At 42.2% G+C, this 144,179-nt stretch overlaps 2 protein-coding genes across 2 annotated transcripts; one reads left to right on the forward strand and one right to left on the reverse strand.

The window, feature by feature from the left end:
* The first annotated feature begins 5,526 nt into the window (after positions 1-5,526).
* LOC137656745 (uncharacterized) lies at positions 5,527-90,533 on the forward strand. The gene is made up of 13 exons (XM_068390995.1): positions 5,527-5,593; positions 17,840-17,921; positions 22,855-22,922; positions 23,543-23,611; positions 49,793-49,907; positions 51,928-52,067; positions 56,730-56,844; positions 57,704-57,788; positions 71,770-72,008; positions 74,600-74,686; positions 79,247-79,371; positions 80,846-80,908; positions 88,144-90,533. The coding sequence occupies exons 1-13, from the start codon at positions 5,561-5,563 to the stop codon at positions 88,144-88,146; spliced, it is 1,224 nt and encodes a 407-aa protein (XP_068247096.1). The 5' UTR covers positions 5,527-5,560; the 3' UTR covers positions 88,147-90,533.
* An 8,150-nt stretch (positions 90,534-98,683) lies between these two features.
* Positions 98,684-101,400, reverse strand: LOC137656746 (gastrula zinc finger protein XlCGF57.1-like). Its single transcript, XM_068390996.1, has one exon. It carries the CDS (start codon positions 100,768-100,770, stop codon positions 99,466-99,468), a length of 1,305 nt encoding a protein of 434 aa, XP_068247097.1. The 5' UTR covers positions 100,771-101,400; the 3' UTR covers positions 98,684-99,465.
* Between the last annotated feature and the right edge of the window lie 42,779 nt (positions 101,401-144,179).

Below are 144,179 nucleotides of genomic sequence, written 5' to 3' on the forward strand. Positions count from 1 at the left end.
GAACAGCTTTCTTCTCAAGGAAGTCTACATTTGGCTGTTCAGAAACCCGACCGCCGTCTCTTCTCGGACGCATCAGACACGGGCTGGGGTGCGACTTTGGACGGACAGGAATGCTCGGGAACATGGAATCAGGAGCAAAGGACACTTCACATCAATTGCAAGGAGTTGTTGGCGGTTCTTCTGGCCTTGATAAACTTCAAGTCCCTCCAGCTTAACAAGGTGGTGGAGGTGGACTCTGACAACACCACAGCCCTGGCTTACATCTTCAAGCAGGGAGGGACTCTTTCGTGGAAGTTGTTCTAGATCGCAAGGGACCTCCTCATCTGGTCAAAAGATCGAAAGCTCACGCTGGTAACGAGGTTCATTCAGGGCGGTATGAATGTCATGGCAGATCGCCTCAGCCGGAAGGGTCAGGTCATCCCCACAGAGTGGACCCTTCACAAGAGTGTTTGCAGCAGACTTTGGGCCCTGTGGGGTCAGCCAACCATAGATCTGTTCGCTACCTCGATAACCTAGAGACTCCTGTTGTATTGTTCTCCGATTCCAGACCCAGCAGCAGTTCACGTGGATGCTTTTCTGCTGGATTGGTCCCATCTCGACCTGTATGCATTCCCGCCGTTCAAGATTGTCAACAGGGTACTTCAGAAATTCTCCTCTCGCAAAGGGACACGGCTGACGTGGATTGGCTCCGCTCTGGCCCGCGAGAGAATGGTTCATAGAGGTACTGCAATGGCTGGTCGACATTCCCAGGACTCTTCCTCTAGGAGTGAACCTTCTACGTCAACCTCACGTAAAGAAGGTACACCCAAACCTCCACGCTCTTCGTCTGACTGCCTTCAGACTTTCGAAAGACTCTCAAGAGCTAGGGGCTTTTCGAAGGAGGCAGCCAGAGCGTTTGCCAGAGCAAGGAGAACATCCACTCTCAGAATCTATCAGTCTCAAGGGGAAGTCTTCCGTAGCTGGTACAAGACCAATGCAGTTTCCTCAACCAGTACCACTGTAACCCAGATTGCTGACTTCCTGTTACATCTAAGGAAAGTAAGATCCCTTTCAGCTCCTACGATCAAGGGTTACAGAAGTATGTTGGCAGCGGTTTTCCGCCACAGAGGCTTGGATCTTTCCTCCAACAAAGATCTACAGGACCTCCCTAGGTCTTTTGAGACCTCAAAGGAACGTCGGTTGTCCACTCCAGGCTGGAATCTGGACGTGGTCCTAAGGTTCCTTATGTCATCAAGATTTGAACCTCTCCAATCAGCCTCTTTTTAGGACTTCACATTAAAAACTCTTTTCCTCGTGTGCTTGACAACAGCTAAAAGAGTAAGTGAGATCCACGCCTTCAGCAGGATCATGGTTTTCACATCTGAAACGGCTACATGTTCCTTGCAGCTCGGTTTTTGCTAAACGAGCTTCCTTCACGTCCTTGGCCTAAGTCGTTCGAGATCCCAAGCCTGTCCAACTTGGTGGGGAATGAACTGGAGAGAGTACTTTGCCCAGTTAGAGCTCTTAGGTACTATCTAAAAAGGTCTTAACCTTTACGAGGACAATCAGAAGCCTTATGGTGTGCTATCAAGAAACCTTCTTTCCCAAGTTCTAAGAACTCAGTTTCTTACTATTCAGGCTTCTGATTAGGGAAGCACATTCTCATCTGAAGGAAGAAGACCTTGCTTTGCTGAAGGTAAGGACACATGAAGTGGGAGCTCTGGCTACTTCAGTGGCCTTCAAACAGAACCATTCTCTGCAGAGTGTTATGGATGCAACCTATTGGAGAAGCAAGTCAGTGTTCGCATCATTCTATCTCAAAGATGTCCAGTCTCTTTACGAGTACTGCTACACCCTGGGACCATTCGTAGCAACGAATGCAGTAGTAGGCGAGGGCTCAGCCACTACATTCCCATAATCCCATAACCTTTTAACCTTTCTCTTGAATACTTTTTATGGGTTGTACGGTCGGCTAAGAAGCCTTCCACATCCTTGTTGATTTGGCGGGTGGTCAATTCTTTCTTGAGAAGCGCCGAGGTTAAAGGTTGTGATGAGGTCCTTTAGTATGGGTTGCAGCCCTTGATACTTCAGCACCTTAGAGTTGTTCAGCCTCCTAAGAGGAACGCTGCGCTCAGTAAGGAAGACGAACTTATTTAAGGCAGAGTAATGGCTCAAGTCGACTTCCTTACCAGGTACTTGTAATTTCATTGTTATTTTGAATAACTGATAATATGAAATACGGGATACTTAGCTTCTTGATATACATGTACACTGGTTTTCACCCACCTCCCTGGGTGTGAATCAGCTACATGATTATCGGGTAAGTTTAATATTGAAAAATGTTATTTTCATTAGTAAAATAAATTTTTGAATATACTTACCCGATAATCATGATTTAATTGACCCACCCTTCCTCCCCATAGAACCAGTGGACCGAGGAAAAATTGAGGTGGTGTCAACAAGAAGTACTGCAGTACCTGGCCACAGGTGGCGCTTGTGAGTACACCCCCCTCTTGTATAGCGATCGCTGGCGTATCCCTTCCGTAGAATTCTGTCGGGCAACGGAGTTGACAGCTACATGATTATCGGGTAAGTATATTCAAAAATTTATTTTACTAATGAAAATAACATTTTTCGAGCAGTTAGCAGGCAATAGACCAGCCACTCCTCTCACACAATCACTAGTGGTATGTTGTCAATTTTAACTCTTAATTAGGAAAATACAAAGAGGCCACTTGTTGAGATACTACCGCTAGAGAGTTATGGGGTCCTTTGACTGGCCAGACAGTACAGTACTACATTGGATCCTTCTTTCTGGTTACGGTTAATTTTCCCTTTGCCTACACATACACCAAATAGTCTGGCCTATTATTTACAGATTCTCCTCTATCCTCATACACCTGACAACACTGTGATTATCAAACAATCCTTCTTCACCCAAGGGGTTAACTACTGCGCTGTAATTGTTCATTGGCTACTTTCTTCTTGGTAAGGGTAGAAAAGACTCTTTAGCTATGGTAAGCAGCTCTTTATTATTATTATTATTATTATTACTATCCAAGCTACAACCCTAATTGGAAAAGCAAGACGCTATAAGCCCAGGGGCTCCAATAGGGAAAAATAGCCCAGTGAGGAAAGGAAATAAGGAAATAAATAACTGAAGAGAACAAATTAACAATAAATCATTCTAAAAAAAGTAATGTCAAAAGAGATATATCATATATAAACTATTAACGTCAACAACAAAAATGTCATATATAAACTATAAAAAGACTCATGTCCGTCTGGTCAACAAAAAAGCATTTGCTCCAACTTTGAACTTTTGAAGTTCTACTGATTCAACAACCCGATTAGGAAGATCATTCCACAACTTGGTAACAGCTGGAATAAAACTTCTAGAGTACTGCGTAGTATTGAGTCTTATGATGGAGAAGGCCTGGCTATTAGAATTAACTGCCTGCCTAGTATTACGAACAGGATAGAATTGTCCAGGGAGATCTGAATGTAAAGGATGGTCAGAGTTATGAAAAATCTTATGCAACATGCATAATGAACTAATTGATCGACGGTGCCAGAGATTAATATCTAGATCAGGAATAAGAAATTTAATAGGAATAAGAAATCAAACCATTTTTCTCTAGTCTTGGGTAGTGCCATAACCTCCGTACCATGGTCTTCCACTGTCTTGGGTTAGAGTTCTCTTGCCCGAGGGTACACTCGGGCACAATATTGTATCCTATTTCTCTTCCTCTTGTTTTGTTAAAGTTTTTAGTTTATATAGGAGATATTTTAATAGTGTTACTGTAATTAAGATATTTTATTTTTCTTGTTTCCTTTCCTCTGTAGGCAATTTCCTTGTTGGAGCCCCTGAGCTAATAGCATCCTGCTTTTCAAACTAGGGTTGTATCTTAGCAAATGATAATGATAATAATAATAACAATAATAATAAAACTTTGATTTCTTCTTCTTTTGAGGAGTGTGATGATACCGGTTTGTCCCAGTGTGGAAGGTCTAGCGTGCAGAGGTCAATCTTGCTTGCTGGAGTCTCCTTGTATTGTTTGTTATGAGTGGCCATCCTCCCTGTGGGTTAGATTCGGTAGGCATCGGAAGAAAAAGTCTTAAGGGGACTCTTCTCTATTTGTGTCTTCCCTGAAGGCAAAAGATTCCCGATGTCTTCCACGCACTCTTCGTTGACTTTGCTCAATCGGTCTCCTCTGGAGAACGGTCGAGGAAGAATGATGGCTGTTTGACCCTCTGACAACCCTTAGGTTCTGAGGAGCTGGTCTGCCCTCAGTCGTAGGGAAGTCTCTCTTTCTGCCTTTGGCCTTCCTTGGAGATCCCTAAGGAATGGCTTTTGGAGGTTCTACAGTTAGGGGCATAGCAGGAGAGCACATTTGCCTCCCCAGGGGTTAACTACGGTCTTCTCCCTTGAGATTATAGAGGTAATACACCGAAAGAGCTTTTTGTGCCCCTATCCTAGTTTTAGCAACCTCCGATTCTGCTCACCCTTCGTTTGCCCTGCTTCGGCAGATAAACGAGAGTAGTTGCAGACTAATACCCCTCGGGTACGTTCTTTCAGCGTCGCCAAAAGTAATATCCATATAAATAGTTAATGGTTTGTATCGTTAGGAAAGATACAAATTATTTCCAAATTTGTAATTTTCTTTCACTTTCACCCTGTCATATGCCACTTCCACCCTTTCTTGATAATCACTTTTTACCTCTGGATTTTTCAACTCTTCAACCTTCACTACCTCTCTTTTACATCCCCCCACTCTATTCTCCCACTCTTTTTCTACAACTAATTTTCCTTCCACCAAAAAATGATCAGACATACCGTTAGCCATACCTCAAAACAAGTGCACATCTTTCAATCTTGCTAACATCCTTCTTGTTATCAACACATAATCCATTAATGCCCTTTCTACCACTCTTCCATTTGCCACTCTTATCCTTATATACTTATTGATATCTTTCTTTTTGAAATAAACTACAATTTATCACCAGCTCTTGTACAACACACATATCTACCAGTCTTTCACCACTTATTTTCACCTGGTACGCCATTTTTTTCCCACTGAAACCTTCTACCCCTCCAGCACCCAGTCCTTCTACACACCTAGTTAATTCATTCCACTCTTCACTTTACTCACAACCTGGCCCATATGAACTAACAAAAGCCCAACATTCTCTACTCAACCTAACCCTTACCCATATTAACCTAGATGATACCTCCTTCCATTCCACTACTTTATCTGTCATCCATTCCTTCAGCAATAAAGCCACACTCTCTTTTGCTTTCCCCTTTCAATCCCAGACACTCTACCAGTCACTTCACCAAACATCACTTCACCGTTCCCTTTTTATCTTTGTCACACACAAGGCCAATATATCCATCCTTATATTCCTAAACATACAGTATCAGTCACTTTTATGGCTGGTTTCTAGCTATGCTGGAACAGTGCATCCATAGTGAAGAGCTAAGGCTTGTATAGTTAGGAAAAGTACAATTCCCAATTTATCATATTTGTTTTTTTACAATTTTTCCAGGTAATTCTTGCAGACAACTTTGGCCGTTACAATGTCTGAGTACCTGAGAAAGCCATGGGATGAGGTATGTACACTGCTTTTTTAAGATAATTAATGTCATTAATGTCAATTTGAAGTTACAGTATATTTGTTCATACAGAAATGCTAAAAATTTTATGTAATTTATATTTGTTCCAACACGGAGTACTTACCTCGAACTACTTTCTTAGGAGTATCTGGGATCTCCTCCCATCCGACCAGAATTTTGTGTAGTTTACCCTACTCCCGTTTTCTATGCAGGGTAATCTCTGGCGGAGTGATACGCGCCCAGAGACAACCCGGGGTCAGAGAGCATGCTTGCTCAGGTCTCGATCTCCAGTAAGTTTTTGGTCGCGTCGGCGTTAACACCCCCACGCTCTCTCTTAACCCAGTGCGTCCCTTTGTATTCCCGACCCCTTTGTGTCTCATGCGGTCCCCACGTGGTCCCTTTGTGTGCTTCCCTATCCTTTCCCTCTGCCCTGTGTCCCGCAGTGTATTACTAGTGCGTTATGGAGCATCCGACGCACTATGCTAGTTCAAAGCGCTTAGTCACAACAATCGTCTGGTAAAAGATTTGTGGGACTGTTGAAGCAGAACCTTGGGTAAATGACTTAGGTTTGTAAAGCAGGGAAAAATACAAATCATGTAATTTTAAACATAAAACTTACCCGCTGGTTATACAAGAATGGCTAAAATCCCTTGGACGCTCGCCATTCTTATATAACCAGCGGGTAAGTATGTTCAAAAATTTATTTTATTATGAAAATATCATATTTTTTAGTTTATGCTTACGCAGATACAAACTTCTGAGTCAATCATATGAGAGTCTTCCTTAGGTGAGAGGAAGTCTCAGTGAAGGAAAGCGGTCAGCCCTTCTCTCGCAAGATACAATTAGAGATCAAAGGGAATTATTTGTGAACAGTACAGGTGGCTTGTAAAGAAGCAGGGCCTTACATTCAGTTCTAGAGACACTTTATCAGGGTGAAGTGATATGAACATCATGTTGCATATTATCAAAATTTACAATATACAGTATCATTCAATATATAATATCAACCAGTACTCAACTTAGAGGCATTCTTACTTGCTTTAGGGTAAATTTCAAATCTCCAAGCCCAATCAAGATCACCATCCGTCTTAGTGCTCATTACATACCATTATCTGAGATAAGAGCAGTTATGTGTCCTATAAGAGCTTATAGTTAGACTATTTGCTGTGCAACAACAATAGGGCCTAAAGGAAAGGTTTCTAAAGACCTAAAGTATATTTGCAATCTCTAAGGTGATGGTTCCTAAATGGGGTTTGTCTCTTCCAAACTCCAGCTTTTAGAACTGCTACAGAGTGATTCTTGCAGAATGCTAAGGTTGTGGCAAGCCCACGTATATCATGTGCTCGAGGCTCTCATGATAGTTTCTCTCAACCAGAAAGAAATAGCATTTCTGGAAACTTTCTTTTTGAGTGGCCAGTGCTCACAAATAAATTGGAGATTTTAGGCCCAAGATATTGCGCTCTCTTCAAATATTTACACACTGCTCTTACAGGACATAGTAACATGTCATGTGAGTTATCGGTTATCGCTTTTAAAGACAAGTTTGTTAGAGTCAAATCTGAGATCATTATCATCTGAATTTTTCGTTTTGGCCACAAATTCACGAACAAAGGACAAAGATAGTTCGTTAAACCCTCTGGAATGTGACATAAGATGAGATAGACCGTCCAATTTGCTCACTCCCTTGACTAAAGCTGAGGTAAGGAGGAAGACAGTCTTTAAGGTAAGGTCTCTGTCTAAGGCTTTATGCATGTGTTCGTACGGGGCTTCCTTCAAGGTCCGTAAGACCTTAGTCACATCCCAAGAAAGGGTTAGTTATCGAGGCAGGCAAGATTGCTCAAAATGCTTAATCAGAGCTGAGAGTTCCCAAGAGTCAGAGAGATCCAGTCCTTTCAGTTTGAATACTTGGCTCAAGGCTGAGTGGTAGCTCTTTACCGCAGTTACTGAAAGGGCCTTCTTGTTCCTCAAGAACAGTAGAAAATTTGCAATCAAGGGAATAGTGGCTTGAGTGGAGCAATATTTCCCCTATGACACCAATCACAGAAGATTTTCCACTTTGCCTGGTAAACTCCTGCGTAAAAATGTCGGACATATCCGGAAAGCTGCTTCGTAGTTGGTCTTGAAAATCCTTCTTTCGAACCCAATGCTGGATAGTCTCGTCGTGAAGAGGGACAGGCAGTGCATTGCGTCATGAAGAGGGACAGACTGTGAACTGCGTCGTGTAATTTTTACATGTGAGGGTGGCGTAGCAGGTTTGGCCATCCTGGAAGTTCTTTTGGTGCTTCTGTGAAAAATTCCAGCAGGTCTGAATACCACTCTACTGCTGGCCGCTTTGGAGCCACTAGCGTTACGCTGACTCCCCTAGATGTTCTGACTCTATTTAATGACTGACGAATCAGACAAAACGGTGGGAAGTTATAAAAGTCTAGCCTGTCTTGTTGAAATGTGTCTTTCATCATCGCAGCTTGGTCGAGGACTGGGGAGTAATACACCTGAAGGTTGTGACTAAGTTGGATGGTGAACATGTCCTGTGACGGGGAACCCCATGAAGTCACAAGTGTCTCACTAGAGGAAGGGAAGACCAATCTGAAACAACTGTCGTCCCTTGAGTGCTCATATGTTATGCAAGGACATTCCTCTTTCCGGGGATAAACCTCGCCAAGAGAGAGATCGCCTGGGACTGTATCCACTTAATTACAATATCTCTACTACTAGATTACATAGCAGGAGAGAGCTTGCGCCTCCTTGATTGGAGATGTAGGTCATCACCGTGTATTATTGCTCATCAACACCACTGAGTAACTCGTCAGAGTCTTTTGAGTAGTGAATTAATGGTAATTGTGCTGCTTTCAATTCCAGGAAGTTTATGTGAAAGATCTTGTCTTTTCTGGGCTCGAACCTGTGCCGCCCAGTGAATAAGCTCCATTTAGCACTTATTCTTAGGTAATTTACTGCTAAATATACCAGAGAAGGAGTGCTAGGTTAACTAGCTCGCTCACCTATTGGTGTCGGTATAAAATTGGGCGTATAATCCAGAGGTCCCGCACTATTTAGATTCATCCACGACAAAGACCCCAATAGAGGAGAGCCGTTCAACCTCACTCGGCACCACCAACTCTGCATCCGCTCAGAACCCAACTCCTTTTAGCACGCCTTTATGGTAACCCGATTTTTGTTTGTGCTCTCGTGTTTTTGCGATTTTCCTTTGGATTATGGCTTCTTCATCGGTTTCCCAGGAAACACCGTCTAAGTCAAGTACCAAGCTATGTTTTGCTGTGTTTTGAGCAATCTAGATCGTTTAATATTTAAATTATAGGAGTTTATTCTCTTCGTTCATATCGATCTTGCTTGATTCCACTTACAGTTGGTACTCCTGTTTTGAGAGCTTTTAGTTTCACTCGCGGTGTTACTATGTGTATTATTTTTATTATTAATTAAATTTTATTTGTTATTGTGGATATTCATTATTTAGCGTTTAGAACCCTCGTGGTTCATTTTTAGGGCCGATATCAGTTACGTATCGTTATGGCTTGCCGACCTTCGTTACTAGGCGGCAATGTTATTTTATAAGCCATCAGGTGTGTCCTTTGTGATTTATTTATTATGTTGCATGCCTTGCCCTAAATTTTTTATGTGTATATTTATATAATTTTTCAACGCTATCACTATTATAATGAATATTTGTGCTATTACTCCGTTTGATCTGTCTGGTTGGGGATCGTCAGTTGGTAGCCCTGCTGCTCCGTATCACGTGATCCTCCCCCAAGCTCCCCCTCTCGCTAGGTGGGCGGCTAGGCTTCTCTCCCCCCCTCCCCTAGGGGACCGTTGCCTTCCCTCCTTTTAGAGGGGGTAGTTCAGTGTTTTTGGACTTTGTCCTCCGGGTGTCCCGGCGGGTTCGTCTCTGTCTAGACTGGTTGGCCACCGGTCAACAGAGTTGGATCCCGGTGCACCCTATTTTATATTCACTTATCACACTTTTTTATGTTATACGAAACCCTCCGGGTTCGGTTGGCGGTTCTTATCTACAGTTCCGCCCCCTTATTAATTTATAACAGTTCCTATGATTATATGTGATTATATATGACAGATCACTATCCCGGAGTTCCTATATGAATTGGTTTATGGATATACTTTTATTTCCCGGCCCGGGGCTTAACCTCGCTCCGGGAAATCAGACACCATGTGTCTTAATTCTTTGTTGCATCCTTTTTATGCTCCCGGCTCGACCGGAATGGATAGCTATACTTTAGTCTTAAGTTAGACTTATGTTTAGGCCCGGGTCCTCCGGACCCGCCCCTACTTAAGAATATTACAGTTAAGCTCTAATCTTATGTTAGACTTATGTTAGGCCCGGGTCCTCCGGACCCGCCCCTACTTAAGAGAATTACAGTTTCTCATATACTATTCTTGTTATAGATGGTGCATTGTCAGACGACGGCCTGTGCGGCTGTTCTTCATCAGCCTTGTGGCCATACCGTATGTCGGTCTCACGCCCTCTGCGGAGTTCAGCTGGAGGACATCGTGGTATGGCACCCTGATAACTGTATGGTCTGTTTTGACCTCATCACCACCCTTGGATCTGACTCGGTGAGTCCCGTTGGCTATGTTGCCTTCTTATTTATTTTACCTTTTTTGGTTTACAAACACTATTTAGTAAGATCTCTATGGTCTTGAAGGACCACTGGGAGTCTTCCCTTTTATAATTCCCACTATTATTTCAGGCATCCCCGGAGCAAAAGTCTGCGGCTCGGGCCACACTGAAAGTGTGGGTTGGTGGTTTTGCCCGAAACGTGAAATCCAAGCAGCCTTACGTCCTATCCGAAGACTATTGTGCCATGATCTATCCTAACGCCAAGTCTTCAGCCACTGTGGCTAGGCATGTTGCAGCTCCCATCATTGCCCACATTGATGCCACCATAGCGGGGTTCATTGATCAAGAACAAGATCCGTCGGATGCCCCCGGAGATCTGGAAGACAATGTTGCTTCCATGAACCTGGATGTTGAACCCATGTTATTGGATGATCCGGATGCAGGTAGGGTGGTAAGTGAGGCAGATGTTACCGGCGCTGAGATTCCTATCCTCAGCCCCGCTCTTTCTTCTTCATCTGATCGCTCTTCCTTTCATGGTTTTTCTGGGGACCGTGATTCGTCTCAACGATCACACCCGGTTCCCCCCAAGGATAAGTCTACATCTAGAACCTTACCTAAAGCTCGTAAGCCTCACAAGGCTTCCCATAGTTCTAAGCTGAATACAAACCCGTCATCTAAGGCTTCCGGCTCCTCCTCTAAGTCTCACGACCCGGGAGTACATTCCGCCACTCCTGCTGCTAGCCCGGGCCTTTCCGAATCAGCCATGCTTCGCATTGTGTCGGAGATGCAAGCTAAGTTGGTGTCGGAAATGCAGGCCAAGATGGACACGATGTTCTCTAACATCGGTCAGAGACTTGGGGCATTAGAGCAAGGTGCTCCGGAGCGAGTCCAAAGCTCTCTCATCCCGGATGCCTCTAAGCTCCCGCCGTTTACCAAGAACAATCCTTGGCGTATGGCTCTTCATTCCCCGTTCTCAGACGGAATGTTAACTTTGAAGGGTCTTGGCACTCGTCCTCTAGAGGACTTTGAATTCTTTCCTCCTGGTCTGGCATTTCCGTTTCATGGTTATGCCAGGCTTACCGAGGAAGCTCTGGTTCGGTTAGATAAGGTCCCCAAACAGACGGTCATCTTCCCAAAAGAACAAGCCCAATCTGTTTGGGCTAGGTTCCTGAATGATATTGGTTGCACCAACACCATGTTGACGCCTTATAAGAGCTCCTTCACAATGTTCTTAATGGACAAAAACACCGTGACTTCATGCGTCAATAAGGTAGCAGAGCTTGCTTTCCAATATGCTCTGGAGGAGAAGCCCTTGCCTCCCATCCGAGAGGTGGATCCGATCTCCCTCCTTCTTCCTTCTTGCATTGAGTGTTGGGACAATGTCCATACCACTTTTACCTCTGGCAAGCTATCAGCGGACTGTGCTTCAGTTATGTTTAGTGAGCGGCTTCCCCGTCTCCCGGAATCCCTCATTAAACAGGAGTATGATTCCCGCCTACGTGTTGGCCGTACTCTGAACTTGGCCACGTCCACGGAGTCGATAGCCTTGACTTATGATACTGAGAGTATCTTTAAGTCTCTCAATAAGGCTACGTTGCAGTCATTATACTACGACCTTTATGACTTCGCTATTGCTAAACGTAGGTGTCGCAAACACGTCCTGGCTGAGGCGACTATTAGGCACGAGCCTAATAAGCTTATCCGGTCCTCCTGCTGGGGTTCAAATCTCTTCCCTGAGGATCTTGTAGAGGAAGTCTTGGCAGAGGCCACGAGAGTCAATCAGAGCCTTAAAGCCCGTTGGGGTTTGACTCCTAAACGGAAATATGACCCCGCAAATTACCAAGCCCGGGGTAGGAAGAAGCTCCGCCCGTATACCTCCACCCAGTTCAGGCAACAGCAGAGTAGTTCGTCCAATTTCCGACTGCCTCTTCCTCCATCTCCCGTTGCTCCTGCACAGCCTTCCACCTCTCAGGCTCCTTCGGACGACTATGTCACCGTTCTGCTCCCTAAGAGCCAGCTTTCCGGTGCCTCCACCACTTCTCCTGCCTTTAACCAGTCTTATGAGGCTCATAGCTCTTCCCAGAGTTATAACAGAGGTAGAGGCTACCACCGTGGTTCTAACCAGAACAGAGGTAGGGGAAGATTCTTTCGCAAGGGAAAGAACTTCCGAGGCGGACGTGGAGGCAACTCCTCAAGCCAATACTGAGGTGCAGCAGGTAGGGGGGAGGCTTTATGCCTTCTGCAACAAATGGAGGTTCAGTCCCTGGGCTTTCAGTATCATCTCCAAGGGACTGGGGTGGAGTTGGATTCAAGGGCCTCCTCCTCCGAACAAATTTCATCAACATTCCACTCCGGACCTAGTCGAATTTGTCCAGGATCTGTTACAAAAGAACGCCATACAAGAAACGAAACACCTGAAGTTTCAGGGTCGGCTGTTCAGTGTCCCGAAGAAGGATTCAGACAAGAGAAGAGTGATTCTAGACCTATCCCTTCTCAACTTGTCCATTCAATGCGACAAGTTTCGAATGCTTACCGTCTCGCAGGTGCGGACCTTACTTCCCCGTGGGGCCGTCACCACCTCTATCGATCTTACAGACGCCTATTATCACGTCCCGATAGCGAGACACTTCCGTCCGTATCTAGGCTTCCGCCTAGGGGACAAAAATTACTCCTTCAAGGTGATGCCTTTCGGGCTCAACATCGCCCCAAGGATCTTCACAAAGTTAGCAGAAGTCGCTGTTCAGGAACTCAGAAATCAAGGGATTCAAGTAGTAGCCTATCTGGACGACTGGCTCATTTGGTCAGACACCTCCCAAAATTGCCTAAAAGCCACTCACAGAGTCATCCAATATCTTCAATCTCTAGGCTTCCAGATCAACTTCAAGAAGTCCCGTCTTCTTCCGAAATCAAAGTTCCAATGGCTCGGCCTGCAATGGGATCTTATATCTCATACTCTGTGTCTTCCCAAACCCAAGAGGTTAGAGATTGCAAGGAACACCAAACGCTTTCTCAAAGACAAAGTAAGTTCCAGACGACTCCAAGAGAGGATTCTGGGGTCCCTTCAATTTGCCTCAGTGACGGATCTACTTCTGAAGGCAAAATTGAAAGATATCAATCGTGTCTGGCGTTCGAGGGCGAACCGGAAGCTCCGGGACAGGAAAGTCCGCCTTCCTCCCATTCTACGGGAAAGACTTCTTCCTTGGACAAGAGCCAACAATCTGTCAAAGTCAGTTCCCCTTCGATTTCCGCCTCCGAAGTTAATCATTCACACGGACGCATCCCTATCAGGTTGGGGCGGCTATTCTCAGCTCAGGAAAGTTCAAGGTCTTTGGTCTCCCTTATTCTGCCAATTTCACATCAATGTGCTGGAGGCCATGGCAGTTCTTCTAACCCTGAAACGTCTCGCTCTACCCAAGAGACAACACCTTCGTCTGGTCCTCGACAGCAAAGTGGTGGTCCGCTGCCTCAACAGAGGCGGGTCAAAATCAGGGCCTCTGAACCATGTTCTAGTAGCCATATTCTCCCTAGCAGCCTCGAACCGTTGGCATCTTTCAGCTGTCCACCTGGCGGGAGTCCGGAACGTAGTGGCAGACGCCTTGTCCCGGACCTCCCCTCTAGAATCGGAATGGTCACTCGATCTAAAGTCATTCCGGTGGATTCTCTCTCTGGTTCCCGGTCTCCAAGTGGACCTCTTCGCCACGGAGTCCAACCACAAATTGAGAGTATATGTGGCTCCCAATCTAGACCCTCAGGCTTACGCCACAGACGCCATGTCACAGAATTGGGACATCTGGGAAAGGATTTATCTCTTTCCCCCGGTGAATCTTTTACTGAAAGTCCTAGACAAACTGAGATCCTTCAAGGGACAAGTAGCCTTGGTCGCACCCAACTGGCCCAAGAGCAACTGGTATCCTCTCCTGCGAGAGTTGAGACTATATCCTCACCCGATACCCAATCCGGTTCTGTCTCAGATAGTACAAACACGCGTTGTGTACGCTTTCTCAAACATTCAGAGCGCCCTAACTTTATGGACTTCATGAAGTTTGCGCCATGCATGGTGCCAATATCGATCCTCAAAACACCCTGTTCCTAGAATCTGATAAACGGGATTCCACCATCCGCCAGTATGACTCTGCAGTTAAAAAGTTGGCAAAATTTTTGATAGACTCAGACGTGCACTGTATGAACTTGAACCTTACAGTCACTTTCTTTAGAACTTTATTAGAATCAGGTCTGGCAGCCAATACTATCACCACTATTAAATCTGCTTTGAAAAAGATCTTCCTAGTGGGTTTTAACATAGACTTAACCGACTCTTTGTTAGCTTCAATTCCGAAAGCCTGTGCCAGACTGAAACCGGTTACTCGTCCTACCCCGTGACCTGGTTCCTTAATGATGTACTCAAATTGGCTTCTGATACCATTAACAGTTCGTGTGATTACATTCCCCTTCTCAGGAAAACACTTTTCCTGGTGAGCTTGGCTTCCGGGGCAAGAATTTCTGAACTGGCAGCCTTGTCGAGAGACCCGGGTCATATTGAGTTCCTTCCTTCGGGAGAGGTCCTTCTTTCACCTAACAAATTCTTTTTGGCTAAGAACGAAGACCCTCAGAACAGATGGTCCTCCTGGAAAATTGTTCCCCTCACGCAAGATCCGTCTCTGTGCCCTGTTACTACTCTTAGGTCTTATTTATCCCGGACCTCCTCTAACTCCTCGGGGCCTCTATTCATTAGAGAACAGGGTGGTACCATTACCATTAAAGGGATCAGGCAACAAATTTTGTATTTTATTAAACAAGCTAGCCCTGACTCTTTTCCTCTTGCACATGATATCAGAGCGGTTGCTACTTCGGTGAACTTTTTTCACCACATGAATTTTACGGACCTTTCCAGGTATACAGGGTGGAAATCACCGTCAGTGTTCAAGAAACACTACCTTAAACATTTGGAAGCCCTAAAATTTTCTACAGTAGCTGCAGGGAGCGTAGTTACTCCCAGGTAACTCACAGGTTAATTCCTTGTCATTTTATCTCTCCCCCTTACCTGCCTCATTTATACCCTATTTGTATTCGTTGGTTTCGCACCTGAATACTGTTATTATATTTGTAAATTTTTAACTCCTGAGTATCTGTATATATTATCACTCACGGCATTATTATACCTTACCTTATTTGTCAGTTGTTCTACCAAGTGGATTTATGTTCCTTTTAAGATACCCTTATAATTGTTTTTGGCACTCATCTCTGATTAAAGCAACTTGTATTTCCCTTACGCTTATGTTTTTTCCTTTATTTTGCAAGTTTGGTGACATTTCTCTTGTATATATTCACTGGGCGGCACAGGTTCGAGCCCAGAAAAGGGATTTTGACGTAGGAAAAATCTATTTCTGGGCGAGGGACCTGTGCCGCCCAGTGAACCCTTCCAGCTCCTCTCCCTTGGAGTCCCCAAACTTTGGGTGCTAAGGAGTTGGGTTCTGAGCGGATGCAGAGTTGGTGGTGCCGAGTGAGGTTGAACGGCTCTCCTCTATTGGGGTCTTTGTCATGGATGAATCTAAATAGTGCGGGACCTCTGGATTATACGCCCAATTTTATACCGACACCAATAGGTGAGCGAGCTAGTTAACCTAGCACTCCTTTACATTTTTTCTCTGGTATATTTAGCAGTAAATTACCTAAGAATAAGTGCTAAATGGAGCTTATTCACTGGGCGGCACAGGTCCCTCGCCCAGAAATAGATTTTTCCTACGTCAAAATCCTTTTTCGGACCATAGGCCTGAGATTTGCTCTTTACCTAGGTGAGAGCCCCGCCCCTGGCGAGATGCGTCTGTGAACAGTAGGAACTGTGGTGGAGGAGCCTGAAGGGCGGTTCCCACTAACAAGTTCTCCTTGTTCTGCCACCAAAGGAGGTCTTTTACCATTTCCTTAGGTACTTGTAGCAGGGCTGCAGGGTGATCTGAAGCTTGTGACCACCTAGTCTTCAGATCTCACTGCACCGATAGCAGATGCAACCTCCCCAATGGCACAAGTTTCTCTAACGAGGAGAGTTGGCCTAGTAACTTCTGCCAAGTGAGGGCAGGAAGGAGGTTTCCTTTCAGAAAGGTTGTTGCCAATATGCTGAACCTTGAGATTCTGTTAGCTGAAGGAAAGGCTTTGTCTTGAACTGAGTCTTATGTCCATGGCTAGATACCTGATGGACTGCTTTGGGATGAGACTAGACTTCTGCAGGTTCAGTTGGATCTCTAATGCTTTGCACAGGTCCAGAAGTAAGTCTCTGTGTTTCAGTAGGAGAGCTCAGGATTCTGCCCTTGTAATGAGAAAATGCCTTGACGAGATCATGTGGTTTCTTCATATTGTTGAAGAATTGTGATGGGCAAGAGGGCTCTCGAACTTTGAGAAATTGCTCCCCAAGTTCGAATCTAAATTTCTCTTCCTTTCATCTATTTCTTCTGCTCAATATTACTTCAACCTTCTCCTAATTTTATTAACTTTCTCTTGTCTTGCTTTCCCAACTCTATGAGTATTATTTCTCTTCAAGTTTATATGTATATGTATGCATATATGTATAATATTTATTTTATTTGTTGATTGTGATTGTGCTAGTATTACACAATCACATAGATTACTCTGTCCTCTAACCGTGCTTTGCACGGAAGTTAGCGATGTGTCAGGGTTTCTCCCTGTTATGTGCGGAGCACGTATGGGAAAACCTTTTGTCAGATACCAGCCAGTTGGTTCGGACTTCTACCCTCTTAATGGGTAAGTCATCCCTAATAAATAGCGAAAGGGTTTTTATATAGTGTCGGAGCAATTGACAAAGTTGAAAGTAATTTGTATTTTTCCTAACGATACTAACCTTGTGATATTTATATAAATTGGTCTGCCATCTTCTGTCCCCGGATAAGTCCTGCCTGTGAGACAACACAGGTGTGCGTGTGTCAGTCAGTGGGCTACCCGCCCCCCCTAACCCCCAGCTAACTAGCAGTGGGGTAGTTACCTCGCTAAAAGTCTTATGGCTAGTCTTCCAGCTTCGCCAAAAATATGATCCTTAATGAATAACAACAGGTTTGTATTGTTAGGAAGAATACAAATTTGCCTTTTTTATTTTTCTCAACAATTTCCAGATAATTCAATTTAAGCCTCTATAAGCAATGCGTTGACTAATTACAGTTCTGTATGTGTATTGTTTTTATTTTCTTTAGCATCAATAGTCTCTTAGTTTGCTTATGTGCATTATGTTTAACCCTTTTACCCCCAGGCTATTTGGAAATTTCCAACCCTTAACCCCCAGGGGGTTATTTTTTTCCCAGCACATTTTGCAGTATATTTTTTTTAAATTGCTCTAACAGCCTTAATTTTTGTCATAGAGAGGTCAGGTTGGTCTCATTCTCTTGGAAAATGCCTGAATTCTTTCAAAAATTTTTCAAAAATATGAAAAAAAAAATTCTTATAGCATTTTTTTTGCAAGGACGTACCGGTACGTTCATGGGGGTAAAGGGATGGCTTTTGTGAAACGTACCAGTACGTCCTTTGGGGGTAAAAGGGTTAATAACAAGCTGGAGATCTGTCATACTACACAGTACAATTTACCATGCAGTGTTTAATAATCTTTTAGCCATTGCAATGAAGGCCTTAACTTTTTCTCTTTTTATTCCCAGCAATCGGCCAGAGAAATAATGCTGAAGTTCTCTGATATGGCATATGCTCTGAACAATAACTATGTATTCCAGGAAGCTGTTAGTAAGTAATATTTTTTTTATAATTTTATTTTTATAATTTTAATTGAGTGTTCCATTTAAAATTCATTCTCTCTCTCTCTCTCTCTCTCTCTCTCTCTCTCTCTCTCTCTCTCTCTCTCTCTCTCTCTCTCTCTCTCTCTCTCTCTCTCTCTCTCTCTCAGATTTAGATTTTTACGCAGTCTGTGGTTGAAGGTAATGTCTGCAACCAGTTATAATTGAAAAGTAATATGTTAAAAAATCTCATAGAAAATTGTTGATTATTTCCATGGCCTATACATGGAATTCTTTGTGTTATTATCCTTAAAACAATAGCTTCTCTACCTTAAAAAAAAACTACTATGCCCAATGGCTACAAAAGCAGATGGCCCAGCAATAACCAATGTCAGAGATGCTGCACAACTCAGGTTGCACTCGTTCGTGAATGTAATGAACTTGGAAGGCTACCATGGCTCCTGTCACAGTGGGATCTACAGTAATTGATCGGTGTTTTAGGGGTTGTTGTGGCCTGATTGGTAACGTCTCTGTCTGGCGTTTACCTGACGGGGGTTCGAGTCCCACTCAGACTCATTAGTGCCTTTAAAGTCTGCAACCCCATCATCCTTGTGAGCTAAGGTTTGGGGGGTTTGGGGGAGCCTATAGGTCTATCTGCTGAGTCATCAGCAGCCATTGCCTGGCCCTCCCTGGTCCTAGCTAGGATGGAGAGGGGGCTTGGGCACTGACCATATAATATATAGAGTCAGTCTCTAGGGCATTGTCCTGCTTGCTAGGGCAATATCACTGTCCCTTACCTCTGCCATTCATGAGCGACCTTTAAACCATTGTCCCTCAAGGATGAAGGACTTTACTGGAGTTTCCATGGTCAGAGCTTCCTCGTGGGGCCATGATGAGCGTGAAAATTCAATGCTGTCTATCCGGTTGAGTAAGATCCTGCCTCCCACACACTCAACAAAGGAGATTCTACGTTATCTGAAGGGTGTAAGCCTGTCTTCTCTTCCTGCTAACCCTGCAGTGTCTACTTTAATGGCAGGATTCCATGGGCAGCCTCCTAATGGCTTTCTGGATCAACCAATGGTCCACTGCTGTCACCTACTTTGCTGCTACTTAGGATTTGTCAAATCCTAAAATGACAAAGTATGGCAAGTTGGTTCTGTTTGGTGGTGAGGCAGTGATCTTCATGGCACATCAGTCAGCTAACAAATGGGCCCTGAAGAAGAGGGATGGCTTTTTTTACTGATTCTTTGGGCAAATTGAAGGTGATGGTTAGTATGCGACTGGAGCAACTGAGGTTAGCAATGCCTTGGCCAATCATTTCTCCAGTGTATCATGCAAGTGTGAAGCAGCTCCGGGTTACCTTTATAGAAGCATTGGTGAATGGAAAGTGCTAAATTTTGCAACAGAAAATGAGGAATCTTTCAATGTTCTTTTACTTAAAGGGAATTTGAATCCGCACTTGCTACTTGCAATGATACAGCCCCTGGACCCGATGGAATTCTATATGCAATGATTAAACATGTACATGTAAATATTGGGTACTTTATTTTAAGCATTATTAACAGAATAAGGAATGAACATAGTTATCTAAGTGTTTGGGAACTAGCCATTATTTTAGCTCTTTTAAAACCCAGTTAGGATAAGATTTTTAGCAGGAAGTTATCGACCAATTGCATTGATATATTTTTTTTATGTAGATCATGGAGAAGATGGTCCAAGAAAGACTGATGTAGTACTTGGAGAAGTTTGGTATTTTATCGCCTATGCATTGTGGATTTAAGAAAATGCACTCAATATCTGATTTGTTGGTATGACTTAGTCCTCTATTTGTGAAGCCTTTGCTTCCAAACAGTACCATGTAAGTTTTTTTTTTTTTTTTTTTTTTTCTTTTAAATTGCATATGATTCTGCTTGGAGATATGGTATACTTAAAACCATTCATAATTTGGGATTGAGAGGAGAGCTACCATTGTTCATTCAAGGATTTTTTTCATATGGATTTTTTTCAGGTTAGAGTAGGTGAATCTCTGTCAGAGAGGAAATGTCAGAAAGAAGGAGTTCCCCAGGGTAGTGTGCTAAATGTAACTTTATTTGCAATTGAAATTAATAGGATATCCTCTGTCTTTCCCCAAGATGTTCTTTGTAGATGATCTCTCCATATCATTTGCTGGAGATAGAATGGCAATGGTTGAGGGAAAACTATAACTCTCAATTGACAAAATAATTCAGTGAGATGATATGAATGGATTTAAGTTTGCGAAAAGCAAAACTGTCGTTGTCCATTTCTGTCGTATTCGGGGAGTGCATCCAGACATGGATATATACCTCAAAGGTCAACAGATCCCATGTGTAAGTGAAGCTAGATTTTTAGGATTGATAAATAACAGCAGGCTGACACAGATTCCTCAATTGAAAGCCTTAAAAGTGAAATGTCTTGAGCGTCTGAAAAAAAATATTTTTTTAAAGTTTTGTCCCATATATCTTAGGGGAGATCAAGAGGTAGACCACGTAAACGCTGGAGGGATGGAATTAAAGAGATTTTGACAAAGAACAGCATGCCAACAATTGAACAGCTGAGAAGAGAGGGAATTTTTGACAACAGAATTGAGTGGAGAAGACAACTGATTCCACTGACAGGCTGAAAGCCTACCTGGGAGTGGAAGTGAAGTGAAGTGATCTTAGGGGGCAGACTGCAAAACTCGTTTAAAGTTATAAAAGGCTTTAATTTTTTCAGAAATTAGTTATGGGTGTGAAATATACTCCTCAGCCACCCCAAGTCAACTAACGATTTTAGATTCTATACACCATACTGGTATTAGATTGTCCACAGGAGCCCTTAGAACTTTGCCTATCCCAAGCCTTGTTGTTGACGCTTGAGAATTACCTTAAGAAATTTACCAAAATTCTTCTATTGTTCAGTATTGGTTTAGGTTACAAAGACTTCATAATTCTTTAGCCTATCAGACTGCAAACCTTGTAAGGCCTTGTAGATATTCTGAGTTGCACCCAAAATCTCAACCTTATAGTTTTCCGGTAAAAACATTGGTAAACAGTATTCATAAAACAAACATGACTAACTTAGAAGCCAGGTATCTTTTCATGGAACATGTTGAAGAACACAGGGAAGTGACTTTTATATACAGTATACTGATGGCTCAAGATCTGATGCATTTAATTGTAGAGGTGCACTTCTTATAGTATCTTCTATATTTACTGCCGAACTATATGGTATACTAACCGCTATTGAAAAAATAGCATTAAGAGATGAGGGTCATTTTACCATCTTTAGTGATGATGCAAGAATTATCCTACAAACTTTAGAAGTTTTTAATGCCAGTAACCCTTTAGTTTGAAAAATTTTAGAATGGCTTTTTATTATTGGGGTGAGAGGTATAACAGTTCAATTTTACTGGGTTCTGACAATCGGAAGTGTGTCTGAAAATCAGGAGGCAGATTAACCCTTTTACCCCCAAAGGACGTACTGGTACGTTTCACAAAACTTGTCCCTTTACCCCCATGGACGTACCGGTAGGTCCTTGCATAAAAATGCTATAAAAATTTTTTTTTTCATATTTTTGATAATTTTTTGAGAAAATTCAGGCATTTTCCAAGAGAATGAGACCAACCTGACCTCTCTATGAAAAAAATTAAGGCTATTACTGTAGAGCAATTTAAAAAAATATACTGCAAAATGTGCTGGGGGAAAAAATAACCCCTTGGGGGTTAAGGGGTGGAAATTTCCAAAGAGCCTGGGGGTAAAAGGGTTAACTGGCAAAGAGTGTTGCAGAGGAGTTGCTACCAAGAAGGTATCCCATCCTCTGTAATGATTTGTTTACCCAGCATCAAGAATTTTATTTATAATAATTGGCAATAGCATTGGGATGGCTTAGTTGCTAATAATATGAGAGAGATAACAAATGTTACATCTCCTTGGAGGTGTAACATAATGACCTGAAAATGGTAGACCACTCTTCGTGGTCTCCGCATTGGTCACACCCGGTTGACACAAGTTTCTGCTAACTGACCAACACCAGCCATATTGCGACGACTGTTTGATACTCTTGACAGTAAGGCATTTGTTGACCGGATGCCCCACTTATAGCACCAAAAGAAATACAGTAGATATCTGTTTAAGGCTCGAGGTGAGGAGGGCATGTTCATCCTTGCCAAGATCCTTGGACAGGATGTGTTGTACTATGCCAGCGGTATTTTTAGATTTATTTCCGAGCAAGTCTTCTGAAAGCTATTAAAATTCTCTAAGGACACCCTCACTTTCATGGTTTTAAATTGAATATTTTTTAATCTCTATTTATAACAAATGATGTCAGGATGCGAAAGAATTTCAAATCAATCAATTATGGTTAGTTTTCCGGCAAGTCGGGAAATATATCGATGGTAAAGAGCTCAAGATTTGTATCCATCCATATACCAAGGCACTTCCCCCAATTTTGGGGGGTAGCCGAAACCAACAATGAAACAAAACAAAAGGGGGACCTCTACTCTCTACGTTCCTTCAGCCTAACCAGGGACTCAACCGAGTTCAGCTGGTACTGCTAGGGTGCCACAGCCCAACCTCCCACATTATCCACCACAGATGAAGCTTCATAATGCTGAATCCCCTACTGCTGCTACCTCTTTGTATAATTAGGAAAATTACAGATTACTTACAAATTTTTCATATTTCAGTATCATTTTTTTTTTCTGGTTTGATACTGTACCTTTATTATATAATCTTATATATTTAGTCGATGTCTCACAGGATGTAGATACAGGAGAGGAGGTTCCTAGCCCCCTCGTCCCGTCCCTTTTAGAGAGTAGAGGTCCCCTTTTTGTTTTTGTTTCTTTGTTGATGTCGGCTACCCCCCAAAATTGGGGGAAGTGCCTTGGTATATGTATGTATGTATATATTTAGTTCATAAAATTTTTTGTTTCTTTTCATTCAAGATATTTTGTATGGCCGAGAGTTTGTCATCAAGGTCAATAGCAACAGGAGGATGGCGTTCTTTTGCCAGGTATGTATCATTTGTTCCGTAATACTTTCAGTAAGCTTTTCCGTTAGGTGTTCGGTTAAGGTAGGTGGGAACGCAAGGGAGGCTGGAAAGCGATGTGGTAATTGGGGAGAGTGTCACGGAAGTAAAGGCATGCGATTGGATAGAGAGAGAGAGAGAGAGAGAGAGAGAGAGAGAGAGAGAGAGAGAGAGAGAGAGAGAGAGAGAGAGAGAGAGAGAGAGAGAGAGTGTCTGTGTGTGTTATAAGGAGTTACAAGAATTTTGGATGTCACAAAGACACTCTCTCTCTCTCTCTCTCTCTCTCTCTCTCTCTCTCTCTCTATATATATATATATATATATATGTTTTATTAAAAGGGTGGGGGGAAATTTCACACCCAATTACTTGACACCCTGTTTGGTAAACAGTTATTGTATTTTAAAATGTATTGAGTTGAAACTAAGACTTGATAAAATAGAATTAGGAAGGCTTAAAGATGAAAGGGTTTGAAAATCACTTTAAATGGTTTTATATTTTGACTCGGGTAGCTATATTAATGGCCTTTATTCCAGAAGATTTTTAAAACCGACACTAGCCCTATTAATTTATAAAAATTCACATAGGATTCTATCTTTGTTTTACAGGCGTGTCAGAAGGATATGACGAGTGAGAAGGCAGTATCTGATCATTGTTATTCAGGAGCTCACCTAAAGGTAGTATGGAAGAACGCTTTTGGAATCTATCAAACCATTTTTATAGCTATTTCCACGTGGATGCAAACCTTCCGTTCATTAATATAGGGAATGTTTATGAATAGTACTTACCTGGAAGTTATATATATATAGCTGAGTCTCCGACTTCGGCAGAGATAACCTGAAGCTATATATATATAACTGCCAGGTAAGTATTCATAAAACTTTGTTTTAAATATTTAACTTAGCCGGTGAATATATAGCTGCAACTCTGTTGCTCGACAGACAAACTCTACGGAAAAACTCGCCAGCGATCGCTACACAGGTTGCGGGTGTGCCCAACAGCGCCATCTGTCGACCAGATACCCAGCTCTTATGTAAACAAAGACTCAATTTTCTCTCTGTCGACGTGTCGACAAGACGTACTTTACTCGCTGTTGAAACCTGGAGTTTTTCCCATCATCTTTGGTGAAGTACTATATTCTGGTTTGAGCTTTCGCAGTGCAGGTGTTTTATCTTCATCTTAAATCTTGAACTCGTTTTGGATAGATTTAATTTTGGTGACAAAGAGAGTATGGACTTTCTTTCACTTTTAAATGGCCGACCCTTCCCTTAGACGGAAGTGTGTTTAGGCTTTTAGTAATTATCTTATCACGTTATAAATTAATTATAGATTTTCCTCTTCGATTAACTTTCCATTTATAATAAACATAAAAAATAAATTTTAATGTTTTGTTTATATGCGACCTTTCCTGAGAGTAGGCGGTCCTAACTTGGAAACCGAAGTTAATCAACGTTGAGCCCTTTATATCGTAAATAGCTTTTAAAGAGCTAAGGATTTAAAACTTTTTAAATGAAATATTTTATGAAAGAATTTCTTTGAATAGTCTTCGTACCTTTTTCAAAGATGAACTAACGTTTAGTTTATTTATGCTACGCAGTTGTTGACGTTCAGGACGTTCAACATGCGCTCTATCGTTACGATAGAGAGAGAGTGTATCACGGTTTCACTTTGCAGAAAGAGTAAATCGATTCTGACGTTTTGTTCATTCTTTCTAAGCTTAAATGTTTTAAATTCTATTTTAAAGGAACTTTTTAATTGAAAAACCTTTCAGTTTTTTCCTTTGGTCAAATAACATGTTTTTTTTTGACGAAATGTAATTGGGCTCTTCTCTTAGGTGCGAAATCAAGAAAGAAAGAGAGAGAGAGATAGAGACGGAGGGAGAGAGAGGAGAGAAAACGTTCCGTTCAAGCGGGTAACGTTGTTCTCGAGTTGCTCTCGTCCCTAGTCTCGGTACGGGGAGAAAGGATAAAACATTTTTAGTTTTTTATTCTCGTCCCCAGGCTATGTGCAGTTAGAGATTGAAAACGTAGTTTTGAAGGAACTAGTGTTCAGTCTCTTCCCCAGCCACTGAAAATTTTATCTTAAAATATGTTTTCTGTTTTTTGCTGGTATTAATGAGCTTGCATTATACGACTTATTTAGCAATTACTACCTTTTAATGAAGGGTAGAATTGCGTGTTTCAGGTAGAAATCAGTAAAAGTTTCGATTTCAGTGAAATAAGTGCAAAACAGAAAATCGAAGTGATAAAGTGATATTGCGCAAAGTGTTACAGTGTTGCGTCCGAGGGTTCGTCTGTTCGTGCCTGTCGTTCACCTAGTCCGGGACCTCTTGCAAGCTCCCAAACAGGGGAGAAGTAATGTCGAACAACTTATGGGTTCGAGAGGCCTTGATCAACGAACAGACGTTTCCCTCTATGGTATCGGGTGTATCTTACCAAGATCTCCCCTACCATAAGACGAGAGAGACGTTTTTTCTCCTCGTCATCCAAAGGCTTTTCGCATAAGAAACCTGTCACAAGGTTTCGAAGCCCTTAAGCGAAAGTCAGTCCTTTCAGGACAGGTCCAGCGTCCTGGTTACAGTTATTAGGACAGCTCTGACCCTATGCAGTCATCGGATAACTGCTCGCCGCCTAACAAAAGCGTAACACAGACTCCGAGTCTTTTTTGTTGGCAAAGTGTTGCGGTCACAGACGTTACCCTCGTCTCTTACCACAACCATTTCCGTTGATCCTTAATGGGTTGTATGGCAAGACATGCAGAATATGCTTGCCTCCCTTATGGAAGACTATTCTGCCGATTAGTCCGTTGAGTCTAGCCGTTTATCTCATCGAGATCCTGGCTTTCAGCCAACCTAACGTTCCTTTGTGCTTCCTGTTGACGTTGGCGTAGCTAAGTCACGTCAGTCAGGTTGTTTAGAACCACACTCGATGCGGTCTCGTGTGGATTTTCAGCCGCATTTGGACGTTAGGCCACTTGCTGATGCTCCTGTTGACGTTCAAGACGTTCGCTAACAATCAGAGTTGACTTGTTTTGACGCTGTGCGTCAACCTCCGCATTCTAGAGTTGTTTTGACTGCTCAGTCTAGGCAGTCAAAGCAGTCTCGAGTGGACGCTGTGCGTCCTCACGCACCTGTTGTGGTTGACAGTTCAGTTGTTGACAGTTCACAGACTGTCAAGCAGTTACATGACGTTGCGTCCTGGTCCGCTACTAATGCACCAGTGAGTGTGGACTCTGCTTGTAAAGCATTGCCACCACGGTAGGTCTCTCCCTTGCTTGAGACTCAGCTTTTATCGGACAAGGTTCCTGTAGATGAGGAAGTTGCTGTTCCCCCTCCTACTGATATTCCCTTGAGGACTCTGTCAGATGGAGAGGAGCCTAAAGCTGCTTAGCCCTCTATGGACTTTAATTAAATCAGGATGATTTTTTTTAAGGATCTTTGTCCGGATCTTTTTGTAACTGCTGCTCCTCGTTCGCCTAAACGTCAGAGCTTACATTAGGCCTAGCTACTTCGAAGCCGTTGTTTTTAAGCTAGTGCTCTCTCGCTCTCCTAGAGAGCTTTACGTTGGCTAGGCGACTGGTTTATCACCAGGAGGAGTTTGGGGGATACAGCCTTTGCTTTCCCTTCTTTTAAACTGGCTTATAGAGCGAGAGTCTGATATGACACGAGAGAAGTTCTCGACTTGGGAGTTCATGCCTCTGCCCAGATAGACTTCTCAAATCTCGTAGACTCTCCCTGGCGCCTGGCCAGGAGACGCTCCAATTTTTTACAGGTCAACTTCACAGCTGTTTTCGAGCCTTTGAAGTTTTGCTGTACAATTATGTCATGCATAAACAAGGCTTTCAGGGATGGAAAGCGGTACCGCCTCAGTCGCTAACCCCGTCTGTTGCCGCACCTGCTCCCGTAGACCCTAAATGGGCTTTGCTGCAAGACATGCAGTCCAAGCTTGCGTCCTTGATACAGGACTTTAATGCGGAGAAGGTTGCTGCCGAACCTTCTGGCCAACAACCCTCCAACCGGTCGGTTGTGCGTCCTGTTGACGCTGAGGTAACCTTCTCGCGTCTGCCAGTTGAGGTGGTTCCTCCACCGATGCGACCCAGTGTGGGTTGCCAGCCGCACGTTGACGTTAAGCGACGCTCGGAGGTGGTTGTTGACGTTCAGGACGTTCAACAACCAGCAGAGGTGACTTGTTTTGACGCAGTGCGTCAACCTCAGCAACCCGGTATGGTGTTGACTGCACAACCCAGACGGTCTAGACAGTCTCGGGTGGACGCTGTGCTTCCTCGCGCACCCATGGTTGTTGACAGTTCACAGACTGTGCAGCAGTTCCATGATGTTGCGTCCGGCTCCGTCACGCATGCACCAGTGCTACCGGTCTCAGCGAGCCAGACGTTGCCCACTCCGTTGCCGTTTCCTCATCAGTTTTCGGATGAGGAACCCTCTGATGAGGACGTTGCTGAACAACAAGACGATCAGCCCCCAGAATAGATCAAGCCCTGCTATCCATCCAGAAGATGCTGAAGAAGGAACGCTGCTCAGTCAGGCTGTGGATGAGTCTGGTAGGGACGCTGTCATCCGTGGAACAATTTGTGTCACTAGGAAGACTACACCTCCGTCCTCTTCAATACCATCTAGCTTTTCACTGGAAAAAGGACAAGACGCTAGAAGCGGTCTCGATCCCGATTTCCGAAAAGATAAAGTCTTGTCTGACTTGGTGGAAGGACAATATCAACCTAAGAGAGGGTCTTCCCCTGGCTGTTCAGACTCCCAACCACGTTCTCTTCTCGGACGCATCGGACGTGGGCTGGGGCGCGACACTAGACGGTCGGGAATGCTCAGGACTGTGGAACTCGAGTCAGAGGAGCTTGCATATCAACTGCAAGGAGCTGTTGGCAGTACATCTGCCCTTGAAAAGCTTCAAGTCTCTCCTTCGAGGCAAAGTGGTGGAAGTAAACTCGGACAACACCACGGCCTTGGCGTACATCTCCAAACAAGGAGGTACCCACTCACTGACGTTGTACGAGATCGCAAGGGACCTGCTCATCTGGTCAAAAGGTCAAGACATCTCCCTAGTAACGAGGTTCATCCAAGGCGACTTGAACGTCATAGCAGATTGTCTCAGTCGGAAAGGGCAAGTAATTCCAACCGAATGGACCCTCCACAAGGATGTGTGCAAGAGACTTTGGGCCACTTGGGGTAAACCATCCATAGATCTCTTTGCAACCTCGCTGACCAAGAGGCTTCCAATCTATTGCTCTCCAGTCCCGGACCCAGCAGCAATACATATAGATGCTTTCCTCCTAGATTGGTCACATCTGGATCTCTACGCATTCCCACCGTTCAAGATTGTCAACAAGGTACTGCAGAAGTTCGCCTCTCACGAAGGGACAAGGTTGACGTTAGTTGCTTCCCTCTGGCCCGCGAGAGAATGGTTCACCGAGATACTTCGATGGTTAGTAGACGTTCCCAGAAGTCTTCCTCTAAGGGTAGACCTTCTACGTCAGCCACACGTAAAGAAGGTACTCCAAAGCCTCCACGCTCTTCGTCTGACTGCCTTCAGACTATCGAAAGACTCTCGAGAGCTAGAGGCTTTTCGAAGGAGGCAGCCAGTGCGATTGCTAGAGCAAGGAGAGCGTCTTCCATTAGAGTCTACCAATTGAAGTGGGAAGTCTTCCGAGACTGGTGCAAGTCAGTTTCTGTATCCTCGACCAGTACCTCTGTAGCTCAAATAGCTGATTTTCTCTTATACCTGAGAAAAGGACGATCCCTTTCAGCTCCCACTATCAAGGGCTACAGAAGTATGTTGGCATCGGTCTTCCGGCATAGAGGCTTAGATCTTTCTAAACATAAAGATCTGCAAGACCTCCTTAAGTCTTTTGAGACCACCAAGGAGCGTCGTTTGGCTACCCCTGGATGGAATTTAGACGTGGTACTAAGATTCCTCATGTCAGACAGGTTGGAGCCGTTACAATCAGCCTCCCTGAAAGATCTCACTCTTAAGACTCTTTTCCTGGTATGCTTAGCCTCGGCTAAAAGAGTCAGTGAGATTCATGCCTTCAGCAAGAACATCGGATTTTCGTCGGAAAAAGCCACTTGTTCGCTGCAACTTGGTTTTCTAGCCAAAAATGAGCTGCCTTCTCGGCCTTGGCCTAAATCTTTCGATATTCCCAGCTTATCGGAGATCGTAGGCAATGAACTAGAAAGAGTCTTATGCCCTGTTAGAGCTCTTAAGTTCTATTTAAAGCGTACTAAACCTTTACGAGACCAATCTGAAGCTTTATGGTGTTCAGTTAAGAAACCATCCTTGCCTATGTCAAAGAATGCTTGGTCAGACTTTATCAGATTGTTAATACGAGAAGCTCATTCACATCTGAGTGAGGAAGACCGAACTTTGCCTAAGGTGAAGACGCACGAAGTTAGAGCTGTAACAACTTCCGTGGCCTTTAAGCAAAATATATCTCTGCAAAGTATAATGGACGCAACCTATTGGAGAAGCAAGTCAGTGTTCGCGCCATTTTACTTGAAAGATGTCCAGTCTCTTTACGAGAACTGCTACACACTGGGACCATTCGTAGCAGCGAGTGCAGTAGTGGGTGAGGGCTCAACCACTACAATTCCCTAATTCCATATCCTTTTAATCTGTCTCTTGAAATGTTGTTTTTTATGGGTTGTCCGGAAGGCTAAGAAGCCTTTCGCATCCTGGTTGATTTGGCGGGTGGTCAAAGTCATTTCTTGAGAGCGCCTAGATTAGGGGTTTGATGAGGTCCTGTTGTATGGGTTGCAACCCTTGATACTTCAGCTCCTAGGGGTCGATCAGCATCCTAAGAGGATCGCGAGGCTCCGTAAGGAAGACGTACTTAAAAGGCAGAGTAATTGTTCAAGTCGACTTCCTTACCAGGTACCTATTTATTTTGTTTTTGTTATTTTGATAACTTCTAAAATGAAATAAAAAACTCTTAGCTCATAAAATGTAAACATATATTACTGGTCTCTACCCACCATCCTGGGTGTGAATCAGCTATATATTCACCGGCTAAGTTAAATATTTAAAAATGATATTTTAATTATAAAATAAATTTTTGAATATACTTACCCGGTGAATATATAAATTAAACGACCCTCCCTTCCTCCCCAATAGAGACGCAGTGGGACGAGGAGAAAATTGAGTCTTTGTTTACATAAGAGCTGGGTATCTGGTCGACAGATGGCGCTGTTGGGCACACCCGCAACCTGTGTAGCGATCGCTGGCGAGTTTTTCCGTAGAGTTTGTCTGTCGAGCAACAGAGTTGCAGCTATATATTCACTGGGTAAGTATATTCAAAAATTTATTTTATAATCAAAATATCATTTTTATTATAAAAAACTCCATTTTTATGAATAGTACTTACCTGGCAGTTATATATATATAGCTTCAGATTATCTCTGCCGAAGTCGGAGACTCAGCAATATATATATAACTGCCCGGTAAGTATTCATAAAACTTTGTTTTATCATAAAAATTCATGTTTACAGCTTACCTTGCACGCCTGTTAAATCATTTGAGGCAGTTTACGACAGGTGGTAAGTGAGGTCGAGTAGTCTGCCCACTCTTTAAAGACTTTTCACTTTTGTCTCTGGCCACAACAATTACATAAACACTGTTGTGTCCTGCTTAACCCTTTTACCCCCAAAGGACGTACTGGTACGTTTCACAAAACCCATCCCTTTACCCCCATGGACGTACCGGTATGTCCTTGCAAAAAAATGCTATTTAAGATTTTTTTTTCTATATTTTTGATAATTTTTTGAGAAAATTCAGGCATTTTCCAAGAGAATGAGACCAATCTGACCTCTCTATGACAAAAATTAAGGCTGTTAGAGCAATTTAAAAAAAATATACTGCAAAATGTGCTTGAAAAAAAAATAACCCTTGGGGGTTAAGGGTTGGAAATTTCCAAATACCCGGGGGGTAAAAGGGTTAATCATTTGAGGCAGTTTACGACAGGTGGTAAGTGAGGCCGAGTAGTCTGCTCACTCTTTAAAGACTTTTCACTTTTGTCTCTGGCCACAACAATTACATAAACACTGTTGTGTCCTGTTTAAGGCTGTTTCATCATTTTCTTAGATTGAAATGTTGATTTTGGCTTCCTTTTAACCCTTTTACCCCCAGGCTTTTTGGAAATTTCCAACCCTTAACCCCCAGGGGGTTATTTTTTTTCCCCTCACATTTTGCAGTATATTATTTTTAAATTGCTCTAACAGCCTTAATTTTTGTCATAGAGAGGTTAGGTTGGTCTCATTCTCTTGGAAAATGCCTGAATTTTCTCAAAAAATTATCAAAAATATGAAAAAAAAAATTTTTATAGCATTTATTTGCAAGGACGTAGCGGTACGTCCATGGGGGTAAAGGGATGGCTTTTGTGAAACGTACCAGTACGTCCTTTGGGGGTAAAAGGGTTAATGATAAAGCAAAGTAGGAATGTGGATGTTAGTTTTTGGTAATTTAGTAATTTAGTATCCTTCCAAGGGACCTCATTGCACACCTTTGTGCAGATGGTGACCACGGATTGATAGCCGATTTGACAAGCCTCTGGAATCAAGGGACAGGGCTCTAGTTTAATGTTCACCATGATCGGCAGTGAGATGAGTTCTTGGTACTCCTGTATGTAATTTGGTTGGTGCCAGATATCTTTCTCTCCCTAAGGACCTGATGACAAGCAGCGGGGTTCTTCATTGACCCCTGATTATATTGCTGGTTTTGTCCTTGGTCATCCTCCATTGTCCCTGATTATATTGCTGGTTTTGTCCTTGGTCATCCTCCATTGTCCCTTATATTACTGGTTTTGTCCTTGGTCATCCTCCATTGTCCCTGATTATATGGCTGGTTTTGTCCTTGGTCATCCTCCATTGTCCCTTATATTACTGGTTTTGTCCTTGGTCATCCTCCATTGTCCCTGATTATACTGTATTGCTGGTTTTGTCCTGGGTCATCCTCCATTGTCCCTGATTATATTACTGGTTTTGTCCTTGGTCATCCTCCATTGTCCCTGATTATATTGCTGGTTTTGTCCTTGGTCATCCTCCATTGTCCCTGATTATATTACTGGTTTTGTCCTTGGTCATCCTCCATTGTCCCTGATTATATTACTGGTTTTGTCCTTGGTCATCCTCCATTGTCCCTGATTATATTGCTGGTTTGTCCTTGGTTATCCTCCATTGTCCCTGATTATATTACTGGTTTTGTCCTTGGTCATCCTCCATTGTCCCTGATTATATTACTGGTTTTGTCCTTGGTCATCCTCCATTGTCCCTGATTATATTGCTGGTTTTGTCCCTGGTCATCCTCCATTGTCCCTGATTATATTACTGGTTTTGTCCTTGGTCATCCTCCATTGTCCCTGATTATATTGCTGGTTTTGTCCCTGGCCGTCCTCCATTGTCCCCGATTATATTACTGGTTTTGTCCTTGGTCATCCTCCATTGTCCCTGATTATATTGCTGGTTTTGTCCCTGGCCGTCCTCCATTGTCCCTGATTATATTGCTGGTTTTGTCCTTGATGAAAGATCTATTTAACATTGCTACTGTTCATAAAATATTTTAATTTGATTGTTCACTGTATACATGGGTAAGAGTGGTAGAAAAGGTATTAATGGATTATGTGTTGATAACTAAAAGAATGTTTGGAAGATTGAAAGACATGCACATGTTTAGGGGTGTGGCTAACGATATGTCGGATCATTTTTTGGTGGAAGGAAAATTAGTTGTAGCAAAAGAGTGGGGGAATAGAGTAGGTGGTTGTAAAAGGGAGCTAGTGAGGGTTGAAGAGCTAATAAAACCGGGGGTAAAAAGTTAATATCAAGAAAGGTTGAAAATGGCATATGACGAAGTGAAAGTAAGAGAAACGGGAAGTTTAGAGGAGGAGTAGAAGTTCATAAAAGAAAATTTTTTGGGATTGCAAGTGATGTATGTGGCAAAGTGTGTTGGAGGCAGCATGAGGAAGGGCAGTGAAAGGTGGAACGAAGGAGTGAAGGTAAAAGTGGAAGAGAAAAAGAGAGCTTTTGAAGAATGGCTGCAGATTAATAGTGTAGAGAAGTATGAAAGATAGAGAGAAAAATGGGGAAGTAAAGTGCAAGGTAAGTGAGGTAAAGAGGGCAGCTGACCTGAGGTTGGGTCAGGGATTGGGTCATTCATATGAAGAGAATAAGAAGTAGTTTTGGAAAGAAGTGAAGAGAGTAAGGAAGGCTGGTTCAAGAATTGAAGAGACAGTGAAAGATGGAAATGGAAGGTTGTTAAAAGGAGAGGAGGCAAGGAAAAGGTGGGCGGAATATTTTGAAAGTTTACTGAATGTTGAGGATAATAGGGAGGCAGATATAATTGCTGTTGCAGGTGTTGAGGTGCCGGTGAAGGAAGATGAGAATGAGAGAGAGATTACAAGAGAGGAAGTGAGGAGAGCACTAGATGAAACAAGAGTAGGAAAAGCATCTGGTATGGATGGTGTGAGACCCGAGATGTTGAAGGAAGGGTGTGTGACTGTACTTGAATGGTTGGTGAGATTGTTTGATATGTGTTTTGTGTTGTCAATGATACCAGTAGATTGGGTTTGTGCGTGTATTGTACCACTATACAAGGGTAAGGGAGATGTGCATGAGTGTTGTAATTCAAGGGGTATTAGTTTGTTGAGTGTAGTTTAAAAAGTGTATGGTAGAGTACTGATTAATAGGATTAAGGATAAAACAGAGAATGGAATCTTAGAAGTATAGGGTGGTTTTAGAAGAGGTGGGGATTGTATGAATCAGAATTTTACAGTTAGGCAGATATGCGAGAAATTTTTCAATATTAAACTTACCCGATAATCATGTAGCTGTCAACTCCGTTGCCCGACAGAATTCTACGGGAGGGATACGCCAGCTATCACTATACTAGAAGGGGGTGTACTCACCAGCGCCACCTGTGGCCAGGTACTGCAGTACTTCTTGTTGACACCACCTCACTTTTTCCTCTGTCGTGCTTCCGGCAAGACGTTCTGGGATATGCTTATGATTTTGGAGTATTGTTCACGGTTTTTGGTGAAGTTTTTCTCTAAGATTTCAGCTGTCGCTATACTGGAAACTTTTCTAATTAGCTTAGATAGCTTTTATTTGGTTTTGATTAATGGTTAACGATTTTTTTGCTTGATTTGGAATCCCCCTTGACTAACTCTTTGATTCAAGATGTCTGACCTTTCACAAGCCCCACCCCATAGACGATGTAGGTCTTGTAATAGGCGTGTTCCGAAGGCCTCGGTTGATCCTCACACCGCTTGTTCTGACTGTAGGGAAAGACCCTGTCAGTTGGAAGATCGATGTGAGGAATGCGCCGGACTTTCGGAACTTGAATTTGTTCGATTCCTGAAATATTCAACCAAGTTAGAGAGAGAGAGAGTTAGGAGGAGTTCTTCTCGCTCTTCACTTTTTTCCTCACCTCATGATCCTCAACCTTTTCTTCCCCCTGTAGTGGCTACCCCCGAACCTTCTATTTGTGCTCAACCTGATATGTCCGATGTTTTGCGTGCCATTCAGGCTTTAGGTGACAAAGTGGAATCGGTGGTTAGTGACCATAAGTCTCTTATGGCAGAAGTCAAAGAACTTAAGGTCAAAAGTGCAGTGGGAGGTGATAGTGCCAGTGCTGTGCCAAGTGCTAGTGTCAGTGCGGTGCCAAGTGCTAGTGTCAGTGTCAGTGTGGTGCGTGAGGGTACTTCTGTGCGTGCCAGTCGTCCTCCCAGTCCGGGACCTCTTGCAAGCTCCCAAGCCCAGGGGAGAAGCAATGTCGAAGGGCAAAAGGGTTCGGCAGGCCTTGATCGGCGCACAGAAGTATCCTCGGTGGTTGCGGGCGTGTCTTACAGAGACCGTCACTCCCACCCGCAGACGATTGAGCCCGTCTTTTACTCGTCTGCAGAAGAAATGTCAGGGAGAAAACGCTGGACTCAGGTCTCAAGACCTCTCAAACGCAAAGTCCAGACCTCAAGAGTTCTTCAACCTGGTTGCAGTCATTGGATTAGCTCTGACTCTCCGCAGTCATCAGGTGACTGCACACCTCCTAAGAGAGGTAAGGTGATGCCGCAACAGACCTCATCTTCTGTTAAGGCTTTGCCTCAGCAGACCTTAGCGTCTGTCGACCCCAAGATGACTTTGCTGCAGTCCATGCAGTCACAGCTTGCGGTCTTAATGCGTGAGTGTCAGGCTGAGAAGGTTACACCTCCTCCTGCGATCGCTCCGCCTCACCGCAGTCCAGTCTGCCAGGCGTACGATGTTGAGGTTCCTCAGGGTACCTTACCGCGTACTGAGTTGCCAGTTACCAGCGGTGTGCAGCAACCTCCGCCTTCCTTAAGGCAACCTCAGCAATGGGAGCAGGAGTCTTATGCCTTACTTCCTCCGCTTCCGCTTGCGGTTCCACCAGCGAGGCAACAATCTCTTGAGGTACGACAACCTCTTCCATCCATGAGGCAGCCACCTCAGCACTCGCTGCAGCGACCTCAACCCTCCTCAAGGCGAGAGCCTCAACTCCTTAGGCTAGCACCTCAGGAACCTCAACTCGCGAGACAAGAACTGCGTTCTGCGCAGCCGCTACCTCAACTCTCGCAGCTCACACCTCAGGAACCTCAACTCGTTCCTCAGGAACCTGCTACTGCGCATCCGCAACCCTTACAGCAAGCGCAACTCTTGAGGCAAGAAACTCAGGCTAGGAGTCAGCCACCTCAACCCATGCGCCTACCTTCCTCTTCTCTTCTTGACCAGTCTTTGCAGCCTGAACCTCAGGTTTTAACTCAGCAACAGAGACTTGAGGATGAAACCACAAGCGTTTATGCACCCGCTTGTTCAGATTCTGCTGTTCAGCATACCACTGTTACATTACCTCTCACTTCGCTACACTCTGGTGATGAGGTTTCTGAGGAGGAAGCTGCGCACCTGGATCCCTCATCAGACGTGGAAGAACCCAAGTCTTCTCCTCTACCCATTGACTTTCGTAAGGTCCTGGCTCTTTTCAGAGAGGTATACCCGGACCATTTTGTTTCTGCTACCCCCCGCTCTCCTCCATCTGAGTTTTCGCTGGGCATGCAACCTGTTAAGTCAACTTATACTAAGCTCGTCTTTGCTAGGTCATCTAAGAGAGCTTTAAGAATATTAGGGGAGTGGTTGCAGTCTAAACAGCAACTAGGGAAGACTTCCTTTATGTTCCCACCTACTAAGCTCACTTCTAAGGCGGGCGTATGGTATGCCACAGGAGAGGAACCAGGCTTGGGAGTCCCTGCCTCTGCCCAGGCTGACTTCTCAAGTTTGGTCGACTCTCCTCGTAGATCAGCAATGAGGCGCTCTAAGGTTTGCTGGACCTTCTCCGATTTAGACCACTTCCTAAAGGGTGTATTTCGTGCCTTTGAGATGTTCAATTTTCTAGACTGGTGCCTGGGGGCCCTGAGCAAGAAGACCTCCCCTGCGGACAAGGACTCGGCCATGCTTTTAATGTCCTGCATGGATAAAGCAATTCGGGATGGGTCTGGCGAGCTTGCTTCAATGTTTGTGTCAGGAGTTCTTAAGAAAAGGGAGCAAATTTGCACTTTTCTTTCTTCCAGCATCACACCTTGTCAAAGGTCTCAACTCCTTTTTGCTCCGCTTTCTAAGTTCTTGTTTCCCGAAGAGCTTATCAAGGATTTGTCTGCGGCCCTGATTCAGAAGGACACTCATGATCTTGTGGCCTCTTCAGCTCGTAAGACTAAGGTTGCTCCCTCAGTTCCCAGGACTTACCGCACCCCAGTGGCTGATACTCCTGCTACAAGGTTTATTCCGCCCTTTCGTGGCAGAGCCCCCAGCCGAGGAAGCTCCCGTCCAGACTCTTCCAGGAGCAGGTCTAGGAAAGGTCCCAAGACTACAAAAGGCAAACACTGACTCTCCTCCTCTCCAGACAGCAGTAGGAGCCAGACTCAAGACCTTCTGGCAAGCTTGGGAAAGGAGAGGTGCAGACGCCCAGTCTGTCAGGTGGCTAAGGGAGGGTTACAGGATACCATTCTGCCGCAAACCCCCTCTGACCACTTCTCCCATCAACCTCTCTCCCAACTACAAGGAAAAGGACAAGAGGCTAGCGTTGCACCAGGAGGTGTCGCTCCTGTTACAGAAGAAGGCAGTGGTTATAGTCCGGGACCATCAATCCCCGGGCTTCTACAACCGTCTCTTTCTGGTGGCCAAGAAGACAGGAGGTTGGAGACCGGTGCTGGACGTCAGCGCGCTCAATGCTTATGTCACCAAGCAGACGTTCACTATGGAGACGACGAAGTCGGTCCTAGCAGCGGTCAGGCAGGAGGACTGGATGGTCTCGTTGGATCTGAAAGACGCTTACTTTCACGTTCCTATTCATCCAGACTCCCAACCTTTCCTGAGATTCGTTTTTGGAAAGGTTGTGTACCAATTCCAAGCCCTGTGTTTTGGCCTAAGCACAGCTCCTATGGTGTTTACGCATCTGATGAGGAATATTGCAAAATTCCTCCACTTATCGGACATCAGAGCCTCCCTTTATTTAGACGACTGGCTGTTGAGAGCCTCCACGAGTCGTCGCTGTCTGGAGAGTCTCAACTGGACTTTAGACTTGATCAAGGAACTGGGTCTGTTAGTCAACTTGGAAAAGTCCCAGCTCATTCCCTCCCAATCCATAGTTTACCTGGGAATGGAGATTCGGAGTCAGGATTTTCGGGCTTTTCCATCGGCCCCAAGGATAAGCCAAGCCCTAGATTGCATCCTGAGCATGCTGAAGAGGAACAGTTGCTCGGTGAGACAGTGGATGAGTCTCACAGGGACCCTGTCATCATTAGCCCTGTTCGTCGAGTTAGGGAGACTCCACCTCCGCCCTCTCCAATTCCATCTAGCAGCTCATTGGGACAAGGATTTAACGCTCGAAGCAGTCTCTATCCCTGTCACCAAAGAGATGAAGACCACTCTCTTGTGGTGGAAGACCAACCTCCTTCTCAAGGAGGGCCTATCGTTAGCGATTCAGACCCCCAATCTTCATCTCTTCTCGGATGCATCAGACTCGGGCTGGGGCGCGACCTTGAACGGACAGGAATGCTCGGGAACGTGGAACAGGGAACAGGAATCGCTCCACATCAACTGCAAGGAGCTACTGGCAGTTCATATGGCCCTAATGAACTTCAAGTCCCTCCTGCTAGGCAAGGTGGTGGAGGTGAACTCCGACAACACCACAGCCTTGGCTTACATCTCCAAGCAGGGAGGGACCCATTCGAGGAACCTGTACGAGATAGCAAGGGACCTCCTCATTTGGTCAAGAAGTCTAAACTTCACTCTAGTAACGAGGTTCATTCAGGGCAACATGAACGTCTCAGCAGATCGCCTAAGCAGAAAAGATCAAGTCATCCCCACGGAATGGACCCTTCACAAGAGCGTGTGCAACAGACTTTGGACCTTGTGGGGTCAGCCTACGATAGATCTGTTTGCCACCTCCATGACCAAGAGGCTTCCGTTGTACTGTTCCCCAGTTCCAGACCCAGCAGCAGTTCATGTGGATGCTTTTCTGCTGAATTGGTCCCATCTCGACCTTTACGCATTCCCACCGTTCAAGATCATCAACAGAGTCATTCAGAAGTTCGTCTCGCACGAAGGGACACGGCTGACGCTGGTTGCTCCCCTTTGGCCTGCAAGAGAATGGTTCACAGAGGTACTACAATGGCTGGTCGACGTCCCCAGGACTCTCCCTCTAAGAGTGGACCTTCTACGTCAACCTCACGTAGACAAGGTGCACCCAAACCTCCACGCTCTTCGTCTGACTGCCTTCAGACTGTCGAAAGATTCGCTAGAGCTAGAGGCTTTTCGAAGGAGGCAGCCAGTGCGATTGCCAGAGCAAGGAGGGTATCCACTCATAGAGTCTACCAATCCAAGTGGGAAGTCTTCCGAAGCTGGTGTAGAGCCAATGCAGTTTCCTCTACCAATACCTCTGTAACCCAAATAGCTGACTTCGTATTACATCTAAGGAATGAGAGATCCCTTTCGGCTCCTACGATTAAAGGGTACAGAAGTATGTTGGCTTCAGTTCTCCGCCACAGAGGTTTGGACCTTTCTTCCAACAAGGACCTTCAAGACATCCTTAAGTCTTTTGAGACTTCTAAAGAACGTCGTTTACCCACTCCAGGCTGGAATCTAGACGTAGTCTTAAGGTTCCTTATGTCTCCTAGGTTCGAACCTCTCCAGTCAGCTTCCTTCAAGGACCTTACCCTCAAGACTCTTTTCCTCGTCTGCCTTGCAACAGCTAAAAGAGTCAGTGAGGTTCATGCCTTCAGCAAGAACATTGGGTTCACATCCGAATCTGCAACATGTTCTTTACAGCTCGGATTTTTAGCTAAGAATGAACTTCCTTCACGTCCTTGGCCTAGATCGTTTGAAATTCCTAGCCTTTCCAACATGGTAGGTAACGAGCTAGAAAGAGTTCTTTGCCCTGTCAGAGCTCTGAAATATTATCTTAATAGGTCAAAATCTATACGAGGACAGTCAGAAGCCTTATGGTGTGCAATCAAGAAACCTTCGATGCCCATGTCCAAAAACGGAGTTTCGTATTATATAAGGCTTCTGATTAGAGAAGCCCATTCTCACATGAAGGATGAAGACCTTGCTTTGCTGAAGGTAAGGACCCACGAAGTGAGAGCCGTAGCCACTTCGATGGCCTTTAATAAGAACCATTCTCTGCAGAGCATTATGGATGCAACTTATTGGAGGAGCAAGTCAGTGTTTGCATCATTTTATCTTAAAGATGTCCAGTCTCTTTACGAGAACTGCTACACCCTGGGACCATTCGTAGCAGCGAGTGCAGTAGTAGGTGAGGGCTCAGCCACTACATTCCCTTAATCCCATAACCTTTTTTTAACCTTTCTCTTGAATGCTTTTATTGTGTTTTTTGGGTTGTTACGGTAGGCTAAGAAGCCTTCCGCATCCTTTTTGATTTGGCGGGTGGTCAATTCATTCTTGAGAAGCGCCTGGGTTAGAGGTTGTGTAGAGGTCCTTTAGTATGGGTTGCAGCCCTGTATACTTTAGCACCTTAGAGTTGATTCAGCCTCCTAAGAGGAACGCTGCGCACAGTAAGGAAGACGAACTTAATAAAGGCAGAGTAACGGTTCAAGTCGACTTCCTTACCAGGTACTTATTATTTCATTGTTATTCTGAAATAACTGATTATATGAAATACGGGATACTTAGCTATCCTTTAGTCATGTACACTGGTTTTCACCCACCCCCCTGGGTGTGAATCAGCTACATGATTATCGGGTAAGTTTAATATTGAAAAATGTTATTTTCATTAGTAAAATAAATTTTTGAATATACTTACCCGATAATCATGATTTAATTGACCCACCCTTCCTCCCCATAGAGAACCAGTGGACCGAGGAAAAAGTGAGGTGGTGTCAACAAGAAGTACTGCAGTACCTGGCCACAGGTGGCGCTGGTGAGTACACCCCCTTCTAGTATAGTGATAGCTGGCGTATCCCTCCCGTAGAATTCTGTCGGGCAACGGAGTTGACAGCTACATGATTATCGGGTAAGTATATTCAAAAATTTATTTTACTAATGAAAATAACATATTTAGCAAAAGGTAAGGAGGTGTATGTTGCGTTTATGGATCTGGAGAAAGCGTATGATAGAGTTGATAGGGAAGCAATGTGGAATGTGATGAGGTTATATGGAGTTGGTGGAAGGTTGTTGCAAGCAGTGAAAAGTTTCTACAAAGGTAGTAAAGCATGTGTTAGGATAGGAAATGAAGTGAGCGATTGGTTTCCAGTGAGAGTGGGACTGAGACAGGGATGTGTGATGTCGCCGTGGTTGTTTAACTTGTATGTTGATGGAGTGGTGAAAGAGGTGAATGGTCGAGTGCTTGGACGAGGATTGAAACTGGTAGACGAGAATGACCATGAATGGGAGGTAAATCAGTTGTTGTTTGCAGATGATACTGTACAGGTTGCAGACGCGGAAGAGAAGCTTGGCCGATTAGTGGCAGAATTTTGAAGGGTGTGTGAGAGAAGGAAGTTGAGAGTTAATGTGGGTAAGAGTAAGGGTATGAGATGTACGAGAAGGGAAGGTGGTGCGAGGTTGAATGTCATGTTGAATGGAGAGTTACTTGAGGAGGTGGATCAGTTTAACTACTTGGGGTCTGTTGTTGCAGCAAATGGTGGAGTGGAAGCAGATGTACGTCAGAGAGTGAAGGAAGGGTGCAAACTGTTGGGGGCAGTTAAGGAAGTAGTAAAAAATAGAGGGTTGAGCATGAATGTAAAGAGAGTTCTGTATGAGAAAGTGATTGTACCAACTGTGATGTATGGATCAGAGTTGTGGGGAATTAAAGTGACGGAGAGACAGAAATTGAATGTGTTTGAGATGAAGTGTCTAAGGAGTATGGCTGGTGTATCTCGAGTAGATAGGGTTAGGAACGAAGTAGTGAGGGTGAGAACGGGTGTAAGAAATGAGTTAGCAGCTAGAGTGGATATGAATGTGTTGAGGTGGTTTGGCCATGTTGAGAGAATGGAAAATGGCTGTCTGCTAAAGAATGTGATTAATGCAAGAGTTGATGGGAGAAGTACAAGAGGAAGGCCAAGGTTTGGGTGGATGGATGGTGTGAAGGAAGCTCTGGGTGATAGGAGGATAGGTGTGAGAGAGGCAAGAGAGGGTGCTAGAAATAGGAATGAATGGCAAGCGATTGTGACGCAGTTCCGGTAGGCCCTGCTGCTTCCTCCGGTGCCTTAGATGACCGCGGAGGTATCATCAGTAGGGGATTCAGCATTATGAAGCTTCATCTGTGGTGGATAATGTGGGAGGGTTGGCTGTGCCACCCTATCAGTACCAGCCGAATTCGGTTGAGTCCCTTGTCAGGCTGGAAGGAACATAGAGAGGAGACGTCCCCTTTTTTGGTTTCATTTGTTTGATGTCGGCTACCCCCCAAATTTGGGGGAAGTGCCTTGGTATATTTATGTACGTACTACTTCTCTTGTAGTTTATTTTCTTGTTTTCTTTCCTCAATGGGCTATTTTACTCTGTTGGAGCCCTAGGGCTTGTAGCATCCTGCTTTTCCAACTAGGGTTGTAGCCTAGCTTGTAATATTGATGATAATAGTTTTGAAATAAGGAGCTTCTACATCCCTATGATCATCTGTTAGGAGTTCTTTCCCGCTCCTGTATGGGCACAAGGAAGATGACACTTCATGGAAAGAAAAAAAAAGAGCCTTCCAGTTTAGTTGTAGGGGACTGCTTGTGAGTCTGCTAAAAGGTTTATTTTCAATATTAAACTTACCCGATAATCATGTAGCTGTCAACTCCGTTGCCCGACAGAATTCTATGGAGGGATACGCCAGCTATCACAATACTAGAAGGGGGTGTATTTACCAGCGCCACCTGTGGCCAGGTACTCAAGTACTTCTTGTTGACACCTCCTCAATTATTCCTCTGTCGTGCTTCCGGCAAGACGTTCTGGGATACGCTTATGTTCTTGGAGTATTTTCACGACTTTGGTGAAGTATTTCTCTTTGATTTCGGCTGTCGCTTTACTGGAAACTTCTATATTAGCTTAGTTAGCTTTTGGAATTAATTTGATTAATGATGGTGACGTAGAGAGTATGAACTCTCGTTCACCTTTCAATGGCCGACCCTTCCCTTAGACGGAAGTGTTGGTGTCTAAGAGAGTATAGACTCTCTTTCTTAATTTTGCTTAACAAAAGTTATAGATTTATTTTATATCTCTCCGCCTCTTATAGGCCTCTTCGATTAACTTCCTTTTATTATAAACTTATTAAAATTAATTTTTATATTTGTTTATATTCGACCTTCCTAATAGTAGGCGGTCTTTTCTTGGTACCGAAGTTAATTAACATTGAGCCCGTCATTTCGGTTTTACCTGTTAACATATTATGCTATTTCCGCCACAGAGTTTGAAAGAATTTCTTTGATAGTCTCGTACTGTTTTCAAAGTTGAACTAACGTTTTGTTTTGTCTCTGCAGTTGTTGACGTTCAGAACGTTCAACTTGCACTCTATCGTTACGATAGAGAAAGAATGTTCACGGTTTCACGTTGCAGTAAGAGTAACCGTGTCTAGCGTTTTGTTCATTCTTTCTTTACTTAATGGTTTTGATCCTAATAAAGGAACTTTTCAGTTTTTCCTTTAACAATAATATGTTTTAACGATATATATGATTGGGCTCTTCTCTCAGGTTCTAAGTCTAGAGAGAGAGAGAGAGAGAGAGAGATAGAGACGGAGGGAGAAAGAGGATAAACGTTTCATTCAAGCCTGCCAGGCGTACGAGTAACGTCGTTATCGTTTTTGCTCTTCTCCCTAGTCTCTTTAGGGGAAGAAACTAAACGTTTCTAGAGTGATCTAGTGTTTAGTCTCTTTCCAGCCACTGAATTATCTTTCATTAGATTTTTCTGTTACTTTGTAATTCTGTTTTCGCAATTACTAACTTTTGAGAAAGGATAGAATTGCGTGTTTCAGGTACAAACCACTTAAAGTTTCGAGTTCAGTGAAATAAGTGCAAACAGAAATCAAAGTGATAAGTGATTAGCGCTAAGTATGTCAGTGTTGTGCGTGAGGGTACTTTTGTGCGCGCCAGTCGTCCTCCCAGTCCGGGACCTCTTGCAAGCTCCCAAGCCCAGGGGAGAAGCAATGTCGAAGGGCAGAAGGGTTCAGCAGGCCTTGATCGGCGCACAGAAGTATCCTCGGTGGTTGTGGGCGTGTCTTACCGAGACCGTCACTCCCACCCGCAGACGATTGAGCCCTTATTTTGCTCGTCTGCAGAAGAAATTTAGGGGAGAAAACGCTGGTCTCAGGTCTCAAGACCTTTTAAACGTTAAGTCCAGACCTATGCCAGACGTACGAAGTTAGAGTTCACAGTCATTGGGTTAGCTCTGACTCTCCTCAGTCATTGAATGCACTCCGCCTAAGAGGAGTAAGGTTCTGCCACAACAGAGCTCGACTGTTAAGGCTTTACCTCAGCCTACTGTAGTTTCTGCCGACCCCAAGTGGACTCTACTACAGTCCATGCAAGCACTGCTTTCGGACTTGATGCGTGAGTGTCGGGCTGAGAGTGTTGCGCCTCCGCCTCCGCCTACACTCCCTCCGCCTATGCTCGCTCCGCCTGATCGCAGTACCACCTGCCAGGCGTACGATGTTGTGGACTCTACTACAGTCCATGCAAGCACAGCTTTCGGACTTGATGCGTGAGTGTCGGGCTGAGAGTGTTGCTCCTCCGCCTCCGCCTACACTCCCTCCGCCTACACTCGCTCCGCCTGATCGCAGTACCACCTGCCAGGCGTACGATGTTGTGGACTCTACTACAGTCCATGCAAGCACAGCTTTCGGACTTGATGCGTGAGTGTCGGGCTGAGAGTGTTGCTCCTCCGCCTCCGCCTACACTCCCTCCGCCTACGCTCGCTCCGCCTGATCGCAGTACCACCTGCCAGGCGTACGATGTTGAGCCACGTGCTGAGTTTGCTGTTCCCAGTGGTGTTCAGCCTCCGCCTTCCTTAAGGCAACCTTTACAATGGGATCAGGAGGATTATACCTCTCTTCCTCCGCCTCCACTTGCTGTTCCACCAGTGATGCAACACTCGGTTGAGGTACAACAACCTCTCCCGTCCATGAGTCAGTCTCCTCAGCTCTCGCTGCAGCGAGCTCAACTCTCCACAAGGCAAGCACCACAACACCTTAGCCTTGCGCCTCAGGAGCCTCAGCTTGCGAGACATTTACCTTGTTCTGCGCAGCCTCTTCCTCATCGCGCTCCGCTCACACCACAGGAACTGGAACTTGCTACTCCGCTTCCGCCAACCGCTCAGCAAGCGCAACCCTTGGGTTCAACCACTCATGCTAGGAGTCAGCCTCCTCCACCCATGCGCCTTCCTTCTGCTTGTCTTTTATTCAGCCTTTGCAGACTGAGCCTCAGGTGTTCCCTCAACAGAGTCTTGAAGAGGAAACCACAACTATTGTTGTTCCAGCTCGTTCTGTCTCTGCTGTTCAGCATACCTTACCTCCATTTTCAAACCATGGCAAAAATATGAATCATGAGTTATGAATGTAAGGTAAACATTATGTTGATTTTTAAACCCCATGCAAGCATGCATAAAGCACTCTAGCACTGGTCATGGAATTTCTGAGAAATGTTAAACGCCATGCACACGCTCTGCTTTCCTTTCAACAGGCTCTGCTTACAGCAGGCTCTGCTTACTACATGCTCAGCATACAGCATTCTCTGCATTCAGCATGCTCTGCATACAACATGCTCTGCATACAGCATGCTCTGCATTCAGCATGCTCTGCATACAACATGCTCTACTTACAGCATGCTCTGCATACAGCATACTCTGCATACATCATGCTCTGCTTACCTTACCGCATGCTTCTCAGTCACACATCTTGGGTTGTTGCCAACTCACTAGACTGTCAAGCAGTTTCATAACGTTGCCTTCTAGTCTGCTGCTTTTGCACTAGTGAACCCTCACTCAGAGAACTTAGCTTTTCTAGGATAAGGTCCCTGTAGATGAGAAAGTTCTTTTCTCCCTCCTTCTGATATTCCCTTGAGGACTCTGTCATTTGGAGGGAGCCTTTAGCTGCATAACCTCCTATGGACTTTTATTTAAGCATAACATGCTTACAGGGAAGGTTATGGTTCCACTTCAGTCGCTAATCCCGTCTGTTACCACACCTGCTCCCTTAGACCTTGAGCTGTGTTGCATGACATGCAGTCCAAGCTTAGTCCTTGTTAGAGGAGTTTTTGTTTACGGAGTCAATGTGTCACGGGGAAGACGTTCAACAACCAACAGAAGTGACTTGTTGTGACGCAGTGCGGCAACCTCAGCAACCCGTTAAGGAGTTGTCTGTACGACCCAGACAGTCTAGACAGATTCGGGTTGTCACTGTACTTCCTCGCTTGCCCATGATTGACAGTTCACAGACTGTGCAGCAGTATCATGATCTTGTGTCCGGCTCCGTCAGACGACTGGCTTTTAAGAGCTCCCACAAGTCGTCGCTGTCTGGAGATTTTCATATGGACTATGGATCTGACCAAGGAACTGGGCCTCCTGGTCAATTTTGAGGAGTCTCAACTCGTTCCATCCCAGACCATTGTCTCCTTGGGTATGGATCTTCAGAGTCGAGCTTTTCGGACTTTTCCGTCGGCCCCAAGGATCTTCCAAGCCCTAGAATGCATCCAGAGCATGCTGAGAAGGAACCGATGCTCAGTCAGGTAGTGGATGAGTCTAACAGGGACACTTTCATCGCTGGCCCTGTTCATCGTGTTAGGGAGACTCCACCTCCCCTCCCTTCAGTATCATCTAGCTGCTCACTGGATAAAGGACATGACGCTAGAGACGGTCTCAGTTCCTGTTTCCGAAGAGAGGAGGTCTTCTCTCGCGTGGTGTAAGAACAGCTTTCTTCTCAAGGAAGGCTACCTTTGGCTGTTCAGAAACACGACCGCCGTCTCCTCTCGGACGCATCAGACACGGGCTGGGGTGCGACTTTGGACGGACAAGAATGCTCGGGAACATGGAATCAGGAGCAAAGGACACTTCACATCATTTGCAAGAAGTTGTTGGCGGTTATTCTGGCCTTGATAAACTTCAAGTCCCTCCAGCTTAACAAAGTGGTGGAGGTGGACTCTGACAACACCACAGCCCTGGCTTACATCTTCAAGCAGGGAGGGACTCTTTCGTGGAAGTTGTTCTAGATCGCAAGGGACCTACTCATCTGGTCTTTAGATCGAAAGCTAACTGGTAACGAGGTTCATTCAGGGCGGTATGAATGTCATGGCAGATCACCTCAGACGGAAGGGTCAGGTCATCCCCACAGAGTGGACCCTTCTCAAGAATGTTTGCAACAGACTTTGGGCCCTGTGGGGTCAGCCAACCATAGATCTGTTCACTACCTCGATAACCTAGAGACTCCTGTTGTATTGTTCTCCGATTCCAGACCCAGCAGCAGTTCACGTGGATGCTTTTCTGCTGGATTGTTTCCATCTCGACCTGTATGCATTCCCGCCGTTCAAGATTGTCAACAGAGGACTTCAGAAGTTCTCCTCTCACTAAGGGACACGGCTGACGTTGGTTGGCTCCGCTCTGGTCCGCGAGAGAATGGTTCTTAGAGGTACTGCAATGGCTGGTCGACATTCCCAGGACTCTTCCTCTAGGAGTGAACCTTCTAAGTCTACCTCACGTAAAGAAGGTACACCCAATCCTCCACGCTCTTCGTCTGACTGCCTTCAGACTTTCGAAAGACTCTCAAGAGCTAGGGGCTTTTCGAAGGAGGCAGCCAGAGCGATTGCCAAAGCAAGGAGAACATCCACTCTCAGAATCTATCAGTCTCAAGGGGAAGTCTTCCGTAGCTGGTACAAGACCAATGCAGTTTCCTCAACCAGTACCACTGTAACCCAGATTGCTGACTTCCTGTTATATCTAAAGAAAGTAAGATCCCTTTCAGCTCCTACGATCAAGGGTTACAGAAGTATGTTGGCAGCGGTTTTCCGCCACAGAGGCTTGGATCTTTCCACCAACAAAGATCTACAGGACCTCCCTAGGTCTTTTGAGACCTCAAAGGAACGTCGGTTGTCCACTCCAGGCTGGAATCTAGACGTGGTCCTAAGGTTCCTTATGTCATCAAGATTTGAACCTCTCCAATCAGCCTCTTTTTAGGACCTCACATTAAAAACTCTTTTCCTCGTGTGCTTGACAACAGCTAAAAGAGTAAGTGAGATCCACGCCTTCAGCAGGATCATTGTTTTCACATCTGAAACGGCTACATGTTCCTTGCAGCTCGGTTTTTGCTAAACGAGCTTCCTTCACGTCCTTGGCCTAAGTCGTTCGAGATCCCAAGCCTGTCCAACTTGGTGGGGAATGATCTGAAAAGAGTACTTTGCCCAGTTAGAGCTCTTAGGTACTATCTAAAAAAGTCTTAACCTTTACAAGGACAATCAGAAGCCTTATAGTGTGCTATCAAGAAACCTTCTTTTCCAAGTTCTAAGAACTCAGTTTCTTACTATTCAGGCTTCTGATTAGAGAAACACATTCTCGTCTGAAGGAAGAAGACCTTGCTTTGCTGAAGGTAAGGACACATGAAGTGGGAGCTGTGGCTACTTCAGTGGCCTTCAAACAGAACCATTCTCTGCAGAGTGTTATGGATGCAACCTATTGGAGAAGCAAGTCAGTGTTCGCATCATTCTATCTCAAAGATGTCCAGTCTCTTTACGAGTACTGCTACACCCTGGGACCATTCGTAGCAACGAATGCAGTAGTAGGCGAGGGCTCAGCCACTACATTCCCATAATCCCATAACCTTTTAACCTTTCTCTTGAATACTTTTTATGGGTTGTACGGTCGGCTAAGAAGCCTTCCACATCCTTGTTGATTTGGCGGGTGGTCAATTCTTTCTTGAGAAGTGCCGAGGTTAAAGGTTGTGATGAGGTCCTTTAGTATGGGTTGCAGCCCTGTATACTTTAGCACCTTTGAGTTGATTCAGCCTCCCAAGAGGAACGCTGCGCTCAGTAAGGAAGACGATCTTATTAAAGGCAGAGTAACGGTTCAAGTTGACTTCCTTACCAGGTACTTATTATTTCATTGTTATTGTGGATAACTGATTATATGAAATACGGGATACTTAGCTATCCTTTAGTCTTGTACACTGGTTTTTCACCCACCCCCCTGGGTGTGAATCAGCTACATGATTATCGGGTAAGTTTAATATTGAAAAATGTTATTTTTATTAGTAAAATAAATTTTTGAATATACTTACCCGATAATCATGATTTAATCGACCCTCCCTTCCTCCCCATAGAGAACCAGTGGACCGAGGAATAATTGAGGAGGTGTCAACAAGAAGTACTTGAGTACCTGGCCACAGGTGGCGCTGGTAAATACACCCCCTTCTAGTATTGTGATAGCTGGCGTATCCCTCCATAGAATTCTGTCGGGCAACGGAGTTGACAGCTACATGATTATCGGGTAAGTATATTCAAAAATTTATTTTACTAATAAAAATAACATTTTTCAAACCTGAGTCCTTCGAGGTAAACTCCCCACTTAACCACCCCACTCAATCATGAGCAGGAGACCAAAAGTGGCTTGCTTCTGACCGGCAGGTGGGCAAGATCCTCTACTTTGTTAAATTTTGACGACCAGTCTAGCTTGTTTGGAGTATCTCCTATTTAAAAGACTATTTAATGGTTTATATAGCTATGAAAAAATACAAATTACTTTTAGAAATAGACATAGTGGGTCAATTAGATAATATTGTAACAGTATAAGCTTTCCATAGGATAAGGTTTTTACTACATTTTATTAGCTGTCTGTTCAGATAAGCTCTTCCAATTGAGACGTAGTATTTTGTTTTAACAAAGAAATTGTATAAAGTAGTGACTGTTCAGATAAGCTCCTCCAAATGAGACATACTATTGTGTTTTAGCAAAGAAACTTGTGTCTTTTCAGATAAGCTCTTCCCAATGAGACATACTATTGTGTTTTAGCAAAGAAACTATCGTGTCTTTTCAAATAAGCTCTTCCCAATGAGACATACTATTGTGTTTTAGCAAAGAAACTATCGTGTCTTTTCAGATAAGCTCTTCCCAATGAGACATAATAGTGTGTTTTAGCAAAGAAACTATAGTGTCTTTTCAGATAAGCTCTTCCCAATGAGACATACTATTGTGCTTTAGCAAAGAAACTATAGTGTCTTTTCAGATAAGCTCTTCTCAATGAGACATACTGATGTGTTTATGCAAAGAAACTCTGTATAAAACATCTCATATTTTATACTGTAGAAATTTTGTTTTGATAACATTGTTTACATTCAGGATGCATCTAGGCTCTTTAAACATGAAGGCTTCCCTTTCAGAACTCACACAGAGATTCTCAAGTTGCAATCACAAGAAATTTTCAAAGTCCTCGGGATAAATATTCCCCAAGCATGCTCCAGTATCAATTAATGAATCACATAGTACCAGCTGTAGGTATGTATTTGCTTAGGACTTTTTAAGTTTATTTGTTATATCAAATTGTACTTGTATGATTTCAGAAACTTTATAACATATCTTCCTTATAATTACTAGTTGTTCCAACACGGTTACTTACCTAGAACTACCTTCTTAGGAGTTACTGGTTAACTCTACCTAACCGACCAGCTTTTTGTATAGTTTACCCTCTTCCCGTTTTCTACGGGGTCAACCTCTGGCAGTGTGGTACGTGCCATGAGACGACCCGGGGTCGGAAAGCGTGCTAGCTCAGGTCGAATCGTCAGTAAGTTTCTGGTCGCGACGTGATCAACATCTCGCCGCGCTCTCTCTTACCTTGTGTGACCCTTTGTGTCTCCCGATCCTTTGTGCTTACCGCGTGTTACCCACATGTTTCACTTTCACTTTCCCTTTACATCCTTGTGTCTCTTGGTGTGTTAGCTTTGCGTTATGGAGCATCCTCTTCCTTATAATTACTAGTTTATAAGTGGCTGCATATTTTTATGCATTAATTCATCAAATGCAAGTACTGTCTCCCCTCTTTACCTGTGGGTTGGTCATCCATTGTTGAGGTATTCATAATACTAAGTCTCCCGGGGCTGAGCGGGAAAATCAAAATCACGAGAAAAATATTTTTGAAAATTGGCACTAATGTGAAAAGAAGAATGTTTTAGAAGATATTGAAGCAATGAAAAATAAATAACACTTTGAGCTATGGAAACCCAGACCCTTAGTATTGTGAATGCCTCAATTGGTAAAATATTAGACTAGTAAGTTCACTTATATGTGGCAAAGAGACAGAGATTATTATCCAACCTCCTACAGCCAAATGGCGCTCTCTTCCCACACCCTGAGACTTAAGGGTTTAAGAAAGGAAAATTATCCTTTAAATCTTTTACACAAAAGAAACTGAATGTAAATAACAACCACGTGTTACAAATTCACAATTCAGCTATCAAATGATGTGTTGGGCTGGCTTGATGGAAGGAAGGGTCAAGGATGCAGGGGGGTTTATGAAGAGGTTAATGTTAGCATTTTCTTATTTCTTTGTTGTAGTTTATTATTTATTTTACTGTAAATAAAAGTCAGAAAGATATAAATGCAACCGGTAGTCAAAGTAATAATACATACATACATCCATATACCAAGGCACTTCCCCCAATTTTGGGGGGGTAGCCGACATCAACAAATGAAACAAAAACAAAAAAGGGGACCTCTACTCTCTACGTTCCTCCCAGCCTAACAAGGGACTCAACTGAGTCCAGCTGGTACTGCTAGGGTGCCACAGCCCACCCTCCCCCGTAATAAAAGTAATAATAATAATAATAATAATAATTCTTTATTTCCAATTTATACATTAGGTGTTAATATCCACGTTAAGGATAATACAAAGCATCAAGTACACAGAGAAACTAAACATAATACAAAAGTTTTAAAAGTATTGATAGAAATATACGTACTCAAAATGATAAAAAAAGCATATAAAACTATAATCAGGAGTCTTCTAAAAGACAGGAGAAAAACAAAATTTTTAATGGTTCTAAATGTATTGATAAAGATATGTGCATTTAAAATTTTAAGAGCATATAAAACTGTATTATTAGAACAGTATAAGTGCCTCAGATGACCGCAGAGGTAGCAGCAGTAGGGGATTCAGCATTATGAAGCTTCATCTGTGGTGGATAACGGGGGAGGGTGGGCTGTGGCACCCTAGCAGTACCAGCTGAACTCGGATGAGTCCCTTGTCAAGCTGGGAGGAACGTAGAGAGTAGAGGTCCCCTTTTTGTTTTGTTTCATTTGTTGATGTCGACTAACCCTCAAAATTGGGGGAAATGCCTTGGTATATGTATGTATGTATAGATATAAGTTGTTAAAACATTATGGGGATGCTACTAAGATCATTTAGCATTGTCTGTTGTTGCCCTCCAAGGTATGCTACAAGAAATAGTGTACTAATATACAGAATAGATATATTAGAATGGAAGGATTTAATACCACGTGTTTTAATTCTTTATTATAGGACTTCAGATGGTGGAAGAGTATCGCAAAAGTCTCCGCCACGATGATCCGTACTACAAGTGCAACCTCTGTGCGGCTCATGGAAAGACAGACGCAATGCTGAACCACCTCATCAGTAAGAAGCATACAGAAAAGTATATTGTAAGTTTACGAGCTTCATTCATTGTTGGATTAACTGCTTGTTAGTACTATACTCACCTGATGTTCATATTGCTTTTCTCTCGAAGCTGTGTAAATGTCGATGGCTACCCCAAAGTAAGAATATCCCTTTTTCTCCCTTTGCAAAATGTCTCATTCTCTAGGAAGCATTGTGCCGTTTGGCAGTCGATGGTAATTAACTGGTCATACATCATAATTCCCTTTGCCTTCAGTTCTCAGAGTTGAAACATGATCATTAGTTTTTTGACATCATCAGTAGCCATTGCTTGGGCCTCCCTAGTCCTAGCTTAGGTGGAGAGAGGGCTTGGGTCTTGATCATAGGTATATATGGTTAGTCTCTAGGGTATTGTCGTGCTAGTCGGGGCCTTTTCACTGTCCCTTACCTCTGCCATTTATGAACGGCCTTTAAACATGCCCGACTGTTCTCAGTTTGTCCCATATATGCTTTAGTATGAAATAACTGCCCCATAGGTTGCATGACCGGACCTCTTCCCTTCCGAGGAAGAAGGACTCTCGGGGTTTCATCACCTCAAATGCCCCAGACTCCGTTCCAGCGCTGGCGGGGGTAGATAATCTTGTGACCGAATGTTCATTCGTCAATATTCTTGTATTCATCCATGAGTGTAATGAACTTGGAGAGGCTACCGGAACTTATATAAAAGGGAGTTTGACAGTCTGTGATCAGTGTTTCAACACTCCTCAAAGTTCGAAGACTTCCCTTAAGCTACATGGTTGGCTCTTGCTTGCAGTGCCTTGTACTGAGTAAATTCTCAAATCTACAGGATTGAGAAATCGTTACGGTCTAGCCAGTCGTGTAGTATCCTGCCTCCCACACACACTCAACAGAGAAGTTTACATGTGCCGTAGGGTGCAAGCCCAGCTTCTCTTCCCATCGATTCTGCAGTGTCTGCATTGACTGCAGTCATACCTGTAGTGAGACCAGGTTTAGATTATAGTCTTTTCAGCTCTTGAGTCTGCAACCAACCTCCTGATGGCTTTGTGGATCTACCAGTTGTCTGGTGCAGTCGCCTACTTCGCGCCTTCTCAAGACTTGGGAAATCCTGAGAAGTTGGCAGAGTATAGCAAATTAGCGAACTTCTAGATAATATTGGTGAAGATAGAATTATTTTTTCAGTAACAATATTTAGTTCGTATTGTTCATTGAAATTTGATTTGCTATTAGTAAAGGAAGATATCAATAGGGGCTATAAAAGATTAGGTTTTACTAAGATAGATAGGCTGAAAATTACCCTCTTCATGTCTTGTTAAGACGTCCATGCTGAATACCATACTAAAGTATCTTTTTTTGAAGTTATTATCTTCAGGTTTTGTTTAGAATGTATTTGTAATTTTCAAAGTAGATGTTAAGACATAATTTTCCCACATCCCATTTTGTGGGAGGAAAGGCTATGTCAGGTTTTCTTGGTTCCTAGAGCTTTAAAAGTTTTACATTAATCCTTTTACCCCTAGGCTATTTGGAACTTTCCAACCCTTAACCCCCAGGCGTTTTTTTTTTTCAAGCACATTTTGCAATATATATTTTTAAATTGCTCTAACAGCCTTAATTTTCGTCATAGAAAGGTCAGGTTGGTCTCATTCTTTTGGAAAATGCCTGAAGTTTCTCATGAAGTTATCAAAAATATGCAAAAAAAATATAAATAGCAGATTTTTGCAAGGACGTACTGTACCAGTACGTCCATGGGGTAAATTGATGTGTTTTGTGAAACGAACCAGTATGTCCATTGGGGGTAAAAGGGTTAACAAGACTGAAATATTAGAGTTAAAGTTCTTAATTGGTTTGTAAAATTAGATTTCCAGAATGCCTCTTTCCTAAAATGCTGATGTTTCTAGTTAAGGATTTCCTGACAGTCACACAGCAAGTTAGATTTTAGTTAGAGGAGTGTTGTAAAGGCTCAAATTCAAAAGTGGTATTGCAGCATAATCTTTATTTGCTAACTTTTTTTTCTTTGGAAAGAATTTTTGGCCACAGTTCGGTGGCATACCTAGTTGGTTTTCCCAAAGCTTTGCCTGAAAGAAAAAGTTTTCTATATTAGAAATATTACTGGCATTGGTTGCTGGGGTGACTGAAAGATATAGTTTAAATAAGGACTCATTGTTAATTTATTTGTTTAAACTTACTGTAAGTTATAGGCTACCTTTTTTCTCAGTGATAAAGGCGGCGTCAATGACCTTAGATGACAGGATGCCTGAAAACTTTAAATCAATCAATCATTGAGAAAGTTCAAGGTAGGATATATTGGTTTTATACTCAGTTGATGTGAAATATCAGGACTCTAATGGTCTGGTTTAGACTTTAAGACTGTAAGGCAAAAGGAACTATGACCCATCACCGTATAAATATTTGCCATCGACTGGCAGATGGCTCGCTGCTTACCAGAGGGGGAGACCTTTTGCAAGGAAAGAAAACTGGAAATTTTCATTTTGGGGTAGGCAACGGCCTTTAAACAGTTTTGAGAGAGAAGCAATATGAACAAGTGAATATAGAAATAGTAAAGTTTGTAATTAAAATTCTGTTTATTGTGGCTAGAAATGTGACTGAGCTATTTATTGGCAACAAAGTCTCAATATTGTTAAGTTTTTGTTTCACTGTGAGTTTAATACTTTTCATTTATGATAGTGTTATTTATACAGTATACCATCTTGTTCATAATACTAGGGATGCAGTTAATTCTAATAGTCAGGCCTTCTCCATCATGAGACTCAACATCACACAATATTCTAGAAGTGTTATTCCATCTGCGACAAAGTTGTGGAGTGATCATCCTAATCGGGTAGTTGAATCTTAAGCCCAACCTGATGTGATATTTCATGCATTCTGGTAAGCAAGCATTGCAAATCCTGGGGTGTTCCGCTAATAAGGACAGCATCATCAGCATACTCTAGATCAGCTAATTTCCTATTACCAATCCAGTCCAATCCTTCTCCACCATCTCCAACTGTTCTACGCATTACAGAATCCATGAGGAGGATAAACACCACAGGCGATGACACATAACTAATGCCTCACAACACAAAATGGATTCATTCTGGAGTGGCTTTCGTTTCGTGAAAATTTTGTGTTACGAGTCGCATTTTACTTGTAAATCGCGTAATTCGTTCCAAACCCTACAAAAACACCACATTAAATTTTGTAGAAAGGCTACAGTATTGCCACAATGATACTGTACATCCAAATACATTTGAACCATTTAGTATACCTAAACTAATTGTTAATTCTTGTAAATTAAGTTGTTGTTAGAACGTAATGCAATAATAAATGAAAAATAATACAGTACAATACATACTGTAAAATACTGTACATATACAAAATATACAGTGCCATTTGTACTGTACTATTATAGTTACCCTTATTATAGAGACATTTTCTATTGAGTAAACAACCCGTTTTCTTCAGATTTTTTAATGAGTGTCTATTTTATTCTTGTCCTGGCTGGCAAATCTCTTTTCTTATCATGGAACATTTTTCGTAATGTGAATCAGAAAAATATTCGCCTCTCGTTTCGCAGCGTGAAAATTTCATGAGCAGATTCTTTCATGAAGAGTGGTATGACTGTACAGTACCTTGGAGTACTCTGCTGTTCACAGGAAATACATTTGATGGAACTCTACTACATTATCTTTGCACTTGCTATGCTCATGAACAGACTGAATCAAATTTACATATTTAAGAGGAATTCCATAATAACGCAGGACTCCACAAAATTGGCCGGTGCACACTGTCAAAGGCTTTATCATAGTCCACAAATGCCATCAAAAGTGGATTTCTATATTCTGCACATTGTTGTACAAAATGTCTCAAAATGAAAATGTGGTCAGTATAACTTCTACCTTTTCTAAATCCTGCTTGTTCATCTCTCAGATTTTCATCAATCTTTCTCTCTAGTGTCTTTAGAATAAGCATGCTATATATTTTTATGACATCTGATCTAAGTATGATTCCTCTGTAATTATTGCAATCAGTCAGATCTCCCTTTTTTGCCATTTTCACCAACACTCCTAACTCCCATTCATCAGGTTTTGCCTTTTCATGCCACATTTTTCAAAATAATCTTGTAAGTATTCTGGGGGTCACTTCATTTTCGGCCATTATCATCTCAGCAGTTATTCCATCATAACCAGAGGCTTTCCAACTCCTGAGTTTTTTAATGATAGCTTTAACTTCAAACACACTGAATTCATTCATGGGCACATCTAGGTCTTCATCAGCTTCTGGTATATCATTCAAATTATTCCCTTCGTATCCTATTCCATTGGAAAAAAATTGTATTTTTAACCCTTTTACCCCCAAAGACGTAGTGGTACATTTCACAAAACTCATCCCTTTACCCCCATGGACGTAGCGGTACGTCCTTGCAAAAAAATGCTATTTCAAATTTTTTTTGCATATTTTTGATAATTTTTTGAGAAAATTCAGGCATTTTCCAAGAGAATGAGACCAACCTGACCTCTCTATGACAAAAATTAAGGCCGTTAGAGCAATTTAAAAAATATATACTGCAAAATGTGCTGGAAAAAAAATAACCCCTTGGGGGTTAAGGGTTGGAAATTTCCAAATACCCTGGGGGTAAAAGGGTCATAGAATTTATGTTTGTTGATAATTATTTTTTAACTTTTACTTTCCAGAAAAGCAGGTGTATATTGAAGAGCCACATCATTACATCAACTGAACGGGAAGTGATTCGCCGTCAGTTGATCGATATTGAAGGCTTAAACTGTGACCTCATCAAAAAGATTATAGGTAAGGGAGTTTGCCGATGGTCTACAATTTACTTATTTTCATTTGAGATAGCAGGAGTGATATGACAAATTTGAAAGTACTATTATTATTATTATTATTATTATTATTATTATTATTATTATTATTATTATTATTATTTTTATTATTATTACAAGCTAAGCTATAACCCGAGTTGGAAAAGCAAGATGCTCTAAGCCCAAGGGCTCCAACAGGAAAAAAATAGCCCAGTGAGGAAAGGCAATAAAGAAATAAAAATGACAAGAGAAGTAAAAAAGTAATAAGTATTTTTCTTAACAACACATACCTTGAGCTATTTATTAGGTATTATACTTTCGGCAGAGCTAGAAGACCAGGCATAAGACTTCTAGTGAGGTTTAACTACCCCACCGCTAGTTAAGGGTGGGGTAGGGGGATAGCCGACTACTCCGCTCACACACAAACGTGTTGTCTCATCACTTTTGATTGCAGGCAGGACTTATCGCAGGACAGGCGATGGCAGGCCAATTTGTATAAATAGTAAGGTTTCTATCGTGAAGGAAAATGCAAAGGTTTCTATCGTTAAGGAAAATGCAAAGGTTTCTATCGTTAAGGAAAATGCAAAGGTTTCTATCGTTAAGGAAAATGCAAAGGTTTCTATCGTTAAGGAAAATGCAAAGGTTTCTATCGTTAAGGAAAATGCAAAGGTTTCTATCGTTAAGGAAAATACAAATTTCTTTCAAATTTGTCATTTGTTCGGACACTATATACAAACCATTTGGCTATTTATTATGCATCCTGCTTTTCCAACTAGGGTTGTAGCTTAGCGAGTAATAATGATAATATTACACATGCTATCTCTAATGTACTGTTCATCTTTCAGGTGATGATTACTATCCATATAAGTGGATTGCTGAAGGTAAAGCCATTTCAAAATTGAGGAATAGTAAAGCTGAAGTCAAACATAGGTATGTATGCTACTATGTCAATTTTATTTCCTTCAAGAGGTTAATTTTCTTATACAGTAATACCTCAGATCATTATACGAGCATTTTATTGATCTGGAAGGAAAAATTTCCCTCAGTATTTGCTTTTTTCTGGAAAAGTACTAATGAGACTATAGTCCATTTCTTTTGGCGATGCAGATTTGCACCGACTCGCAGCGGTGCCCTTTTAGCTCGGAAAAGTTTCCTGATCGCTGATTGGTTAAAATTATTTCGTCCAACCAATCAGCGATCAGGAAGCTTTTCCGAGCTAAAAGGGCACCGCTGCGAGTCGGTGCAAATCTGCATCGCTAAAAGAAATGGACTATAGTTTGTGATATACAGAAAACAGCTGTCTGTTATTCATACGCCACCCATGCACTTTTCCCGTGATTTTTACACCAATTTGTTTCGCTTTTGCTCGCGTCCCCTCCCTGCCGAGACCTCAACTCGTTCACTCTCTCCTCGTTACTCATACTAGCATGACCTAATGATATCTTGGGAGCATTTGTGGCAGTGTGTAAAGGTCGCTCATGAATGACAGAAGCAAGGGACAGTGACATTGTCCTAGCAAACAAGACAATGCCCTAGAGACTGACTTAGGTTTAAAGGTTGCTCATGAATGACAGAAGCAAGGGACAGTGACATTGTCCTAGCAAACAAGACAATGCCCTAGAGACTGACTTAGGTTTAAAGGTCACTCATGAATGACAGAAGCAAGGGACAGTGACAGTGTCCTAGCAAACAAGACAATGCCCTAGAGACTGACCATATATACATATGATCAGCACCCAAGCCCCCTTTCCCCCCAAGCTAGTACCAGGGAGGGCCAGGCAATGGCTGCTGATGACTCAACAGATAGACCTATGGGCTCCCCCAAACCCCCTAACCTAAGCTCACAAGGATGGTAAGGTTGCAGACACTAAAGGCACTAACGACTCTGAGCAGGACTCAAACCCCGATCTGACAAACACCAGGCAGAGACGTTACGTATCAGGCCACAACAACCCCTTTGGTGAAGTTGTGACTGCGTGTTGTTTATAGGATTGTGATTGATATTGCTTATGTCAAGTTAACCCTTTTACCCCCAAAGGACGTACTGGTACGTTTCACAAAACTCATCCCTTTACCCCCATGGACGTAGCAGTACGTCCTTGCAAAAAAATGCTGTAAAAAATTTTTTTTTCATATTTTTGATAATTTTTTGAGAAAATTCAGGCATTTTCCAAGAGAATGAGACCAACCTGACCTCTCTATGACAAAAATTAAGGCTGTTAGAGCAATTTAAAAAAGATATACTGCAAAATGTGCTGGGGAAAAAATAACCCCTTGGGGGTTAAGGGTTGGAAATTTCCAAAGAATCTGGGGGAAAAAGGGTTAACAGTATACAGTATACTGTACAGTATAGTACAGGATTTTGACAATGGTACCCTAGATGATCAAGGAAGAAGGAAGTTGATAACATGATAACTTTCAAGCTGATAAAAGAAATTATCAAGGAGCATGATAATGGCATAATCAAAATTGTTCAATCATACAACATCAACTACTGGTACGATTCTCAAGAAATCAAAGCAATTGATGCTGCGAAAGGGGTACTTGCTTTGATGAAATAATAGCCATGTGTCCCAGGTAATGTTGAGAACTTGCTTCACATATGAATCAATGGCACAAGATTTATAGATATTTTATATGTAATTCTATATCACAGGTTTTTGATGGCAAATAAGTTTTATTATTTTCTTATTTAATTATTTTTTGTTAAAGATAGTCATTTATGGGCCTAAGAATTCATGAATTAAAGTACTTTATTAAATAAAGAACGCAATGTATACAGTTTGTTTAGTTTGTCGGAAAGAAGAAAATGTGTGATGTGCCATAGGTGACACAAACATTCTAAAGAAACTCAGGAAGCTTAAGGATAGTAGCCTAGCTTACCCAGATGATTTCATACAAGGCACACTTTTTGGTCGGCAGAGGACACACGACCAGTTAGAACTCTCTAATTAGTATACAGTTCTGGCTACTAATCAGTACCTCAGGATCACTCTCGGGTATCCCAATATGTCCATTTTGATTATATGCATATGTACGTGACATCGCATCTTTTATTTGTATTGTGCGGTGATATTTTTCATTTTTCGTTAAAATTGTGAATTGTTTTCAAGCCTATGATGCCAGCTGAACAATCTTTACCTTCTAAAGTTTCTGCCCGTGAATCCAAGCGTTGGAAAAAGATGATTTCTATAGGAGAAAAAGTGAAACTCTTTGATGGGCTTCAGGAAGGGAGAAGCTGTGCGGATGTAGGCCGACATTATGGTATTAATGAATCTACCATTTGCTAAATCAAGAAAAGGACCCTATGAATATAAGGGTGGTAACTTTCAGCCATAAGGTCATTGTAAGGATGAAGTTTATGTATCCACAGTGGCGAGTGCTTTGATATTAAAGTCTAAAGTAAATGCAAGTTTTATCTTAAATTTTTTTTAAGAGTGTATAACAGTTTTTTGGGCTCAAGCCATGTCGTCCTGATGGAAGTTCCTCTGAGGTAGCTTCCTAGGGTATATTAAAACTACGGCGATATTCCCAGAGAATTTACCTTAAGGTACCCAGAATTCTAACTCCTGGAGCGACTATCCCTAAAAAAGACCTTAGGGATATCGTAAATATCAGCGGACGTATTCTTGACACGCCACATAGCAATCTATACCCCGAACAGAGTTAACACTTCGTAGGGGTCAAATGGCAAGAAAACGAAAACGAGAAAGAAAAGGGGAGAGCCGTTCGTAAGGCCCTCTCTTCTCCCGTTTCGTAAGCGTGCCCTTCGCCGATTCTGGCGCCATCTGCATTCCTTTTTGCGTAGCTACACAACTCGGTGTTTTCCCTGTGTTTCTACCAAAAATCTTGGATTTACTCAAGCTAATATGCTTTCTCCAACTTCTTCGGCTTCCGATAAGTTGAGTACCATTTCTTTTATGTATAAATGTAGGCTCTTGGTAAAACTTTAAGTAATTAAAAGAGTTATCTTTGATACAAGAGCTGTTGCCTGCTGGAGGCGTCCTGGACGCTGTCGCTCGCTAGATAGGATTTATTTGGTTAGCCAGAGCGACGTTCCCAGCCCCCTTTTCGCTTTAATAAATTTAACTGTTTAGCTTATGTAGGAATACTTTTATGATGCTGTAGTATAGTGCCTTGGCGAAGGATTTGCCTAGGCTGGCCTACGCTAGACATTGTAGCCTAGTCGTTTGGCCCTTGTACTTCCTGCATGATATTTAGTCTTCCAAGTGTGGTTATTTAAATTTTATTGAAGCGTTAGGCAACGTTATACATATAAGTTTTTGTTGAGTTTTTTTCCAAGATGGTTTATGTGTGAGTTTCGGTGATTTAGGTAATCGATTCTCCCAGTGCCTAGGCTAGGTTGTCTTAGGCTATTGTGTGTTTTCTTGTTCCCCCCGTTTGCTCCCTTTTCTTCGGGGAAGGCGCGCAAACCCTTTCCCTCTGCTTAAGCCTTGGGCTTAACCCTAGTGGTTTATCTGAATTAACTTTCGATACAACTATATTGGGGTGGTACTGTACCTTCCTGCTCCAGCTAGTCTGGTTCAGAGAGGGGCAGTACAGCAGTGTTTTAGTCTGAGTCTGTGTTGGTCTGGCTTGGGGTAGAGTCTCCCTCGCTGTCTGACACAGACATAGGAGGTTTAGCCTCCTTCGGTCACTCTTGAAGGTTTCTGTTGTTATGATCCCTTTGTTCGGTGACCCTTCAGACTTGTCCTTGTTGCTGTTCCGGGTGTGGGGTGTGTCCCTTTCCCTGGAATAACAATACCTTCCTTGCATTGGTTATAGGGAGGCAGCAAGTTTTGCCGGCCTCCCTCCCCGGATTCCCCCTAGGCTGAGATGGGCTTTCTTGGCCGTGGGTGATCCTTAACCAGTGCAAGGTTGGACAGGACCCTCTTGCCCCTTTCCCTTCTGTCCTTTCCGTAATGTCATTAGTGTCTGCCTTCCTACATCCGTACCTAGCACAGGTTAGGATGGGGAGCTGACTTGGTTCCCTGCCGGCCGGCAGAGTGTGCCGGCCAGCAGAGGACCTGTTACCTTGAGTGCTGCCCGGTCCTCCCTTGGTCCCTCATCCACTCCTGTCTGTAGATCCAGTGGGCAGTGGTTAGGAAGCCTGAATTAGATTCTCCCCTTCCTTTCAGCACTCTTTCGGGTGTTGGGCGTTGAGGTAGTATAGCCTCTTAGCCCGGCACCCATTCTGTTTTCTTCTTGTGTGTTGTCGAGTGCTGCCTGGTCCTCCCTTGGTCCCTAAACCACGCCTGGCTGTAGTACAGCCGGCTGTGGTCTGGAAGCTTGAATTAGATTCTCCCCTTCCTGTCGGCACTCTTTCGGTTTGTCGGGCAGTGAGGTAGTATATCCTCTTAGCCCGGCATCCATTCCATTTTCTTCTTATGTGTTGTACCTTTCCAACTGCCGGCCTACGCGGCCGGCAGCCGGGCAGTCGGAGTTCTCTGGTTCTCTGCTGCTGGTTGGCGTCAGTTGTTGACCTTTGCCGGCCGGCTATTGTCTCGCCCTTGTCTGCCGGTCGCTACGAGCAGTGGCTGGCAGCTGGGTGCTGCCCTGTGTAGCTGCTGGCCGGCAATCATTGCCGGCCGACTTTGGCTGTTGCCGATCGGCAGTTACTGCCGGCCGGCGCATGCATTGGAACCAGCGTTCTGCCATCTTTTAGCTGTCAAGTCGTATACTTTAAAGCTGGTTATGGTGTGCGCCAGCCGACTAGTGCCGGCCGGCGCACTATCTTCTATACTGTATGAGTATTCTTCAGTATAGCATATACTGTAGGAAGAAAACTATAGTATAGTATTGGTACAACACTGTCTTTTCTAACACGATTGTGTTGTCTTGCACGACCCGTTGCTGTTGGCCTTACAGATAAGAAAGTGAGTTCTTTCTTGTCTACTATCCGGTATTTTAAAATCATTCCTTAGGTGGGAGCTACACCTATTTCCTTTGGAAATTTTCCATTGGTTAATCTGGCATAGATTAACCATACGATTTTAATATTTGGAAGGCTACAACAATTGGTTGTGCGGGAAATACAAGGATGTGTCTTTCCTTTCCGATTTGTTATGCTACTGTGCATATCCAGTGATACGTAGTTCACTTGATACTCATGGAAATTTCTTCTCTTTACGGGAGGACCATCCGTAGTGCGGATGTGTTTTCTGCAACGTCCGCAGTAGGACTTCTGCGGACATGGGTTTTGTAGGAGGCGTGCAGCATGCGCTGTCTCCACGGATGTTCTCCGGTATTGGGTCCCTCAGGTATGTTTCGTATGCACTAACCTATTTATTGAGGCTTTTGCTTTTCGCTTCGCTCAAAATCCGTTTTTGTCTCCCCTAGAACGGTGGATTCAAGGGATATAGCTAGGGAGAAGCTTCGTACCTGGGTGAGGGGCTTTCAGAAGATCACCTCTGGACCTTATCTTCCAAGTGAGAAGATGAGGGCTTCCTTTTCCCTAGGGCATCAACTGTTACAGTGATTCCCCAGCCTCAAGAGGAGGTCCCCCTAATTCAGATCCCGGTGGATGCTGAAGTCGCGGTCGCCTCGCTTAGCATCCAGTTGGACGACAGGATGTCAGACGTGTCCGAACGTCTGGAGGAAAACCTCTTGGCAGGAGGCCAGGATGAAGTTCGAGCTCCGGACAAGGTAGCGGAAGAGGCCGAGAGATGTCGGCTGCTCCGGTTCAGGTCCTTGAACCTGCTCCCTCAACATCGTCTGCTCTCGCAGTAGAGCAGGCCCTCCCTCCATTGTTGGCTTGATCCAACAAAGGCAGAGGGAGAAGAATGGGAAGGCAGCTGCACTGTAACTGCAGGGGCATATCCGGACTGCTATGTCCGGTTGAGGGAGGTACCAGCTTCAAAGGAAGAGACAGAGCCGGAGGAGGTCGTAGTGATAGACCATGCTAGGCTCATGCTTTGCTTTCATCTTCGATGAAAGAGAGGGGCTTCATGAACTCAAAGGTAGCTGTATTTGAGCAAGAGGCTCCCTTCCTTTGTGTCCTCTCCTGCCAGAGCCTTCCCCCTTTTTGCTGAAAGGGTTTGCGGCGGTTTTGAAAACAGTCGAGGCTGGCAAACCTTTCCCCTCCCTGGTGGAGTGTAAACCCTTGTTGCTGGCCTTTAGAAAGGAAGATTAAGTAAGCAAAACAAGGACTGGAAGGATGTCCATCTTACCTTCTCAGTCCAGATGTTGGAGGCGGATTTTGCCGGATGCCGGTTCGGCGAGATCCTCTCTAAGCTGTCTGGCTTTCTTTTGCGGAGAGAACTCGAGACAAAAGAAAGACTGGCTGCCTCTTTGTCTCTTCAGTCCACTTTTGAGACGATGACAAGTGTCCCCAAGGTCCATGAAATGTTCATGGTTGTGATCAAGACTCATCTGGCCACTGTGACGAAGGATCTTTACAGCTCCGTCAGGGCGAAGAGAGCCTGTAGGGAGTTCGTGTTCGCCCGGGCTACGATGAGGCACGAGCCAAGGAAACTAATCTCCTCCAACAGTTGGGACAAAGACCTTTTCCCTAGTGAATCGGTCAAAGAGGTTGATAGGGCCGCCACGGAGGATAGAAATCTTCTCCAGGAGTGGGGCCTGTCTACCAAGAGAAATTCTTCCCCGGATGGGGGTCCCCAACCTTTGAGGAAGACTAAAAGGATTAGGATACTTTCTCGGCCAGCTAAGTCAGGTAGACAACAGCAGCAACGGCATTTGCTGATGCCTTCAGTGCCCCAGATGGTGGCACAAACCCCGACCACACTTCAGTGGGTTCCCCAATCCGTGTCGACACAGTCTCCGGCATTCAACCCATCGTTCGAGGGTCAGTCAACTTCCTGTCGAGCAAGCCTAGAGGAGCAGCCAGAGGTTCGTCTAGGCGCCCCTCAAGGAGAAGGGGTTTCATGGGTGGTCGCGGTCAGAGAGGCAAGACCTCAGGACAACAGTCCGAGCGAGATGATATTGGTAGGAGGGAGTCTCCAGCGCTTTCGGGATCGGTGGACCTTCGATCCCTGGGTCCACAGCCTACTCAAGAAGGGACTGGGCTGGAGCTGGTACAGCACTCCATCCCCATACCCTCGGGGTTTTTCCGACACTCCACCCCCGTTCTGGAGGAGTTCATTCAAGAACTGTTAGAGGAAAAGTGATCCGAAGGGTAAAGTCCATCTAATTCCAAGGGAGGCTGTTTTGTGTTCCCAAGAAGGACTCGGAAAACTCGGAGTCATTCTGGACTTGTCGCCACTCAACAAGTTCATAGCGAACTACAGGTTCAAGATGCTAACACTGCAACACATAAGGACCTTACTGCCCAAGAGGGCATTTACCGCCTCCATAGATTTGTCAGACGCCTATTGGCACGTTCCAATCAATCGTCGATTCTCCTCCTACCTAAGGTTCAGGCTACAACGAAGACTATACGCCTTCAGAGCCATGCCTCTCGGGCTAAAAATAGCCCCAAGGATTTTCACGAAGCTTGCGAACGTAGTTCTCAGTCAATTACGCCTAAAGGGAATTCAGGTAGTAGCCTACCTGGATTTCTGGCTGGTATGGGCAGCATCCAAGACAGAATGCTTGCAAGCTTCCCTGTATGTGATCCATTTCCTAGATTATCTAGGCTTCAAGATCAACAGAAAAAGTCTCGACTTTCTCCATCTCTAAGTTCCGGTGGTTAGGAATCCACTGGGACCTAATGTCACACCGTTTTTTCCGTCATGGCGAAGAAAAGAAAGGAGATAGCTGGTTCTGTCAAGAGACTTCTAGATTCCGTATGGATATCAGATGCGAACTGGAGAGTGTACTGGGGTCTCTCCAGTTTGCTTCGGTGACAGACCCGGTGCTAAGAGCACAGCTAAAGGATGCAACCGGAGATTGGAGTAGTTATGCATCAGATGCGCGAAGAGATCTGAGAAGACCAGTTCCGCTTCGTCTAAATACTCTTCTCAGGCCTTGGTCCCAAGCCAGACTTCTTAGGAAGTCGGTTCTTCTTCATCCACCTCCCCCGTCGGTGACGATTCACTCAGACGCCTCGAAGGAGGGTGGGGAGTTCACTCTCATCAGAAAAAGGCCCAAGGGTCTTGGTCCAGTCTATTCAAGACCTCTCACAGTCACTTTCTAGAGGCTATGACAGTCCTTCTTTCCTTAAAGAAAGTCTCGCGTCGCTCGATCCACATTAGGTTGGTGCTGGACAGCGAGGGAGTTGTGAGATGCTAGAATCGACAAGGATCAGGGTCACCACCTCTCAACCAGGTGATGTTGGCCATCTTCCGATTTGGGGGAAGAAGAAGTGGTACCTGTCAGCAGTTCACCTTCAAGGAATCCGCAATGTGACAGCGGACGCTCTATCCAGGTTCACACCGATAGAGTCGGAATGGTCCCTAGACGCAGGATCATTCTCTTTCATTCTGAGTCAAGTCCCAGAACTGCAGATAGACCTCTTTGCGACGAAAGACAACAAGAAGTTGCCCCTGTATGTGTCCCCGTACGAGGACCCCTTGGCGGAAACAGTGGACACGATGTCCCTCGACTGGAACAGATGGTCCAGGATTTATCTGTTCCCTCCTCACAACCTTCTGTTGAGGGTCCTCAACAAACTGAGATCATTTAAGAGAGTAGCGGCAGTAGTGGCCCACAAGTGGCCGAACAGTGTGTGGTTCCCTCTGGCATTGGAGCTACAGTTGGAGTTTCTACCGCTACCAGATCCAGTTCTGACCCAGCGAGTCCAGAAGTCAATTGTCTGCGCTTCATTACAGAAAACCCGGACCCAGCAGTTCATGATTTTCTCTCCTTAACAGGTGAGAAAGTGTTCGGGATTTCGAAAGCCAGCATAGACTTCCTAGAGGATTAAAAGTGCAAATCTATTAGAAGGCAATATGAGTCATCTTGGAGAGAATGGGTAGCCTTTGTCAGGCGAAGAATCCGCAGGAGATCACGACGGACTTCTGCTTATCTTTCTTCATCCATCTCCATGGTTATGGATCGGCGGCTAACACGATTTTAACGTGTAGGTCTGCTTTGACAAGACCCATTCTATATGCCTTCCAGGTCGACCTCGCTAACGAGATCTTTTATAAAAGTTCCGAAAGCCTGTGCTAGGCTCAGACCTTTAGCACCTCCGAAACCCAATTCATGGTCTTTAGAAAGGTTCTTCATTTTTGCTTCGCTGTTGAACAATAAGGAGTGTGCGTTAAAGGATTTGACCCATAAGTTATCCTCCTTTTTGCACCCGCGTCCGGGGCCAGGGTTAGTGAGATCGTACCCCTCTCGAGAGAGGAAGGTCGTGTTCAGTTCCTGGATGAGGGAACTGAACCTGTTTCCGGATCCTACGTTTCTCACCAAGAACGAGTTACCCACCATCAGGTGGGGTCCCTGAAGAATCTGCCCTCTGAAAGAAGATGCATCTCTATGTCCAGTAGAATGCCTAAAGGTCTATCTTCGTAGAACTTCAGACTTCAAGGGTGGTCAACTGGTCAGGGGAGAAACGTCAGGCTCAAATTTATCACTGAAACAACTCAGGGCGAAAATCACATATCTTATTCGCAGAGCGGATCCTGACTGTTCACCCACAGGTCACGATCTGAGGAAAGTTGCTTCATCCTTAAACTTCTTTAGTTGTAGGGATTTTGAACATCTTCGTTCATACACTGGCTGGAAGTCTTCCAGAGTGTTCTTTCGTCACTATGCGAAGCAAGTGCAGCAACTAAGAGGTTCTGTGGTAGCAGTGGGTTGCGTCGTTAACCCTGCTGTTTAACTCTGCGAGGAACAGTAGTTTTAATTGGGACAATTAATTCCAGGGTGAGTATGTAGTCACATGCTGTACTACAAACTATGTGAGGGCACTGGGTGACCCACGTTGACTGTTCCACTTTCAAAGGTGAACCTAGCATAAGTGCAAACATGCGTGCCGAGCGTTTCTAACGCTAATGTGACTGATTAGTAATACAGGCTTTTGACTTAGATACTTTGGTATCTTAAAAGTAGCTCCAATGTTTTTCTTTCAGATAAACAAGTTTCTGTTTACTATCATACTTATGCTTAAAGTTTTGGTTATCCTCCTCTTATATATAGATATATATAGGATTGTGGTTAACCTGTCTGTTTATTGTCTGTCAATAAACTGGTTCTTGAGAACCTTGCGTCTCCTTCACCTGTGAGCATTCATTCTATGTATATTTATCCGGGGATAATTCTAATAGAATGTTCCTTTATGCAAGCTAATATTGCATTGGTTTATGCTTTCCCTTAGCTGGAGGACTCCATCCCATAAAGGGATGGTGGCGGATTTACGAGTTTCCTCCTAGGCGGATATAAACCTTTGTCCAATACGTGTATTGAGCGGAGGACTGGTCGATATTTCATATTGATACAGTGATTCTTTTCAAACTTCGCTTTACCTAGTATGGGGTGAGACCACTATACTCGCTTGCCTGGGGTTCATACATAGATATATGTACTCTTCGAGACTTTCCCAGAGTCTAGTAGGACTCTTCCCTGTTGGGGGCAGGAAGCTCTATCATGGTTTATGATTAGTTGAAAAGATGTATGACGGTAACATCTTAGGTCTCTAGGTCGCGTCGACTGGGGGAAATACTTCTGAGGAGTACGGCACATTTTGAGAATCCACAGATACAGTAATGCTCTGGTATACTTCCATCAGGACGACATGGCTTGAGCCCAAAAAACGGATTTTGAGCGAAGCGAAAAATCTATTTTTGGGTAAGATGGCCATGTCGTCCTGATGGACCCGCCCTTCCCTTTCTATGAAAGGGCCGTAGGACCCCTCCCTACATACAGTATCTGTAGCACCTCGTGTTTCGCTACAAGGAATGCAGATGGCGCCAGAATCGGCGCAGGGCACGCTTACGAAACGGGAGAAGAGAGGGCCTTACGAACGGCTCTCCCCTTTTCTTTCTCGTTTTCGTTTTCTTGCCATTTGACCCCAACGAAGTGTTAACTCTGTTCGGGGTATAGATTGCTATGTGGCGTGTCAAGAATACGTCCGCTGATATTTACGATATCCCTAAGGTCTTTTTTAGGAATAGTCGCTCCAGGAGTTAGAATTCTGGGTACCTTAAGGTAAATTCTCTGGGAATATCGCCGTAGTTGTAATATACCCTAGGAAGCTACCTTAGAGGAACTTCCATCAGGACGACATGGCCATCTTACCCAAAAATAGATTTTTCGCTTCGCTCAAAATCCGTTTTATAAGTGTTGGGAGGTTGTATAAAAGCATAAATATATAACAATAATAAAAAAGATATTAAAAGCTGTTAAATTACTGTAATGAAAAAAAATATATATCTTAGAGTTCTGTATCTACTTTGCGGTCTTTCAGCTTTTGTTGGGGAGGCCTCTGAACGTAATACCCACGATAGCTGAAGGATTATTGAATGTGTATTTAGGTATGTCTCTAACACATTGAATGAATTGCATTTCTTGGTTGGAGGGTATGGGTAGTTTTTACTGATCAAGCTCTTAAGACATTAAATGCTCCTCTGTCGATTAGGCAGTTTTAGTTAATAACTGAAAAGTGGTAATTCATCTTATAGTATAAAACTTCTGTTATGGTACAATTCATCAACAAATAGAGTAGGATTAACCCTTTTACCCCCAAAGGACGTACTGGTACGTTGCACAAAACTCATCCCTTTACCCCCGTGGACGTACCGCTACGTCCTTGCAAAAAACTGCTATTTACATTTTTTTTTTGCATATTTTTGATAATTTTTTGAGAAACTTCAGGCATTGTCCAAGAGAATGAGACCAACCTGACCTCTCTATGACGAAAATTAAGGCTGTTAGAGCAATTTAAAAAAAAATATACTGCAAAATGTGCTTGAAAAAAAATAACCCCGGGTGGTTAGGGGTTGGAAAGTTCCAAATAGCCTGGGGGTAAAAGGGTTAAAAAAGAAACATTTATGACCATGTTTATGAACCTGCATGTGGTACAGTATTATTAAATATTTTAAACAGTCCACCTAGATATGAGATTCCATCTTATAGGATGTTTTTTTTTATTGTAACACCTAACTTTTTAAAGCATTATTAAGCTTTAAAAGATAGTTGGGATAAAGCTTTGAAACAGTTTGAAAAAGAATTTACTATAAAGATCCTATAAGTCATTGGAGGATGGAGAAGTTAATGTTTCTTTGGATGGTAGAACTACCGTGATTGATTAATGTACAGTACTGCATATATTTGGGAGTAAAATTTAAGTGTAATGGATGATAATGGTATGTCAGAGGAGGTCTGTTTCAGTATTAGTGAAGCGAGGTAGTTGTGATACCCGTAAATATTTAAGAATAAAAGTCTATGAAAGCAAATGTTGGAATGCATGAAGGAATTATAAAATCAGTTCCTTTATCGTAACGGGCGGGTCTATCAGGAAGACATGGCTATCTCACCCAAAAATAGATTTTTTCTATGTCAAATTCCCTTAGATAAGCAGAAACGAGGTTGGACCTTATTTTTCCCCAAGACGTAGAAAAAAATTATTCTGTTTTTGGCTCATACCGTTATACATTTGTAAAATCAATAATTTTTAAAACTTTTATACAAACCATTCATTCCTTACAAAAGGGAATGTCTTCAGTGGAGTTGGAACAGCTGTCGTATTATTTCATTCTTCTCATTTGGGGATGAAGTAGTTTTACTGTTAGGTGCTGGATCAGACATTAACCCTTTTACCCCCAAAAGACGTACTGGTACGTTTCACAAAACTCATCCCTTTACCCCCATGGACGTACCGGTATGTCCTTGCAAAAAAATGCTAAAAATTTTTTTTTTCTTATTTTTGATGAATTTTTGAAAAAATTCAGGCATTTTCCAAGAGAATGAGACCAACCTGACCTCTCTATGACAAAAATTAAGGCTGTTAGAGCAATTTAAAAAAAAATATACTGCAAAATGTGCTGGGGAAAAAAATAACCCCTTGGGGGTTAAGGGTTGGAAATTTCCAAAGAGCCTGGGGGTAAAAGGGTTAATGCTGATGAGCTACTCTTTTGAGCACCATTCATATTAGACTTTATCTATGAAAAGTAGTTCTCCTACATCCTCCCTTAACGAGGGGGAGAATGGTGGAAATATTCCCAAACCCGTTGGTCATCATATGTCGGGTATTTCATTCCAGATTGCGTCTCTCCTTCGGGGAAGGAGGATTCCTTCATTGACCTTGTACCAGCGACAGTACATGCCAAACATAGGCCAGGCCTTATCAGCCTACTTAGTCCTCTGCTGGTCACATAGAGGGTCGCTTGAGTAATCCACCTCATTCCTGTACATGTTCAGGGATACCGACATATTGCAAGAAGAAAATAACCAACTAGTTTGGTCTATGCACTAATAAGTGAGTTGCCATATTTTAACCCTTTTACCCCCAAAGGACGTACTGGTACGTTTCACAGAAGCCATCCCTTTACCCTCATGGACGTGTACCGGTACGTCCTTGCAAAAAAATGCTATAAAAATTAGTTTTTCATATTTTTTGCTAATTATTTGAGAAAATTCAGGCATTTTCCAAGAGAATGAGACCAACCTGACCTCTCTATGACAAAAATTAAGGCTGTTAGAGCAATTTAAAAAAAATATACTGCAAAATGTGCTGGGAAAAAAATAACCCCTTGGGGGTTAAGGGTTGGAAATTTCCAAATACCCCGGGGGTAAAAGGGTTAAAGGATGCAAGGTTTTTGTATGATGTATAGGAAGAAATAACAAATACTAAAAGTAATTTGTATTTTCCTAGCCACACAAACCTGAGTCCTTTAAAATTAAACTTCCCACCTTAACCACATTTCTTAGTTATTCAACGGCTGTTCCAGCTCTGCTAAAGCCATCGCCTTATTTAAAGGACTGAGATTTTTATAGCTCGGCAAAATATAAATTACTTTTAGAATACATGCTACACTCGCAAGGGTATTTATTTTTATTTGGATTTCAGGTCGCCTTCACCCGTGCCGGGTTCAAGTACCCACCATTCAAGAAGCATGGGATCTTCCACAAGCAGTCATTCCAGTAGAACTAGAAATCCCTCACCTAACCAAGATCAGGACATGTTGATTAAGACAATTGACCTCGATTCAAGTTCATCACCTGAAAAACTTGAGGAAGGGGAATCTTCCAAATATGTAGAGGAGGTCAAATTCAGAAATAGAAGTCCTCCAAAATTTCCAGATGGAAGTAAGGGCAAATTGATGGTCTCTTCTTTATGCATCTTAGATTTAGTGTTATTTTCATATTGCGCTCAAGAGGGATAGTGTGTAGGCTATTTCAATTCATCATTTGCAAAAGGAAATTCTTCATTCAGTGTTTTGTTTTGGAGATTTGATGTAATAAGTGAAAAATATAGCAAATATGTCTTTAGTACCAAGAACAAAGCAACTTTTTAAAAAATATATATTCATCATTAGTATCCACTTTATGTAAGACTGCTGCTTTTATTGGAAAGGATCTGAATATTTAATTTCCCTCAGGAAGTTGTACTGCCTCTATGTGAGAATGTTCGTACAGGGATCAGCTGCAAGTGTTTTGTAGTGACAATGTTTATATTAAAAATGGCAATGTTAACCCTTTTACCCCCAAAGGACGTACTGGTACGTTTCACAAAAGCCATCCCTTTACCCCCATGGACGTACCGGTACGTCCTTGCAAAAAAATGCTATAAAAATTAGTTTTTCGTATTTTTTGATAATTTTTTGAGAAAATTCAGGCATTTTCCAAGAGAATGAGACCAGCCTGACCTCTCTATGACAAAAATTAAGGCTGTTAGAGCAATTTAAAAAAAATATACTGCAAAATGTGCTGGGAAAAAAATAACTCCCTGGGGGTTAAGGGTTGGAAATTTCCAAGTAGCCTGGGAGTAAAAGGGTTAATTACCTTAATTTATCACTTAAGGATTTTGGTAACTTGAACAATTTGGTATGTGTTGTGAATGCAAGATATAGCTCACTGTAAATGCTTAGCTAAACAAGAGGGTTTGGAATTATATTTATTTATTGATGACTCAGAAAAACAGAAGAGCCTTGTCTTCAGATTGATGGGGACTTTATCTCAAATATTATTATTACCTCTGCCAACAAAGTTGGGAGGAGGCTATGTTTTCATCCTTGTTTGTCTGTTTGTTTGTTTGTGAACAATTTCATGGCCACAATTTCAAGGTAGTGAAACTTTCGGGGATTCATTGTTATTTGTTCCGACACAACATAATAACCTCGCTCTCTTTACTATGGCATATTTATTTTGGCAAAGCTGAAACCAGCTGATAAGCTTTTGTCAGCGTATAACTACTCACCGCTAGTTAGCGGGGGAGAAACTGGGTTGGCTAGCCCCTCCGCTCCCACCAGCACCAGCGAATAACCGTCTCTTTTTTTTATTCGGCTCGGTGGAGTGCAGATGTGTCTCATTCCCCCGTTTAAAAATACAGTAAGGCCTCTAGATACGAAATTAATTGGTCCTGGAGTGGCTTTTGTTTCGTGAAAATTTCGTATTATGAGTTACGTTTCACATGTGAATCGCTTAATTCGTTCCAAACCGTACAAAAAATACCACATTAAAATTTTTAATAAAGCTACAATATGATCCCAATGAAATACTGTATTGCCAGATACATTTGAATCATTCAATATACCTAACCTAACTGTTAATACCTGTAAATTAACTAGTGATTAGAACAATGCAATAATAAATGGAAAATAATACAATACATACAGGACAATACTGTACGGTACATATACAGGTACAAAATATACAGTACCATATATATAATGTATAGATCCTTACCCTAGGGAGAAGGAGCGGGTTGAGGCAGGCGAGCGAGCCAGCTCGTCTCGCCAACCCCCCTCACGATCGTGGTCGGTCACCTCGCAATCGTTCACAGGTAGAACAACCACCCGAGAGAGCGAGGAGAGGCAAGCAAGCCAACGTGCTGCTCCACCTCACTTTTCAAGCACGTACCTCCACCTGAGCGATCAGGGAGAAGACGCACATTATCGGGGAGAAGCGCATGCGCGTCGTCCCCCGACGGTAGATGCGATCAACCCTCGTATGAGTTGGAGAACTAAATCCCCTAGAGAGGTCTCCTTCGACGGAGAGCTTTTGGCTCTCGCCTATAAAAGCAAGCCAAGAAGAACCTTCGGCCTCGTTAGTGAAGGGTCTTCCTCCTCCGAACACTTCTGAAGGTGCAAAACCAATGGAAATGACTAAGGAGGAGGATTCTTCCCGACTGGTTGAATTTGAAATTCGCCTGAGAGTGAGGAAGGACTAGAAGACGTTGCCCAGAAACTGGCGTTATATGGAGGAATGTCAGACTTGAGAGTAACGTTCATCGGTTCACTAGCCTACCCCACTACTACTACTACCCCACACACACACACACACACACACACACACACACACACACACACACACACACACACACACACCGCTAACTAGCAGGGGGTAGTTACACCTTGCAAAAGCTTCAATGGCTAGTTGCAGCTTCGCCAAAATAATGCTCGTAAGTAAAGAGCTCCAGGTTTCTATAGCTAGGAAAAAATACAAATTATTTCAAAAATTTTCAAATTTTGATTTTGCCATTGTGAAGCTGGAACTGCTGAATTAATAGTACAGTACTTTACTTTTAAATGGTATATGTGACAACAATTAGACTTTTTATTTTCAACTAAAAACATTATTAGTGTTATCATTGTTTTTTTTTTGTCTCAGGGAATTCTCCCTCATTCCTGTATAAAAGTTTTCAATTCCTAATCTTGTGATCTCTTTACTAATTACAGAAGTATGTGATAAAGCAGTGCAAAAATATGACGTGGAGGGTATTTCCACAAGACTAAATTTCGTAGTTAGAACTATGAGCCTGCCTGGTAAGTTTATCTCTCATCTCATTCTGTCGTCTCTTGGCTCTAGAAAGGAGTCTCTTAAACTTTCTTGCTAATCTCTTAATATGCATTGATAAAGATTATTCCAGAGTCAGAGTAGTTTAAAAGAGGTCTTTTAGCTGTCCTTCCCTCCCTTGTTGTATTTCTTCATTTCTTGGCTCTAGAAAGGAGTCTCTCATACTTTCTTGCTAATCCCTTGATATTATTATTATTATTATTATTATTATTATTATTATTATTATTATTAATTGCTAAGCTACAACTTTAGTTGGAAAAGCAGAATGCTATAAGCCTAAGGGCCCCAACTGGGAAAATAGCCCAGTGAGGAAAGGAAACAAGGAAAAATAAAATATTTTAAGGACAGTAACAACATTAAAACAAATAATTTTTGTATAAACTATAAATACTTTAACAAAACAAGAGGATGAGAAATTAGATAAAATAGTGTGCCCGAGTGTACCCTCAAGCATTGATAAAAATTATTCCAGAGTCAGAGTAGTTTAGAAGAGTTTTTTTTTAGCTGTCCTTCCCTCCCTTGTATTTCCACATTGACAGTACACTTATTTCTTTTCCTTTGAAGTGCCATCTTGGATATGATTCAGTGTTGCTAGGTGAAAAAGTGGTCTTAAAGTAAACAAACTGGAAAAGGAAAAAGATGAGAATTGGTCATATAGATTCATTTTATAATTTATTAGAATTTAGAAAAAAATTCATAAGGAATTTCAATATGAAATCTCTTGTATATTGTGGATAATGTGCTAGAAGCAAATAACATAAATAGTTTAATTATATACTGTACTTTACTTGAAACTAACCGGCAAAAAGTTGCATATCCTAGGAATGGTTAGTATTAAGGTTTTTGATGCTGTTTCTTTAGGAGAGAGGGCAAATGTCTTTTACCGTACTATACACGTATAGTATAGTATGTTTGCCTTCATGAATCAAAGTGCACATTCCAAAGAGACATTTGGCAATTGGGTATTAATTCTAATACCCAGGCCTTTTCCATCATGAGGCTCAATACTACACAGTATTCTAGAAGTTTTATTCCAGCTGTTACCAAGTTATGGAATGATCTTACTAATCGGGTAGTTGAATCAGTAGAACTTCAAAAGTTCAAAGTTGGAGCAAATGTTTTTATGTTGACCAGGCTGACATGATTCTTTTTATAGTTTATATGACATATCTGTTTTTGACGTTGTTAATAGTTTACTTAGGAGATATTTGTTTTGACGCTGTTACTGTTTTTTAGAGTGATATATTGTTAATTTATTCTCATCATTTATTTATTTCCTTATTTCCTTTCCTCACTGGGCTATTTTTCCCTGTTGGAGCCCTTGGGCTTATAGCATCTTGCTTTTCCAACTAGGGTTGTAGCTTGGCTGGTAATAATAATAATATACCAGGTATTTTCCTTGTGTAACAAAAAAACAAAACTTTATCCTGTCAAGTGTTACTTGATATTATGTTTACTGCGATCCACTTAGTACCACCCTCAACATGGTGTTACGTTCGTGACTTGAAAATGCACGTGTCAAGCTATCATCGTCGTACTAATATGTTACTCGTATAGAAAATGTAGGAGCATTATTTGCCCTATTTCTGTCAGAAAATGAGCAGGTAAATCGAGTGATTTCCTTTCAAAAGGCTATCAATTAATGTTAGTATTCCCATTACTGAAATATCAAGAAAAAATAATTAGAACATAGTGATAAGGTTGGCAATGTTAAAAGTATTTTTGGGCTCAAGCCTTGTCGTCCTGATGGAGGTTCCTCTATGCAGCTTTCTACTAGGGATATTTACTGCGAGTGATATACCTGAAAATTTTACCTGTAGAGGTATCATGGGGTTACAACCCCTGGAGCAAATATCCCGAAAGATATCATGTATGTAACAGGGACATGTTTAAAACAACCACGGCTATCCTTCCCCGAATAGAGTTAACCTTGTCTCGAAGGATATGGGATGGGATTGGATACGTGGGAGAGCCGTTACAACTCCGTTACTAGTGTGTCACTGTAAGCATGTTCGCTGGTTCTCCATTTCTTCTTGCAGCTGTCATATTGTTGCATGCTTTGGGACCTTCTTTGCTTTGTTTTTCAAAGTTTTCGCACATTTTTGGATATGGATTCCCCTGCTTCTTCCACATCGGTTGAGTACAATCTTTGTTTCTGGTGGAGAATTTTGCATCTCCCCCTTGTATTTTTTGTGATGTCTGTTTTTATTTCGTCGCCGCCGCATGGTCGAAGCCAGTTGCTCATATTTCAAAATTCCTCAGTGTTTTGTTTGAATTTCCTAGCTAGCCTTGTTGAAGTATGTTGCTTATATGCTTTTACAATTGTTTTATTATTCTAGGTTAAACATTTGCTTTATTGGATGCTTGTCTTACCTAGCCGATGGCCTAGGCTAACTCTTACCTCTAGCCTATGGCCTAGGCTGGCTATTATTCTGTCTCCATCCTCCCCTTCTTGTCTCTTAACCATTTGGTTCTTGTGGCAATTGGCATACCTCCCTTTCTATTGATGTGTCATAGTTGGGAACTGGATGTTTGATCCTTGGGCACACAGCAGAGTCAAGAAAAGTCTAGGCTGGAAGTGGAAACAGAAACCATCATAGTTCAAGAGGTTCTTCCAACCCACCACACCATTACTGGAAGAATATGTGGAGGATCTCCTCCAGAAAGGAGTTATCCTTTGAACAAAATCCATGAACTTTAAAGGGCTGCTATTCTGCGTGCCAAAGAAAGATCGAACACTCTGAGAACTATTTTGGACTTGTCCCCTTTAAACAAGTTCATTCAGAACGACAAGTTCCAAATGCTAACTACTGTATCTCGCAAATACAGACCCTACTACCCCAGGGGACCTACACCGTCTCCATAGATCTTATTGACGCTTATTGGTATCTTCCAATAGGTCGGCACGTCTCTCTTTATCTTGGTTTCAGACTGGCAAGAAAGGCCTACGTATTCAAAGCTATGCCCTTCGAGTTTAGCATAGCTCCAAGGATTTTCACCTAGCTAGTTTAGACCATTGTCCAGCAACTCACGAACATAGGTCTTCAGGTGATGGTATACCTCGACGACTGGTCAGTATGGGCTGCGACGAAGGCGGAGTTCCCTCTAGCTGCTCTAGAAGTTATGAAGTTTCTTCAATCACTGGGCTTCCATATCAACCTCGACAAGTCCAGGTTAACTCCAGCTCAAAAATACTAGTGGCTAGGCCTTCACTGGGATTTAACGTCACATATCCTTTCTCTGCCTCTGGTCACGACGAAGGAAATCGTAAGATCAGTCAGGTGTCTGCTTCGTTCAAAGATGATCACCAGACGTCATCAAGAATGAGTCTTGGGTTCGCTACAATTTGCAGCGGTTACAAATCCCATTCTGAAAGCAAGACTCAAGGATGCCAACAGAGTCAGGAGAAGAAAGGCATCAAATGCTCAAAGATATTATCACCACAAAACCCCGGCTCTACTGTACAAACAGCTCAAGCCGTGGTCCACTGCGAAGAGCCTGTCGACACACATTCCCCTGAAGTTTCCTCTTCCGTCAGTGACGATCCACACAGATGCCTCAGAACAAGGTTGGGGGTCATACCCCCACCAAGAAGATACAGGGTCAGTGGTCAGTCGCATTTCAACAATTCCATAACATTCTGGAAGCTATAGCAGTGTTTCTTTCTCTGAAGAAATTGAACCCAAAGAAGAACTCGCATATCAGGTTAGTTCTCGAGAGCAAGACTATAGTCCACTGCATCAACAGACAGGGTTTGAGATCTCCGTTACTTTTTATCCCCTCCCAATTCTCAGTGTGAGGCCAGAATACATATCATACAATGGCTGCTACTGGAATGGGGAACCAGCGAACTTGTTTTCAGTAACACACTGTTATCGGAGTTGTAACGGCTCTCCCACGTATCCAATCCTATACCATATCCTTCGAGACAAGGTTAACTCTATTCTGGGAAGGATAGTCGTGGTTGTTTTAATCACGTCCCTGTTACATACGCGATATCTTTCGGGATCTTCGCTGTAGGGTTTGTAACCCTGTGATACCTCTACAGGCGAAATTCTTTGGTATATCACTCGCAGGAAATATCCCAAGTGGAAAGCTGCATAGTGGAACTTACATCAGGACGACATCGCTATTATTATTATTATTATTATTATTACTTGCTAAGCTACAACCCTAGTTGGAAAAGCTGGATGCTATAAGCCCAAGGGCCCCAACAGGGAAAATAGCTTAGTGAGGAAAGGAAAAGAGGAGAATAAAATATTTTAAGAAGAGTTACAACATTAAAATAAATATCTCCTATATAAACTATAAAAAAAAATTAACAAAACAAGAAGAAGAGAAATAAGATAGAATAGTGTGCCTGAGTGTACCCTCAAGCAAGAGAACTCTAACCCAAGACAGTGGAAGACCATGGTACAGAGGCTATGGCACTACCCAAGACTAGAGATCAATGGTTTGATTTTGGAGTGTCCTTCACCCAAAAATAGATTTTTCCTATTTCAAAATTCCTTTTATAATCTTTTGTACAGATTCGAACCTGATTACTAAAGAAGATATAGAGACATGCACTGAACAGATGTTTGCGATTTGCCATGTATTCCATTTATGGGAACGTGCCCAGAAGAATGGACCCATGAAGAGCCAGCGACTTGCCGTAAGTAAATTTACTTCTTTGTACTGCTTGTATTATGATTTTGAACATTTAATGTTAGGATATAGATTTTATTTTTATCATTGAAGGTTACTGCCCGAATAGATATGTTCCAAAGGCACATACAGGTACTCCTTACTTATCTACTCTTCTTACTTAGCAACCTTTCAAAGCTGTGAAGGACTCTATGACACATTGTATTTTACGTTTTAAGCAACCTTTCAAAGCTGTGAAGGACTCTATGACACTCGGTATTTTACGTTTTAAGCAACCTTTCAAAGCTGTGAAGGACTCTATGACACTCGGTATTTTACGTTTTAAGCAACCTTTCAAAGCTGTGAAGGACTCTATGACACTCGGTATTTTACGTTTTAAGCAACCTTTCAAAGCTGTGAAGGACCCTATGACACTCGGTATTTTACGTTTTAAGCAACCTTTCAAAGCTGTGAAGGACTCTATGACACTCGGTATTTTACGTTTTACGAGAGTTTTGCGTCCTAGCCACACCGAGGTTGTTACCAAATGTAACCTTGGTAGGCATAAGCCTCTTGAAGGAAAGAAAACAGAAGATATTTTGTTTTCTGGGGTAATGTCGATATCAAGTCAAATTTCAGAATAAAGTTATATGAACATCCGGTGAGATTTCTCACCAAATTTTGATTTTGCGGAGAAAAATTTAGGACAGCTTGGTTAGATATGATTAACCCTTTTACCCCCAAAGGACGTACTGGTACGTTTCACAAAAGCCATCCCTTTACCCCCATGGACGTACCGGTACGTCCTTGCGAAAAAATGCTATAACAATTTTTTTTTTCATATTTTTGATAATTTTTTGAGAAAATTCAGGCATTTTCCAAGAGAATGAGACCAGCCTGACCTCTCTATGACAAAAATTGAGGCTGTTAGAGCAATTTAAAAAAAATATACTGCAAACTGTGCTTGGAAAAAAATAAACCCCTGGGGGTTAAGGGTTGGAAAGTTCCAAATAGCCTGGGGGTAAAAGGGTTAATATTAAGTGAATGATGAATATATCTTCATTAATTTTTTTCAGAACCATAAAATAATTTCAGGTATCAATAATAATGTTATCGATACAACTGTATTGACTTTATGGGACTAGCGATGTTGTGCAAGAGAGGTTGCGAGCGTAACTCTATCGTTAAGTGAGGAGTACCTGTACAGTATTCTGACTCTTAGGCTATTTATGACCTAGTTTTCATCTGGAAAGTTAATTTTTTGTATATTTGTACTTGAACTTATATTTAGCAGATTTTTACATGGTAATGTTTCTTGCATTTTACAAAAAATGCCGTATAAGTTTCTTTAATCTTTGTCGTAAAAATTTTCGATCATAAATGATGATTGTTAAGAATTTTGAAAAAGTCTATTGTTATGTTTAAAGTTTAACCTCATTTTGATACTTTTATGCAAAGGAAGCTGAATGTTAGCTTTAATGTGCTTATGATATAATCCACAGGTATTAGAAAAAATAATGGGTCAAATAAGATACAAGTTGATGCCAGTGTGTGAAAATATGAAGGTTAGTGCTCAGATATTTTCTTTTAAATGTATTGTTTCATGTCGTCGTCATTAGCCGTAGCTAGTCCAGTGCAGGACAAATGCCTCAGACATGTCCTTCCTATCATGTCTGTTTATAGCCTTTCTATGCCACTCTATACCCATAAATTTTATTAGCTCGTCCGACCATCGTCTTCTGCTTCCCCCACTTTATTTGCAATCTCTAGGAGCCTATTCCATTACTCTTAATGTTCATCTATTACATGTCATTCTCATTATATGTCCTGTCCATGTCAATTTCATTTTTTTTATACAGTATAATAGAATATCCTCTACTCTAGTTTGTGTCATTTCATTAGATTTTGAATTGAAAATTATTGTAGGCTTTACAAGAGTCAAATTCATTGTTTTTATTTTGTTACCGTTTTATATTTAAAACCTTCCTACACCAGCTCAACTTTTATTGTTTTGTAATTTGTATTACCAAATGCAGAGAAATTTGGAATATGTAAGATTGATATAGAGTACTTATACTCACGGGTATGATTATCAGAATATTAATAATAAAAGTGCTGGGGGCAGTAGAAGGAGTGGTAAAGAATAGTGTGTTACGGATGAATGTTGAGAGAGTTCTGTATGAGAAAGTGAATGTATCAACTGTGATGTATGGATCGGAGTTGTGGGGGATGGAAGTGACGGAGAGACAGAAATTCAGTGTGTTCGAAATGAAGTGTCTGAGGATTATGGTCGGTGTATCTTGGTTGGATAGGGTTAAGAACAAAATAGTAAGAGTGAGAACAGGTGTGAGGAATGAATTAGCAGCTAGAGTAGATATGAATATGTTGAGGTGGTTTGGCCATGTAGAGAGGATGGAAAATGACAGTCTGCTGAAGGAGATGATACATGCAAGAGTTGATGGGAGAATTGTAAGAGGAAAGCAAAGACTTGGGTGGATTAATGGAGAAGAGAAAGCCCTTCAATGACAGGAGGATAGATGTGAGAGAGGCAAAAGAGCGTGCTAGGAAATTAGAAATGAATGGCGAGCAATTGTGATGCAGTTCTGATAAGCCCTGCCGGTGCCTTCGATCAACTTATGGCGACCGCTGAGGTAACGTCAGTATGGTAGTCGGTATTTGAAGCTTCATTTGTGGTGGAGGATGGTGGGAGGGTGGGCTGTGGTGCCCTAGCAATACCAATCAAACTGGGCTGAGTCCCTCATCAGGCAAGGAGGAACAAAGAGAAAACGTCTACCTTTTGTAGATAGAAGATAGAATAACACAAAAACTTGTAGCACTTGTTGCCACTTTCATCATCTATTGTCTCCACACTTGAGAGTTTAACAAAGTTACCTTCAATATGTGGATGTTGCAGTAAAATTTATGATCTAGTTACAATTAAGTTTATTGACAAACTCTAGAGGGGTTCAAGGGGGCCCGTTTGACTGCACTGGAAAGCTTTTTAGCAAAGTTGAAATACAGAAATGAAATTTGTTATTTCTGTACTCACCTGATTCTCATATTGCTTCCTTCTCAAAATTAACGTGTCAATGTTACCACCCTAAAAGAGCAAAAATTTCCTGTTTCCTTCCCTTCAAGGGGCTTACACCTCTCGAGCAATAATGAAATATTGAGTGACTAAAGGTAACAACCACGGTCTAACCATTACCTGCCTTGTATTCAGTCTCAGAAGTCAATACTAATATACTATCCACTCACTGTCCAAAGGAAAAGGCAACCCTTTTGGCTGATGTGTTTGACAGTAAGCAGAGTAATGAGAAACTCGAACTTCCTCATTCCTGTTTTCCTGAGGCTAAACTAACTAGTTTAGCTTTTTGATCTCGTGAAATTAAGGCTCTGTTGATGGGCCTTGATGCTTATGGAGGTGTAGACCCAAGTGGTATTTTTCCTTTGTTTTCTATAAAGACTGCAGATTTCTAAGCTCCAAATTTATCTGTTATTTTGTGCAAGTTAGCAAGAAGAGGAGCTTTTAGCATTTCTTGGAGAATTGGTAATGTTACTCTACCATGTAAATGTGTTTGTGGTAGCTCAAGTCCAACTGATTACTGCCCAATTTCCATAACTCCCATATTATCTAAAGTGTTTGAACGTCTTTTGGCAAAACATCTTGATAGGCTTGTTGAAGGTAATCAATCATCTGTTCCCTAGTTTGCAATTTGGTTTTTTTAAAGGCCTTGGAGTATGTGATGCCCTTCTTACAATCTCCAATGCTGTACAGAAATCCCTTGATTATGGTCAGGAAGTTTGTATAATTGGCCTTTATTTTAGTGCTGCTTTTGACCATGTTCATCATGAGGTCCTTGTTTTCAAACTCAAACAGTTGGGAGTGGGTGGGTTGTTTCTTAGAATTATTATTGATTTCTAAGTAATAGATCTCAGAGAGTTGTTGTTGATGGTCACCATAGTAACCATAGGAATGTGATATCTGGTGTTCTAACAGGGTAATGTTCCTGGTCCATTACTTTTCATCTTATATACACATGACATGTGGTTTGGCCTAGAAAACAAGCTTGAGGCATATGCAGATGATGCTACTCTCTTTGCATCAATTCCATCCTCTGAATGTAGATCTGGAGTTGCTGAATCCCTTAACAGAGATCTAGCTAAAATTGTTGCATGGTGCAAATTATTAGGTATGAAGTTGAATCCTAACAAAACTCAAAGTATGATTGTAAGTAGGTCAATGACAGTGGCTCCTCAACATCCGGATCTCAGCATTGATGTTTCTTTAACTTTGTATGACTCTTTTAAACTTTTAGGTTTTTAGGTGTGATTCTCGACAGCAAATTTACTTTTGAGAAACACATTAGGTCTGTGTCTTCTTCAATTGCACAAAAGACTGGCTTATTGAGAAAGTCTTTTAAGATTTTCAGAGATCAATCTATTCTGAAGAGGTGTTTTAATTCTTTCATTCTACCTTGTTTTGAATATTGTTCTCCTATCTGGTCCTCAGCTGCTGATTCTCACCTTAATTTGTTGGACAGGAACTTACTGTCTATTAAATTTCTTATTCCTGATCTAGATATTAATCTTAGGCATGTTGCATAAGATTTTTCATAATCCTGACCAATCTTTACATTCATATCTTCCTGGACAGCTCCATCTTGTTCCTAATACTAGGCATGCAATTAATTCTAATAGTCAGGCCTTCTCCATCATGAGGCTCAATACTATACAGTATTCTAGAAGTTTTATTCCAGTTGTGACCAAGTTGTGGAATGATCTTCATAATCGGGTAGTTGAATCAGTAGAACTTAAAAAGTTTCAAAGTTGCAGCAAATGTTTTCATGTTGAATAGGCTGACATAAGTCTTTTTATAATTATATATGAATTATCTGTTTTAGTATTGTTAATGTTTGTTAAAATATTTTATTTCAATTTTTCATTACTTCATGTATCGTTTATTTATTTCCTTGTTAGCTTTCCTCGCTGGGCTATTTTTCCCTGTTGGAGCCCTTGGGCTTATAGCATCTTGCTTTTCCAACTAGGGTTGTAGCTTAGGTACGTACATACATACATATACCAAGGCACTTCCCCCAATTTTGGGGGGTAGCTGACTTCAAACAAATGAAACAAAAAAGGGGACGTCTCCTCTCTATGTTCCTCCCAGCCTGACAAGGGACTCAACGAAGTTCGACTGGTACTGCTAGGGTGGCACAGCCCACCCTCCCACATTATCCACCACCGATGAAGCTTCATAATGCTGGATCCCCTACTGCTGCTACCTCCGCGGTCATCCAAGGCACCGGAGGAAGCAGCAGGGCCTACCGGAACTGCGTCACAATCGCTCGCCATTCATTCCTATTTCTAGCACGCTCTCTTGCCTCTCTCACATCTATCCTGCTATCACTCAGAGCTTCCTTCACTCCATCCATCCACCCAAAGGTAATAATAATAATAATACTGTTTTGTAGATCATTGCTTTACTCCATTTTGGTAAAATGTAGGAGCCTTTTTCTAAGGATGATTTTTTTATTTTTATATATTTGATATTCAGGAGTCTATTTAAAGAAAGTTTTATATGCCTGAAAAAACTAATTGTATCTATACATATTTGATGCAGTGATACCTCTTGATACAAAATTCTCTGTATACGAAAAATTTATGGTATGAAAAGAGATACAAAGATTTTTTCGCCTCATTATGAAAAAACCCTCAGGATACGAAACAAGATTTGCTCGGCCACCAAGAAAATAGTCATTTTAAATTTGTGCGCCGTAAAACTGTAAACTCCCCAGCATCGTCCTGCTCTCTCATTGGTCATCTCCCTACCCTGATGCTAGTTACCGCTGTAAGATCCTGCTCTCCTATTGGTCAGCAATTTTCCCATCATGCATCTAGGTATGAGTGTTCCTCGACCATTTTGTTTTAGCAGCACTATCGTTCACATTGAATTTGTGTTGGTAATTTCACTTTTCATGCTTATAGTTATCCTGTTGCGTTATTCAACTTGTTCACTATTAGCCATGGGTCCTGAGAATATTGCTGATGTTCAAAGAAAGAAGAAGAGGATGCTTTCTTTGGAGACAAAGCTCGAGATAATCAAGTAATATGTGGGTGGCATGTGGTTAAGTGTGATCGCTAAGGAATATGGCCGAAATCTGTCAACGATAGGAACGATCCTTAAACAGAAGGAAGTCGTCAAGGCAGCAACACCTTCTAAGGCCATGACTGTCTTTTCTAGTAAGAAGAGCCATGTCCATGATGAGATGGAGAGACTACTTCTCCCCTTGATTAAGGACAAGGAAATTGCTGGAGACACGATCACTGAGACGATAATCAGCCACCAGGCCAGCGCAATTTTCTGTGATCTCATGCGTGTTCTAGCAAAAGGGGATGCAGGAGAAGGGACATTGCAGCAGGCACCCCCAGAGTTCAAGGCTTCGTGTGGGTGGTTTGAAAAATTCAAGAGACTGTCTGGCATTCATTCGTTGGTGCGGCATGGGAAGGCTTCCAGCTCAGAGACAAAAGCAGCCGAAGCCTTCATTAAGACGTTTGACAAGTCAACTATCCAGTAAGGCTACAGTCCCCAGCAAGTCTTTAACTGTGATGAAACTAGGCTTTTTTTTTTTTGGGGGGGGGGAAAGAAAATGCCTTGTTGAATGTACATCACGATGGAAGAGAAGAAGCTGCCTGGCCCTATGAAGGACAAGCTTACCCTTGTACTCTGTGGCACTGCCAGTGGGGATTGTAAAGTCAAGCCCATACTGGTGTATCATTTGGAGACTCATCGAGCCTTCAAGTCCCACAAAGTGCTGAAGGAGAAGCTTCTGGTGATCTGGAGGGCTAGTGGAAAAACTTGGGTAACAAGAATGTTGTTTGTCGAGTGGGTAAACTTCTGTTTTGGTCCGACTGTAAGAAAATATTTGGAAGAAAAGCGCCTCCCTCAGAAATGTCTACTGGTGTTGGACAATGCTCCTGCTCAGCCTCCTGGCTTCAATGAGGATATCCTTCTGGCGTATTCCTTTATCAAGGTGCTCTACCTTCCACCTAACACCACCACTCTTCTCCAGCCCATGGACCAGCAAGGGATTTTGAACTTCAAGAAACTCTAAACTTATACATCTCTTCAGGAAATGTTTCGAAATCACCGATAGCACAAACCGCACCCTGTATGAATTGTGGAAGGAGCATTCCGATATTATGATATGCCCCCGACTCATCGATCAAGTTTGGCGGGAGTTTTCGAGGAGCACCTTAAACTCTGGTGGAAGAAGCTATGGTCTGATGCCGTCTCCGCACAAGACTTTGAGGGATTCAACATAGGCTTAGCTTTAGTCGGAGCTAAAACCGCTGATGATCCTGAACCTGTTCTGCATCCTGACGTTGAGGAAATCGTTACGCTCGGGAGGTCTGTGAGGGTCGTCAATGAGGATGATATTAATGAGCTTCTCGAGGAGCACCTAGAGGAGCTTATGATGGACGACCTGAAGGAGTTGGAAGCCATGCAAGTGCACGTCATTACACTCGGGAGGTCTGTGAGGGTCGTCAATGAGGATGATATTAATGAGCTTCTCGAGGAGCACCAAGAGGAGCTTATGATGGACGACCTGAAGGAGTTGGAAGCCATGCAAGTGCACGTCATTCAGGAACGGTTCTCTAGTGGCAAGGAGTGGGAGGGCACAGTTACAACTACAGCAGTGGGAGAAATTAAGGAGATTCTAGTTTGTTATCTCAAAGTAACAGATTTCGTAGTAAAGCAACACCCTGAAAAGGTTCACACAGGTTGTATTCTTGCTCAATGTAATGACGTTTGCCTCAGTTATTTCAGGAACGTTATAAAAAGCAGGCAGAAACAAGCTTCACTGGATCGTTATTTTTTAAAGAGGCTATGTGCGGGCCAAGAGGGAGCTCAAAGTGATAAAAAAGAAGAAGTGGAAGTGATGAAGAAATTGAATAAATTTGGAAAGTACAAAATGTAAAGTAAGAAGAATTGAAAAATTAGGAAGAGCCAAAAAAAAAAGAATTTTAAGTTTTATGTAAAGTTAAGTGTTAATGTTTTCTGTCATTTGTTAATGTGTTTCCTAAAGTTAAGTGTTAATGTTTTCTGCCATTTGTTAATGTGTTTCCTAAAGTTAAGTGTTCATGTTTTCTGCCATTTGTTAATGTGTTTCCTAAAGTTAAGTGTTAATGTTTTCTGCCATTTGTTAATGTGTTTCCTAAAGTTAAGTGTTCATGTTTTCTGCCATTTGTTAATGTGTTTCCTAAAGTTAAGTGTTAATGTTTTCTGCCATTTGTTAATATGTTTCCTAAAGTTAAGTGTTAATGTTTTCTGCCATTTGTTAATGTGTTTCCTAAAGTTAAGTGTTCATGTTTTCTGCCGTTTGTCCTCCTCCTCTGCCGCCACTTTCACTTTCGGACATCGTCTCACTCGAAAGGTAAGGTTCCACATTTACGTTATTTTCCATTTATTATTGCATTACGTTCTAATAATCACTTCATTTACAGGTATTAACGGTTAGGTTAGGTATTGAATGATTCAAATGTGCAATATTTGGTTGCAATTCATCGTGGGTAGTACAGTTTAGCTTTATTATAAAATTTAATGTTTTGTTTTTGTAGGACTCGGAACAAATTAGGCGATTTACACGTAAAACTGCCCTCGTTTTACAAAAAAAAAATCATGATACAAAAACTACCCCAGAACAAAGTCATTTTGTATCTAGAGGTATTACTGTATTTAGAAGTCTTTAAAAAAGTTTTGTATTCGTGAAAAAACTAATATATATCTATTATACAGTAGGTGAAAGATTGCTGAAAACCTGCGGAGTACAAGACTATTCGCTGGATGCCTTAAGTCAAAATCATCTACAGCTTCTCCCATTAAATAAGTTTATTGCATTTCTAATTGCATTTTCAAAGCATGTGTGCTTGATTAACAATCTCAGGTGCTATATATCTATTAACAAGTTTGGTTGCAAGCATTAATGAAGACGCTCAATCACCATACATTTCTGAAAGTTTTTTCTTCTTTTTTTTTTTTTGCAAAAGGTATTGTATCAGTATCATATGAAAAATCCAGTATTTAAGTTTCATGGCATTTTTAATTCATTTGTATCATTTTTAACTAGACAAACTTGAATCCATTAATATGACTGTGATTCCGGCTTAGCTAGAAATGGCCGTGTAATTTTTAAAGAGGTAATAATGTATTATATGAAAAATCCAGTATTTAAGTTTCATGGCTTTTTTTTTTTTTTTTTTTTTTTGCAAAAGGTATTGTATCAGTATTATATGAAAAATCCAGTTTTTAATTTTCATGGCATTTTTAATTCATTTGTATCATTTTTAACTAGACAAACTTGAATCCATTAATATGATTGTGATTCCGGCTCAGCTAGAAATGGTCGTGTAATTTTTAAAGAGGTAATAATGTATTATATGAAAAATCCAGTATTTAAGTTTCATGGCTTTTTTTTTTTTTTTTGCAAAAGGTATAGTATCAGTATTATATGAAAAATCCAGTTTTTAAGTTTCATGGCATTTTTAATTCATTTGTATCATTTCTAACTAGACAAACTTGAAACCTTTAATATGACTGTGATTCCGGCTTAGCTAGAAATGGCCGTGTAATTTTTAAAGAGGTAATAATGTTTACTAATAGGTGGATGGTAAGTAATTCCCACCCACCTGATAGTCAGCCTTGCACTCGCTTTTGATATTGGGTCTGGAAATTGCAAATTGGTTCAAGAGGAAAGGTCTGTTCCTATACGAGTACAAAGCATCGCCCTTCAATAGGAAACTTATCCCTAGGAGGGAGAAAGTCCCTATGATCCAGACTGGCTGGTCTAGCTTTCCCGAGGAAGTCCTGAATAGGAGTAGAGGTGATGACTCTCTGTCAACCTCCCACCTGAGTATGAAATGCCACATGTGTTAGGATAGGCCCTTTCCAGGTAATCGGTTAAAGGTCATGGAAGAACTTATACCCATATGATGGATATGTATGAATGTCCAGTATGGTCATTACGAGAAATGGGTTTCCATACATTCTATCCATACTTTCCTTTGTTTGGGTGGATGGGGAGAAACTTCTTAACCAAACTTGTCTGGAAAGAAAATTTCCTCAATCATGAAGCTTACCCGCATCTAACATACTGTCCAGTACATTACCACATGACTGATTCACACCAAGGGAAGGGGAGGTCTGTCGTCCTATCTTTCAATCTAGGTTTAAATTACGACTGCTATCTTTGATGAGATACTTGTTGTCTAGTGAGGGAGGAAGGTTTACTATTGAATATAGAATATATATGCTATAGAATATATATAGTATATATATTATATATACTATAGAATATATTGACTATCTACCACCAGACCAAAAGTAAAGGTATGCAAGACCTGTGGGTACACTTCTAAGGTAATAAGTAATGAAGTTTGTCTATCATTTCCAGACTTCTGCCTCCAAGACTTGCATCACAGACAGGTTCTTCCTGAATGGTAGGGTGGAGCCAATACCCATGACTCCATAAGTCCAGGGCATTCTTGAGTATCTTCTTCACCATTCCGGTGCTGAAAAGAATTTGGTGATCAGGTCTGAAGCTCCGGGGTCTCTTTTGGTAGTGCCATAATTCCCTCACGGTTCAGAAAATAAAGTTATCCTTATCCCCGCTAATCACTTCTTCTAGAGAAGGGATGGAGGAGGGCTCAAACCTCGAGTTTTTTGGCAGCTTGGTATTGGGTCTCACGCATTAACTCCAGGATAAAGGGGAAGATCTTCCATCCTTCAGTATGAGTTGTGCCATACGAAATCCCATGAAGCTCATCTACTAGTTTCACTGAGAATAAAGCTAACAAGAAGACAGTCTTGATGGTCATATTTCAGTTTGATGTCTGACTCGAGGGCTCATATAGGGCATGAATAAGAGGCCTGAGGAATTTGGTGACATTCCATTCCAAAAACCTGAGTTCTTGGGTAGGGTAAGACTGCTCGAAGCACTTAATTGCATAGAGGATTTGACCGGACAAGGAACCCTTCTATGATACCAATCATAGGTTGGTTCTCCAGTTGGGACATCTGATCATGCCTTCATTTTGTTAGTAATTAAAACTGAGCAGCCTGTCCCTGATGGGTCATACTCATGAAAGATATACATTCATACATATACCAAAGGCACTTCCCCCAATTTTGGGGGGTAGCCGACATCAACAATGAAGCAAAACAAAAAAGGGGACCTCTACTCTCTACGTTCCTTCAGCCTAACCAGGGACTCAGCCGAGTTCAGCTGGTACTGCTAGGGTGCCACAGCCAAACCTCCCACATTATCCACCACAGATGAAGCTTCATAATGCTGAATGCCCTACTGCTGCTACCTCCGCGGTCATCTAAGGCACCGGAGGAAGCAGCAGGTGAAAGATATACAGTATATAAAATCTCAAGCAGTATATAAAATCTTGAGTATTGTTCTCCTGTCTGGTCTTCAACAGCTGAATCTCATCTTGATTTGTTGGAATAGGTCTTGCCATTTGTTAAATTTCTTATTCCTAATCTAGATATTAATATCTGGAACTGTCATTCAATTACTTGTTTATGCATGTTGCATAAGATTCTTCATAATTCTCACCATTCTTTGCGTTCAGATCTTCCCAGACTGTACCATCTTGTACATACTACAAAGTATGCAGTTAATTTCAACGGTCTTGCAAAGCAACATCAAACGGTACTTTAGAAGTTTTATGACAGCTCTGACCAGATTGTGGAATGATCTTCTTAATCAGGCAGTTATATCAGTGAAACTTTAAAAGTTTAAACTTACAATAATTTTTTTCATATCAAACAGCCTGGTTGAACAGTCTCTTCATAGTTTATATATAACAGATCGGTCTTAACGTTGTTACTGATCTTACGGCGTTTTGTATTCAGTATTCCTTCCTTCTTTTATAGTTCATTTATTTCCTTTACTCACTGGACTATTTTTCCTTGTTGGAGCCCTTAGGCTTGATGGCATTCTGCTTTTCCAACTAGGATTCTAGCTTAAGGTAGTAATAATAATAGACAGCTGCAGAGGACCTTCATAGGTATGGAGACATTTGTACAGTGCCTCACAAAAAGCCTATTGCTCTGAGGTGTTGCAGGATAGTCGCCAAGTATAAAAAGCAAGTGACACCACAGAGTAGTGGTACCTTTGAAAGTAAGGGTCTGTACGGTTACAAGGAGCACGAGCAGGTTTGAACACCATTTAGTGTGTACAAAATTGGGAATCACCAGGATCTTCCTGAGAACCAATATTGAACAGGCTGTTAGAAATGTGTACTCATCCAGGTTTTTCCAGGGGTGTTGGAAGGTTCTTTGAATGCTGCCCTCAGGTCTGGAACTGAGGATTATTTCTTGTTCAACTGTGCAGAGAACGGGTCAATTGCCAAAGCCTTTCTTCCATGCAAGGATGTAGGGTCCACTTTGACCCTACAGCCGGACCCTTGATGTCTGCTAAAACATTCTTCTTGCCCTATATGAACCTTGCTGACAGCTTCACAGCATTGTCCACTGCCGAGATATGCAACTACTTTGCCAATATGCAAAGGGTCATAGAGACAATACCCCCCTTGCTTGTTATGCAGTAACCACATTGTTGTCGCTCATCGTCGCTGTTCAGTGTCCTATCAAACTCTGTTGAAAAGCTTGCAGCGCAGGGAACACTGTTTGTATTTCCAAAGGGTTGATATAAAAGTGCTTTTCCTCTATGAACCCCATTCCTTAGGCAACTCAGGTGTACATCACCTCCCTCCTTGGATGCATCTTTGGAGATTGAGAGTCGAGTGAAACTCCCCTGGCAAGGTTTTTGTCGTTCAACCACTAGGCAGGACCTTCCTTTACTTCCTGTTTCACTGGAACCAGATGTTGAGGGAGATTGTTGGTTGCTGTTCAGTGATGCTTCAGACACCACTGGAGCGATTGCTGGTGGACACATCTGTGAGGAACAAGGAACAATTTTCTTAAAAGAAAGATGGTCCAGAGGCCATTGCAGAAATGGGTGCACCACCCACCTGAGCTTGTTGATAAGGTCTATGGAAGAAAAGAATCTCGTTGGTGCCATGTCTATCACCATACCCAGATATTCCTTTGCTTGGGCATAAAACCTGACTTCTGACAATTGGTCTTGGAACTAATGTGTTCTGGAGGACAAGATTGGCCAGTTGAGATACCTCAAGAGTCGAATACTGTTCGAGGGGGCCAAAGTAGAGATGAGCATGAACACTTTGGGAATGGTAGACAATCTGAAGCTCAGTGCCAAAACCTGATATAATATCCCATGAGGATAAAGTGGAAGTAATTTTCAAAGGATTGATGGATGGGCATCTGGAAGTACGTATCCTTCTATCCTTCAGGTCCACTCCATGTCTTCTTTCTTGATGGCAGACAGCACAGTGCTTGAATAATGTCTGGAGAACAAAATTGTTCAAAGGAGAGAAGTCCAAGACCAGTTTCCAGCCCCACTTGACTTCTTCACCAGGAGGAATCAACTATAGTATATTTAACCTTCTCGGACAACTTTACGCATGTTCTTCTCCATTGGTCCCACCTCTGTAGCTAGGGCCAGAGTTTTGTGCAATTTACTCCAGGAAAAGGGGGTAAGAAGGATAGTACCATTTTATCCAACCGATACAGAGTGTGAGCTAGATTCGGTATGAGACCGAGCACTGATAGCAGGAGCTTAAGCCCTAGTACCACTTGTTGAGATATCTACATGGTTTGATTTAGTTGTAGGCACCGTACCACCTTTTTCTCTCTCACTCTTGGAAGAGGGAGAGAGAGATCTGTCAATCATCCAGGTTCCTGACAAACTAAGAGTGCCGAGTTTGGTTAGAGATAAAGCACAGGCAAAAGGAGGGTGAGTGCATGTATCATGACTGTGACACCTCCCAGAATTGGTTGGTTCTTGGTACCGCGCACTATCTTTCACCCACACACGGTGCAAGATCGGTTGGTGTATTCCGGTACTCGACTCCTGTCAATCGGTTTTCCTGGACTTTATTGATATCGATATCTTCTATTTTTTCCTCATTTAGAAATAGCAGTGTCTGAAAAATCTAACGATGATGATAAAGAAGAAAAGGAGGAACTTGAATTTTGGCTTTTATAGGGTTGTGCAAGCCAATAACAATGCTCTCATGAGGAAAGAGACTAAAGAAGGGCAACACCCAGCCCCTTAAACACTGTGCCAGCAAAACCTTCTTCCCCCAATGGAGCACAATCATTGTCTAAAGAATATCTAATTCCTTAGGTTCATGTCATTATAAGATCATACTAGAGAGGGAATGACAACAAACAGTCATGCCACTAACTGGAAGAAGGCTTGTGTGGATAACAGCTGGTTTGCACAGAGAGCTGTCAAACATTTACAGTTTATCTAGAAAACTGAATAGCATTGTCCTTTTCTTTTAAACTCTCCCTCAGACACATTCTATTTGCACACATCCATTTACTGTATTTTAAAACAAAGAAAAATTATTAACAGCCAAAATTAGAGAGACTGCAAGAGTACGTTTGCACTGTTTGCGTCTGAATTCAAAATTGAGTTCCAAGCTGACCCTTCACCTGCCAGTAACTACCGCTACCTCCTTAAATGTTAAACTGCCATTTCCAGCCAAGCCGAAATCATGTTCGTATCATAGGATTATGATTTCGTATTCATATAGAAACATTCTTTCCATAAAAAATTATGCTTTATTTAGATAGTATTTATATGCACAGCTACATTTATGTTTTAAGGAATTATGTAAATATTTTTATGACTATTGCAAGACTTCATTTAGATAGTATTCATATGCGCAGTTACATTTATGTTTTAAGGATTTATGTAAATATTTTTATTACTATTGTAAGACTTCATTTAGTTACACCAAACTTCCAGGTGTGGCATTAAATGTAGACTTCATATCAGGTTTAATCTCATTTTAGTCAGGGAAATACGTTGAAAGTATCACCAGTGTGAATCTGTTTTAATTTTTCCTGTATTATAGTTGTGAAATCGACAAATAAAGAATCTATTTATGTAGTTGTTTTTTATTTTTAATCAGCAACACTCAAGACCTACTTTTCATTCGACTTGCCTGGCCTTAAATATGATTTTAATTGTTAAAATATAAGGGTGCCAACTTCTCTATTAATTGATGCTGTCACCTAATTTATAAGTCAAGGCTCTGGTGTTTGGAACACTGTAAAGAAATAGATACTCTCAAGACATCGGGTGTAATGCTTGAATATATCACAGATTCTACTTTAATGTAAACTTATTGGAAGGATAGGGGAAGTACATAGGTGAATTGAAATACTGTACATTGACAAACTTCATCCTAACTCTGTAAGCCTATTACATGTTAACTCGCCTCATACAGTACGCTGGAGGCATTAGAAAATATTAATACCTGTAAAGGGTCTATGAAGCATCCCTTACGCCCATAATCAATTACAATTATAGGGCCCACTCCCTGCCGAACCTCTCTTGACTTTTAGTTCATAGAGCAACTGTGGGGTTTTCCCACAGCCGTACCTCGGTCCTGCGCGCCCTTTCCTGTCCCAGTGTTGGGTCATACAGCTCAATGCTAAAATAAAGCTAGCTAATGTGATACTGGTAAAATAATTCCAAGTGAACACGAAATAAAAAAGGGGCGGTCACGTACTCATCATGGCGCCCAATGGCTATCTGGACTCGAAGCGCCCGTTCATCGCCATAAAAAAGTTAATTAACCACTCCCCGAGGGTCCCCGAGGGGATCTAAAGCAGTTACAGCTAATTCAAACTGTAAAAGAAGAGGGTACTCAACTTTGACGACGAAAGGGAAGCCATCATGCTAGGAATAACTCCAAAAAGCTAAGAAAAGGCGCACTTGACAAAATACGAACGCGTAGGAAAGCTGCGAACAAAAGGAATGAGTCCATCGTCAGAGACGAACAGTACTACGAAGGGAGAGGATATGTAACGGCTCCTCACCTATCCTCCTCCTTAGATTCCGAGACTGGCTTAAGTTTGTTTTGGGTGCAGATATCTGTGGTTATCTACGGATACGTCCCTGATTATACAAGATACCTTAGGATAGTCGTTCCGGGGGTTGGAACCCCGTGATACCTGACGGTAATTCTCTTGGAATATCACTCGCAGAAATATTATACATTAGGAAGTTGCCGGAAGGGACTTCCATCAGGACGACATGGCTCGAGTGCCCCCACCAAAAATTGAGGATTTTACATACTATTGTAGCAGCATTTCCTTGTCGGCGATTCAACCGTGCAATTTTTCGTCTGGCACAGTAAATTTTCATATTTTGGGTGTATTATGAAATATGCGTGATAGAAAACGTACCTCTACAGTACGGCTAACATCGATGAACTACAGCATGTTCGGTAGGTATATTTCGTTTATGTACAGTATCGTACTGTACATACTGTGTTATAGTAGTGTGTTAACTGGTGTTCATAAGCCACATTCACTATATTTTTATTGAAAATGTATTAAAACTATTGAATGATTCTAAATTGTTTATGACAAAATTTCTTTGTTATTAAATGTTTTAAATAACAAAATAAGCATTTTTAGATGGCATTGTAAGTATTCACAAATTCGCCTTATTTGCAGGGGTGTCTGGTCCCTAACCCTCGTGAATCCGGGGGGATAACTATAGCCCAGATAGGAGATTCAAGAGACTTAGTGGATTGATAGATCAAACAGAACAAGGAAATGTACAGTATATAGAAAGATCCAACCAACCATACCATTTAGTCCTGCCTTTCACACTAAATGTAAGGTTCACGTTGTCAATATTGTTGTACAGACACAGGAGAAATCCAGTGCAGAGGAAGATCTAACTTAGGCTTAAATGAAAGACCAACTTTATAGAAAACTATCGTACAATTTCATCCAAATATGATGTACCAAAAAAATAAATGTATGTGACTTTAAAGAACATGTCTGCTAAAACTTGAAAACAATGAAATTGACAGGGCTTACTATCACATGTATCACAAAGTAGACTAAGAATTAAAAGAAAATGCTGATAATGCCTGGAAATATGCTTATAGCTTATAGTAAAGAGAGAGAGAGAGAGAGAGAGAGAGAGAGAATGTTCATTCATAAGTTGTTGAAAAAACTTGAAAACGGCATAGGTGTGAAGCATGTGAATGAGGAGTTTGGTGTCGGGACACCAACTATTTATGATCCAAGGAAACGAATATAATTATTGAAGTTCTATGCTGAGAGTGATAAGCATAGGTTAATGAAATATAGAGAAACATTGCATTAAGCAGAAATCGTTTAAAGAGAAGTTAGTGTGATGGTGCTGCATTTACCTTCCTTTAAGCAGTGATTGTATGATTTTGTCAAGTACAAAACATACAATAATACAGTATTAACAGTGGTCATTTAACCATAAAATTGACATGTCTTCTGGACATGAAAGAAGGTAAGGTTGGAAGTGTCGAATTAGTTAATGGAGGAGGATGACAACGATGTGGTTGCTAGTGACGACGTAGCTGCTATAATGTATGTGGTTTCTTTAATATAAAACCTGACATCAATGGCAATGGTTCTTCGGAGTCGAGATCAAGAGACGACTGTGTAGCTTTTCCTTTTTCAATCCTTACAAGGATCTAATCTTTATAAGGATTGTCCTATATGGATGGAATGCACCATCAATAATATTAGATCACTTGGCAAAATGTTTGGATATAGGATCCTGGGAGTCAAAGATTGACAGACATTAAGGTTGAAGTTCCTCAGTTCTAGATCGGGGAATATTTCTTCAATTTCTAGTTGATCCTCTAACTCCAACAATTCTTTGTTATTTAGTGGTTGCTATGAAGTTGAACACTTCCTTGAACAACTGGGTAGTACTGTATTACACAGTCTGAAACACTGTAGAGGCAGAAATGCTGAAGTACTGAAAGCTTGGAGTCTTCCTTTCTGATTGAAGTCAGTACAAAAAGTACAGTTTTAATTCTGAACTTTGATTAATTGATCAAAATATTCTTCCAGCTCAATTTCAAGTTTCTATCCCCCGCTAACTAGTGGAGGGTGTTTTACCTTGTGTTAAAAATTTATAGCTCATTTTCCAGCAAGCCTGAACAATATATCCATGGTACAGAGCGAAAGGGTTTATATTCATGTCGGAACAACTAACTTTTGTCTGTCCAATTCTGAAGCACTACTTGGATCTGCATCAATAACATCAAACATGAAAAAGTAAGAATATGAAAGAGTTTCTGGAGAGGGCTGATAAAGAAAAAATATAAACTACAGTCATTTGCATATAAATAATGGGTAAGAATAAAGATTTCTCAACTAACCTTTGGAGAAAAAGAAAAAGGTACATTTGCCAATGTCACTTACAGTGAACCCTCGCTACTTCGCGGTTCGACCATCGCGGATTCACCACTTCGCGGATTTTTTTCATAACCCATATATATATACATATTGGTAATAACAAAATCAACATACTGTACTGAATAATCAATATAATCGATGCAAAAACTAACCTATACACAGATGTGTACAGTAAATGCGTTTGTTTCTTCATTATGATCAGAGAAACGTAAACAAAACATTGGTTGCCATTTTTTATCGTGCTTTTTGGCGTGTTTAGGAAACGCATGATATAAAATCGCCTTTAATATTTGTGCCTGTTTTAGTTTAGGGTACTGTAGCACATGCATTAAGTGTTCTGTACATTAAAGGGTAGTTTGTTAACAGTACTACGTACAAGGGAAGGTTTTAAAAGTCTGAATATACATGTTAAATAAATAGGTAAATATGGTGTCACTACTTCGCGGATTTTCACCTATCGCGGCCGGGTCTGGAACCTATCTACCGCAATAAACGAGGGTTCACTTATCATTTATGGACCAATCTAACAGGAGAGAAGTGAAACCCAGAACGAGAATTACAGCTAACAGAATCTTATGTCAGACCATCGGTTAAGGATTTCAGTATATCAAGAGGAATTTTGTAATATTCTCAAGTCTCTTATATAACCTTATTATTATTATTATTATTATTACTATCCAAGCTACAACCCTTGTTGGAAAAGCAAGGTGCTATAAGCCCAAGGGCCCCAATAGGGAAAAAAGCCCAGTGAGGAAAGGAAATAAATAAATGAAGAGAACAAATTAACAATAAATCATTCTAAAAAAGGCAACAACGTCATAACAGATATGTCATATATAACCTATAATAAACATCAAAAACAAATATATCATATATGGCACCAGTTAATCTTGGCGTTTTGAATTCATATTGATGATTGGGTTAAAAAAATTGCTATATTACAGGAGTTTAGGAAGAGAATTTATTAGTTGCAAAGACTCGGAATCAACAGGGTAGTCATCATTCCTGCAAAACAGCTGCTCAAGCACACTGCTTCACGAAGGATAAGTATGAAATTTTTCTAATAAAATTTTTTTTCAATGCAAAACTAATACATGTAATTAGTTCACACTTCAAATCTCCATACAGATCAAGTACCCTCATATTTAGGATCAAAATTTTTAAATTATTATTGGGGAAGTTTGAATAGACATCTCACCTCTCGAGAGGTTCTAGGTTAGATCTAGATACGAGGCAAAAATTTACTTTTGTACATTATTATTTGCATTTATTCGAAGCAAATTTTTACAACACAAAACTCATTCTTATGCCAACACATTGATCAAACATGAAGGGCATTAACTTAGCACCAGGAGTCTCACAAACTGACCAATGAAATCAAAGGTGGTGGTTAGCCAAAACATGATTTTGAGGTCCCGTATGGTACGTGAGCAGCACGACTACCTTCTTTCGTCTGCCAGACAAAAGAACCTGGGAACATTGCAGGGCCACTTTTCAGCCATATACGAGTATATGGTTAATTTGTATGAATGAACTTTTGATTTTTTAATACCAAGACCCTTTAGGGGTGAGCGAGCTGGATATATTTATTCCTAGCATTCCATGCAACTTTTTTCTCTGGTATATTTAGCGGTATTTATACCTTTGAAATGGTCCCAGAAATAGATTTTTCCTTTGTCAAAATCCCTTAATTGTTCAAGAACTGTCTTGAGAAAATCCTTGCCCACAATCGGTGCAGTCTCGTGCCTAATCAACAGCATGAATAGCCACGTGTTTCATGAGGTCACGCTTGTCGGCATACGCCTTGTCGCATTCACTGCATTTGTACGGTTTCTCTCCCGTGTGAGTTCTCATGTGTTTGAGTAGCTTGCTTCTAGGGAAAAAGGCTCGTCCACATTCACCACACCTAAATGGTTCCTCGCCTGTGTGAATAAGCATATGACTTAAATAATTATTTTTATGAGTATATGCCTTCCCACACTCACTACACTTGAATCGCTTCACTCCTGTATGACTATTCATATGAACTGTGAGATGGCCACTCTGGGAGAAAGCTTTCCCACACACTTTACAGGCAAAGGGCTTTTCACCGGTGTGCGTCCTCATGTGCTTGTTAAGAGAACTGTTATCAAAGAATCCTTTACCACACACAGAACAGCTGAGGGGCTTCTCTCCAGGGTGACGATTCATATGTCTTTTTAGGTCGTTTGTCTGGGAAAAAGACTTCCCACACACATCACATGTGATTTCTCCCGTGTGAATCTTCATGTGACTGGTGAGACTGGTTTTATACGTAAATGCGCTCCCACACTCACTACAGACATGGGGCTTTTCTCCAGAATGAACACTCATATGAGATAAAAGACTACATTTCTTGGTGTATGCCTTACCACATTCACTACACACAAAGGGCTTTTCTCCACTGTGACTTTTCATGTGCCTAATTACATTCTTTTTCCAAGTGAATGCTTTTCCACATTCCGCGCATTCAAAGGGCTTCTCCTCGGAGTGCATTTGCATGTGAGATTTTAAATGATATTTCATGCGAAACTGTTTTCCACAACTTACACACATAAATGGCTTCTCTAAAGAGGAAAATTTAAAGTCAGTTTGCAGATGACTCGTGTGAATTGTAGTGTTGTTACCTTCCTCGCCTATTAACTGCTGCTCCTCAATTTTAATCTCCACATCATTTATTAGGCAAGAATAGTTTGCTTCCACATCACTACTCGCACATGTTTCTAGTTCTTCCCCACTCTCATATATTTCTGATTCTGTCTTGAATATCACGATTGGATTCAAAGGCACAGGTATATCATCAGTGGCTTCACTGTAGCCAAATAAATCCTTCCCTTCGTTACTAACTGAAGAGATTGATAAGGGATCTTCACTTTCATCTTCTTCAGGATTGATTCGAGAGTCCGATAATGGATCACTGACTTCAGTATTACAATTGACAAAATTTGCTTCTTCAGCATTGAGAGGATTCACTGATATAGAATTTTCAATTTCACTTTCAAAATGCACTTTTAAAAGATGCTCTGGATTCATTTTGCCTTTCTGTCCTCGGATGCTACAGTCCTTTCACTACTTTGCATGGAATGTATTAAGATAAATGATAGATACAACATAAATAAATGTGTTAGTCTGCAGTTGAACAGATTTGATTTTACTACGAATGAAACATACTTTTAACAGTCTTCTTCCCTATGTCTATAATCTAAACATCATATTAAGAATCAAAATTAACAGCACTTTATAATTTTCAAAGACAGTTATTCAAATAAATTGGATCACAATGCAATTAGAACAAAATAGCAACTAGGAATAACTATCAAAAGTGATTTATTCATTGCCATAAACTATTATCTAAATGTAAAAAAAAACTTGTACACAATGCCGATTAAAAATCAATCCTTCAAACATAGGCATTTCTAATTTAGTAGTAAAATCAACTGCTTTTTTTCAGAATTACAAGCTCATTTCATTACTGATATAATAAATTCTATTCAGAAATTAATTTCAATTGGGAACTTGCAAAGTAATTATATAATAATCAGTGTTTCTTTTCACACAGAAGCCAATGTCGACTTACATTTAGATAGTAAACACTGCCATACATTGGAAATCATGAATGGTTTTTAAATGTACTAATTTCAGATGTTCTCATGCTCTTGCCTTCAGGATTTGTCACTACCTTTAGGGGAAAAGAGTCTGAAATAAGAAAATGGAATACATTAGAGAATACAATAGTATGAGTTATTTGAATCTATTAACCGTTTTACCCCCAGGCTCTTTGGAAATTTCCAACCCTTAACCCCCAAGGGGTTATTTTTTCCGCAGCACATTTTGCAGTATATTTTTTTGTTAAATTGCTCTAACAGCCTTAATTTTTGTCATAGAGAGGTCAGGTTGGTCTCATTCTCTTGGAAAATGCCTGAATTTTCTCAAAAAATTATCAAAAATATGAAAAAAAAAAATTATAGCATTTTTTGCAAGGACGTACCGGTACGTCCATGGGGGTAAATTGATGGCTTTTGTGAAACGTACCAGTACGTCCTTTGGGGGTAAAAGGGTTAACATACAAACCTGGAGCTATTTAGAGGGTAATACTTTCGCCGAAGCTGAAATACGAGCCCTAATAATTTTTAGCGAGGGATAACCACCAGGGCTGGCGGGTCAATTTGTATAAATAACTCCAGGTTTGTATGTTAGGAAAAATATAAATTACTTACAAACCCACATGAATAACATAAGGTTTGTTACAATACAGATTTTAATAAAAAAAAATTAACATTTTGATCCTTTTGTCATCATAGCACAGGCCAAAGGGGCCTCCTTCCACCTGGCATTTCAGAAAAAGATTGGTAGGTAGTGCTTCTGTAGTAAGTTACTCGTTCGAACAGAATAAAGGACCAAACGTTTTACATTCTAAACCTCTTTCCTATTTGTTTTAATACTGTATTGGAATATACAATATGATTATAGCTCTTATTTTATTTATCATGTTAATAATGAATGATTAGGGTAGAAACATTGATATATCTAGTCTGACAATGGGAAATAGAAGCCAAGTCTATGTTCAAATAGAGCCTGGAGTGCAAAGCTACCACTTGCTCCTTTGTTAAGTTTGTATAATTGATAATTAGGCCTAACGCTGAAATACTAGACCAGGGGCTAACACACATAGCAAAACATGTTCCGCTTGCCGGAACATAGGAGCAATGAGATAATATTTAGTGTAATCACGAGCAAAGCAAGTTATGGCAGAGCAAAAACCAATAAATCATTATCTCAACTAGGTCAAGTATGGAGTTGTTTGCAATATGGCAAAACACGCTACGAACGACCCCATAGAAAATGGGACGGAAAATCATAATTTTTATGCGTCGGGAAGTCCTGGCAAACAAAGCTCTAGTGTTTTGACAGTGTTTCATTACTATTACTCGGTTTTGATTAAAGTGCCTTTTTTATTATAATGACTGGATTTTTATTATGATGATGACTGGTGGAACCAACAGTTTAAAATTGATGATGATACCTAGCACAAAGCCATAACTTTTCAGTTATTATAGATAACACACCATAACTCAAAAAACTGTATTTCTGCCAAAAATCATTATAAAAAAGGGAGTGTGTGTATGATGACAGCCATTCTCCATAACTCCCTTGTTTTCAACCCTATCGCTAAGAATACGGCAATCTAAGGGGGGGAGGAGTTAGGTCCTCCCCCCATTAGGTATGTTGGAAAGGACACAGCTTGTAGGTTGGGACAGGTTAGGAAATTTAGGTTAGGTGTTCTATGCGTGCAGTAGGTCTTATCCTTCGTTACACAAAGGCTCCCCAAACTGTTCAAAACACCACAAAGTTAATTAAAAACAGTCTTCTTTTCCACAAACAGTTTATTGTACTGTTCTGTAATTTTACCCGCACCTGACCACACAAGTATATTTGTAGCTTGCACAGTAATCAACTCAAGATGGCCTACGGGTTCCTAGCAGTACTTGGACCAATTGTATGTTAACTCGGGTTCCTGATTCCTAACTGCAGGTGTATGTATGATAGCGGCCACTTGTATGTATTAATTAATACGGCTAACTTAGTACATGGAAGTGTAAGTAGGTAAGGACATGGCTTTTAAGTTAGGTTGGGGGGGGGGGAGTTTAAGTTAGTTGATGTCCATTCTCTGATTCCTGGTTCCTGTTAAATCTGGTTTCCGATTCCGGTGTGTATGTACGATAGCAGCTAACTTAGAATATGGCAGAGAGGGGCGTCAGCCCCCCGTTAAGTAAGTAGGTAAGGACACGGCTTGTAGGTTAGGTTAGTTTATATCCATTTTTTAATCCACACGGGAGGAACTGGCCGCTGATATACAAAGGCTCCCCTGACTGTACACTCAATCAGGAGTTTGTACTGTAGTAAGGTGACTTAACCTTACCTATGGTAAGTAACCTAATTTCTTTCTAGTCTATTGCCCGCGTGCCATTGGAAATTATTAAAAATTCACTATCTTAGATCTAGCAGGAAGGCTTCTCACCTTAATGAGCAATTCAACCGTTAATTACGCTTTTTTTCTATCGAAATTTACTTTGTTTACTTTTACCATCTGATATCTGACAGGAGGATCTTCTTCTTGCGTTTATTAGCATGACATCTGGTGCCTGGTTCCTGATTGCTTACTCCACAAAATAAGTTTTTGGGCACTTTATAGTATTATAGATATGTGCTAAGCTTCTAAGCATATTCTTATTATTATAAATAATCTTATTTAACCTGTACAGAGTCCTAATTCCTGATAATTGTAGTACGAGACCTGGTTCCTGAACTTCCTGGTTCCTGATTGCTCACTCCACAAATTAAGTTTTTGGGCTTTTTATAGTATTATAGATATGTTTAAAGCTTCTAAGCATATTCTTATTATTATAAATAAGCTTATTTAACCTGTACAAAGGCCTAGTTCCTGATAATTGCTTACTCCGCATAGCACGACATCTGGTTCCTGGTTTCTGATTTCTCACTCCACAAAATAAGTTTTTGGGCTTTTTATAGTATTATAGATAGGTGCAAAACGTCTAAGCATATTCTTATTATTATAAATAAGCTTATTTAACCTGTACAGAGTCCTAGTTCCTGATAATTGCTTACTACGACACCTGGTTCCTGGTTCCTGATTCCTCACTCCACAAAATTAAGTTTTTGGGCTTTTTATAGTATTATAGATAGATGAAAAGCTTCTAAGCATATTCTTATTATTATAAATAAGCTTATTTAACCTGTACAGAGTCCTAGTTCCTGATAATTGCTTACTCCACAAAATAAGTTTATGGGCACTTTATAGTATTATAGATAGGTGCAAAGCTTCTAAGTTTGTAATTATTGTAATTAAGCTTAGATTAAAGCTTCTAATTTTATAATTATTTTAATTAAACTTAATTTAAAGCTTCTAAGTTTATAATTATTTTAATTAAACTTAATTTACCTGTACAGTTCTATAAATTAAGGATTTAAGGATTTTATTATTAACTCTAACGACCCCTCTCAGGGTATGAGAGTACATTAACAAATATACAAAATTATAATTTCACTCAATAATAGTGCAAGATGGAAGTAAAAAGAATTAAAACTACCTCTATTCACATATCTATATAGAACTGTACATATATCCTTATACCCATATATGTCATGTTTAATGGGGACATGAGCCCATATGGAGTAGATAAAAAATTAATATATAACTAAAACTGCTCCATTATTATTTTTACAAATTTTGCTAGATAAATTCTGCTTATCTATATCACAAATTCTGAGATAATACATTTCCCGGTTCTTAATTGCTTATACTTATCATTGTAATTAGTCTAAATTTACATGTAACAACTAAATTATGAATGAAATTCTCAGTCTTTATTTTTATCCCATTTTACCTTGAAATCAGATTAGATAACACCTTGCTATCATTGGCTTTATAAACCTATTGTGGTCAGTTTGGACTTTTAAATTCTTCTTTCATATTCATTGCCCTACTTATGTGTGCAACCAGATGCCTGCTTGAATTTTGCAATATACCTACGCTTATATCTTGTTTTATTAACTGTCCCAATTTTGGACATGAAAATAAATGTTCTTTATTATCTTCCTCTTTGCAAAGGTCCCACATATCATCTGTGATTCTTCTTCAGAAAATTGCTTTTAAATTGAGCATATTTAATCTTGCCTTCATTACCAGGGCTGCCTTATCCAAATCCATTTCTCTGATATAAGGCTGTGGACCATTATCTTATATTTACTGATGATCAATTCTTTGTTTCCTTCCTCGGTGTGCCATTCACCCAGATAGTTATATTATTTAGCTAAACTTACCTGCCATTCTTCAATTCTGTTTTAATCTCCTCTTCTTTCTTATTCTTTCGTTTGTTAATTATTAGTAGGCCTACAACTGATTTTTGTGGGGTTGGTGTTGATTGTGAACTTCTCCAAAATCTCCAAATTATGACACTTACTTATAGCATAAATTATCCCTTCTTTCCTTCCTGTGGGAAACAATGTGATCTACAAATATCAATTATTAAATTTCAATATTCCTTACCAACGTAATATTTTTTTTCTACTAATGCTATTAACTTTGGCAGTCATGATACTGCATAGCTTGGGTCAAAATATAATTCCTTGTTTTACTTTTCTTTAATCTCTATGTTTTCTGTTGTACCTGCTGGACAGTTGATGGCTGCTCTACTCTTTTGATTAATTTTCTTAACTATCCAATTTCCTTAATGCAATCTTCTAAAGACACTCAAGTGCTCTAAGATTTTGAGCTGATTAAAACTAGATTTACCAGTGAAATCAGATTTTCGTATGTGTGTGAACAAAAAGCATCAGTCAAAAAAAAAAAATCGTCAGTGAACCTAAAAAATATCTTGAAATTGAGAAACGATTATTTACCCAAAGTGTGAATATGTAAAAAGGAAAAAAAAATGAACAGGATGTGGATGTCATTAATGAGATCGTAGAAACCCTTTTCTTCACAGCATATGGAATTATGGTGATATTTAGGAAAACATAACCAAAGCAGTTGGGAAGGGAGGGGAGCCGCTGTAAGCCTCCCAGATGCTAACGTAGTTTTAAGCTATTTTAAAGTTTTTTTTTTTATGTTTTTGAAACCATGGGGAAAATATGAAGATAATTTGCGTGACCTGTGCAAAGATGGAGACGATACTACTGAACATTTATCTCTATGCCCAAAATTATGACAGTTAATGAATGTAGACATAAGTATAGGTGCGCTGAAAAATCCTAGCAGGGATCTGGCTTCATTTGTAGGTAGGGTAATGCGTATAAAAGAAGAATTTAAGAAGTTCAAACTAACCACAATAGGTTGTCAAAATTGATGATAGCAGGGTGTTATCCTACCCAATTTCAAGGTAGAATTGGATGAAAGCAATCATTGAGAATCTCATTATTAATATATTTAAAACACTAATTAGAATAAGCCTAGAAGTTTTGCACCTGTCTATAAAGTAATAGTGTGCCCCCAAACTTTTTTTGCGGAGAGCAATAAGGAACCATGAACCTATAGTTGAATATTACAATGTGAAAATGCGTTATGTAATAACAGTATGCAGTTACAATATATAAAGCATTTTAGCAGTAATCTCTACAATTACTTTTAGTACATTATTATATTGGCAGTGATCACCAGTTCCTCATTGCCACACTGAAATTAAAACTAAAAGCACCCAACAAAGATGTAGATAGAATACCTAGGTTAGATACAACTAAGCTTCTAGAAGATGAGCACATAGAAACATTTAGAGATGAATGTAGGAATCGGTTTATTGTCTTAGAAACTTTGAGAGATGAAGAGCAGACAATTGGTGAAGAATGGTGTGATATTAAGAACATATATCAGTCAGTTGGTAGTTAAGTTTTGGGTACATACAATTACAAGGAGAAAGCAACGATACATGGAATACTACGAAAAGGAGATAAAGACACAAATTAATTGCTGAAAGTTTTTGAAGAAGTAATGAAAATTACAAAGTAGAGCTAAGTATTCCTGTATTGATAGTGAGGTCAAAAGAAAAGCCAGGAGTCACTGGAGAGAGTATTTACACAGGAAACTATTTATGGCGACATATTTCTTAATAAATATATTATTTGGTAATCATTTGTTCAATTAGGCCCATATTAAACATAAAATTTAAAAAAAATAAAATTATAAATTAAAAAAAGTTTAGTTACTTTACTATTTATGCTCGATAAAATAACTCATTCAAATCAACAAACTTCATCTTAAGTATTATTATTATTATTATTATTATTATTATTATTATTATTATCATTATTATTATTATTATTATTAATGTTTAATTATTAATTTTTAATTTTATATCATATTTACAGAGATTGAATAAGATCTTCCACTAAAGATAGAACTTAGAAGAAGAAGAAGCTTGGAAGTCTAACAGTAAACAATGTCTCCTGTTCATCACTTATATCTCCTGGTGACAACGACGAACGGTGATAAATTAGATTTTACTGCGGAATTCTTCTGTTTCAAATTACTGTATAGGTAAGTTTTTTGAATGAGTAACAACTTCATTAATATTCAAATAATGTTACAGTTAAAGTGGCTTTCTTGGTGTGAAATTAGTCTGGTAGAAGTGTATTTTATAGCCTAGCCCTATATTTTTTTTATATTATTGTACTTTATTACAGGGTAAAAAACTAGGGAAAAACTATCATTGTTCTATAGAATAAGTTCCGTTCTCTTCGAAAATGACACTCGTTCCTGTCGGAAATGAATAGTTTTAGAAATTATATATATATATATATATATATATATATATATATATATATATATATATATATATATATATATATATATATATCCGCCGATAATGGGGAACCTCCAATGGGAACTCTGGGTTTTGGGTGGGGAAACAGTATATAATGGTAAAACAAGCCTTTTCTTCTCTACACATTACCTCGTTGGATGTATAATAAACCGATGGAAAAATGCGCTAATTATCTATATCCTATACTAACGGTATGAACCATTATATTTAGCGTTGCTAATGTTAGCGTGCGCAGCTCAACATTACTGCTTGCCAGTATATACGAGCTTGATGATTTTGTTTTCTGGCGAGCAAAGCGAGCTTGCGGCGGAGCAAGAGCCGTTATATTTAAACATTTTAACAGAAAATATATGTTTTCCTCTAGAAAATAACGGGATTCTACCGGTTTTCAACTTCATTTCAACCGCAACAACAACAACCAGTTCGGCTACTTGAAGTTAGTTGAACTGGTTGTTCTGTTTGTTTGCGGTTGAAATGAAGGTCAAATTCGGTTAGATAACGTTATTTGCTACAGGATAACATATATTTTCTTTTCGAAAGGAAACTCTGTAGACTTGTAAAACTTTACCAAAGTAGCTAACTCTTACTTTACCAACCCCTATCCTACCCACCCTCACCCTCACCCTTCAGTGGCGATTCTAGGACTCTGAAAGTGGGGGGGCCACTTCAGGGCCAATATAAATTTTGGGGGGGCATTTATTGTTGGTGGCTAGGTGGCACTCTGAAGACAATATTATGTCATTAATGAAATAACAAATGACAATAATAACACCTCATTACTTTCATAACTTGCATTTGTAAAACATATACATGTATGCCTACACAAACATTATGATAATGGAGGTTATTCGTATTACTTAAAAAAAAATATATATGTATTTCTTGCAATATATTTTTAACAAAATCGCAAAAATATGGCAAAAATATCTTCAAAACTAAAATGAATCATGAGTTATGAATGTAATGTAAATATTATGTTGATATTAAAACCCCATGCAAGCATGCATGAAGTAATGCAGTGTTGCCAACAGGGCGAGTTTCCCTTTCCTGAGGTGAAGTAGATTATAGTACGTATATTTAGTGCAGCTTAATTCTACGATTATCATGCCGGCTATCAAATTCATCAACAAAACAGTCTAAATCAATTCCCTCGGCACGTGCACTTTCAATGGACAGTAATGCGATATTACTCAATCTAGCACTGGTCATGGAATTTCTGAGAAATGTTTTCACTAATTTCATTTTTGAAAAACTTCTCTCAAAAGAAGCACTGGTAACAGGAAGAGTGACAGATATTAACAATAGTTTGTACAAACAGTCAAATGCAGCCTTATAAGGACTAAGGAATGACAGGAATTGTGTAATGGATGTAGGCTGTATTGGCTCTTTCGTGAGTAATTTCTTCACCAGAGGGATCTCATATTGTAAATCATTTTGACTGACCGAGTATGCCATTGCATATGCCTTCAAGTCTTCTTCTAACAAGAATGTCTGTCCTCCAGGACAGAGAGCTGAAATACCACAGAAAATTGCATTTGACTCTTTGGAGAAACGACGGTCTAATTCACTAATTAAGCAGTCTAGGACTTCATAGAAAATCCTGATGTGTTGCACATGACATGGAACAGAAGATCCTTGACCACTTGTTTCAAACACGATAAATCCATCAAGCTTACGAGGTTTCTTTACCCGTTTTCTTGTTGTTGTTGGTGTAATGCAGCATTTCCTGCAGAGTTCATTAACCTTCTCAGAGTAATGGTCATTCAAGTCAGAGTTGCGTACATTAACTAAATGTTCATGGAGTGACGAAATTAGATTTGCTGCTTTTCCTAGGTCTGCTTGTTTATCCTGTAGCTGTGTAGACACTTTATTAACTTTTCCAAGAATATCTGTGAAAAATTGCAATAAGTAAACAAACTCTGCATCAATCTGGGCAAGCAAACCGCGAGCGGATACAGCTCGGGCACCAATGTCATCTTCAGAAATTTCCTTCAAAAGTCTCATTATGCATTGCAGACGGAGTAGAGCATTTTCACACGAAGTGGCCCGACACCACCACCTTGTGTCACTGAGATGCTGCAGTTCTCGTACTTGTTCTTTAGGCAACATTTCACGCTGTATCAAAATGAATTTCTCATGAACTACCGAGTTACTAGCAAAGATATAGAGTTCTTCAAGCAAACTAAAGAATTCAGCAGCTTCGGGTACATACTTTGCAACATTTATCAACACTAAATTGAGCCTGTGTCCACAGCAGTGTATATAATATGCAAAAGGAGCTTTATCACGAATTCGTTTCTGAACACCACTAATCCCTCCACTCATCACTGATGCCCCATCAAATCCTAATCCTACAAGAGAAGATTTGTAATCCAACCCCAGTTTATCCAAACTCTTCAAAATAATATCTGTGATAGAGGCAGCATCCAACAAGTCCATCTGAGTGAAAGAAATGAAGCACTCCTGAATACAATTTGCTTTTTCAATATTAAACTTACCCGATAATCATGTAGCTGTCAACTCCGTTGCCCGACAGAATTCTATGGAGGGATACGCCAGCTATCACAATACTAGAAGGGGGTGTACTTACCAGCGCCACCTGTGGCCAGGTACTCAATCATTTGTTGTTGACACCTCCTCAATTATTCCTCTGTCGTGCTTCCGGCTAGACGTTCTGGGATACGCTCATGGTCTTCGAGTTTATTCATGGATATTTGGTGAAGTATTCTCTTAGATTAACGGCTGTCGCATACTGGAATCCTTTTTATATTAGCTAGTTAGCTTTTATATAAACTCTGATTAACGGTTAATGAATTTTTGCTTGTTTTTGGATCACCCTTTGACTTACTCTTTGAAACAAGATGTCTGACGTTTCGCAAGCTCCCTCCCATAGACGATGTAGGTCTTGCAATAGGCGTATTCCGAAGGTCTCGGTAGATCCTCACACCGCTTGTTCTGACTGTAGGGACAGGCCCTGTCTATTAGAAAATCGGTGTGAGGAGTGCGCCGGACTTTCGGAATTGGATTTTGTACGTCTTTTAAAATATTCATCCAAGTTAGAGAGAACTAGAGCTAGGAGAAGTTCTTCTCACTCTTCTATGTTTTCCTCACCTCATGATCCCCTACCTTTTCCTACCCCTGTAGTGGCTACCCCCGAACCTACTGTGTGCCCTCCGCCTGATATGTCAACTGTTTTGCGTGCTATTCAGGCTTTAGGAGATAAAGTAGAATCAGTGGTAAGTGACCATAAGTCTCTGATGGCCGAGGTTAAAGAACTGAAGGTCAAGAGTGCAGTGGGTGGAAATAGTGCCAGTGCTGTGACGAGTGCTAGTGTCTGTGCAGTGCCAAGTGCTAGTGGTGCCAGTGTGGTGCGTGAGGATTTTTCTGTGCGAGCCAGTCGTCCTCCCAGTCCGGGACCTCTTGCAAGCTCCCATGCCCAGGGGAGAAGCAATGTCGAAGGGCTTAAGGGTTCGACAGGCCTTGTTAGGCGCACAGAATTATCCTCGGTGGTTGCGGGCGTGTCTTCCTTAGACCGTCACTCCCACCTGCAGACGATTGAGCCCGTCTTCTCGTCCGCTGATCTTCATGCAGGGAAGAAACGTTGGTCTCAGGTCTCGAGACCGCTTAAACGTAGAGTGCAGTCAGCGAGTGCTCAGCCAGGTTGCAGTCATTGGCTCAGCTCCGACTCGCCTCTGTCATCGGTCGACTGTACTCCGCCCAAGAGGAGTAAGGTTCTGCCTATACAGACCCCGACTGTGACTTTACCTCAGTCTGTTATCGTTTCTACCGACCCCAAGTGGACCCTGCTTCAGTCCATGCAAGTTCAGCTTTCGGACTTGATGCGTGAGTGTCGGGCTGAGAGTGTTGCACCTCCTGCACTCCCTCCACCTGTTCTCGCTGCACCTGTGCTCGCCCAGCCTGCACCTGCTCCGCCTGTGCTCGCCCAGCCTGCACCTGCTCCGCCTGGTCGCAGCACCATCTGCCAGGCGTACGATGTTGAACCACTTTCGGAGTTTGCTGTTCACAGTGTTGTTCAGCCTCAGCCTTCTTTAAGGCAACCCTTGCTTTGGGATCAGGAGAGTTACACTCTTCCTCCTCCTCCCCTTGCTGCTCCACCAGTGGTGCAACTCTCGGTTGGGGTACAACAACCTCTCCCCTCCGTGAGTCTGTCTGCTCAACCAGCGCTGCACCGAGTTCAACCCTCATCTAGGCAAGCTCATCTACACCATGCACTTGCGCCTCAGGAGCCTCAGCTTGCTAGAACTTTACCTTGTTCTGCGCAGCCTCAACCTTCTCATGCTCCACTCATCTCTCAGGAACAGGAACGGACTACTCCGCCTCTGTCCTCCGCTCAGCTGGTGCAATCCTTGGGTGCAACTCTTGCTAGGAGTCATCCTCCTTCACCCTTGCACCTGCCTTCTGCTCCGACTGTTGTTCAGCCTATGCAGTCTGAACCTCAGGTTTTCCCTCAAGTTGAGGAAACCTCTGTTGTTGTTCCTACCCGTTCTGACTCTGCGGTTCAGCATTCTGGTCCTTTTGCTTCGCTACCTTCTGCTGATGAAGTGTCGGATGATGAGGAGGCACATCTTGATCCTTCATCAGACGTGGAGGAGTCTAAGCTTTCTCCATTGTCTGTTGATTTTAGAAAGGTCTTGGCTCTACTCAGGGAGCTTTACCCTGACCACTTCGTCTCTGCTGTTCCCCGCTCTCCTCCATCTGAGTTTTCGCTAGGCGTGCAACAAGCTAAGTCGAGCTATACTAAGCTTGTCCTAGCTAGATCCTCCAAGAGGGCCTTAAGGACCTTAGGGGAGTGGCTTCAGTCTAAACAACACCTGGGCAAGACTTCCTTCATGTTCCCTCCAACGAAGCTCGCATCGAAAGGTTGCGTTTGGTATGCCACAGGGGAAGCACCAGGCTTGGGAGTTCCTGCCTCTGCCCAGGCTGACTTCTCAAGTCTGGTGGACTCGCCTAGGAGGACTGCGATGAGACGCTCGAAGGTTTGTTGGACCTTCTCAGACCTGGATCATCTTCTGAAAGGGTTGTTCAGAGCTTTCGAAATGTTCAACTTTCTCGACTGGTGCCTGGGAGCCCTCAGCAAGAAAACATCTCCTGCGGACAAAGACTCTGCCATGTTAATTATGTCCTGCATGGATAAGGCTATCAGGGATGGATCGGGTGAGCTAGCGTCGTTATTTGTATCAGGGGTGTTGAAGAAAAGGGAACAACTGTGTACCTTCCTCTCAGCCAGCATTACACCGTGCCAGCGGTCACAGCTCCTTTTTGCTCCACTCTCAAAGTTCCTCTTTCCCGAGGAGCTAGTTAAGGACTTGTCGGCTGCCCTGATACAGAAGGACACGCACGATCTTGTAGCCTCATCGGCTCGTAAGTCTAAGGTTACCACCTCTGTCCCCAAGACTTATCGCTCTCCAGTGGCTGATACCCCGGCCACTAGGTTCATACCGCCCTTTCGTGGTAGAGCCCCCAGCCGAGGAAGCTCCCGTCCAGACTCTCACAGGGGCAAGTCTAAGAAAGGACCCAGGACATCAAAGGGAAAGCACTGACTCTCAGATTCTCCAGACAACAGTAGGAGCCAGGCTCAAGATCTTCTGGCAAGCCTGGGAGAAGAGAGGTGCAGACGCACAGTCTGTCAGTTGGCTGAGGTACGGTTACAGGATTCCATTCTGCCTCAAACCGCCTCTGACCACATCGCCCATCAACCTCTCTCCCAACTACAAAGAAGAGGACAAGAGGCTAGCATTGCAACAGGAGGTGTCGCTACTTGTGCAGAAGAAGGCAGTGGTTATAGTCCGGGACCATCAATCCCCGGGCTTCTACAACCGTCTCTTTCTTGTGGCCAAAAAGACAGGAGGTTGGAGACCGGTGCTGGACGTCAGCTCTCTCAACGAGTATGTCACCAAGCAGACGTTCACAATGGAGACAACCAAGTCGGTCTTAGCAGCGGTCAGACAGGAGGACTGGATGGTCTCGTTGGACTTGAAAGATGCATACTTTCACGTTCCCATTCATCCAGACTCCCAACCTTTCCTGAGATTCGTTTTCGGAAAGGTTGTCTATCAGTTCCAAGCCCTGTGTTTTGGCCTAAGCACAGCTCCTATGGTCTTTACTCATCTGATGAGGAATGTAGCGAAATTCCTGCACTTATCGAACATCAGAGCCTCCCTCTACCTAGACGACTGGCTGTTGAGAGCCTCCACGAGTCGTCGTTGTCTGGAGAACCTCTCTTGGACTTTAGATCTAATCAGAGACCTAGGTCTATTAGTCAATATAGAGAAATCTCAACTCATTCCCTCCCAATCCATTGTGTACCTGGGAATGGAGATTCAGAGTCGGGATTTTCGGGCTTTTCCATCGGCCCCCAGGATAAACCAAGCCCTACAGTGCATCATGAGCATGCTGAAGAGGAGCAATTGCTCAGTGAGACAGTGGATGAGTCTCACAGGGACCCTCTCATCTCTGGCCCTGTTTGTCGAGCTAGGGAGACTCCACCTCCGCCCTCTTCAATTCCATCTTGCAGCTCATTGGGACAAGGGCTCGACTCTAGAAGCAGTCTCTATCCCTATCAACCAAGAGATGAAGACCACTCTCCGGTGGTGGAAGCACAATCTTCTTCTCAAGGAGGGTCTATCATTAGCCATCCAGACCCCCCATCTTCATCTCTTCTCGGATGCATCGGACTCGGGCTGGGGTGCGACCTTGGACGGACGGGAATGCTCAGGAGTATGGAACAAGGAACAAGGATTACTCCACATCAACTGCAAGGAACTGTTAGCAGTCCATCTTGCCCTGTTGAACTTCAAGTCCCTCCTGCTAGGCAAAGTGGTGGAGGTGAATTCAGACAACACCACAGCCTTGGCTTACATCTCCAAGCAAGGAGGGACCCATTCGAGGAGCCTTTACGAGATCGCAAGGGACCTCCTCATTTGGTCAAGAGGTCTAAACCTCACACTGGTCACGAGGTTCATCCAGGGCGATATGAATGTTTCAGCGGATCGCCTCAGCAGAAGGAATCAGGTCATTCCCACGGAATGGACCCTCCACAAGAGTGTGTGCAACAGACTTTGGACGTTGTGGGGTCAACCTACCATAGACCTGTTTGCCACCTCCATCACCAAGAGACTTCCGCTTTATTGTTCCCCTGTTCCAGACCCTGCAGCGGTTCATGTAGATGCTTTTCTTCTGAACTGGTCCCATCTCGACCTGTACGCATTCCCTCCGTTCAAGATTATAAACAAAGTTCTGCAGAAATTCGTCTCGCACGAAGGGACACGGCTGACGCTGGTTGCTCCCCTTTGGCCTGCAAGAGAATGGTACACAGAGGTACGTCAATGGCTAGTCGACTTCCCCAGGACTCTACCTCTAAGAGTGGACCTTCTACGTCAACCACACGTAGACAGGTTGCACCCAAACCTCCACGCTCTTCGACTGACTGCCTTCAGACTGTCGAAAGATTCGCTAGAGCTAGAGGCTTTTCGAAGGAGGCAGCCAGTGCGATTGCCAGAGCTAGAAGAATTTCCACTCGTAGAGTCTACCAGTCTAAGTGGGAGGTCTTCCGAAGCTGGTGTAGAGCCAATTCAATATCCTCTACCAATACCTCTGTGATCCAAATAGCTGACTTCCTTCTTCATCTTAGGAATGAGAGATCCCTTTCAACATCTACGATTAAAGGGTATAGGAGCATGTTGGCCTCAGTCCTCCGCCACAGGGGTTTGGACCTGTCTTCCAACAAGGACCTTCAAGACATTCTCAAGTCTTTTGAGACGTCTAAAGAACGTCGTCTTTCCACTCCAGGCTGGAATCTGGACGTAGTCTTAAGGTTCCTTATGACATCTAGGTTCGAACCTCTCCAGTCAGCTTCCTTCAAGGATCTTACCCTCAAGACTGCTTTTCTCGTTTGCCTTGCAACAGCTAAGAGAGTCAGTGAGGTTCATGCCTTCAGCAAGAACATTGGTTTCACAACCGAATCAGCTACATGTTCTTTTCAGCTTGGATTCCTAGCAAAGAACGAGCTTCCTTCACGTCCTTGGCCTAGATCGTTCGAAATACCTAGCCTCTCCAACATGGTAGGTAACGAACTAGAGAGAGTTCTTTGCCCTGTCAGAGCTCTCAAATATTATCTGAAGAGGTCTAAACCTATTCGAGGACAGTCAGAAGCCTTATGGTGTGCCATCAAGAAACCCTCGAGACCCATGTCCAAGAATGGGCTTTCGTACTATATAAGGCTTCTGATCAGAGAAGCACATTCTCACTTAAAGGAGGAAGACCTTGCATTGCTGAAGGTAAGGACCCACGAAGTAAGAGCTGTAGCTACTTCGTTGGCCTTTAATAAAAACCGTTCTCTGCAGAGCATTATGGATGCAACCTATTGGAGGAGCAAGTCAGTGTTTGCATCATTTTATCTGAAAGATGTCCAGTCTCTTTACGAGAACTGCTACACCCTGGGACCATTCGTAGCAGCGAGTGCAGTAGTAGGTGAGGGCTCAGCCACTACATTCCCATAATCCCATAACCTTTTTAACCTTTCTCTTGAATACTTTTATTGTTGTTTTTATGGTTGTTACGGTAGGCTAAGAAGCCTTCCGCATCCTTGGATTTGGCGGGTGGTCTATTCATTCTTGAGAAGCGCCTGGGTTAAAGGTTTGGTAGAGGTCCTTTAGTAGGGTTGCAACCCCTTGTACTTTGGCACCTTTGGGTTGATTCAGCCTCCAAGAGGAACGCTGCGCTCAGTAAGGAAGACGAACTTTAAATAAAAGGCAGAGTAACGGTTCTATTCGACTTCCTTACCAGGTACTTATTATTTCATTGTTATTTGAGATAACTGTTATATGAAATTTGGGATACTTAGCTATCCTTTAATCATGTACACTGGTTTTCACCCACCTCCCTGGGTGTGAATCAGCTACATGATTATCGGGTAAGTTTAATATTGAAAAATGTTATTTTTATTAATAAAATAAATTTTTGAATATACTTACCCGATAATCATGATTTAATCGACCCTCCCTTTCCTCCCCAGAGAGAACCAGTGGACCGAGGAATAATTGAGGAGGTGTCAACAACAAATGATTGAGTACCTGGCCACAGGTGGCGCTGGTAAGTACAACCCCTTCTAGTATTGTGATAGCTGGCGTATCCCTCCATAGAATTCTGTCGGGCAACGGAGTTGACAGCTACATGATTATCGGGTAAGTATATTCAAAAATTTATTTTATTAATAAAAATAACATATTTCATCATAAAATCTAATAACTAATGCCAACTGCTCTGCCTTACTAACATCCTTGGCTTCATCAGCTTGAACAGAAAAGTAATGACATGACCTAACTTTTTCTGCAATTTCTTCCTTCACCATACATGCAAGTGTGTCAATCATCTCATTCTGTATTGCAGAACAAGTGTATTTTTCATTTTTTGGACCACTTTCTACTCTATCAGCTATAATAGGATCACGTTTAGCAGTGAATCTGAGAATCTTACGAACATTTCCTGGATTCAGTTCATCATCACCTTCTCTATGTCCTCTCTGTGAAATGTCTTGTGTTACAGTCAACAGGATTATTTCACCTAATGTCTTTATGTAATGACGATTTTCAAGAACTTTCTTCTGGTATGCCTCACTTATACACTGAGCAATTGATGTTTTATCAGCTTTATTTCGTTGATAGTCCGCCCATGCAATACAAGAAGTTTTGTGGCACTGAGAGGAAATGTGCTTTTCGATGGCACCATCTTTTCCATGTGCTTTCTTCCATCGTCTAAAGCCACTCTTTATGAATGCTTCATCTGCATTGCCATATGTTGGTGGAGCAAAGTGCCTGCATGCAAAACAGAACATTGCATCTCGTTCTTTAGAATATTCAGCCCATTCATATTTGTCGAACCAAGCCCCCACAAAAGACCGAGCATGAGACTTTCCTTCACTATGCCTTGGATACTCTTTTAATCGTACCTGAATAGGATTCTCAGAAGCAGATTGAGAAATGTCAGCTGGTGCAGAATCTTCCTTTTTCTGTTTCTTTGTTGGATGATCATGTGAACTTGATCTTGCAGGATTGCCAATACTTTCACGATCACAGTCTCCCTCTGACTTCTTAGCAGGTTTATCAGATTCAAGGTTTACTGTCAATGGTGTATCACATTCACTGCGTTTTTTAATTACAAATTTATCCATGATTGTCTATAGTACAATAAAATTATCTGTGATAGTAAGTTCTGAAAAAAAATAAATTAAATCAAATAATCACACGTAATTCACAATTAACACAACACACCTGTCACCACAGAGAAATGTGATAAAATTTGCGGTTTTGCCGACTACCGACTGGAAGAATAGAAGATGATGACAGCATGCACACACACACACTGTCATACACACACACACACACACACACACCCACACCCACATATATATATATATATGTGTGTGTGTGGGTGTGTGTGTGTGTGTGTGTATAACATGTATACAGTATAATAAATATATGCACATATAGGCCTACACTATCACTGCCAACATTCACGAATCACAAAAATTATGATACAATTAGGCCTAGACGATTTTTATTATTATAGGAATTGTTTTCTATGTAAAAATAAAATGGGGTTAATTGTCACCGACTCACCAGCTACTTGTATTTTGGCCTATTTAGTTATTTTCTTTCAAATATGGCTAACGACAATATTTATATTTGGCTTTTGTCAGATCTGTTTGTGAAAAGGTTAACACTGGGTTGAAGGGTTAAAACTTGAGTTGGGATATAGACCTACATCATATAACAAAAAAATTAGTGTACATTGTTTGCTACTTTACACCCGCCTGTCAGATTCTTCTCATTCTTTTTCTAAGATTTCGTATAATTATTTTTTTACTCTATTTTCGGATCCGCTTCTTATGTGAAACACCCACATACTGTACATAAAGATCGAATATCTCATAGCCACTAGTCTACTCCCACTTTGTATGAGACGAAATAATGAATACCACTTATGCTCAAATGCACTTATGCACAAATAATTATGCTTTAGACACTCAATAAGACACTAATCGGGTAAAAACTGACTTGACCGGCTCACAGTCTCACAGAAACGGACTACATGTACTGATCACATCATCACATCATACATGGAAGAAACATACGCGTCTGATTCGCGTCACACAAACACAAGCGGGCGAGGAGGACGGAGGTGTAAAAAAAATTCCAATAATTTTAATCTAGCAACGTTACCATCTTTTTTTTTTTTTTTGTGATTACGTCTAGTTATTATGATAGGATGGGATATTTGAGTGTATATATAGTATACTGTATAATTTATAAGGTATATATTTATATTATATATTATATTATATTATTATATATGCCTAAACTAAGCTTATTTAGAATTAGGATATGGAAACAAAAACTGGGGGGGCCAAGCTGGGGGCCAGCCAAAAAACTGGGGGGGCCATGGCCCCCCCTGGCCCCCCCCTAGAATCGCCACTGTCACCCTTACCTACCCATGACTTACTAACTCGTATTTTTCAATATTAATCTTACCCGATAATCATGTAGCTGTCAACTCCGTTGCCCGACAGAAATCTACGGACGGGATACGCCAGCGATCGCTATACAAGAGGGGGGTGTACTCACCAGCGCCATCTGTGGTCAGGTACTCCAGTACTTCTTGTAAACACCACCTCAATTTTTCCTCTGTCGTGCCGCCGGCAAGACCTACATGGATACGCTGTTGATTTTGGAGTCTTTGTTCACGGTTTTGGTGAAGTATTGCTCTAAAATTTAGCCTTCGCTATACAGGAAGCTTTTCCCTTAGCTTAGATAGCTTTTGGAATTAAATTGATTTATTGGTTAACGATCTTTGCTTTACTTTGGAATTCCCCCTTGACTGTTCTCTAAATTCAAGATGTCCGACCACTCTCAAGCTCCTAGACAAAGGCGATGTAGTGTTAGGACTTGTAGTAGGCGTCTTCCGAAGGCCTCGGTTGATCCTCACACCGTTTGTTCCGACTGTAGGGGAAAATCCTGTCAGTTGGAAGATCGATGTGGGGAATGTGCTGGGCTTTCGGAATTCGATTTTAATGAATTCCTCAAGTATACGACTAGGTTAGAGAGGGAGAGAGTTAGGAGGAGTTCTTCTCGCTCTTTGGTTTATTCCTCCCCCCATGATCCTCAACCTTTTCCTTCCCCTGTAGTGGTGACCCCCGAACCTATTACGAGTGCTCAGCCTGATATGTCGGATATGTTACGTGCCATTCAGGCTCTAGGTGATAAGGTGGAGTCTTTAGTGAGTGACCACAATCTTCTCTTGGCAGATGTCAAGGAACTTAAAGTGAAAAGTGCAGTGGGAAGTGTTAGTGCCAGTGCTGTGCCTAGTGTCAGTGTCAGTGTTGCGCATGAGGATACTTCTGTGCGTGCCAGTCGTCCTCCCAGTCCGGGACCTCTTGCAAGCTCCCAAGCCCAGGGGAGAAGCAACGTCGAAGGGCAAAAGGGTTCGGCAGGCCTTGATCGGCGCACAGTTGTATCCTCAGTGGTTGCGGGCGTATCTGATAGAGATCGTCACTTCCACTCCCAGACGATTGAGCCCTTAAATTCCTCGTCTGCGGAAGAAGTTTCCAGGAGGAAACGCTGGACCCAGGTCTCACGACCTTAAACGTAAGGTCCCGGCTGAGCGAGTCCAACGGCCCAGGTGTAGCCACTGGGCCAGTTCGGACTCGCCGCAGTCATCTGATGACTGCACACCTCCTAAGAGAGGTAAAGCGATGCCTCAACAGGCCTCTGCTCCAACTTCTGTTGATCCCAAGTTGTCTATGCTGCAGACAATGCAGTCTCAGCTTGCGGTTTTGATGCAGGAGTTTCAGGCAGAGAAGGTTAGCACACCTCCTCCTGCGAGCGCTCCTCCACCTCTGCGCAGTCCACCCTGCCAGACGTATGATGTTGAGGCTCCTCCTGCCTCCATGCGTGAGCTGCCGCATTGGGAGTTGCCAGGTACCAGCGCTATGCAGAAACCTCCTCTTTCCTTGAGGCAGGAGCCTCTTGCTATGCGGCAACCTCCTCAACCCTTGAGGCAGGAGCCTCATGCTATGCGGCAACCTCCTCTACCCATGAGGCAGGAGCCTCATGCTATGCGGCAACCGCCTCAACCCTTGAGGCAGGAGCCTCATGCGTTGCGGCAACCTCCTCCACCCATGAGGCAGCAGCCTCATGCTATGCGGCAACCGCCTCAACCCTTGAGGCAAGAGCCTCTCTCTGCGCAGCAACCTCCTCAACCCTTGAGGCAGGCGCAACCCTTGAGGCAGGAACCTCATGCTTTGAGGCAGCCTCCTCAACGCATGCAGCAGCCGCATTCTTCGCAGCATGAGCCTCTTCCCATTCAACACGAACCGCATACCATGCAGCATGAGCCTAATGCCTTACAGCATTCGCTTCTGACGACGCTTGCTCCTCAGACCTCCGCAGAACCTCCTTCACCCCAGCCTCATGACTTTGTCATTGCCAGCCCTCATCCTCTTCAGCAGAGGCGTGATGATGGATCCTCTAGTGCGCGTGCACCCGTTCTACAGGATTCAGCCATTCAGCATGCCGCTATACCGTTACCTCTCGCTTCTCAACTCTCAGGAGATGAGGTTTCTGAGGATGAAGCTGCTCACCTGGATGATCCTTCTTGTGATGTGGAGGAACACAAGTCGTCGCCACCTTCATTAGACTTTCGTAAGGTCCTGACTCTGTTCAGAGAGTTATACCCTGAACACTTCGTTTCTGCAACCCCTCGTTCTCCCCCATCCGAGTTTTCTCTAGGCATGCAGCCTATTACGTCTGCCTACACCAAGCTTGTCCTCGCCAGATCATCAAAGAGAGCTTTGAGGGTTTTAGGGGATTGGTTGCAGTCCAAGCAGCAACTGGGAAGGACATCTTTTGTGTTTCCTCCTCCTAAGCTGGCTTCTAAGTTGGGCGTCTGGTATGCCACGGGAGAGGAACCAGGCTTGGGGGTCCCTGCCTCTGCCCAGGCCGACTTCTCAAGTTTGGTTGACTCTCCCCGTAGGTCGGCTATGAGACGCTCTAAGGTCTGCTGGACTTTTTCTGATCTGGACCACTTGTTGAAGGGAGTCTTTCGCGCCTTCGAAATTTTTAATTTCCTCGATTGGTGCCTGGGGGCCTTGAGCAAGAAGACTGCCCCTTCTGACAAAGACTCGGCCATGCTGATCATGTCCTGTATGGACAGAGCAATTCGCGATGGTTCTGGCGAACTTGCTTCATTTTTTGTCTCAGGAGTCCTCAAGAAAAGGGAACATCTATGCTCCTACTTATCTACTGGTATCACCCCTTGCCAGAGGTCACAGTTGATGTTTGCTCCTCTCTCCAAGTTCCTGTTTCCGGAGGAGCTCATCAAGGAGATGGCTGCGGCTCTTATCCAGAAAGATACGCATGACCTCATGGCCTCTTCAGCACGTAAGGCTAAAATCGTACCTTCAGTGCCGAGATCTTACCGCACCCCTGTGGCTGATACACCTACTACCAGATTCATTCCGCCCTTTCGTGGCAGAGCCCCCAGCCGAGGAAGTTCCCGTGGAGACAGTCACAGGGGCAAGTCCAAGAAAGGTGCCAAGTCCACGAAAAGCAAGCTTTGACTTCCCTCCTCTCCAGACAGCTGTAGGAGCCAGACTCAAGACCTTCTGGCAAGCCTGGGAAAGAAGAGGTGCAGACGCTCAGTCTGTCAAGTGGCTAAGGGAGGGTTACAGAATTCCGTTCTGCCGCAATCCCCCTCTGACCACATCTCCCATCAACCTCTCTCCCAACTACAAGGAGAAGGACAAGAGGCTAGCGTTACATCAAGAGGTGTCGCTCCTGTTACAGAAGGAGGCAGTGGTGATAGTCCGGGACCATCAATCCCCGGGCTTTTACAACCGTCTCTTCCTGGTGGCCAAGAAGACAGGAGGTTGGAGACCGGTGCTGGACGTCAGTGCGCTCAATGCTTATGTCACCAAGCAGACGTTCACAATGGAGACGACGAAGTCGGTCCTAGCAGCGGTCAGGCAGGAGGACTGGATGGTCTCGTTGGATCTGAAAGACGCCTACTTTCACGTTCCCATCCATCCAGACTCCCAACCTTTTCTGAGATTCGTCTTTGGAGAGGTTGTGTACCAATTCCAAGCCCTGTGCTTTGGCCTAAGCACGGCACCTCTTGTGTTTACGCGACTGATGAGGAATATTGCGAAATTCCTTCACTTGGCAGACATCAGAGCCTCCCTTTATTTAGACGACTGGCTTTTAAGAGCCCCCACAAGTCGTCGCTGTCTGGAGAGTCTCAGATGGACTTTGGATTTGACCAAGGAACTGGGTCTCTTGGTCAATTTAGAGAAGTCCCAGCTCGTTCCTTCCCAAACCATCGTTTACCTGGGAATGGAGATTCAGAGTCGAGCTTTTCGGGCTTTTCCGTCGGCCCCAAGAATCAACCAAGCCCTAGAGTGCATCCTGATCATGCTGAAGAAGAACCGATGCTCGGTGAGGCAGTGGATGAGTCTAACAGGGACTCTTTCATCGTTAGCTCTGTTCATCGAGTTAGGGAGACTCCACCTCCGCCCCCTTCAGTACCATCTAGCAGCTCACTGGAACAAGGATATGACGCTCGAGGCGGTCTCTATTCCTGTTTCCAAAGAGATGAGGGCTACTCTAACGTGGTGGAAGAACAACATTCTTCTCAAGGAGGGTCTCTCTTTAGCTGTTCAGACCCCCGACCTTCATCTCTACTCGGACGCATCAGACTCGGGCTGGGGCGCGACATTGGACGGACAGGAATGCTCGGGGACATGGAACCAGGAACAGGAAACGCTTCACATCAATTGCAAGGAGTTGTTGGCAGTTCATCTGGCCTTAAGGAATTTCAAGTCCCTCCTGCTAAACAAGGTGGTGGAGGTGAACTCCGACAACACCACAGCCTTGGCGTACATCTCCAAGCAGGGAGGGACTCATTCGAGGAAGCTGTTCGAGATCGCAAGGGACCTCCTCATTTGGTCAAAAAGTCGAAAGCTCACGCTGGTTACGAGGTTCATTCAGGGCGATATGAATGTCTCGGCAGATCGCCTCAGCAGGAGGGGTCAAGTCATCCCCACAGAATGGACCCTTCACAAGAACGTGTGCAACAGACTTTGGGCCCTGTGGGGTCAGCCAACTATAGATCTGTTCGCTACCTCGATGACCAAGAGGCTCCCATTGTACTGTTCCCCGATTCCAGACCCGGCAGCAGTTCACGTGGATGCTTTTCTGCTGGATTGGTCCCACCTCGACCTGTATGCATTCCCGCCGTTCAAGATCATCAACAGGGTTCTTCAGAAGTTCGTCTCCCACGAAGGGACACGGCTGACGCTGGTTGCTCCCCTTTGGCCTGCAAGAGAATGGTTCACAGAGGTACTGCAATGGCTGGTCGACGTTCCCAGGACTCTCCCTCTAAGAGTGGACCTTCTACGTCAACCTCACGTAAAGAAGGTACACCCAAGCCTCCACGCTCTTCGTCTGACTGCCTTCAGACTATCGAAAGACTCTCTAGAGCTAGAGGCTTTTCGAAGGAGGCAGCCAGAGCGATTGCCAGAGCAAGGAGGATTTCCACTCGTAGAGTCTATCAATCCAAGTGGGAAGTCTTCCGAAGCTGGTGCAGAACCAATGCAGTTTCCTCTACCAGTACCACTGTAACCCAAGTTGCTGACTTCCTGTTACATATTAGGAATGTTAGATCTCTATCAGCTCCTACGATCAAGGGGTACAGAAGTATGTTGGCAGCGGTTTTCCGCCACAGAGGCTTGGATCTTTCCTCCAACAAAGATCTGCAGGACATCCTTAGGTCTTTTGAGACCTCTAAAGAACGTCGGTTGTCCACTCCAGGCTGGAATCTAGACGTAGTCCTAAGGTTCCTTATGTCATCTAGATTTGAACCTCTCCAGTCAGCCTCTTTCAAAGACCTCACTCTCAAAACTCTTTTCCTCGTCTGCCTTGCAACAGCCAAAAGAGTAAGTGAGGTTCACGCCTTCAGCAGGAACATAGGTTTCACATCTGAAACGGCTACATGTTCCTTACAGCTCGGTTTTTTGGCAAAAAACGAGCTTCCTTCACGTCCTTGGCCTAAATCGTTCGAAATTCCTAGCCTTTCCAACTTGGTGGGTAACGAACGGGAGAGAGTACTTTGCCCTGTCAGAGCTCTTAAGTACTATCTTAAAAGGTCAAAACCCTTGCGAGGACAATCAGAGGCCTTATGGTGTGCTATTAAGAAACCTTCGCTGCCTATGTCTAAGAACGCAGTTTCTTATTACATAAGGCTTCTGATTAGAGAAGCTCATTCTCACATGAAGGATGAAGACCTTGCTTTGCTGAAGGTAAGGACACATGAAGTGAGAGCTGTGGCTACTTCAGTGGCCTTCAAACAGAACCGTTCTCTGCAGAGTATTATGGATGCAACCTATTGGAGGAGCAAGTCAGTGTTTGCATCATTCTATCTCAAAGATGTCCAGTCTCTTTACGAGAACTGCTACACCCTGGGACCATTCGTAGCAGCGAGTGCAGTAGTAGGTGAGGGCTCAGCCACTACATTCCCATAATCCCATAACCTTTTTAACCTTTCTCTTGAATGCTTTTATTGTTGTTTTGGGTTGTACGGTAGGCTAAGAAGCCTTCCGCATCCTAGTTGATTTGGCGGGTGGTCAATTCTTTCTTGAGAAGCGCCTAGGTTAGAGGTTGTGATGAGGTCCTTTAGTATGGGTTGCAGCCCTTTATACTTCAGCACCTAAGAGTTGTTCAGCCTCCTAAGAGGACCGCTGCGCTCAGTAAGGAAGACGTACTTATTAAAGGCAGAGTAATGGTTCAAGTCGACTTCCTTACCAGGTACTTATAATTTCATTTGTTATTTTGAATAACTGATAAAAATGAAATACGGGATACTTAGCTTCTTGATTAACATGTACACTGGTTTTCACCCACCCCCGTGGGTGTGAATCAGCTACATGATTATCGGGTAAGATTAATATTGAAAAATGTTATTTTCATTAGTAAAATAAATTTTTGAATATACTTACCCGATAATCATGATTTAATTGACCCACCCTTCCTCCCCATAGAGAACCAGTGGACCGAGGAAAAAATTGAGGTGGTGTTTACAAGAAGTACTGGAGTACCTGACCACAGATGGCGCTGGTGAGTACACCCCCCTCTTGTATAGCGATCGCTGGCGTATCCCGTCCGTAGATTTCTGTCGGGCAACGGAGTTGACAGCTACATGATTATCGGGTAAGTATATTCAAAAATTTATTTTACTAATGAAAATAACATTTTACCTACCCTTGCCTTGCCCACTTATTTTGCCCACCTTTACCTAACCTACCCTCCCTTTAACTGCCCTCTACTTGACCTAACCTCACCTAACAAGTGTGTTAAATTTAATTCATGTATTATTATTTGCAAGATACTTCTAAAATATTGCTGTTATCTCGCACTGTTCACCCTTCAGATAATGTTGTTGAAGAACATCACAGCATGGTAAAGCTTAATGATCTAAAGTGTCTGTTATATTGCTCTTCAAATATGCCAGTTATTCTAATAGATAATCCTAAAAAGAGAATGTATCAAATAAATTATCAAGAGTCAGTTTATGACTTGAAGGTGAAGAACATTTTTGAGTAATTATATATTATTTTTCTTTCAGGTGTGTTTATTTACCCGGACATTTGAAATCCAAAAGCTGAAGACAGTTAACCAAAAAGAAAAACTTTTTAGTGGGCAACCTGATTTCCCTAATAATATGGGATGGAGATGGAAGCTAAAGGACGCTGATAGCACAAGATTAAATTAATCATATCTAAATCAAAGCTAATAAGGAATGGAGGCTGTAAGACTTAACTGACATCTGTTTAAAGATAAGTTTAAGTTCTTATTATTTAAATATTTTTGTTTTTTAGAAATTTACATCTCAGGTTACATAGTTGGTAATGAATATCTATGGAAGGTAACTTAACCCTTTTACCCCCAATGGACGTACTGGTACGTTTCACAAAACTCATCCCTTTACCCCCATGGACGTACTGGTACGTCCTTGCAAAAAACTGCTATTTATATTTTTTATTTTTTTGCATATTTTTGATAACTTTATGAGAAACTTCAGGCATTTTCCAAAAGAATGAGACCAACCTTACCTCTCTATGACGAAAATTAAGGCTGTTAGAGCAATTTAAAAAATATATATTGCAAAATGTGCTTGAAAAAAAAAATGCCTGGGGGTTAAGGGTTTGAAAGTTCCAAATAGCCTGGGGGTAAAAGGGTTAGAGTAGTTTACAATATAGTGCTGCAGAAATTCTCATGAAAGTGAGACTGTTCTCAAATTAATTCTTGGTGAGCTGGTCATAGATTTTATCATAACTAAACATCATTAGTTTCATGTCTCTATACCATCAGGCCATTCTAAATTTAGAAATATTTCTCTAAATAGGTAAATTCTCAAAAAAATCTTTTTAGTGCTGGAGTAGGTAATGTAAGATGGGTCATAGTTTTAACCATTTGCCCTTAGGGTCATAGAATCCCATATTTTTTAAACACATAATATGATACTTGTTGAATAATTGATAAATATAATATTTTCTTGGAATTAATAACATTTTATGAAAATAATATTGATTATCCATGGTATAGCATTTCACTTCCCAGACACCAGAACTCAAGTTATTCGTAAACTGATTTGACCTGGACCCCTTATTTGGTGTTTAAGGCGAGTCCAGCTGCTTCATTACTATGGCAGGGCATATTTTATTCTTCTTCTTCTTCTCCCCAGCTGGTTCCCATTTGTATATGGGGTCGCCGTTGCGGATGAGCCGTTTCCATCTTTTTCTATTCTGCGCTTCTGCCTCATCAATCCCCTTCTCCTGTAAGTCTCCTCTCACACAGTCCCTCCATCTCTTTCTTGGTCTCCCTCTTCTTCTTCCCTGAACCTCCATCTCTATATTTGATTAATGGTACTTTTTTCTTCCAGCATTTAAGTACAACTATTTCTGTCGAAAGACTTCTAGGTTCAATGGAAAATAACAAGAAGCCAATCAATTTATCAAATAATTTTCAAGTGATTTCTTACATAAACGTTATAATTTTTCAATATTAAACTTAGCCGGTGATTATATAAGCTGCAGCTCTGCTGCCCGACAGAAAAACTCTAAGGTCAAAATACGCCAGCGATCGCTATGCAGGAGGGGGTGTACATCAACAGCGCCATCTGTCGAGCAGGTACTTAGTACTCCATGTAAACAAAGAACCAATTTTCTCTCTGTCGTGCCACCGGCAAGACCTACTAAATTCGCTGTTGCTTACTGGATTGGTTTTCACAGATTTTGGTGAAGTACACATTTCTAGTTATTAGCTTTCGCTTTGCAGAGGTTATCTTCAATACATCCTTGCATTCTTTTATTGATTTTTGGATTATTTGTTGACGACTTGGATAGATTTTGAATTCCCCTTTGACTAATTCAAGATGGCTGACCCTTCTCAAGTCCCTAAATACAGAAAGTGTAGTGCTAGGGACTGTTCAAGGCGTCTTCCGAAGGCCTCTATCGATCCGCACACTGTTTGTTCCAATTGTCGGGATAAAACCTGTCAATTGGAAGATCGATGTGAGGAATGCGTTGGGCTTTCGGAATTCGATTTTCTCGAATTCCTGAAATATTCACGTAGGCTAGAGAGAGATAGAGTCAGGAGAAGTTCATCTCGCTCCGTTGATATTTCCTCTCCTCATGCCCCACAACCTATTCCTTCCCCTGTAGTGGTTGCTCCTGATCCCCCTTCTAGCACTCAACAACCTTCGATGGCAGATATGATGCGTGCCATCCAGGCTCTGGGTGAGAGAGTCGAGTCATTGGCGAGTGACCGTAACCAACTCATGGCAGACGTCAAGGAGTTGAAGGGTAAGAGTGCAGTGGGTAGTGACAAAGTGAGTGGTAGTGTTGTGGAAAGTGTTAGTGTTGCGCTTGAGGGTGCGTCTGTTCGTGCCTGTCGTCCTCCCAGTCCGGGACCTCTTGCAAGCTCCCAAGCCCAGGGGAGAAGCAATGTCGTACGACCAAAGGGTTCGACAGGCTTTAATCAGCGGACAGACGTTCCCTCCGTGGTTTCGGACGTATCTTACCAAGATTGCCCCACCCACAAGAAGACGAGAGAGCCCATTTATTCCTCGTCTGCGGAAGATGTTTCTCGGAAGAAACAATGGACCAAGGTCTCACGGCCTCTTAAACGCAAGTCGGTCCCTTCCGCGCAAGTCCAACGGCCCAGCTGTAGCCACTGGGTCAGTTCGGACTCGCTGCAGTCTTCCGATGACTGCACACCTCCTAAGAGAGGCAAAGCGGTACCGCAACAGGCAGTAATACCGTCTGTTGCCGCACCTGCTACTGTAGACCCTAAGTGGTCTTTGCTGCAGACCATGCAGACGCAGTTAACGTCATTAATGCAGGACTTTCGTGCGGAGAAGGTTGACGCTGCACCACCCGTTAGCCTACAACCAACCACGGTTGTGCGTCCAGTGGACGCTGAGGCTACCTTCTCCCGCACTCCAGCTGTGAGAGTCCCGCCACCCATGCGCAGTGTACCCTGCCAGCCGCATGTTGACGTTCAGCGACGCACGGAACCCTCCGTTGACGTTCGCGAGTTACAACAACAACCTAAGTTGTTTTGTTTTGACGCGGTGCGTCAACCTCCGCAACCCAGTGTGGTTACCGCTACTCGCCCACAGCAGACTAGACAGTCAGGAGTAGACGCTTTGCGCCCCCGCGCTGCTATGGTTGTTGCCAGCTCACAGACTGGCCAACAGTTCCATGACGTTGCGTCCAGTGCAGTCACGCATGCACCCGTGCTGCCGGACTCAGCTGACCAGCCAATTCCTACTCCTTTGCCGCTTCCTCCTCAGTATTCAGACGATGGACTCTCTGATGATGACGACGCTGCACACTTTGACGACCCGCATACGGACATCGACGAACCCAAGACCACGCCTCCCTCCTTGGACTTTACGAAAGTTCTTGCACTGTTCAAGGAGATGTATCCTGATCAGTTTGTTTCTGCAGCCCCACGCTCTCCTCCATCTGAGTTCGCTTTAGTCACGCAGTCATCCGCGCCTGCCTTTACGAAGCTCGTCCTCGCCCGCTCGTCTAAGAGAGCTTTAACCCTGGATAGGTACAGTGGGTCGTTTGCGACCCCGAGCGTCAAAAAAAACAGGTTTTTCTCACGTGACTCACCCCTGTGACTGAATTTGTGGGTGATCGACCTGCAGGAGGTGTCTCCCCTACACGCTCTAGTAGTGTCCAGATGTGCATTGCTGTAGCTGTACTCCTTCCCCGATTTCTGAGACGCGTCGGGGTCGTTCGCGTCCGAGTTTACCCTTCTGAGGTAGTTTGCATAATTATCAAAGTTATTACGTATTATGAAATTGTCGTAGAATGGTGCAACTTGTATAGGTTATCAGTTGTGGAAAGTCTTGGTGGATTGTTTGGCTACCATGTGCATGTTTTTTTTTTTAGTTAAAATGTCGTTCATCACCACGAGGACCATTTTACCGCGAGTGCCCCTTTTTCATTTTTTTTCATTTTTTTGCCAAGTCATTTTTCCGTAAGATATTGCCAAATAGTGTCGTAAAACTTTTGCTTGTTTAGTGTTGGAAAGTGTGTCTAGATGATCTGGCTACCCATGCATGACTTTGTTTTTGTCAGATACGACGTAGTTATTGGTATATTGGGTATTTAACTGCGGTTACCAATTTCTGTTTTTTTTTCAATATTTGTAAAAATTACTACGTAGTAAGGAATTGCCGTATATTATTCATTTTTTTTTCATGTTTATGTGTTAGAAAGTGTGCCTTGATGGTTGGGCTAACACGTGCATGTCTTTTTTTTTATCTGAGATGTCGTATATTAGAATGTCGGGCATTTAACCGCGAGTGTCCCTTTTTAATTTTTTTAAATTTTTTTGCCAAGTCATTTTTCCGTAAGATATTGCGAAATAGTGTCGTAAAACTTTTGCTTTTTTAATGTTGGAAAGTGTGTCTAGATGATCTGGCTACCCATGCGTGATTTTGTTTTTGTCAGATACGACGTAGTTATTGGTATATTGGGTATTTAACTGCGGTTGCCAATTTCTGTTTTTTTTTCAATATTTGTAAAAATTTACTACGTAGTAAGGAATTGCCGTATATTATTGATTTTTTTTCATGTTTATGTGTTAGAAAGTGTGCCTTGATGGTTGGGCTAACACGTGCATGTCTTTTTTTTTTATCTGAGATGCCGTATATTAGAATGTTGGGCATTTTTCCGCGAGTGCCCCTTTTTATTTGTTTTGCATTTTTTTGCTTAGTCATGTTACCGTAAGGAATTGGCAAGTAGTGTCGCAAAACTTATATTTTTATAGTGTTGGAAAGTGTTTCTAGATGATCTGGCTACCCATGCCTATTTTTTTTTTAGCCAGATATGGCGTATATATAAGTATGTGTTCGATTTTCCTGTGATTGCCATTTTTTCGTTTTTTCCCATTTCTTTCAAAATTACTACGTACTAAGGAACTATCACAGAGTAATATTTCATTTATATGTTTATTTGTCGGAAAATATGCCTTGATGGTTTGCCTAGCACGTGGCTGAAATTTTTTTTTTCTGAAATGCCGTATATTAGAATGGCCATTTTTCCACGAGTGCCCCTTTTTATTTGTTTTGCATTTTTTTGCTTAGTCATGTTACCGTAAGGAATTGGCAAGTAGTGTCGCAAAACTTATATTTTTATAGTGTTGGAAAGTGTTTCTAGATGATCTGGCTACCCATGCCTATCTTTTTTTTAGCCAGATATGGCGTATATATAGGTATGTGTTCGATTTTCCGGTGATTGCCATTTTTTCGTTTTTTCCCAATTCTTTCAAAATTACTACGTACTAAGGAACTATCACAGAGTAATGATTCCTCTAGATGTTTATTTGTCGGAAAATTTTGTTTACTTTTTTTTTGATTGAATATCATCAAATTTTTTTAGCTAAAATATTGTTTTACATTTTTTTTTTCGATTTTATTTCCCTTCAAAAAAAATTTTTTGGGTCAGAATTTTAATTTTATAGTCGTAAAATAATCGACAATTATCCAGCAACCCACCATACAATTTTTATGCATATCCAATAATAATTAGATTAGTAAATAACACCTTGAAATTGACATACCCTTCCTACATTTCAAGTGGCAGATTAGGTAGTCTGAGTCAGTGTGGTTGGCGGCCATTTTGTGGACATATCCGAAGCGTAAGCTGCCCTATCTATATATATTCTTGTTCCCTATAGAATTTGTGATATTTTGGTATATTTTTACCTGCATAAATATCATATTATATATTAAATATATGTATTTTTTTACGAAATTTCCAAGTACTCAAAAAATTACCTTTAGATATGGCCCCTGATATAAATGTAATTTACAAAATAATGAAGATTTTTTTACATATTTCTATTTTAGGATAACATATGTTTATTCCCTAAAAAAATTAGCCACTTCCTATTTCATTTGGGTACCCAAAAAAATTCATGAAAATTGGACAATTTTTTTTGGCCAAAAAAAGTTACCCTTTTTTTCTCATTTCAGATCTTCACCTCCATGGGTCTGACTTCATCCAAAATACATCAAGATGTGTCCTAAACATTCAAGAATCAATTCCTAAAAGGATTTGTGTATATATGTATAAACTTTTTTTTTATGAATTTTTATGTCAGGTCTTTTTTTTTTCTACTTAATTTTTTAAAATATTTATAATAAATAGTTTTTCTGCAGATGAGTAGTATTTATCTTTACAGTTGTTTTAAGAATTCATTGAAGTTTTTTTTGGCAAAAGAAAAAAGGAGGTTACTGCAAAAACTGATTTTTCAAGAATTTTTTTGGCGTCGGGGTCGTTCGCGTCCGAGTATACCCTTGAAGGGGTGTCCGAGGACCGTACCTATCCAGGGTTAAGAGTGTTGGGAGATTGGATGCAGTCCAAAAAGCACCTTGGGAAGACAGCATTCTTGTTTCCCCCTGCGAAACTCGCTTCCAGATCGAGCGTCTGGTATGCCACGGGAGAAGTTCTCGGCTTGGGAGTTCCTGCCTCTGCCCAGGGCGACTTCTCAAGTCTAGTAGACTCTCCCCGCAGGCTAGCCATGAGACGCTCCAAGATTTGTTGGACTCCTTCAGACTTAGACCATCTGATGAAAGGAGTGTTCAGAGCCTTCGAGGTTTTTAACTTTTTGGATTGGTGTTTGGGAGCGTTGAGCAGGAAGACCTCCCCTTCTGACAAGGAAACTTCCATGCTCATTATGTCCTGCATGGACAAGGCCATACGGGACGGTTCCAGTGAGCTTGCGGCTTCGTTCGTTTCCGGGGTCCTCAAGAAACGGGAAAACCTTTGCTCCTTCTTGTCAGCTGGAGTAACACAATGTCAGAGATCGGAACTTATGTTTGCTCCTCTCTCAAAGTGCCTTTTCCCAGAGGAGTTGATCAAGGAGATTGCTGCCTCCTTGATTTAAAAAGACACGCATGACCTGGTTGCGTCATCTGCCCGCAAAGCCACCCCTTTGCCTACCGTGTCTAGACCCAGGATGGACACTCCAGCGTCCAGATTTATTCCGCCCTTTCGTGGCAGAGCCTCCAGCAGAGGAGGTGCTCGTGCCGAAGGGAGACGTGGGATTAAGAAGAAAGGTACCAAGTCCTTTAAAGGCAGAGTCTGACTGCCACCTTCTTCAGACAGTAGTGGGAGCCAGACTCAAGAACTACTGGCAGTCCTGGGAGAACAGGGGCGCAGATGCACAATCTGTGAAGTTGCTCAGAGAAGGGTACAAGATCCCGTTTATGCGCAAGCCCCCTCTAGCAACGTCTCCCATCGACCTCTCTCCCAGGTACAGAGAGGAGGACAAGAGACTAGCTTTGAAGCAAGAGGTGTCTCTCTTACTAGAAAAGGGAGCGGTAGTCAAAGTCCGGGACCATCAATCCCCGGGCTTCTACAACCGTCTCTTCTTAGTGGTAAAGAAGACAGGAGGGTGGAGACCGGTGCTAGACGTCAGTGCTCTGAATGTCTTTGTCACAAAGCAGACGTTCGCCATGGAGACGACAAAGTCTGTTCTAGCAGCGGTCAGGAAGGAAGACTGGACGGTCTCTTTAGACCTAAAGGATGCTTACTTTCACGTCCCCATCCACCCAGATTCCCAACCTTTTCTAAGGTTCGTTTACGGGAAGGTTGTCTACCAATTTCAAGCCCTGTGCTTTGGCCTAAGCACGGCGCCTCTTGTCTTTACGAAACTGATGAGGAATATTGCCAAATTCCTGCAATTAGCGGACATCAGAGCCTCCCTCTATTTGGACGACTGGCTTCTAAGAGCTTCTTCCAGTCGTCGCTGTCTGGAGAATCTAAAGTGGACTCTAGATCTGATCAAGGAATTGGGTCTCCTGGTCAATATGGAAAAGTCCCAACTGGTCCCATCCCAAACTATAGTGTACTTAGGGATGGAGATTCACAGTCAAGCTTTTCGGGCTTTTCCGTCGGCCCCCAGAACAAGTCAAGCCCAAGGATGCATCCAGAACATGCTAAAGAAGGACCGATGTTCAGTCAGACAGTGGATGAGTCTGATAGGGACGCTTTCATCCCTGGACCAGTTCATTGCGTTAGGGAGACTGCACCTCCGTCCCCTTCAATTTCACCTAGCTGTTCACTGGAGAAAGGACAAGACGCTAGAAGCGGTCTCGATCCCCATTTCCGAGAAGATGAAGTCATCACTGACTTGGTGGAAGAACAACATCTACCTCAGAGAGGGTCTGCCCCTGGCTGTTCAGACCCCCAACCACGTTCTCTTCTCGGACGCATCGGACACGGGCTGGGGTGCGACATTAGACGGTCGGGAATGCTCGGGAACTTGGAACTCGAATCAAAGAGCGTTACATATCAACTGCAAGGAGCTACTGGCAGTTCATCTGACCTTGAAAAGCTTCAAGTCCCTCCTTCTAGGCAAGGTGGTGGAGGTGAACTCAGACAACACCACGGCCTTGGCGTACATCTCCAAGCAAGGAGGGACCCATTCTATGACGTTGTACGAGATCGCAAGGGACCTCCTCACCTGGTCAAGAGATCTAAACCTGTCTCTAGTAACGAGGTTCATTCAAGGCAACATGAATGTCATGACGGACTGCCTCAGTCGGAAGGGTCAAATCATCCCAACAGAATGGACCCTACACAAGAATGTGTGCAAGAGACTATGGGCCACATGGGGCCAACCTACCATAGATCTCTTTGCAACCTCGATGACCAAGAGGCTCCCAAATTATTGCTCGCCAATCCCGGACCCAGCAGCAGTTCATATAGATGCTTTTCTACTGGATTGGTCCCATCTAGACCTTTATGCATTCCTCCATTCAAGATTGTCAACAAGGTACTGCAGAAGTTCGCCTCTCACGAAGGGACAAGGTTGACGTTAGTTGCTCCCCTCTGGCCCGCGAGAGAATGGTTCACCGAGGTACTTCAATGGCTGGTGGACGTTCCCAGAACCCTTCCTCTAAGAGTGGACCTTTTACGTCAGCCGCACGTAAAGAAGGTACACCCAAGCCTCCACGCTCTTCGTCTGACTGCCTTCAGACTATCGAAAGACTCTCGAGAGCTAGAGGCTTTTCGAAGGAGGCAGCCAGGGCGATTGCTAGAGCAATGAGGACATCCACTCTTAGAGTCTACCAGTCGAAGTGGGAAGTCTTCCGAAGCTGGTGCAAGTCGGTATCAGTATCCTCAACCAGTACCTCTGTAACCCAAATAGCTGACTTCCTATTATACCTGAGGAAGGAAAGATCTCTTTCAGCTCCCACGATCAAAGGTTACAGAAGCATGTTGGCAGCAGTCTTCCGTCACAGAGGCTTAGATCTTTCTAACAACAAAGATCTACAGGACCTCCTTAAGTCTTTTGAGACCTCGAAGGAGCGTCGTTTGGCCACACCAGGTTGGAATTTAGACGTGGTACTAAGATTCCTTATGTCAGAAAGGTTCGAGCCACTACAATCAGCCTCCTTTAAAGATCTCACTTTAAAGACTCTTTTCCTCGTCTGCTTAGCAACAGCTAAAAGAGTCAGTGAGATACACGCCTTCAGCAGGAACATCGGATTTTCATCTGAAACGGCTACATGTTCTTTACAGCTTGGTTTTCTAGCCAAAAACGAACTACCTTCTCGTCCTTGGCCGAAATCGTTCGATATTCCAAGCCTTTCTAATTTGGTTGGAAATGAACTAGAAAGAGTCTTATGCCCTGTTAGAGCTCTTAAGTTCTATTTAAGACGAACTAAACCTTTACGAGGACAGTCAGAAGCTTTATGGTGTGCTATTAAGAAACCTTCTTTACCTATGTCAAAGAATGCAGTTTCCTATTATATCAGACTGTTGATACGAGAAGCTCATTCCCATCTGAATGAGGAAGACCATGCTTTGCTGAAGGTAAGGACACATGAAGTTAGAGCTGTCGCAACTTCAGTGGCCTTTAAACAAAATAGATCTCTGCAGAGTATAATGGACGCAACCTATTGGAGAAGCAAGTCAGTGTTCGCGTCTTTTTATCTTAAAAATGTCCAGTCTCTTTACGAGAACTGCTACACCCTGGGACCATTCGTAGCAGCGAGTGCAGTAGTGGGTGAGGGCTCAACCACTACATTCCCCTAATTCCATAACCTTTTTAATCTTTCTCTTGAAATGTTTTTATTGTTGTTTTTTTGGGTTGTCCAGAAGGCTAAGAAGCCTTTCGCATCCTGGTTGATTTGGCGGGTGGTCAAATTCTTTTCTTGAGAAGCGCCTAGATTAGAGGTTTTGATGAGGTCCTTTAGTATGGGTTGCAACCCTTGATACTTCAGCTCCTAGGAGTCGCTCAGCATCCTAAGAGGATCGCGAGGCTCAGTAAGGAAGACGTACTTAAAAAGGCAGAGTAATTGTTCAAGTCGACTTCCTTACCAGGTACTTATTTATTTTATGTTTGTTATTTTGAATAACTGCTAAAATGAAATACAAAATACTTAGCTCATAATAATGTAAACATGTAATGCTGGTCTCTACCCACCCCCCTGGGTGTGAATCAGCTTATATAATCACCGGCTAAGTTTAATATTGAAAAATGTTATTTTTATTAATAAAATAAATTTTTGAATATACTTACCCGGTGATTATATATTAAAGGACCCTCCCTTCCTCCCCAATAGAGACCCAGTGGACCGAGGAGAAAATTGGTTCTTTTTTTACATGGAGTACTAAGTACCTGCTCGACAGATGGCGCTGTTGATGTACACCCCCTCCTGCATAGCGATCGCTGGCGTATTTTGACCGTAGAGTTTTTCTGTCGGGCAGCAGAGCTGCAGCTTATATAATCACCGGGTAAGTATATTCAAAAATTTATTTTATTAATAAAAATAACATTTTATCAAGACGGAATATTAGTAAGTTGTGTTATCTAGAACAGGATTAAAGATAAATGATTTAGTCTTCAGTTAAGGTTTTAAATGTATAAATTTATTCAATCTTTAATATTTAAATGATAAGGAAAATTTCATGTGTTCCATGCCTCCGTTATATCGATTCTATTCTTGCAGAATAAATCATTTAAACCTTCAGGGAAGAATTGAGTTCTACTTAACATTGTGTTCATATATAAATGATACTTTATTAAGGGTGAAATTGGGGGTAACATGCTGTGTTACAAATATGTTGTAGGATAACTTTTACTTGAGAAATTAGTACTGCTTCATTTTCTGACAAGTTTATTCTAGCGAAGTCCTTTTCTTGGTCATGTGTAAGAATTTTAATATGGAATCATAAGAGAAGGATATATCAAATCGTCAACATTATCATCTCCTCCTACGCCTATTGACGCAAAGGGCCTCGGCTACATTTCGCCAGTCATCTTTATCTCTATTTTAATTCAATACTTTTTCATTCATCATCTCCTACTTCACGCTTTATAGTCCTCAGCTATGTAGGCCTGGTTCTCCCAACTCTTCTAGTGCCTTGTGGAGTCAAGTTAAACATTTGGTGAACTATTCTCTCATGGGTTGTGCGGAGAGCATGGCTAAATAAAAATAAAAATGGTAATTGAGTTAAGTGGCTACATTTTTTCTAAAATAGTCTCATTGGCAGGTATTTAAAAAAGTTCCAAGTCTGGTCCCTATAGCTTATATAGAAGGAAAGATGTATAGATGAAGTCTGATTATTAGAACTTTGTTAATATTTGGTTTGTGTAGCTAAGTGTCCTGCATGTCACGTGAAATTGTGTAAGGTAAACATTATCTATCACAATAAATTAAATTCTACACGGGCTCTTCCTATTCAGTTACTTATTTACATTAGATGTTTTTTTATATAAAAAAGTAAAGGGCGGAAGATGATCTTCCAAGTTTCATCTACGAACAGTAATCTAACAGTAATTTAACATGTGTATAACTCTGATCTTTTGTAAATGGAAAATGTTACTATAGTCCATTTCTTTTAGTGAGGCAGATTTGCACCGACTCGCAAAAGTTTCCTGATCGCTGATTGGTTGGACAAGATAATTCTAACCAATCAGCGATCAGGAAACTTTTCCGAGCTTAAAGGGCACCGCTGCGAGACGGAGCAAATCCGCCTCGCTAAAAGAAATGGACTATAGTTCATGTTACTCAATTTGAAAAATAATAAGGGATATAATAATTGATTAATTAATATTGATAAATTAATTACTTCCATATTGAAAAGTCTTGAGTTTTCTAATATTCTTAATGTTACTTCTTCAATTACTTGAAAAAGTTGCATATAATTTCTAGACAATTTTATCGATATCAATTAATAAACGTATTTGCATTTGTTAAAGCTATTTTTCATCTAAGAAGGCTATTTTTAGCCTACTCGGGTATGAAATCTCTTTTGTTTGTATAAAATCTAAATTGTTTAATTAGGTCACATAAAAGATTTTTATTAACTGAATTTTTTAATGCATCTGTGCTTGTTTCTCTTAATTTTTATTGAAAGAATAGAGATGAAAAGAAATTAATATTTTGCTGTAATCATATCTAATAGCAGTTTTTATATTTTTCGTTAAATGCTTGAGTTTGCCTATGCTATAAGTCCTTGGGCTTATAGTATCTTGCTTTTCCAACTAGGGTTGTAGCTTAGCTAGTAATAATAATAATAATAATAATAATAATAATAATAATAATAATTGTAATAGTATTAATAATAATGATGATGATGATGATAATAATAATAATAATAATAATAATGATAATAATATTAATTAATAATAATAATAATAATAATAATAATTAATAATTAATAATAATAATTAATCATTAATCATTAGTCATTATTCATTAATAATAATAATAATAATAATAATAATAATAATTATTATAATAATAATGATAATGATAATAATAATAATGATAATGATAATAATAATAATGATAATGATAATGATAATAATGATAATAATAATAATAATAATAATAATTTTTCATTATTAATCTTACCCGATGATCATGTAGCTGCAACTCTGTTGCTCGACAGAAAAAACCTACGGTCGGGATACGCCAGCGATCGCTATACAGGTGGGGGTGTACAACAGCGCCATCTGTCGAGTAGGTACTCGGGTACTTCTTGTCAACAAGAACCAATTTTTCCTCTGTCGTGCCAATGGCAGGACCTACTAAATACGCCGTCCCTAACTGGATTTGTTTTCACAACGATTTGGTGAAGTACACTATTCCAGTTTTGAGCTTTCGCTATGCAGGGGTTTTATCTTCATTTCAAAACTTGAATTCGTTTTCGATAGATTTAATTATGGTAACGAAGAGAGTATGGACTCTCTTTCACTTTTAAATGGCCGACCCTTCCCTTAGACGGAAGTGTGTTTAGGTTTTTGGTAATTTATTTATATCTCTCCGCCTTTTTAGGCCTCTTCGGTTAACTTTCCAATTATTATAAACTTATAAATAAAGTTTTATGTTTGTTTATATGCGACCTTCCTAATAGTAGGCGGTCCTAACTTGGAACCGAAGTTAATTAACATTGAGCCCGTTTTATCGTATTTAACCTTTAAAGAATTTAATACTTTTTAATTTTAATGTTTTATGGAAGAATTTCTTTGATAGTCTCGTACTGTTTTCAAAGATGAACTAACGTTTAGTTTTTAGTCTCCGCAGTTGTTGACGTTCAGAACGTTCAACTTGCGCTTATCGTTACGATAGAGAGAGAGTTTTTCACGGTTTCACTTTGCAGTAAGAGTAAACCGATTCTAGCGTTTCGTTCATTCTTTCTTAGCTTAAAGAGTTTAAATTCTGAATAAAGGAAGTTTTTATTTGGGAAACCTTTCAGTTTTTTCCTTTAGCAAATACATGTTTTAACGATATATAATTGGGCTCTTCTCTCAGGTGCTAATTCAAGAGAGAAGAGAGAGAGAGATAGAGACGGAGGGAGAGAGAGGAGAATAAACGTTTCGTTCAAGCGGGTAACGTTGTTCTCGTTTTTTACTCTTCTCCCTAGTCGCTGTAGGGGAAGAAGGTAAAACGTTTCTAGGGTTTTATTCTTGTTCCCAGGCTTTATGCGGTGAGAGATTGTAAACGTAGTTTATTTGATCTAGTGTTTAGTCTCTTTTCCAGCCACTGAATTCTTTATCTTTATTTATGTTTTTCTGTTGCATTTTAAAATGTTTTCGCAATGACTACCTTTTAATGAAGGATAGGATTGCGTGTTTCAGGTAGAAATCAGTTAAAGTTTCGATTTCAGTGAAATAAGTGCAAACAAAAAATCAAAAGTGATAAAGTGATATGCGCAAAGTGTTACAGTGTTGCGTTCGAGGGTTCGTCTGTTCGTGCCAGTTGTTCACCTAGTCCGGGACCTCTTACAAGCTCCCAAGCCCAGGGGAGAGTAATGTCGAACGACTTATGGGTTCCACAGGCCTTGATCGACGAACAGACGTTTTTCCCTCCGTGGTTTCGGGCGTATCTACACACGTTTGCCGACGTGATCGCCCCACCCACACAAAGACGAGAGAGCCCATTTATTCCTCGTCTGCGGAAGAGGTTTCTCGTAAGAAACCATGGACCAAATCTTGCGGCTTTTAAGTGCAAGTCGGTCCCTTCCGCGCAAGTCCAACGGCCTAGGTGTAGCCACTGGGTCAGTTCGGACTCGCTGCAGTCATCCGACGACTGCACACCTCCCAAGAGAGGCAAGGTGGTACCGCAACAGGCAGTAACTCCGTCTGTTGCCGCACCAGCTGTTTTAGACCCTCAGTCACGACGGACAGTAGCTCCGTCTGTTGCCGTTTTTTGTAGACCCTAAGTGGTCTTTACTGCAGTCTATGCAGACTCAGTTAGCTGCGGTTATGCAGGAGTTTCGTGCGGAGAAGGTTGACTCTGCTCTCGTTAGCCTACAACCTGCCACTGTTGTGCACCCAGCTCACGCTGAGGCTGCCTGCTCCCACACTCTGGCTGCGGAGAGCTCCACCTCCGATGCGCAATCGACCCTGCCAGACGCATGTTAACGTTAGCCGACGTGCGGCTCCCTCCGTTAACATGCGTGAGCTACCGCATCAGCAGTGGGAAGGTGGAGTCAAGCTGCCGTGTTTTGACGCGATGCGTTAGTTTCCGCAACCCACGGCAGTCCCCACCACGCACCACTCTGCTTTGGTTGTTGTCTGCTCCCACACTCCGACTGCGGAGAAGGTTGACGATACACCCGTTTGCCTACAACCTGCCACGGTTGTGCGCCCAGCATGGCTGCCTGCTCCCACACTCTTGTTGTGAGAGCTCCTCCACCCATGCACTGTCGACCCTGCCAGACGCATGCTGACTCCCACAGACACACGGAGCACTCCGTTGCCGTGCGTGAGCTACCACAAGCTGCCGTGTTTTGACACGGTGTGTCAGCCTCCGCAACCCACTGTGGTTACCGCCACTCGCCCGCAGCAGACTAGTCAGTCAGGAGTTGAGGCTTCTCCCCACAGCTTTGGTTGTTGCCAGCTCACAGACTGTCAAGCAGTTACATGACGTTGCCTTCTGGTCTGCTACTAATGCACCAGTGCTGTATGTCCTCACGCTCCTGTTGTGGTTGACAGTTCAGTTTTTGACAGTTCACAGACTGTCAAGCAGTTACATAACGTTACCTTCTGGTCTGCTGCTAATGCACCAGTGCTGTATGTCCTCACGCACCTGTTGTGGTGGACAGTTCAGTTTTTGACAGTTCACAGACTGTCAAGCAGTTACTTAAACATTGCCTTCTGGTCTGCTGCCTTTGCACCAGTGAGACCCTCACTGAGATAACCTAGCTTTTCTCGGACATGGTTCCTGTAGATGAGAAAGTGCTGTTCTCCCTCCTTCTGATATTCCTTTGAGGACTCTGTCATTTGGAGAGGAGCCTTAAGCTGCTTAGCCTCCTATGGACTTTAATTTAAGCATAACAAGGCTTCCAGGGATGGTAAATGGTTCCGCTTCAGTCGCTAACCCCGTCTGTTGCCACACCTGCTCCCATAGACCCTAATGGGCTTTGTTGCAAGACATGCAGTCCAAGCTTGTGTCCTTGTTAGAGGATTTTTTACGGAGAAGAACCTTCTAGCCAACAACCTTCCTACCGGTTGGTTGTACGCCCTGTTGACGCTGAGGTATCCTACTCACGTCCGCCAGTTGAGATGGTTCCTCCACCGGTGCGACCCAGTGTGGGTTGCCAGTCGCACGTTGACGTTAAGCGACTCTTGGAGGTGGTTGTGGACGTTCAGTGTGTCACTTGGAAGACGTTCAACAACCAGCAGACATGACTTGTTGTGACACAGTGAGGCAACCTCAGCAACCCTGTAGGGGGTTGACTGCTCAACCCAGACAGTCTACACAGTTTCGGGTTGACGCTGTACTTCCTCGCGTCCCCATGGTTGACAGTTCACAGACTGTGCAGCAGTACCATGATCTTGTGTCCGGCTCCGTCACGCATCCACCAGTGCGACCGGATTCAGCGAGTCAGACGTTGCCCACTCCGTTGCCGTTTCCTCCTCAGTTTCGGATGAGGAACCCTCTGATGAGGACATTGCTGAGCAAGACGATCAACCCCCAGCCCTGCTATCCATCCAGAAGATGCTGAAGAAGGAACGCTGCCCTGTCAGGCTGTGGATGGTTCTGGTTAGGACACTGTCATCCGTGGTTCTATTTGTGTCACTTGGAAGACTACACCTCCGTCCTCTTCTGTATCATCTAGCTTTTCACTGGAAAAGGACTAGACGCTAGAAGCGGTCTCGATCCCGGTTTCCGGTAAGATAAAGTCTGGTCTGACTTGGTGAAAGGACTTTATCAACCTTTGAAAGGGTCTTCCCCTGACGGTTCAGACTCCCAACCACGTTCTCTTCTCGGACGCATCGGACGTAGGCTGGGGTGCGACCTTAGGCGGTAGGGAATGCTCGGGATTATGGAACTCGAGTCAAAGGACAATGCATTTCAACTGCAAGAAGCTTCTGGCAGTACGTCTGACCTGGAAAAGCTTCAGGTCTCTCCTTCAAGGCAAAGTGGTGGAGGTGAACACGGTCAACACCCTGCTTTGACGTACATCTCCAAGCAAGTAGGGACCTACTCTCTGACATGGTACGAGTTCGCAAGAGACCTCCTCTCCTGTTCAACAGGTCTAGACTTTTCACTAGTACGAGGTTCATCCAAGGCAACTTGAATGTCATAGCAGATTGTCTTAGTAGGAAGGGACAAATAATTCCAACATATTGGACCCTCCACAAGGATGTATGCAAGAGACTTTGGGCCACCTGGGGCCAGCCAACCATAGATCTCTTCGCAACCTCGATGACCTAGAGGCTCCCAATACTTTGCTCACCTATCCCGGTCCCAGCAGTAGTTCATATAGATGCCTTTCTACTAGATTGGTCACATCTAGATCTATATGCATTCCCTCCGTTCTAGATTGTCAACAAGGTACTGCAGAAGTTCGCCTCTCACGAGGGGACAAAGTTGACGCTAGTTGCTTCCCTCTGGCCGCGAGAGAATAACTCACCGAGGTACTTCGATGGCTAGTAGACGTTCCCAGAACACTTCCCTTAAGGGTGGACCTGCTACGTCTGCCAC

Source organism: Palaemon carinicauda, chromosome 17 (assembly GCF_036898095.1).
Source record: "Palaemon carinicauda isolate YSFRI2023 chromosome 17, ASM3689809v2, whole genome shotgun sequence".
In the NCBI taxonomy this organism is placed as follows: domain Eukaryota; kingdom Metazoa; phylum Arthropoda; class Malacostraca; order Decapoda; family Palaemonidae; genus Palaemon; species Palaemon carinicauda.

Bases quoted from the DNA above. Each gene is read 5' to 3' on its own strand.
- LOC137656745 (XM_068390995.1), top strand. From the start codon at position 5,561: ATGTCTGAGTACCTGAGAAAGCCATGGGATGAG. The intron at 22,923-23,542 runs GTATGTATCATT...TTTGTTTTACAG, and splicing joins GGATGGCGTTCTTTTGCCAG to GCGTGTCAGAAGGATATGAC. The intron at 49,908-51,927 runs GTATGTATTTGC...TCTTTATTATAG, and splicing joins TCACATAGTACCAGCTGTAG to GACTTCAGATGGTGGAAGAG.
- LOC137656746 (XM_068390996.1), bottom strand. From the start codon at position 100,770: ATGAATCCAGAGCATCTTTTAAAAGTGCATTTTGAAAGTGAAATTGAA.